This window comes from Aotus nancymaae, unplaced genomic scaffold (assembly GCF_030222135.1).
Source record: "Aotus nancymaae isolate 86718 unplaced genomic scaffold, 86718_ANA_hifiasm-v0.15.2.pri h1tg000014l, whole genome shotgun sequence".
NCBI lineage: Eukaryota > Metazoa > Chordata > Mammalia > Primates > Aotidae > Aotus > Aotus nancymaae.
The window spans coordinates 103,281,692-103,403,587 of NW_026988425.1; the positions used below are offsets into that span (position 1 = coordinate 103,281,692).

Genomic DNA, 121,896 nt, shown 5'->3' on the forward strand with positions numbered 1-121,896 from the left:
AAGAAAATGCCCTAAAATCATAAATGCAACTTTTTTCAAGACATGAGCTGAATGTTTTGTATACTGTTATTATTATTTTCACCCAATGCAGCATCAAGCCATAGCAATTGCTTTTAAAAATTCTTGTTGGTGTTCACTTAAGAGAATAATTATTTGAGGTCACAAGGCAGAATGCTGCAGCCTTGGAGAGAGAGACAGTATTTTGATCAGGAGGAAAAGAGTGTGTCCCTCAATTCATTCCACACAAGCAAATCTTTAGGCACAGTCCTGGTCCTAGTTGTGTATGGTCAGACTTAGCAAATACAACCTACAGTTTCTAATCATAGTCTTGTAAATAAAAAAAGACTCCTTTTAATAGAAAAGCTCCTTTTAGTTTATTAAATTTGTATAAATATTTTTTCTCTTTGGCTAAAACTGGTTGATGTCAGGATGTCTATACTGAGTAGAGATATTTAAATTTTATTTAAAAACTTGGGATACCTGGTAAATAAACATGGCTGCTGTATGATTTCTCTAACTGGGAATATACAGTCTTACGACCTAATGGCTGGGAAACAGCATCACAAGATCAAATCCTGAAGAGGTCCGTGACCACTGACTAAAACATGTTTACAGAGGCCATTTATGAAGAGGATCATCTCCAGATCAACATCCTCAGCATCTGACCTTTATTCCTGCCCCATTAAAGGCCTGTCTCCAGCACTTGGCTTCTTGCCTCATCACCAAACCCATGCTGATTTTTCCAAAAATAAATACTTATAACCTAAGAAACACATGTGCTTTGCAGAATGCAGAAAGCTAATGGCTAGACATTACCAGTGTTTTAATTCGCTGAGAGCTTCCGGAACTACTTTAGCAGACATCGTCCCAACCTCAGACATTTAAGAACCAACAGAAGACAAGACAATATCACTAATGGAAAATAGAAGTACAAAAGTGTAGTGATGAAAAAAAAGAGGTGAGAGACTGTGTTGATGGGTTAGAAAATACACTGCACAACAGGAGAAGCTACTGAGCAATTATATGGCAAATACTGTGTCTCAAAAACTTAATAATATATGTAGAATTGCCCCCATTTCAGAGAGGAGAGGACTGTAGGTTAAGGTTAAGTGATTAGTCACAGCACCATGTAATTAGCAAGTGGCAGAGCCAGGATTCAATCCAGGTGTGTGCCTAACTTTTAATCAATTGTTTAATTGCTCTTATTCCCTGCCTCTGCAGCAGACTGCTGGCACCTTCTTCTCCTTGCCTCTTTGTACCGATTTTCCATTTCAGATCCTTCTAATTCACAGCCTAGGTACTTTTCTACTTATAACACTCCTTTTGAATCCCAAATGTTTCCTAAATGAGCATAAGTATCTTCTACTCTGTCTACATTCCTCATCAAAATAGAAAGGAAATGGGTTAAAAAAAATTAGGTATTGGTTTAACATTTGCTATTGACCTCTTCATCTCACCTTATACATCCACAAACATATACAAACACATGGACACATCTATCAGACCTCAATTGACAGGACACATTTTTGGCAAGTGAGACACACAGCTGGAATAGCTCCTTCAGCAGTAGTTACAGCTTTCTGTCAGAGAAGGCTAAATGATGGGGACCTCAGACAAAGGGTCCTTCAAGGTCAAGTGTGGCTCCAGCAGAACATAAAGCACTACTCTGCCATTTTACTAGTTGCCCTCCTTGACAAATATCTCCCCAAACTGTCCATCATTCCAATGTCTAAAAAGTACAACTAGAGATGCTTAATAAATAGGTGACGAGTGAATGAAATAATGTGAGATGCATTTGACCTTTTCTTGATCCTATGCTTCAATTGGAGTCCCAACAAGAAACAGATGGCTCATTCCAAGAGGTCAACTGACTGAGACCTTATTACCAGACACCAAGGTACCCGGGGACTTTCAGCAGCAAGAAACTTCCGCTCCTAGGCCTGAGAGCAAGAGGAGAAATGATCTTAAAGGAGCCTAAGGAGAGTTGATGCCAGGAAGGGACCCATATGACATAACCTGCCATGGTGGAGGAAGGTAGAGGAATGCAGCTTCAACAGCAGCAGGGCAGAGAGTGAGCAGGAAAATACACATGAGATTAACCTCTTAGCTGCATTTCTCATTGTTGCAAACCTGAGCAGAAGCCAGAGAGTGAGAGAGTCCATGTGATATGATCCATTGAGGTCAGGCTTTCAGAGCACAGAGCAAAAACAGAGACTGGATCTAAGGAAGGGCATACTGAAAAGGCCGGGCAAATAAAGAGTGACTATATATGTTTTGGGGGGAAATATGTCCTTATTTTATTATCAAATGAATAAGAATAAGAACAACAGATATTTCCGTGAAATAACAGAATGTCAGACTTCATCTTCTAAAGTTGGCAACTCCTAAGCTTTTTCCTGCTTTCCCCAGACAAATCTCTCAAAGAAACCGCATATTGAAAGATAATAAATATAGACTGTAGAGAACCTAAGGCTGATGGTGAAGGACACAATTTTCACTCACTTTTATCACTCTGTCCTCTGTAAAAGGGAGTTGCCCTTCTGAGGAAAACAAGGAAAATGAGAGAACAGTATGGACAGGGATTTGCAGGAAGAAGGAAGTTTCTAGTCAGAATGTTTCAGGGTATAAGCAGAATTAGCACTTGAAAACATGATATGAATCTGGTGGCCCCAAAACTCTCTGCTATTGAGCTGCTACATACCTGGCATCCCTCTCAATGATGCCTTCCTTAAGGTCTTTTATATACACATGCTTTTTAAGCCAAGTTTTAAACCACAAATCAATAAGATTAAAAATAAGTCATCAAACATTTAATGAAGACATGATTAGTTATCAATATGATTACTAATATGCAGTGACTTAGCAGAAAACCATTTATGCAGAGTGAGATTTTGAAAAAGTTAGTTTTGATAAGTTAGGAGACTCAGATGAGTATTCACAAGAGAAGATATCTGGCATAAATACCATGCAGAAAAATGAAAAATTGAAGACCTTTCACACATATGGTAATTTGTATCATCTTGTTTTTCTCATACAGTATTTCTCAAATCGAGTCAAACAGTTTCTCTGACCAGTAGCAACATGTAAAAATCTCTTCTGCTAACATGAAGTCATTTTTTAAAGGCTAGTATAGTCATCAACTTAAATCTGTCTGCCTGAAGTACTGCCAATAATTCTCCTTAATCCATGGTGATAAAGTTGATTATCAGTGCTTTAGGGGAAATTCTCTCCAAATTTAACTAAGTCAGGCACAGAGTTAGGGGAGTTGCTATCCCATTGCCAAATCGGGACTGAGAGCAGAAGTAGTTGTGAAGCTTCTTACATCCAGACAAAGCATGGCTGAGGGAGCATCTGAACTGAGGTGTACCCCAAGGCATGTCTTCCCCACCTCCTGTCCTCGAACAGACCTGCCAAGACACTGCACCCAGGCCCCAGACACCTTCCCTGCCCCAACATCTCACCTGAGCTCTTGCCAAGAGCAACATATTGTCTGTAGATGATTCTTCTTCATCCCATTGGAAAATTCCTGTTTATCAAATCTGAAATATTTTGTCTTTGGAAGGTACTTACATCCTGTCCTACATAAAGATGATATACTGATAATAGGTTCTGGTGGATAGAACAAGACAATGCCAAAATTCCTATAGCAAACGGGATGTGTGATGGCAAGAACAGAGAACAGGCAGAGGACAAGTAGTTCAGAGGGGACCACAGCAGTTGTCCTACTTCACCATATTCTTGGGATGCTTTTTCTGAGATTCAGACATGGAGAAAGGGAAGAGGCTGACAGACTTCCCCTGAGGCAGACTTTGATCTATGAGCTGACCTCCCATGCTGGTGATGAGAAGGGCCAGAACACAGATGAACTGCCTCCTGTCCATGCTGTCTGCCCAGCACAAGGAGCCTAAACCCACACTGACCACAACACTTCAGATGTGTCCAATTGGCAGTTAGGAAGGCACAGTTACTTCTCTGTTTCAAATGACTCGCCTCAGTTCGTGCAACTTAAGCTTTCATTACCTTTTTGGTAAATTAGAAATTCATAGTGATTTCCCTTCCACCCCCTCAAATCTTCAACATTTAATGATTTTATTAGGTCAACTGACAAATTGATAAATGGCCATGGTATTTTCAACTTAATCACACGTTTTGCATATGCAATGTGTGTGTGTCTATGTGTGTGAGAGAGAGAGATTCCACTGCTGGAACCACTGGAAACAGGCATGAGACAAGACAGATGTGCTTCCCAACAAATACAGCTGAAGCTAGAACAATGGGTGGAATAGTTTGGCACGTGTATGATGTCTGGTGGGCAGAAGGAGACCCGGAAGAAGCAGCAACAGCATTCCTAGCATGCTCCTCAGACCATGATTAGATTTATTTTAAAGCACAAAAGACCTCTAGAAATATCAAGAACATTGTGGAAGATTCTGGGAACATACCAGAGCAGGTAAGAATAAGATTAAAACATGAATTACTACTTTTAATGTAGACCTTTAAAACATCTCTGAAGTTTGGAGAAGTTTAGTTTGTGTGATATTAAAAAGAAAAATGCTCAAACTCTTGGATGTTTGATTTTTTAAATATTTCTTGTGAAACAAACTTAGAATTGACACTACATATTCATTCCATGATTCCTTAGTAATCAAAGTATAGATCTCAAATGAACACTTAATAGAAGATTCTATTTCTCATCTTCTCTTACAGCTAGATTTAGCCATGTAACTAACATCTGGCCAATAAAATAAAAGTGGAACTGTTGTCTGAGACTTCTAGAAACTCTCCTTTTAAAAACCTACAGATATAATGGCTAGTGTTCCAGCCACCGTCTTGGTCCATGATGCAATATGCAAAAGAAGGCAAGAGCAGGAAGTCAGAAGGAATCAGCGTTCCTGATGACCATGGCACTGCTCTACCAGTCCTGTGCTCCCTACATCCAGACTTGCAAATGAATAAAACTATTGCTTATTAAGGATTTTCTGTTATATGCAACTAAATCTAACCCTAACTATACAGAATTCTTCACCACCATCATCACCAAATACGGAGCACCTTTACTTTTTTAAGCACAAGGTTTTCACTCTGCTTGCTCCTATATGAGAAGCCACAGTAAATCTGACATTCTGCCTAGGGTAACATTTTGCAGGCAGAGCTAGATCATGCTGGGTAAGGCATTTGCCCACAGTTGTTCTTGGGTCAATGAACTCACTGTTGCCATACTTCAAATTAGTTCATACCAATCATTATCCTATATTTCAATCCATTCATTTGTCTTCAATTTCTAAAGTAGAATTCTTTAATTATTTTCTTAGACAGGTGTAACACACACATCCTGGCCTCTACCCACAAATATTTGCAAGGGCATGGCTAGATGTTAATACTGATCAGAGTTTGTGGCTATGTCCATCAAGAGCTCATGTTGGCATGAATGGTCAACAGCAAGAAAGTAGTTATCAGACACTATACACTGTGCTGCTTTCCACCAGAGTAAATAGTCTCAGATTTCTGGACCTATTCATGAAGATGCTTGGAACTGTAGTGCCAGCCTAGAGAAGCAGCAGTCATCACTAGGAGTAATAGGATTCGGAGAAACAAACTGGAAATGGGAATATCAACTAAAGGTTTGCAGCCAGCTTTCTCTGGTTACCTCAGATTGTAGTTTTCCCAGAAAGATTATGTCTGGGCAAGCACTTGAATTTGCTTTCTATTTAATGGTCTATCCTTTTTTAGTCATAAAATAAATATGGGAAGTCAGAATCTACACCATTCCTTCTGACTCACCCCTGATCCAAATGTCACTGGTGATGATGTTAATTCAATATTTGAGTTAGGCTAAAAGACACTGTTTAAATCATACTTATCAGATTATGACTTGGTGTAGCAGAATTTTAAAATCCCTGCAGCAGCATAACAGAAGACAAACTTGTAATCCTTCCAAGTGAAGGCAAACTGCTCTTGAGGATTAAAATGTATTGTTCTTGAAAAGAATATCTTCACTTATCAACTAAGGGTGATTTTGATATTTTTCTGAATAAAAACCACATCAAGCACACACAGACTTATGTTTGGCAAAATTTCCTTTAGTTTTCTTAATTTCTTATGTTTTACATGGGAATATTAATGGCCAAATGGGAGGAAGAATAGAGTGCTGTTGGGAAAGATCAGCACCCACTCAACCCCTTGATCCACTTATTTTCCCAGTTTCTCTACCAGAGTGCCCACTTCCCCGGGAATCTGAAACTGCTCCATGTTTTCATTTTGGTGGGTTGCTCCAGACCTTCCCATTCAGTGTAGCTACTTGCCAGTGCTCTGCACTGTATGAGTTCTACTCACTCCAGAGGGCCACCTTCTCCAAAAACATAAACATTAATTCTAGTATCATACTCAGGAGGAGGTAAATCATCCTAAGAAACGTCTTTGGTTCTCTGTATCCAACTTGTCATGTTAGTACAACCTTGTAATTAAAAGCATTTTTCTCCATATCCTTCTATGATCAAATTAGTCCTCATCAGAATCAAGTTTCCTGGAATGAAAATCAACCTTGTAATTCCTGAAATTCTCAAATATTATTGTTTTTATTAAATATCTCCACTCAGTTTTAGGACTTAAGACCCCTTAAGACTTACAATCTTGTAACACTTCTGAAGGAAAAAGATACTGAAATTATTAGGCCAACTCTCTTAAAATTCAGATAGATGAGAATACATGTTAAATTTGTAAATAAAAAATGTATAATGAGATTAAAACCTTAAGCGGTGATTTCTAAATGAAGTTTTAAACATCTCTGCTTAATGATTTGGTAAAGAAAGAACATCTCCCTTAAGACTTTTCATCTCTTTTTCCTGGTGTTCTCTCTTTTTCAGTCTCAGAACTTTGGACTGTTCAAGTAAGCAGTCTACCATGATGTCGGTTCTGGTTTCAGCACTTCAGTAGTTACTATTGTTGCCAAGAGTATCATTTTTCCAGTGCTGCCTCAATCTCCTTTATAATCTTATTAATTCAAAACTAGGTTTACTGATCATTTGAAGTGCTAGTATTATACAACCCATTAGCCATATCCAGCCACATTATCTCCATTTGGACTAGATGACTGCTATGTAAACAGCAAAACATTGACTACTTACAGTCTCTTTATCATTCTTTACACTAGCCCTGTATCAATCAAAGTCTATATGGAGAAGGTAATTTAAATCTTTGGTAACAGTAAAGAAGCAATTTCTTTGCATGTCAATGAAAATCAAATTATGTAGGTGATTAAGACAACCTATTCTGGCTGATGGGAATAGTAGATATAAATGCAGAGACTCTCTTTACTGACTTCCCTGACTCCTTATTTTATAGTTTTTGTTTTTTTTTTTTTTATTTTATTTTATAGTTTTTGTTTTTGATGTTTGTCTAGAGTTTCCCTATATCACTAAATTTTGACAATCATAAACTCATTTACAAACTTTACATAGATACAAAGTACTGGTTTCCTGAAATATACCCAACTCTTTCAGAGCCACATTCATGGGGATCTTCTTACCAAGATTCCCTAACATCCTATTAACAGACTCTCCAGGGGTTTTGCTATCTGTTAAATCTTGTACCTGATAGTTATGATTCAGAGAGCCCCTGGTTTAGGAGAGGTAGACAAATTTTCATGAATATAACCTGATTTCTGCTTCCCTTTTTTAAGGTGATTTGCTTATCTCATTTATACCTAAGTTGATTTACAGTGATTGTGTCTGATGATAACATTTCCTTTCTCATTAAGGAACAAAGAGATATATATCCATTATTTTCTAACAGAGATATAATAAAACAATAAGCATATAAAAATGATCATGATAAAGCAAAAGATGTTAAGGCAAAAGAAGAGTGCATATACTTTTCCTGTATTTTAGTTATATCCTTTAGAAATCATCCTTATCTTGCAGAAATATAATAGATTAACCCATGCTTTCTTAACTATTTCTTAACATTTTACTAGGTCCATAGGCTGAGAATGTAAGGCAGAACTGTAACATGTCCTGATGGCCACAAAATCCCCTTGGTTTGCTGAGGCATGTTGTAAGGTCCCATAAGTTGCCGAGTGCCTAATTTCTTAGCTTTTTTCCACTACAAATCTGAACCAAGTAGTAAGTAGAACAGAAGCCAAGCGTGAGTTAAAATTTGTTACCTATTTTATTGCTTTGCAAAGTTGAATTGGAGGGCATACTTTGTACTGGTAGGCAACATAGAGACCTCTTACCACCTTTTACAACCTGAAGCCTAGATCTTGAAGTTCACTTATGAGAAGTAGAACTACAAAGCATTCTGAGAATACCAGGCATCAAAGACCTAAAGGAAACGAGGATTCTATCCTGTCTGAACCTAGGAATTAAGAGAGAAATCCATCAGGCTGAATCTTAATTTTCCAGGTGCTAATCCCACTCAATCAGAATGAGGCTCTTGTGTGTGCCTCTTGATAAAGAGAAAGTAATGAAGACAGTAGAGAGAGGAACCAGAAGCATTTCACTAATAGTGACTCCACCTGGGCAGTAAAGTGAACATTTTCCCTCATCTATGGAACTGTGAGATGTATAGCACTAAACCATTTTCCCTAACAAAAGAAGAACAAAGCAGAGTGTTGGAAGCCAATGAGTTAAGAAAATGAAATATCAAGTAGGCTGAGGTGCAACTTGCAAAGAAAAAAGGAACACCAGAAGTCAATTCTACTGGATGTTGGCAGCATGCCTGCTGGCTTTGGAAAAAAAAAAATAGTTGTAAATGGGTGGCCAGTCGCCAAATCTGGGCAGAAAAAGTTTTGCTGGTGGTTTTTGTTTCTTGTTTGTCCAGACACAGTTCAGTTTATTTTGCATGGTTGTTGCTTCAATGTGAATAACTTAAGCAAGGCATGTTTGTTTCTCTACAGCCTCAGTCACCATCACTTCCTGTTATCTATTCCAGGTTCGATCCACCAATATATGTACTTATCAGACTTCTACAGGGATTGGAATTGGTGGCTCTTTGCCTTTAATAAGACATAGTACTATGACAGAAACTTGTATTTATTATGCAATACAACTTGTTTTCCCTGTTGACGGAATAATTCTTTTCTCAATATATTAGGTTTTATCTTAATGTTATTTATAAATTATTCATAACCCAATGTCTTATTCTAGTTTATGCAGGGAATACATACTGTTTTTATTTAAGAAAGGTCTAAACTTACTTTTTCTCCAAGAAAAATGATAATCTACCCCACTGCCCATTATCAATACCATAAAATAATGCTCACAAATTACAAAGAATGATTATTAATTCCTTCCCGTGCCTGGAAAAAAAAAGTCAGTTATTTGGGCCTCAAATATTACCTTCCTTTGCCATGAAATGCCATTACTCACACAGAATATTCTAGTCAAACCCTTTTTTAGTGAATATTTAATGCATGGTTATCACATGACTATTAGTGCTACAACAGTAAATAAATCCAACAGAATTCCTTCTTTTGACTGCAGACATTTGCCAGTGTCAATCAATATTTAAAATGAAAGGGCAAATATACATCATCACTAGTCATTAGAGAAATGAAAATCAAAATCACATTGAGATACCATCTCACGCCAGGTAGAATGGTGATCATTAAAAGAAATCTGGAGACAACAGATGACAGAGAGGATTTGAGCACTAACTCAAAAGTCCACAGTCCAAAGTCTCATCTGAGACAAGGCAAGTCCCTTCTGCCTATGAGCCTGTAAAATCAAAAGCAAGTTAGTTACTTCCTAGATACAATGGGGGCACAAGCATTGGGTAAACACAGCTGTTCTAAATGGAAGAAATTGACCCAAAACAAGGGGCTACAGGCCCCATGCAAATCAGAAATCAACCAGGGCAATCAAATCTTAAAGCACCAAAATGATCTCCTTTGACTCCATGTCTCACATCCAGGTCACACTGATGCAAGAGGTGACTTCTCTTGGTCCTGGGCGGCTCTGCTTCTATGGCTTTGCAGGGTACAGCCTCCCTCCCAGCTGCTGTCATGGGCTGGTGTTGAGTGTCTAGTTTTCTAGGTTCATGGTGTAATCTGTCAGTGGATCTACCATTCTGGGAGCTAGAGGAAGGTAGCCCTCCTCTCACAGCTCCACTAGGCAGTGCCCCAGTACAGACTCTATGTGGGGGCTCACACCCCACATTTACCTTCTGCACTGCCCTAGCACAGGTTCTCCATGAGGCCCCACCACTGCAGCAAACTTCTGCCTAAGCATTCAGGCATTTCCATACATCTTTTGAAAACTAGGTGGAAGTTTCCAAACCCAATTCTTGACTTCTGTGTATTGTAGGCTCAGCACCACATGGAAGCTGCCAAGACTTGGGGCTTGCACCCTTTGAAGCCTTAGCCTAAGTCTACATCAGCCCCTTTCAGCCATGGCTAAAGCAGCTGGGACTCAGAGCACCAAGTTCCTAGACTGCACACAACACAGGGATCCTGGGCCCAGCCATGAAACCACTTTTTCTCCTAAGCCTTCAGGCCTGTGATGGGAGGGGCTGCTTTGAAGATCTCTGAGATACCTTGGAGACATTTTCTCCATTGTCTTGGAGGTTAACATTCAGCTCCTCATTACTTATACAAATTTCTGGAGCTGGCTTGAATTTCTCCTCAGAAAATGGGATTTTCTTTTCTATCACTTTGTGAGGCTGCAAATTTTCTGAACTTTTATGCTCTGCTTCCCATATAAACCTGAATGCATTTAACAGCACCCAAGTCACCTTTTGAATGCTTTGCTGCTTAGAAATTTCTTCCAGAAATATACCCTAAATCATCTCTTTCAAGTTCAAAGTTTCACAAATCTGTAGGGCAGGGCCACATTGCCACCTGTCTCTTTGCTAAAACATAACAGACTCATTTTTGCTCCAGTTTCCAACAAATTCCTCATTTTTGTTTGAGATCATCTCAGCATAGACATTATTGTCCGGCCATTCAAGAAGTCTCTAGGAAGTTCCAAACTTTCCCATATTTTCTTGTCTTCTTCTGAGTCCTCCAAACTGTTCCAAATTCTGCCTGTTGCCCAGGTCCAAAGTCGCTTTCACACTTTTAGGTATCTTTTCAGCAGCACTCCACTCCTGATACCAATTACTATATTAGTTCATTTTTACACTGCTGATAAAGACATACTCAAGACTGGGAAATTTACAAAAGAAAGAAGTGTAACAGACATATAGTCCTACATGACTTGAGAGGCCTCACAGTCACGGCAGAAGGCAAAAAAGGAGCAAGTCATGTGTTACATGGATGGCAGCACACAAAAAGAGAAAGCTTGTGCAGGGAAACTCCTGCTTTTTAAACCACCAGATCTTGTGAGACTTATTCACTATCATGAGAAGAGCATGAAAAAAACCCACCCCCATGATTCAATTACTTCCCACTGGGTCCCTCCCATAACATTTGAGAATTCAACATGAGATTTGGGTAAGGACACAGCCAAACCATATCACTGGGATGGTTTGAGTTTGAAATGCCTATCTTAACCTCTTTGTTGGCAATTACTACACTTTTACCACCTACCATGTCCCATTATTACCACCTCCCTTAACTCACAAACAAATAAAAGTGGTCAAATAAAACATAGAAAACAAGAAGAAGAGCTAGCATAAGATTATTTGTAGTCCCTAAAAATAGAGGGGATATCTTTAAGACTGAAGAAAAAATGGTGAGAGAGGAGGCAAGACAATGAGGTGGAAATGGAAGAAGAGGGAAAAAGAGAAGAAAGGAAGGAAATCAGCAGGAAAAATGGAGAAAAAAATAGCGGAAAAAGCAAAGAAAGTAGAAGACTGAGAATATTGGTAAGAGGAAGCTGATAAATGGAAAGAAAAAATGATAGGAAAAGGAGATGGAAGAGAAGATACTTCAGCAATCTCTAGTGCAAAACCTTGGCAAGAGCATAAATGCAGAATTCCACTTGTATCTATGTGAGAATAAGAGTGGCAAGAAATGTGAGTTAATAAGGTTATGTTCGTCACAGGTCTATTTTTGGAAACTGTACTCCAACATGTATATTTCAGTTTATGATCTTAGTCATCAACTTGAAGAGATAAAGTAAACCATAGCACACTTCTAGGAAACTGTTCTCTCCTAAGCACCATGAAAAAGAATTTCTGTACACAGCAACCACGAAAACCAAAATGAAAAAAAGTATAGTTTTTGTTACATTATTGGGTGTACAACTCCTAAATCTTAGTCTGAATTCCAATGAAAGCCACTGGTCTGTAGTAAAAGAAGAACAACAAAGACATAGTGAAATTTTTATTAAATTAAATGTATATCAGTTGAAGTAGGGTCCATAGTTTTCAGAATGTGCCCTTCCTATTTTTTTGCCAATTAAAAAATAAAATTTTCATATCTTATTGTGTACAACATGATGTTTTTTAATATGTATACATTGTGGAATGGCTTGATAAAGCTCAATAATTAAAAATAAAATTACCATATGACCAAGAAATCTCACTCCTGGGTACATATCCAAGGAAATGAAATTAGTATGTTGAAGAAATATCTATATTCTCATGTGCATTGCAGCATTATTTACAGTAGCCAAGATACGGAATCAGCCTGTTTCTATCAACAAGTGGATGGATAAAGAAAATGTGATACACGTATACACACTGAAATACTATTCATCCTAAAAAGAAAAGGAAATCCTGTCATTTGTGACAATATGGATGAACCCAGAGAACATTTCAGTCATTCTCCTTCACAACTGTAATAAAATCCACACTGCCATGGTTTATAAGACACTTCTTCATCTGGACCCCATACTCACTCCCCTTATTTACTGTACTGGTATTTGTTCCTTGAGCCCAGCAAGGACCTTAGGTTCTAGTTCTCTCTACCCAACAAGCAGGCCCTTGCTCAAGGATCTCTTCCATGGAGTTACATTACTGACCCCTCACATAATATATACCCTTAGCCCCAAACACATCAAATCTTATTATCCTGTTTTATTCTCTTTAAATGCTTATCACTATCTGAAAATATTTTATTCATTTATATAGTTTCCTTGTTAATCCTTAGCATCCCTCAGTAGGATATAAAATCCATGAGGCAATGACCACTATTCTCAAACTCTATAATAATGTTTGACCCATAATAAGAATGGAAGATAGACTGATTGAATGAATGAATGAAAAAATTAACCATAACTAATAACAATTATTAAACATTTAGCAGTAATTATTTAATTATTCATTGTAAAGTAATTAATGCATATGGAATTAAAATTTTAAACGTTGCAGAAGCCATTAAATTTCAAGTAAAATTGAAATAAATAATTAAAGTTAATTTCTCTCTCCCTGTACTTCACTCCTGGTCCCTTTCTTACAGGTGGATTTTTAAAAATGTTTTCCCTTTTTGGTTTTTATTACCTTCATTAATCTAAATAATATTCTTATAACTGTTTTTTTTGAATTTTAAACTTTACAAGGTGATTACTAAACTTTATTAGAAATTATTTTCCTGATTTAAATCTGAGAACAATTTGTCACGTGTTTCGAGTTTAGGAGGTAACACACAGATGGTTCTTTAATCAATTCCTTCATTTCCTATTTCTCCTCCTACATCTGTTATCCTGCTCTCATTATTTACTGGTTTGTGGTGGCTTTTCTCTGGAAGAATAAACATTATCACTTCTGTTTCAGTCATTTCTTCTGTGAGCTCTGGGGTACAGCTCCCTGTGCTTCAGTTTATTCACCACTACCAAACCATCCACTTTTTATCTTCCTGAAATGTGCCAAACTCCATGACCTACTGGTGTTCCCTACTATAATTCTCATCACGTTTTCTTTATGGTAATTTCAATGTGCTTCAAAAGGAAGAAAAAAGTTTATGCTTTGTCTACCATAATTATAATGAAAAGTTATCATACAGCAAACATTTACCAATAGCACTTATTGATGAAATTCATTTCCCAAGTAATTTTTATGCACAAAGAACACATCCAAATTCAGGAAACAAGTCAGATAAACTCAAAAAAATCATACTGAGACACACTAAAATTGGCATATCCACACCAAGACATTAAAATTGGCAACAATTAAAGACAAAGTTTTGAAAGTAGCAAAAGAAAAGCAACTTGTCATATACTAGGGCAGCACCATAGGCTTTCAACGGATTTCTCAGCAGAAACATTGCTGGCCAGAAGAAAATGGGATTTAAATGCTGAAAGAGAGAAAAAATAGTAATAACCTGCCAACCAAGAACATTATACCTGGAGGAACCATCTTTCAAAAATGAAGCAGAAATAAAGATTTTCCCAGACAAATAAAAGCTGAAAAAGTTCATCATCGCTAGATCCATCTTAAAAGAAATGCTAAAGGAAGTTCTTCCAGTTAACATGAAAAGATATCAAACAGAAATATAAACATATGGAAAAGTATAAAACTTGCTGAAAGAAGTAATAGAAAAATCCAGAATACTGTAATATCATAATGGTGGTGGGTAAATCACTTTTAATTCTAGTATAAAAGTTGAAAGACAAAAGTATTAAAAATAACTACAAATAAAAATATGTTAAAAGAAACAATATGAATAAAGGTAACTTGTGACAATAACAAAAAAGTATGTGTGTGGAAGGAGAGAAGTTACAATATAGAGCTTTTATATGTGATTGAAGTTGTTTGCAGTTTAAAATAGATTGTTATAACAGTAAGTTGTTTTATGTAAGCCCCTCGGTAACCACAAAGAAAACATCTACATAAAGGAGAACAAAATCAAAGCATGTCAATACCAAAACCTCAATGTAACATAAAGAAAGACAGCAAGAGAAAAAAAGGTACAAAAGAATCACAAAACAGGCAGAAAACTATTAACAGAAAGGCAACGGTAAGTTATTCTCTAACAATAATTACTTGAAATGTTAATGGAATGAATTCTTCAATAAAAAGACACAGAGTAACTGAATGCATAAACAAAAAGATTTAACTACATGCTGTGCTCAATTGATTCATTTTAGATTTAAGGACATACAGGCTAAAAACAAAAAGATACACATACACACACATACACACACATACATATATACACATACACATCCTATACAAATAATAACCAAAAGAAAGCATGGTGGCTATACTTATATCAAACAAAATAGACTTTAAGTCAAAAACTGCCTCAAGATAGAGGAAAATATAGAATGATAAAACGGTCAATTCACCAGGAAGATGTAACAAATATAAATACATATATATATACACACACACACACACACACACACACACACACACACACACACTAAACATCAGAACACCTAAATATATAAAGCAAACATTAACAGAAATAAAAGGGAAAATACAGAAATACAATAATAATAGAAGACTTCAGTACTTCACTTTTGATAATGGGTCGAAGAGTTAATCAATAAGGACACGGGTGGACCTGAACAACGTGATAGACTAAATGGACCTAATAGACATATACAGAACATTCCACACAACAGCAATTGAATACATATTCTTCCCAAGTATACATGTAATTTTCTCCAGGATAGATCATGTTAGGTAACAAAACCAATCTTAACAATTTAAGAAGAGTCCAATTATGCCAAGTTTCTTTATTGATCATAACAGAGACTAGAAATTAATAGACAGGAAACTGGAAAATCTATGAATATGTGGAAATAAACACACTTCTGAATAACCAATGGTTCAAAAAATAAATCCAAAGTCAAATTTAAAAATATATTGAGACAACTTAAAACAAAAACACAACATATCAAAACTTATAGGATGCAGCAAAAACAGTACTAAGAGGACATTTTATAGCAGTAAGCATGTATATTAAAAAGAAGAAGCTGGGCATGGTAGCTCATGCCTGTAATCTCAGCACTTTGGGAGGCCAAGGCAGGTGGATCACCTGAGGTCAGGAGTTTGAGACCAGCCTGACCAACATGGAGAAAGCCCATCTCTACTAAAACTACAATATTAGTTGGGTGCAGTGGCGCATATCTGTAATCCCAGCTATTTGGGAGCCTGAGGCAGGAGAATGGCTTGAACCCAGGAGGCTGAGGTTGCAGTGAGCCGAGATCACGCCATTACACTCCAGACTGGGTAACAACAGTGAAACTCCATCTCAAAAAAAAAAGAAGAAAAAGAAGAAAGATTTCAAATAAATTACCTAACTTTATATCTCAAAGAACTAGTAAAACAAACTAAGCCGACAGGTAGGAGGAGAGAAATAATAAAGATTAAAGCAGAAATAAATGAAACATAGAATAGAAAATAAAATAAGATTTGGCTTTTTTTTAAAGGTAAGCAAAATTGACAAATCATTAGCTAGATTAAGAAAGAGAGGGATTCCAACAAATAAAATCAGAAATGAAAGTGGAGATATTATAACAGATATCTCAGAAATAAAAATGACCATAGTGACTATTATGAAAAATTATATGCAAATTGGATAACCTAGAAGAAATGAATAAATTATGAGAAACATAAAACTTAACAAGACTGAATAATACATTAATAGAAAATTTGAACAGATTTATAAATAGTAAGGAATTGAATTAGTAGCCAAAATCCTTCCAATAAAAACAAAGCCCAGAACCAGATGACTTCAAGTGTTGAATTCAATCAGACATCTAAAAATTTAACATTAATCCTTCGCAATTCTTCCTAAAAATTAAAGAACACATACTACTTCCAAACTTAGTGTATAAAATCAGCATTACCCTGATACTAAACCAGGCAAAAAATGATACTAAAAAAAAGAAAACCACAGGTTAATATGTCTGGTTAACATAGATGAAAAAAATCCTGCACACAATGCTGGCAAACCAAATTCAACAACATAATAAACATATCATACACCTTGACCAAGTAAGATTTATCCCTTAGATGCAAGGATAATATTCCATATGCACATCAATAAATGGGTTATACCACATTAACAAATGAAGGGTAAAAACACATAATCATTTCAACAAATGCAGAAAAGGCATTTGACAAATTTCTTTTTTTTTTTTTTAATGGCCCAAGATATAATTCTCATTGTGGTCTGGATCATAAACCTGTATCACATTTTAAATGTCTGTTGTCTTACATACAATAAGATGTTTTATGGGGGAATAGGCAGGTGGAAAAATGGGAGCAGGGCTTCTGAAGCTGACTAATACCTGAAGAACATGGCAACATGAGACAGAACTGACCCAGCTGCTTTGGTAAATGGAGGAAAATCATCTTAAGGTTGTTAGCATAGGTAAGACCAGACTGTAGATTGTGCTGAAAGACCCTTCAAAACAAAACAGTTTGCCATTCCTTTAACAACTACTAATATCAAAAACTTTGAATTCTGCCATGAAAGGCAGAGCTTAAGATGGGGTGGAGCCCTTACCTCCACTGCTCCCCTGGGCCTAAAGCCTGGTTTCCTTATGGGTGTTGGGTACACACAAACAAGTCTCTTGTTTTCTACACAGTGAGAGTGGGGAGTGGGACATGTCCCAGATTATTTGGAACAAGGCCAAAATCCTACGACCATGCTGGTGTGATGGTTGAGGTCCATAAGAAAATGGGCAGAGGGTCAATTTGTTTCTTCTTTCACCAAAAAGACCATGAGGTCTATAGTTTGTGGTCACCCTAAGACTGCCACTATCTTTCATGCCCATAGTCAAATCCTGCACTTTTGCAATGCACATTCCCTATCCTGCCAATACCACAGATACCTTTAGGGGGTAGGTTGAGGGTTCAGAAGAATCCTCCACCAGCTATGAGGCAAGTACAGCTAGGTGGGATCCTGGAGGCTGCAGGGAACACACTGTAGTGGCTGGTCCATGGGGTAGAGCATTTGGTGAAGCAGGGTATGAGCCACAGGGAGGTCGTCGGGATCCACGCCCAGCACCTGCAGCAGGCTGTGGTACTCCGGCTTGCTCTCCAGCAGTTTCAGCAGATTGGTAGACTCCATCTGCTCCAGCTGTACCTCCCAGTACACAGAGATCTTCTGGTTGAAAGTCACCTATAGGAGGCAGGGGCTGTGGCGGCCCTCTTTGCAGGCATACAGGCCTACACAGAAGGCATGAATATTTTCATCCACTTGGAAGTGGACGACGGTGTGGTTGTCATCAATCATATATGTCTGTCCATCCTAGCATGCAACTGCCTCCTCATGCCCATTGCCAGTGACATCCAATTTCTCCAGGGCAAAGAGCTGGTGATCCACTTGTGCAGATCACAGAAGCTTGTCTGCTTCGTCCATGAGCTTCAGCATCCCATACACAGAGCAAAGAGGCCAGAGCCACCACTCTCAGTGCTGTGGCCTTGTTCGATGTCGCCAGTTAGGTGAGTGGAGACATTCTTGTTGTAGATATGGCCAGATGTCTGGTGCAGGATCACATCTTGGTCAGTTGGGGTCTCCCTAATGCCATCTGTGGCCCCTTCAGAGGCAGAAGGGGACCCAGTGTCCTTTTTCCAGGTACATAGTAGAACTGCACAAGCACAACCTGGCGGCTGTCCACCTGACCCTCCAGCATCCATTTCTTGAGGGACACCAGCTGCCCTGCCAGATGTTTGGGACCCTCACCTAGCTCCTCCCAGCAGAAAGCTCACACCACACGATCTATGTAGCCCACCACCATCTCACAACACCCATATCCATCTGTGGGCATGAAAGACACAAATTTCAACACTTTTTTGTGATAAAAACTCTCAAAAAAACAAGGAGATAGGAAAATAACCTCAACACAATACAGGTCATATATGAAAACCCCATGGTTAATGTTTTTCACAATGGTGAAAAATGGAAAGCTTCCCCCTCTAGGATCGGGAATAAGACAAGGATGCCTACTCTTGTGACATAGTACTGAAAGTCCTAGCCAGAGCAATTAGGAGTGAAAAAGAAACAAAAAGTCTCCAAATCAGAAAGGAAGCAATAAAATTAACTCTGTTTATACACAACATGATCTTATTTGTATAAACTCCTAAAGATTTTACGTACACACTCAAAATATAAAAAACATAGAATTAGAAACCAAAGTCAAAAAAAGTTGGCTCATACAAAAATCAACATACAAAAATCAGTTGTAGTTCTATATATTAACAATGAATAACCAAAAAAGAAATTAAGAAAACAACCCCATTTACAATGATATAAAAAATAAAATACTAAGGAATAAACTTAAGTAAGGAGCTGAAATACTTATACATTAAAACAATGAAATATTGATAAAAGAAATTAAAACACACACTAATAAACAAAAAGACATTCTATGTTCATTAACTGGAAAATTCAACATTGTTAAAATATCCATATTACTCAATATGACTTACAGATTCAGTGCAATCCCTATCAAAATCCCATTGATAGTTTTTTTTTCAGAAACAGAAAAAAACAATTCAAAAACTAATATGAAACCACAAAAGACCCAAATTGCCAAAATGGTCTCAAGAAAAGAACAAACCTAGAGGTATAACTTTTTCTGATTTCAAAATGTATTATAAAACTAAAGTAAATAAAACAGCATGATACTGGTATAAGACAGACATATAGACCAATGGAACAGAATAGAGAGCTGAGAAGCAAATCTGCACATATACCACATATATCCACAAATAAACAGTAAACTGATCTTTGACAAGGGTGCCAAAAACACATAATGGGGAAATGATAGTCTCTTTAATAAGTGGAATTGGGAAAAAGAATAAAATTGGACTCTTACTTTATATCATACACAAAAACCAACTCACAATGGGTTAAACCTAAGACTTGAAACTACAAAATTCCTAAGAGAAAATGGAGGAAAACCCTCACAACATTGATCTTGGTAATGACTTCTTGGATATGACACAAAAAACACAGCCCAAAAAAAAAAAAAAAAAAAAAAAGCAAAAATACATAACTGGGATTAAACTAAACTATAATTTTTCTGAACAGCAAAGGAAACAATCAATAGAGTAAAAGGCAACCTATGGAATGGAAGAAAAAACTTGTGAACCATTCATCTGATAAGGGGTTAATATCCCAAATATGTAAGGAACTCCATCAACTCAAATAGCAAAAAAGAAAAATCAAGCAATACAACAACAGAAACCCTGACAAAAAAGTACAAACTATTTGAACAAAAATTTCCCTAAAGAAGACAAACAAATGGCCCACAGGTATATGGTAAGATGCTCAGCATCAATAATCATAGGGGAAATGCTAATCAAAACCATAACGAGATATTCTCTGACACCTCTTCAGACGGCTACTATAAAACATAAAAAAAAGAAGAGAACAACTGTTAGTGATGGTCCAGGTGTCCTTGGTGTGTTTTACAAGGAAATGTGTGGGCTACAGGTGTATACTTCCTGTTGAACACATAGACTTCAACCCCGGTGGGTTTGGATATGGTTGGAAATGAACTATAACTGGGCCCTCTAAAGAATGCAGGTCTAGAGGATTGTATCACCCAGAAGATACTCAGAAAATGCTTAAGTAGAAGATAAGGGGAAACTAGCAGTGAAGCAATAAATGTAAAGGATTGCATGCCTATTTAAGCACCATAAAGAAAAGCAGAAAAGGGAGCCCTTATAATAGCATTTTCCGGAATTAAGTACTATACAGACATCAGTTTAGCATACCATGCAGAAGAAGTAGAAAAAAGATTCAATAGACAATAGAAAAGAGATGAAATTCTTCTATTAACTAGAAATATAATGGAATCTGTGGTTGTTAATACAACCTCCACTTGCAGATTTAAGCAAAGAATCAATGCCTACTATAATGAACAAGTCTGGATCTATTTTACCTACCCAAAAATGCAAAAAGGTAAACAAAAATTTAAAATGAGATCTGGAGAAAAAATAAAGTAAAGCAAAATAAACTGCCTTCTGTAGGATCAAAGAACGGTTTAGAAAATGTATTACAGAAGTAACTAAAAGAAAATGTTTGGAACTTGTTGACATTCTAGAAAGAATAAAAGACTTGGCCTTTATAAAATTGAGAAAATAATGTATAAAGGGAAAATACTGAAATTAAAAGTAACAGAATAATATGAAGAGGAAGATAGGTGTGATAAAGAAGAATTTCAGGAATTCTAAAGCCACAGTGTAACAACTAATCTACATTGGAGGCAGTTGTAAAATCGAAACTTAGGACAGAATGGCATTGCCTAGGTTGTCTTTCAGGGTTTTTGTAGTTTTGGGGGCTTTACATTTAAGTCTTTAGTCCACCCTGAGTTAATTTTTGTGTATGGCATAAAGAAGGGGTCCAGTTTCAAATTTCTGCACATGGCTAGCCAGATATCTCAGCACCATTTATTGAATAGGGAGTCCTTTTCCTATTGCTTATTTTTGTCAGGTTTGTTGAAGGTCCAATAGTTATAGGTGTGTGGCCTTATTTCTGGGTTCTTGATTCTGTTCCATTGGTTTATGTGTCTGTTTTCTACCAGTACCATGAGTTACTGTCGTCCTGTAGTATATTTTGAATATGGGTATCATAATGCCTCCAGCTTTGTTCTTTTTGCTTAGAACTGCCTTGGCTATTCGAGCTCTTTTTTGGTTCCATATGAATTTTAAAATAGTTTTTTCTAGTTCTGTGGAGAATGTCACTGGTGGTTTAATAAGAATAGCATTGAATCTATAAATTGCTTTGGGCAATATGACCATTTTAATATTGATTCTTCTTATCCATAAGCATGGAATGTTTTTCCATTTGTTTGTGTCATCTCTGATTTCTTTGATAGGCAATAGCATTCTGGACATAAGAATGGAAAAGATTTCATGACAACGATGCCAAAAGCAATTGCAACAAAAGCAAAAATAGACAAATTAAATCTAGTTAACTAAATTGCTTCTGCACAGCAAATAAAATTATCAACAGAGTGAAGAGATAACCTACAGAATGGAAGAAAATTTTTACAAATCATGCATCTGACAAAGGTCTATTAACAAGCACCTGTAAGAAACTTGAACAAATTTACAAGAAAAAAAAAACAACCCCATTAAAAATGGGCAAAGGGCATAAACAGACACTTTAGATATGCATGCGGCCAATAAGCATATGAAAAAAATCTCAACATCACTGATCATTAGAGAAATGCAAATCAAAGCCACAATTAGATACCATCTCATGCCAGTCAGAATGGCTATCATTAAAAAGTCAAAAAATAAGAGATGCTGGTGAGGTTTTAGAGAAAAAGGAAGGCTTATATATTGTTGGTAGGAGAGTAAATTAGTTCAACCATTATGGAAGACAGTGTGTAGGTTACTCAGAGACCTAAAAACATAAATACCATTCAACCCAACCATCCCATTACTGGGTATATATACAAAAAATATATAAATCATTCTACCATAAAGTTGCACACTATTCACAGTAGCAAAGACATGGAGTCAGTCTAAATGCCCATCAATAGTAGACTAGAGAAAGAAAATGTGGTACATCTTATCTTTGATAAACCTGACAAAAACAAACAATGACAAAAGTATTTCCTATTTCATAAATGATGCTGGGAGAACTGCCTAGCCACATGCAGAAAATTGAAACTAGACCACTTCCTTACACCTTACACAAAAATCAAGTCAAGATGGATAAAAGACTTAAATATAAAACCCAAAACTGTAAAACCTTAGAAGAAAATCTAGACAATACCATTCAGGACATATGCACAGCAAAGATTTCATAATGAAAATGCCAGAAATAATTGCAACAAAAGCAAAAATTTACAAATGGGATCTAATTAAACCAAAGAACTTCTGAACAGCAAAAGAAACTATAATCAGAGTGATCACACAACCTACAGGTGGAAGAACAATTTTGCAATCTATTTATCTGACAAAGGTCTAATATCCAGAGTCTACAAGGAAGTGAAACAAATTTACAAGAAAAACAAAACCATTAAAATGTGGGCAAAGGACATGAAGAGATTCTTCTCAAAAGAAGATATTCATGTGGCCAAGAAACATACGAAAAAAGTTCAACATCACTGATCATTAAAGAAATGCAATTCAAAACCACAATGAGATACCATCTCATGCCAGTCAGAATGGTGAATATTAAAAAGTCCAGAAATGACAGATGCTGGTGAGGTTGTGGAGAAAAAGAAAGGTTTTTACACTGTTGGTGGGAGTGTAAATTAGTTCAACCATTGTGGAAAACAGTGTGGTGGATTCCTCAAAGACCTAAAGGCAGAAATGCCATTTGACCCATTGGTATTTGATGCCCAGTAATCCCATTAGTTGGGCATATACCCAAAAGAATAGAAATTAATCTATTATAAAGATATAGTTACAAGTATGCTCACTGCAGCAGTATTCACAATAGCAAAGACATGGAATTAACCCAAATGTCCATCAATGATAGACTGGATAGAGAAAAGGTGGTAAGCATACACTACGGAATACTATGCAGCCATAAAAAGGAACAAGATCATGTCCTTTGCAGTGACATGGATGGAGCTGGAAGCCATTATCCTCAGCAAACTAATGCCAGAACAGAAAACCAGCAACCCCATGTTCTCACTCATAAGTTGGAGCTGAACAACGAGAACACATGGAGGGGAACAACACACACTGAGGGCCTATTGGGAGTGGGGAGGAAGAGCATCGAGAAGAATAGCTAATCGATGCTGTGCTTAATACCTAGGTGATGGGTTGATATGTGCAGTAAACCACCATGGCACACGTTTACCTATGTAACAAAACTGCACATCCTGCACATGTACCCCAGAACATAAAAGTTAAAGGGACAAAAAGAAAATGTGGTACAGTTACACCATGGAATACTATGCATCCACTAAAAAAGAGAGATTATGCTCTTTGCAGGAATGTTTACAGGAACATAGCTCGAGCTGGAGGCCTTATCCTCAGCAAACTAATGCAGGAACAAAAAACCAAATACTGCATGTTCTCACTTATAAGTGGGAGCTAAATGATGAGAACACATGGACACCAAGAGGGGAACAACAGACACTGGGGCCTATATGAGGGTGGAAGCTGGGAGGAGTGAGAGGATCAGGAATAATAACTAATGGATATTAGGCTTAATACTTGGGTGATGAAATAATGTGTACAACAAACCCCCAAAATGCAAGTTCACCTGTATAACAAACTTGCACTTGTACTCCTGAACTTAAAAGTTGAAAAAAAAAACTTAGGACAATTGAGTCACTGACCATGAGAAGCTTGCTAAGAAGACAGAAGAAAAATGAAACAATGAAATAAAATATTAGGTTATTCTATTCAATAACTCCTGCGGCAAAACTGAAATTAGAGAATAAATGTTTAAAAACAATGAAAATTCTAAAACTGTATTCAGAGGGAAATTCAGATCATTAAAAATATTTCTTAAACACAGAGTACAGAAAATAAGAAGTAAAATTTGAGAATAATAGAAGCTAGATAAAGAGTAACAAAATAAAACACTGTATGCTAATTTTAGAAATCAAAAATTTAAAAATACATCACAAAAATCATTTGTGGGAAAATTTATTATACCAAGATAATGTAAAACTTTTATACAAACTTGGCTCTCTCATAAAATATTAATGTAAATTTTTTTAAAGAATAACAAATGTATCTACAAAAAGCAGAAAAAGAACTAAGAATTAAATGTTGAGTATATAGTAGATTAAACACAGGAACAGTAGAATAAAAGTATATAAACTCAAAGACTTATTCCTTCAGGAAGAAAAACCACACATGAAATGTCAAATCTAATCCAAAAAAAAAAAAAAGAAGGAAGACATTATTATGTAACAATTAGAATAAGGAATATAAGGATAAAAACTGTCATTTATGTATAGCTATCTGCGTACCAGAGACTTTGTTGAGTACTTTAAAATCATTGGAATATTTAATACTCTCTATAGCCTTATCAGGTAGATATTTGTATTTCAATTTTTCAGAGTAAACTGAGCCTCAGAGCATTAAGAAACTTGTTCAAGCCACAAAGCAAGCAAATGATAATGCCATTATTGGAATCCTAGAAGACTTGTAACTTGCAATCTTGACCACTATGGAGATTAACACCAAATTAGAGAAGGTTATTTAAATTATGAGAGAATCCTGTGTGCAACTCCACTGAAAAATCAAAGACTTCAATGAAAAAATGTTTCTTTAAAAAAGTAAATTATCAAAATTTACAGAATATTCGATTAAAAAAATCACCTGAAGTAAAAATCAACCGTAAAATCTGTATTTTAAATGTTCTAAATCTATGTACTTTTAGGAATAAGTTCTAGAATGCCTTCAACTGGTTTATCATCCTTAGCCTATTTATCCCTTTCCAGAGCAGAGAAAACAATGAAAAAACTCCAAGATTTGTATGAAGCCAACATAATTAGCTGTATCATAGACTAAACATAAGTACCACAAAAAAAGGAGAATGAAGGTAAACATAATTATGACTATTTTACACAGAATTCATAAATAAAATATTAGCAAGTTGAATCTGTTAGTGCAAAGCTTATCCAGAAAACTGTTTGCAGGTATGCAGAAGAGTAGCAATTTTATCTCAGCCCATGAGGCAATAGGACAAGGCTTGAACAGCTTGAGCCCCAACACCTTTTGCCTCAGACAGTGATGATCTTGGTGGTGGGTTCAAAGATCTATCTGTCACAGATGGAAAGCAAGATGAGGGATGAGCTACACCTGGCACTTGCTGTTCTCCATAACTTGCTGAGCACGGGCAAGTTGGTGCTATCACTGGATATCTACTTCAGTAGTCAGATACCTGCTCGGGGATGGGTGTCCCATTCCCAATGGTGACAGAAAATCCTGGAGGGCACATTTCTGGGCTGTGGACCCAGTATGTTTATGACATATGCTCTCTCTAGAGGTCTTTAAACTAATGATGAGATGTTCTTATAATGAAGTATGTTCTCCAAATAAAAGCTTCACCATGATTTTGAAATACTTAATGTTAAAAAGTTTGGTTGGATTCAAAGCCCACTCATTTCTTATAGTAAGAAATGTCAACATTGCATTTATCAATAAAAGAAAAAACTTTAACTGAAATATAATTTCAGTGGTTACAAAATAAAAAATTTTAGTGGATGTAAAGTGTGTTTTATAATGCATTGTCTATGGCAATAAATTTTCTTCTTGATGATGACTGCTATGGTTTAAATGTTTGTGTTTCATCCAATATTCATGTTAAAACTTAATCGTCAGTGTAAAAGTATTAAGAGATATGGCCTTTACATGGTGATTAAGTTAGGAGGGCAGAGCCCTCATTAACAGGATTAGTGACTTTATAAGGGAAGAAGGAACTAGCTAGACTCTTTTGCTCTTCTGTCCCTTCTGCTATCTGGGGACTCAGCATTGGTCCCCTATGGAGGATGTAGCAACAAGATGCCATCTCAGAGGCAGAGGCCAGGCCCTCATCAGACACTAAAACTGACATTACCTTAACCTTGGATTTCCCAGTCTGAAGAAACTGTGAGAAATAAATTTCTATTCTTTATAAATGAACCAGTCTCAAGTATTATGTTATAGCAGCACAAATGAACTAAGACAATGCCTTTATCAGATAATTATGTGTAATGTTTTCAAGCATAAATGCTAGTATATATTTACAATAAAAGTTATTTCCATGGGAGCAAGATAAACTTCATCATAGTAAATTCAGAAGTAATTTATCTGCAAGTTGGAGGTTTTATTCAAATTTACAGATAAATATCATCATATTAATACCATTCCTCATAAAAATATAATGATTTTTTCTTTATATTTCATATAGGTGACCTCCAAACTCCTGTAGTTTACCTTGGGGTATCATACAAGTACTACCATTTTCTATGTGTGCCCTGACATAGGACAAGATGTATAAAACGTTAGTAGTAAATTAAGTAAATCATAACAATAAATCATAAGATGTATTCCCAGTAATAGTATATCAGAAAGTCAGTTATAACATCTACATGTCAATGAAGAAAAGTAATGTCTGCCTTAAACTGGCAAGATTAAAAAGAATAACCATGTACAATTTGAAATCCTTGTGACAAAACAACCACCATGACACACTTTTGTGTACTACCTGAAATTTCCAAAATTTCAACTTAAAATAATAATTGCACAAGAGAACAGACATCTATGTTCAAGGTTGTTCCAATTTTTAAAACAACTGAAACTTGAAAAACTCAATGTCCAACAATAAGAAACAGGTTAAAGGTGACACACACATAATATTAAAACACTGCACAGCCATTAAGAGAGATTAAGTAGATGTGTTCCAGTTATCTGTTGCTACATAACGTAATATTCCAAAACATAATGACTTAAAACAGCAACAATATTTCTTTCCTCACAAATATGCAATTTGTTCAGGGCTCATCAGAAATGGCTCTACTCTACTCAGAGTCATCTCAGGTGGCTAAAAATCTGGAGACTGAAATTATCATGTGTCTGACGATTGTCTGGGGTAAGGCAAGCATTTGAGGGCTGAAATAGCTGTGACTCCTTGGGCAATTCTTTCTCTAATATGGTTTTTCCACATACTGTCTCCAGCATGGCTGTTTCAAAATAGCCAAACATCTTACATTGTCGACTCAGGGATCCCCTCACAGGTACATTTTACAAAAGAGAAAGAGCCAAATAGAAGCTGTGTCACGTTTTATAACCCAGCCTCAGAATTAGAATGGTATCATTCTGCCATATAATATTCTTTAGAATCAAGTCACTAAGTCTAGCCCATATTCAAATAGGAGGAGAATTAAACTCCAATTTGTGATGGGATGGGATGAAATGGAAGTGTCAAAGAATTTATGAAAATGTTTTAAAACATCAACAAGATGTATATTTATTGACTTCTTAAAAAGTCATGTATTATGAATAAAAATGTAACGAATATAAATGCATATTATCTGCTACATATGGATATATGGATATATATGAATGTGTAAATATCTAGTAAGCTAAATATAATCTCAAGGTTATGCACCAAAGAATTAAGAGTCTTTATATGTGGATGGGGAGCTCAAAGTATATTCACTTATTTTGGTTTCTCTGTAATTCTAACAAGTATATACCACTGCAAAATTTAGAAACTATAAATAATAATAGAATTAAGCAAAAATGTGAAGCATGTCACAAATAAGTTTCTTAATTTTTTTAGAATTCTGAAATAGTCACCTTCTTTTTAACTGCTTAAAATCTGTAAAGAAGAAATTCTGCAACAACAGAGGCAAAGTGTGATAAGAATCCAAGCAACTTTATTTGCTTAAATCTTCAGCTCATTTTCCATAATTATAGTAGGCTCATACTGAATTACCAGAAGTCTTCTTTTTCAGGCCTGAGAAAGCAATCTCGGCCACTGTAGTGGGCTGAATTATGTACCCCTCAAAGATATGTCTAGTCTTAGCCCCTGGTACTTGTGAATGTGACCTTATTTAAAGATAGAATCTTTGCAGGTTTAATTAAGTTAAGGATCTCAAGATAAGATTATCCTGGATTTAGAGTGGGCTCCTAATAGGTGTCCTTGCAAGAGAAATGAGAGAGAGATTTGAGACACAGAGGGAAAGGCCATGTGAAGAGGAAAGCAGAGTTTGGAGTGATGAGTCTACAAATCAAGGAACACAAAGGACTATCAGCTGCTACCGGAAGCTAGGAGAAGGGAAAGAAATAGATTTTTCCCCAGAGCTTCTAGAAGAAAGAAACACTGATAATACCTTGATTTTTTTATTTCTGGCTCCAGAACTGTGACAGAATAAATTTCTGTTGTTTGACGCTATAAAGTTTGTGGCAATTCATTATGGCAATCTTAGGAAATTAATACAACCACCATTATATCCATATATGTCATATTGTTGACAATTTCAGATCCCAGTAGGCTGCTCTATGATGGAAGACAAAGAGCCTGGGAAAGTTTGATCTGCTCATTAACCAAGGGAACAAGAGAATAACAGGGACACACTCTAGATAGGATGGACCTGCTGTAGCATGCCTCAAGTTCTAATAAATGCAGCCTGCCTAATTATCTTTAATTTTTATGCACACATAATAGTTGCACATATGTATAGGGTACCTGTGATATTTTGATAAAAGCATACAATGTGTTATCATCAAATAAAGGTAATTGAGACATCCGCCACCTCAAACATGTATCATTTATTTGTGTTGAGAACATCCCAAATCTACTTCCCTAGTCGTTTTGAACTACATAATAAATTATTGTTAACTCCAGTCATCCTATCGCACTACCAAACACTAGATCTTATTCCTACTGCCTAGCTGTATTTTTGTACCCATTAACCAACTTCATCTGATCTCCCTCTCCCCACTACCTTCTGAAACTGTGATAACCATTATTCCAATGTCTACCTTCAGGAAATCAAGTATTTTAGCTCCCACATATGAGTGAGAACATGCATATTTGCCTTTCAGTGCCTGACTTAACACAATGTCTTCCAGTTTCCACTAACCACAAAATTGTTTAGTGAGTCTCTGAGAGATAGGTTCAGAGTTCTGTTTCTTTGAGTTTCTACACAATCTTTAACCCCATAAAATATGCCAGCTCTTATTCAATTATTTGGACAAAAATATGTATTCAGTCCTCACAAGGAATAGAGTGGTATCCCAAAGTCTGAAGAACACTTGGAATAGTTTTCCTCAATATACTTCAACAGAAGAAGAGAAAATAAGTAACAAGGACAAAAGAAACAGAAACTAGGAATAAAAGTAGCAGAAAATTAAACAAGAGTAACTTGAGGTATTCTTAGTAATTAACTATATTCTCTCATGTATTGTATTTAAATTTTACCTTTCTAAAGACTACCAAGAATTCTGATGGAGAGAAAGGACAAAGCACTATAAATTCTTAGGCAAATTTCCAGCAAACATTACATATAGTAAATTTTCCAGTCAAAGAAACATGCTATTTTCCTAGAGTTTGTCCCAAAAGATGACACTACTAAGAACCAACTTGTAAGTTTCAGGTCTGTTTCATGCAGATCTGAGTAGTTGGGAAAGTGTTTCAGGTTCCCTTCTCAAACTTCTTTGATTGTACTCTCTCACCATGGCCCTTTTTTTCTGATCCCACAGCCCAGTAACCAAATGTGTATTTAGAAACCAGGATCTTCCTTTGCACTGCATTTTCTTAAACTGCCCTGGAAGATTCCCCAAGTTGGAATCTTCCTGGCCCAATTCTTGCTTCCTATCACCTCCAACAAGCATTAGTTGTCATATGAGTCAGTTCCCTCTGGTTCTTTTTCTTTACTCAATGACCTCCAGAGGTAAAAATGAACTCACACCTGTGATGATGAAAGGGAATTCTTGAACTCCTCACTTCGTAGTCATATGGTCAACCAATGGACGAAATTAAGAGTTTCTTGTGAACCATGATGAATTTGAGATGCTTATGAGACATTCATGTTAAGATACTTAGTATACAGCTGAAAATTGGTCTCAGGAGAAAAGTAACAAGGAAGATATCATTTTGGGAGTTGATAACTAGGCAATAGCTAGAATCATAAAACTGGATGATGTCAATAAAGGAAACAAACTGGGAAGTCCAAGGAAGAATTACTGGGAACACAAACATGAAACAAAAGTGAAAGGGGATGGGCGAATTAGTGAAACCTATCGAGGATAGACCAGACTGAGAGAGCTAGGAGAACGTGTGTTACGGAGAAGAAAATGTCAAGAAAAAGGGAAATGGACAGCAAATATGATGCCTACAGATGGATCAAGAATGCTAAGAAGCAAAGACTTTTTGGCAAACACTTTTCACATTTGGCAATGTGAAATTTAAAATTTTAGTGAGAAGTTTTCCAAAAGGTATTAATAGAAGCCAGAGAATGACGCTTGAGAAGGGAATTAGAGTTGAAGTTGGAAAAAAAAAAAAAAGTGGGTTAGATGTTCAAGTGATTCATTTAGTAGAGGTGGAATTAAGAGGAAAATTTTTACAATGTTAGAACTTGTTTTCTGGTCTGGTAAAAAGGCAATAAAAAAGAAATGATTGATATAAAAGAAAGAAGACATTATCGACAGACAAAGATATTGGAGCAACCAGAAGACACATTCAAGAATTTGAGGAAAAAGAGAAGGATACAGGCAAGAAAATAATAAATTAGGAACTGAAAAGCAGGAAGGGCAAGGTTGTCCAATGGCTATGGCCTCTATTTTTCAGCAAAGGAAGGGAAAGTTCAGCTACTGAGAATGAGATAGACAAAACAATGGGACTTCTGAGGTATTCTGGAATATCCGTTAAGGGAAATGACCAAGAGTAGGCACAGAATTTCCAAAATGTAACAGAGTGGAAATTCATAAACATGGCATGTCAGTCATATACAGATTGTGGGATTTTCCTTCTACCTGAAGAGTCCCGAAGCTTTGAAGCAAGAAGAAAAAAGTAAGCAGCTCCTAAGAGCCAACGTGGGGTGTGGCAGAATACTGGGGAGGAAAGAAGCTGAGAGCGCTGATGAGTTTTGCTAAAGTTACTCATCATGAAACAGGCTTCTTGGTCTGTCTGGGCTATTACAACAAAAATATAATAAACTAGGTGGTTTATAAACAACAAACTTTTATTTCTCACAGTTTTAGAAACTGAGAAATCCAAGATCAAGGCAACAGCAGACTTGGTGTCTGGTGAGGGCTATTTCCTGCTTCATAGATGGCACTTTTTTTGTAGTGTCCTCACATGAAAGACAGGCTAGCTAGCTCTCTGTGGTCTCTTTTTACAAGAGTGCTAATTCCAATCATAAAAGCTCTGTGTTCATGATCTAACCACTGCTAAAGGTCTCACCTCTTAATACCATTACCTTGGAGGTTAGGATTTAAATACATGAATTTTTTGAAAATATAAAGCTGCCCCAGGGTCGAGGCCATCATAGAGAGCACCTACTAGAGGAATGCTTTTTGGAGCTGTGGGGCAAGGCCACCCCCATTACCTCAGACTGGTAGGACTGTCTGCATATACAAGTCCAGCCTGGGAGAGCCACAGACATATGGCTCCAACCCTTGAGAGCTTGGGTGAGGGCTGCACCTGGAAAACCATGAAGTTAAAGGCTATCCAGAAACTTGAGGGCCCAACCTCCACCCTGTCATGTCCAGAAGGTGGTATATGCAGTGAAACAAGCTTATTCTTAAGATTTAATGTTGTTTGCTCTGTTGGGTTTTAGAACTTACTTGAGACCTGTTACCCTCTTCTTTCCTATTTCTCCATTATGAAATGGGAATGCTCTATGCCTGTCTCACCATTGTATTTTGGAAGCATATAATATGCTTAATTTCATAGTTCATGGATGGAGAGAAATCTGCCTAAGGATGAATTATATCTTCAGTCTCACCAGTATCTGATTTAAATGATATTTACACAACACTCTGAACCTTAGACTTTTGGGGCTACTGGAATGGAATAAATGTATTTTGCATGTGAGGACATGAATTTGGTGGGGCAGGTGGTGGTGGTGGTGCAGAATGTGAGTGTTTATATTTCCCCTCCAAATTCATGTTTAAATCCTAACCCTCAAGGTGATGGTATTAAGAGGTAGGGCCTTTGGGGTGATTAGATCACCAAGTCATTACCCTTGTGATTGAGATTAGTGTCCTTACGAAATAGATCACAAAGAGCTAGCTAGTCCCTTCCACCATGTGAGGTACAGTGAGAAGACATTATCTATGAGAAAGCAAGCCCTCACCAGACTCCAAATCTGCTGGTGCTTGATCTTAGACTTCTCAGTCTCCAGAACTGTAAGAAATAAATGTTTGTTGTTTATAAGCTACCTGGTTTATAAATTTTTGTTATAGCAGCCCAAAAAGACTAATTCAGTGGGTGTTCACTTGATTTGAAAATGACATCAAATCATAAAGGGAGAATGAATTGGAAGGCTTGCAGATTCTAAGAACTCAAGAGTTCAATAAATTTCATTCAAGACTTATTCACTATTCATCTACCACATGTCACACTCTGTGCTATAAACACTAGAGAAATAATAGAGTCCCTCTAGAGACTTACAGTCCAGTAGGAGAAATAGACATAAAATGTAGTGTCAAAATGAAAATATGCTTTCAGTATAATTTGGGACCAAAGTTAAGACTTCCTATTTTACCTTTGAAAGTGAGCAGGAAAATGAATTTATTTTTTTTTTTTTTTTTTTTTTATTGCATTTTAGGTTTTGGGGTACATGTGAAAAACATGCAAGGTTGATGCTTAGGTGCATACGTGGCAGTGTGATTTGCTGCCTTCCTCCCCTTCACCCATATCTGGCATTTCTCCCCATGCTATCCCTCCCCAATTCCCCACCCCCCCCGCTGTCCCCCCCACTCCCCCACAACAGACCCCCATGTATAGTGCTCCCCTCCCTGTGTCCATGTGTTCTCCTTGTTCAACACCCGCCTATGAGTGAGAACATGTGGTGTTTGATTTTGTGTTCTTGTGTCAGTTTGCTGAGAATGATGGTTTCCAGGTTCATCCATGTCCCTACAAAGGACGCGAACTCCTCGTTTTTAATGGCTGCATAATATTCCATGGTGTATATGTGCCACATTTTTCCTGTCCAGTCTATCATCGATGGGCATTTGGGTTGGTTCCAGGTCTTTGCTATTGTAAACTGTGCTGCTATGAACATTCGTGTGCATGTGTCCTTATAGTAGAACGATTTATAATCCTTTGGATATATGCCCAGTAATGGGATTGCTGGGTCAAATGGAATTTCTATTTCTAGGTCCTTGAGGAATCGCCACACTGTTTTCCACAATGGTTGAACTAATTTACACTCCCACCAACAGTGTAAAAGTGTTCCTATTTCTCCACATCCTCTCCAGCATCTGTTGTCTCCAGATTTTTTAATGATTGCCATTCTAACTGGTGTGAGGTGGTATCTCAATGTAGTTTTGATTTGCATTTCTCTAATGGCCAGTGATGATGAGCATTTTTTCATATGCTTGTTGGCCTCATGTATGTCTTCTTTTGTAAAGTATCTGTTCATGTCCTTCGCCCACTTTTGAATGGGCTTGTTTGTTTTTTTCTTGTAAATCTTTTTTAGCTCGTTGTAAATTCTGGATATCAGCCCTTTGTCAGATGGGTAGGCTGCAAAAATTTTTTCCCATTCTGTTGGTTGCCGATTCACTCTATTGACTGTTTCTTTTGCTGTGCAGAAGCTGTGGAGTTTGATTAGGTCCCATTTGTCTATTTTGGCTTTTGTTGCCAATGCTTTTGGTGTTTTGGTCATGAAGTCCTTGCCTACGCCTATGTCCTGAATGGTTTTGCCTAGGTTTCCTTCTAGTGTTTTTATGGTGTTAGGTCTTATGTTTAAGTCTTTAATCCATCTGGAGTCAATTTTAGTGTAAGGTGTCAGGAAGGGGTCCAGTTTCTGCTTTCTGCATATGGCTAGCCAGTTTTCCCAACACCACTTATTGAACAGGGAATCCTTTCCCCATTGCTTGTTTTTATCAGGTTTGTCAAAGATCAGGTGGTTGTAGATATGTTGTGTTGCCTCCGACGCCTCTGTTCTGTTCCATTGGTCTATATCTCTGTTTTGGTACCAGTACCATGCTGTTTTGATTACTGTAGCCTTGTAGTAGAGTTTGATGTCTGGTAGTGTGATGCCTCCTGCTTTGTTCTTTTTGCTTAGAAAACCACATGATTATCTCAATTGATGCAGAGAAGGCCTTCGACAAAATTCAACAGCCCTTTATGCTAAAAACCCTCAATAAACTAGGTATCGATGGAACGTATCTCAAAATAATAAAAGCTATTTACGACAAACCGACAGCCAATATCATACTGAATGGGCAAAAACTGGAAGCATTCCCTTTGAAATCTGGCACTAGACAAGGATGCCCTCTCTCACCACTCCTATTCAATATAGTACTGGAAGTTCTAGCCAGAGCAATCAGGCAAGAAAAAGAAATAAAGGGTATTCAATTAGGAAAGGAGGAAGTCAAATTGTCTCTATTTGCAGACGACATGATTGTATATCTAGAAGACCCCCTCATCTCAGCCCAAAAGCTCCTGAAACTGATAAGCAACTTCAGCAAAGTCTCAGGATACAAAATCAATGTGCAAAAATCACAAGCGTTCCTATACACCAATAACAGACTTAAAGAGAGCCAAATCAAGAACGAACTGCCATTCACAATTGCTACAAAGAGAATAAAATACCTAGGAATACAACTAACAAGGAATGTAAAGGACCTCTTCAAGGAGAACTACAAATCACTGCTCAACGAAATAAGAGAGGATACAAACAGATGGAGAAACATTCCATGTTCATGGTTAGGAAGAATTAATATCGTGAAAATGGCCATACTGCCCAAAGTAATTTACAGATTCAACGCTATCCCCATCAAGCTACCAATGACCTTCTTCACAGAACTGGAAAAAACCACCTTAAACTTCATATGGAACCAAAAGAGAGCCCGCATAGGAAAATGAATTTAATAGAGACCAAAAAAGGGGAAAAACTTGAAGGACAGCAGTTTATAGTTGTAAAGTTCCAGTCTCTACAAGGCCCTTAAGGAGCATATTTAGAGATAGGACTTCTGGCAGCCTAGCAGGAGGATTACCTGAGGTCAGAATCTTTGATGCTACGTGACCAAGATCTAGCTTAAAGGAGTGTTTCACTAGCTGCCTCTGATGCAGCCCATTCACTAATACGTCAAATTTCAAAAATACATCAAATCTCACTAACATATCAAAAGAAAAGAATGGCAGCTAATATCTATTGAGTATTTACTATGTGATAAACAAAATTCAAAGTGGCATACATATATTTACTCATTGAATAGGTACAATAACGCTTCAGTACTATAATTATTATTCCTACTTTATGAATCAGAAATTGAGTAACAGAGAGGTTAAGTAACTGGTCCAAAGTTCACACAGCTGGTATAAAGCAGAGCCAGTATACCAACCACGGTACTTTGGTCCTCAGCCAATGATATACAGCAACTCTGTCTCTCAACTTACTATATTGAAAACTGGGACCAACAATAAAATATTTCCAGAACCAAAGAGGAATTTCCAGACACTGCAATTTTGATGAGACTAAACTGAAATTGTTCACTCATCACCCAAGTATGAAATCTCTGAAATTCTTTATCACAATATTCACTAAGGAGTTTGAGAAACAATAACTAATTACTAATTTGCTTTTCAAAAAAGATGATTCCTGTTAGTTAACGTTGTTTTGTTGAGTAACGTTTGCAAATTTAGGCTACATTACAGCAGACAGCTGAATTCTAGGAGAAGCTAAAGGCTACCACCCATCTTTCTTTTTTCTCCTTTTCCTAGTCAGTCCTCAGCCTTTCCTCTAAGTAAGTATCTGAAGAATAACTTAACATTACCAATTTGACGAGGTGGTAGCTTCCCTTGATAGTCTGTATATGTAAACAACCTACATCAGTGATGACAGTTCATCACCGGGCACTTGGTCAGCATGAAAACTGAGTGCTTGTTTGACAGAGTAATTTATTGTAAATGTACTTACTGCAGTGGTCTATCCACACATCAAAGTTCTGAGACTGGCTCCTAGGAAGGAATGAGCACCAGTTGCCTGAAGCAGATTCACTTCAAGGCTCTAAACCAGAAAAACAAGAAAAGGAATATACTGTGCGCATGCCCACCCCAGGCTTTTCACCCTTCCCAACCCATCTCCTCTTAGGAGGAACAGCTGACCCCTACCTTCAGCTCGCTGTAAGCCTGATGAAAATACCTGCTGCCTGAAAGAAATAAAACCTATAATTGGCGGCACTACACTTATCCCTACTCACCTGAGTCTTCAACCCATGTGCACCCAAGAAATAGCCCACAGGGATAATTATCTGCCTGATTGGGTATTTCTGGCTGTGAAGTGAAAAGAAGAAATCATCAAAGCCTTAAAGTTTCTTGGGGTCTTCCCCCTGCTCAATTTTCTTGTTAATATAGGAGGAAAAACAGGATAGGCACACACCTGTTCACGCCACCACTTCTCCAGTCTAAGGCAGTAAGAGTTTTCCTCCCTTCTCCCATGTTCTCTCTGCCAATGGTACTTCACATGGAAACAGTACTTGATTAAAAGTTTATTTTCTATGGAAGTGCTCGAATCCATAGATGTTCTTCATCAAGCATACTTTTTAATATTTTCCACTCAATGAAAAAGTAGAAATAGGAAAAGGAAGTTGAAACTTATTTCCAAAGAAGGGTTTTCCCAAGAGACATATGTAGAAACAAATTTATATTCAAAACTATTGGCAGAGCTATCATTGCCTGTTCTTGGGAAATTTAATTTTTTTTAAATTGTACTTTAGGTTCTGGGGTACATGTGCAGATCATGCAGGACTGTTGCATAGGTGCACACATGGCAATGTGGTTTGCTGCCTCCATCCCCCCGTCACCTACATCTGGCATTTCTCCCCATGTTATCCCTCACCAACCTCACTATCCCCTAACTGTACCTCCCTTGGCTCCCCCAACAGACCCCAGTGTGTGATGCTCCTCTCTCTGTGTCCATGTGTTCTCTTTGTTCAACACCTGCCTATGAGTGAGAACCTGCGGTGTTTGATTTTCTGTTCTTGTGTTAGTTAACTGAGAATGATGGCTTCCAGATTCATCCACATCCCTACAAAGGATATGAACTCATTGTTTTTTATGGCTGCATAGTATTCCATGGTGTATATGTGCCACATTTTCCTTGTCCAGTCTATTGTCAATGGGCATTTGGGTTGGTTCCAGGTCATTGCTATTGTAAACAGTGCTGCTATGAACATACATGTGCATGTGTCTTTATAATAGAATGATTTATAATCCTTTAGGTATATACCCAGTAATGGGATTGCTGGGTCAAATGGAATTTATGTTTCTAGGTCCCTGAGAAAGCATCACACTGTCTTCCACAACGGTTAAACTAGTTTACACTCCCACCAACAGTGTAAAAGTGTTCCTATGTCTCAACATCCTCTCCAGCATCTGTCTCCAGATTTTTTAATGATCACCATTCTAACTGGCATGAAGTGGTATCTCAATGTGGTTTTGCTTTGCATATTTCTAATAATCAGTGATGAGCCTTTTTTCATCTGTTTTTTGGCTTCATATATGTCTTCTTTTGAAAAGTGTCTGTTCATGTCCTTTGCCCACTTTTGGATGAGATTGTTTGTTTTTTTCTTCTAAATCTGTTTTAGTTCTTTGTAGATTCTGGATATTAGCCTGTTGTCAGATGGATAGATAGCAAACATTTTTTCCCATTCTGTTGGTTGCCAGTTCACTCTAATGATTGTTTATTTTGCTATACAGAAGCTCTGGAGTTTAATTGGATCCCATTTGTCTATTTTGGCTTTTGTTGCCAATACTTTTGGTGTTTTAATCATGAAGTCTTTTCCTATGCCTATGTCCTGAATGGCTTTGCCTAGGTTATCTTCTAGGGTTTTTATGGTGTTAGGTCTTATGTTTAAGTCTTTAATCCATCTGGAGTTAATTTTAGTGTAATGTGTCAGGAAGGGGTCCAGTTTCTGCTTTCTGTACATGGCTAGCCAGTTTTCCCAACACCATTTATTGAACAGGGAATCCTTTCCCCGTTGCTTGTTTTTGTCAGGTTTGCCAAAGATTAGATGGTTGTAGATGTGTGGCATTGCCTCCAAGGCCTCTGTTCTGTTTCAATGGTCTATATCTCTGTTTTGGTACCAGCACCATGCTGTTTTGATTACTGTAATCTTGTAGTATAGTTTGAAGTCAGGTGGCATGATGCCTCCAGCTTTGTTCTTTTTGGTTAGGATTGTCTTGGCTATGTGGGCTCTCTTTTGGTTCCATATGAAGTTTAAGGTGGTTTTTTCTAGTTCTGTGAAAAAGGTCATTGGTAGCTTGATGAGGATAGCATTGAATCTATAAATTACTTTGGGCAGTATGGCCATTTTCATGATATTGATTCTTCCTAACCATGAGCATGGAATGTTTCTCCATTTGTTTGTGTCCTCTCTTATTTCCTTGAGCAGTGGTTCGTAGTTCTCCTTGAAGAGGTCCTTTACATCCTTTGTTAGTTGTATTCCTAGGTATTTTATACTCTTTGTAGCAATTATGAATGGGCATTTGCTCATGATTTGGCTCTCTGTTAGTCTGTTATTGATGTATAGAAATGCTTGTGATTTCTGCACATTGATTTCGTATCCTGAGACTTTGCTGAAGTTGCTTATCAGTTTAAGGAGATTTGGGGCTGAGATGATAGGGTCTTCTAAATATACAATCATGTCATCTGCAAATAGAGACAATTTGACTTCCTCTTTTCCTAATCGAATACCCTTTTTTTTTCTTGCCTGATTGCTCCAGCTAGAACTTCCAATACTATATTGAATAGGAGTGGTGAGAGAGGGTATCCTTGTCTAGTGCCAGATTTTGAAGGGAATGCTTTCAGTTGTTGCCCTTTCAGGATGATATTGGCTGTAGGTTTGTCCTAAATAACTTTTATTATTTTGAGATATGTTCCTTCGATACCTAGTTTATTGAGAGTTTTTAGCATAAAGGCTGTTGAATTTGGTCAAAGGCCTTCTCTGCATCTACTGAGATAATCACAGCCTTGCATCCCCAGAATGAAGCCTACTTGATTGTGATGGATAAGCTTTTTGATGTGCTGTTGCAGTTGGTTTGCCAGTATTTTGTTGAAGATTTTTGCATCTATGTTCATCATGGATATTGGCCTGATGTCTTCCTTTTTTGTTGAGTCTCTGCCTGGTTTTGGTATCAGAATGATGTTGGTCTCATAAAAATGATTTGGGAAGGATTCCCTCTTTTTGTATTGTTTGGAATAGTTTCAGAAGGAATAGTATCAGCTCCTCTTTGTACATCTGGTAGAATTCAGCTGTGAACCTGTCTGGACCTGGACTTTTTTTGGTTGGTAGGCTATTGATTGCTGCCTCAACTTCCACCCTCGTTATTGGTTTGTTCAAGGTTTCAACTTCTTCCTGGTTTAGGCTTGGGAGGGTGCAAGTGTCCAGGAATTTATCCATTTCTTCTGGGTTTACTGGTTTATGTACATAGAGTTGTTTGTAGTAATCTCTGATTGTAGCTGGTATTTCTGTGGAGTCAGTGGTGATATCCCCTTTATTGCTTTTATTGCATCTATTTGACTCTTCTCCCTTTTCTTTTTTATTAATCTGGCTATCGGTCTATTTTGTTGATCTTTTCAAAAAACCAGCTCCTGGATTTATTGATTTTTTTGAAGGATTTTTTGTGTCTCTGCCTCCTTCAGGTCTGCTATGATCTTAGTTATTTCTTGTCTTCTGCTAGCTTTTGTGTTTTTTTTTTATCTAGCTCTTTCAGTTTCAATGATAGCGTGTCAATTTTAGATCTCTCTTTGCTTCTCTGGTGGGCATTTATTGCTATAAATTTCCCTCTAGACACTGCTTTAAATGTGTCCCAGAGATTCTGGTATGTTGTGTCTTCATTCTCGTTGGTTTCAAAGAACATCTTTACTTCTGCCTTCATCATTGTTTATCTAGTCAACATTCAGGAGCCAGTCATTCAGTTTCCATGAAGTTGTGCAGTTCTGAGTTAGTTTCTTAATTCTGAGTTCTAATTTGATTGCACTGTGTTCTGAGAGACTGTTTGTTATGATTTCCATTCTTTTGCATTTGCTGAGGAGTGATTTACTTCCAATTATGTGGTCAATTTTAGAGTAGGTGACATGTAGTGCTGAGAATAATGTATATTCTGTGGATTTGGGGTGGATATTTCTGTAGATGTCTATTAGGTCAGGTTGGTCCAGATTGGAGTTCAAGTCCTGGATATCTTTGTTAATTTTCTGTCTCATTGATCTGTCTAATATTGACAGTGGAGTGTTAAAGTATCCCACTATTATTGTGTGGGAGTCTAAGTCTCTTTGTAAGTCATTAAGAACTTGCTTTATGTACCTGGGTGCTCCTGTATTGGGTATGTATATATTTAGGATGATTAGTTCTTCTTGATCCATTGATCCTTTAACCATTATGTAATGCCCTTCTTTGTCTCTTTTGATCTTTGTTGGTTTAAAGTCCATTTTATCAGAGATAGGATTGCAACTCTTGCTTTTTTTTGCTCTGCATTTGCTTGATAAATCTTGCTCCATCCCTTTATTTTGAGCCTATGTGTGTCCTTGCACATGAGATGGGTTTCCTGAATATAGCACACCGATGGCTTTTGACTTTTTATCCAATTCGCCATCTGTGTCTTTTGATTGGGGCATTTAGTCCTTGTAAGTTTAAGGTTAATATTGTTATGTGTGAATTTGATCCTGCCATTTTGATGCTAGCTGGTTGTTTTGCCCATTAGTTGACACATTTTCTTCATTGTGTCGATGGTCTTTACCATTTGCTGCATTTTTTAAGTGGCTGGTACTGGTTGTTCCTTTCCTTGTTTAGTGCTTCTTTCAGGAGCTCTTGTAAGGCAGGTCTGATGGTGATGAAATCTCTCAGCAATTGCTTGTACATAAAGGATTTTCTTTCTCTTTCTCTTACAGAGCTTAGTTTGGCTGGATATGAAATTCTAGGTTGAAAATTCTTTTCTTTAAGGATGTTGAAAATTGGCCCCCACTCTCTTCTGGCTTTAGGGTTTCTGTGGAGAGATACGCTGTGAGTTTGATGGGCTTCCCTTTGTGGGTAACCCGACCTTTCTCTCTTGCTGCCCTTAGCATTTTTTCCTTCATTTCAACCTTGGTGAATCTGAAGATTATGTATCTTGCAGTTGCTCTTCTTGAGGAATATGTTTGTGGTGTTCTCTGTATTTCCTGGACTTGAATGTTGGCCTGCCTTGCTAAGTTGGGGAAGTTCTTCTGGATAATATCCTGGATAATCTGAAGAGTGTTTTCCAGCTTGTATTCATTCTCTCCATCACATTCAGGTACACCTATCAAATGTAGATTAGGTCTTTTCACATAATCCCATATTTCTTGGAGGCTTTGTTCATTTCTTTTCACTCTTTTTTTCTCTACTTTTGCCTTCTCATTTTATTTCATTAAGTTGATCTTCAATCTCTGATATCCTTTCTTCTGCTTGGTTGATTCAGCTATTGAAATTTGTGTATGCTTTGTGAAATTTAATTTTTTAATTATTTTCCCACTTACCACAGTAAATTCTTTGACAGTCTTTCATATACCCTCACTTTTAAGCCAAAGTTTTTGGACCACACTATTGACTGTTGAAATAGAACTATGATAGAAATAGTAAAACTGTCTTTTTTTTTTTTTTTTTCTTTGAGAGGTGGTCTCACTCAGCTGCACAGGCTGGAGTGCAATGGTGCAATCTTGGCCCACTGCAACCTCTGATTCCCATATTCAAGCAATTCTCCAGACTCAACTTCACAAGTAGCTGGGATTACAGGCACCCACACCAGCCTAATTTTTCTGTTTTTAGTAGAGACAGTATTTTGCCATGTTGTTCAAACTGGCCTTGAACTCCTGACCTCAGGTGACCCACCCACCTCCATCACCCTAAGTGCTAGGATTACAGGCATAAGCCACCACACCTGGCCAAAACTGTCAATATTTTTATTTGGCTTTCTTAGTTAGCAGATTAAAGGAAAGTATTAATTTTCTAATTTTCTTAATTTTTCCCTCTAAGGGGCTTGCTGAGTGTGAGGTTATTATTGTGATAACAAATATCCTTTTTCCTGCTGTGGCCTTATTCCAATAATTAAGATCCCTTCCCTTTTTTATCTGAATCAATAAGAATTTTCCATTGGCAAAGAGTTACCACTGCCTGTGGCACTATTGGGTATGTCTTGGCAATAGGCCACGTATCCTAGCAATGAAACCTGAATAACAATATAGTGACTAGCTGAAAAGGCATTTTGGCTAGGGCACACTGTGGACTCTCCCAAGTAACCAAGGAGCATAATTTTGATGAACTATATAGTTTTATTGTTATTAACCTCTGTGAAAAACCACTTGATTTTCTTTATGAAAAATATATCTACTCAGATCTTGCAGAGAATGAATTCTTCCTTCAGTTATATATCACTGGAAATAATGAAAACTTCAGGAAGAAACCTAAGGAAACATTCCCCTGCATTCCATTAAATCAGACTTTTTTCTGTGTGTTGTTTTTTATGAGTAATGTCATTTTGAATTCCCAAACCAGAGGGTGCATACTTTGGAGAAAAGAAAGGATGAAGATAATGATATTAGAAATTTCCTCTGAGTCAGAAAACTTTAAAAATTTTAGATAATTAAAGAGCACCTCAATAGAGAATAAAGAATAAATGGATGTCCTGTGTTTGGAAAATTTTTGTTTTAATCTTAGCTTTAAAAAACTGTATAAAATGTAGTTCTAAGCCATATAAATAAAGGAGTTTCTAAAGCAGTCTCCATCATTTATTTTCCTCAAAGTTCATATAAGAACCTAATAAAATTGGCCTATCCCTTCTCCAAATACCTGTTATACACACCTACTCACCTGTTCACTTTGTACCCTAAATGTTTACACATTTACTCACCTGTTCACTTTGTACCCTATACTAGTCTGTTATTCTCAAATTGCTTTGTATGTGTAAATGTAACTTCTGCAAATTAAAAATTCTTTTAGATCAGGGTATGTTACTTCCATAATTCTCACAATATCTAATGTTAGCTATATAATGAGAATTGCATTAAGCATTCTTTACCTCATTTAAAATTCCTTTTTAATAACTTCCACATCCAATGTGTTATGGTGTGAAAATAAGTACACGGCAAGAAATCACACTTTCAGCCTGAAGCCCCTAGGAATAAAATGGTTCCTGATCATCACTGTAATAAATTTAGCAAGTGTAAACAACTGTGCCTTCTCATTCATGCAAGCCTTCAGCATCTGGTTTAATGTCCTCCTTTCACCCCAAGATCTGCCAGCAACTTTACTAATATCAGTGTGTACATGAATGACCCAGATGAACCTTAGCATGTTTTTTAATTTCTCATTTCCATCATCATAATTCTATGTTAGTAAACTACTTCCATAGATAGATATGTAAACTTGTTATCATATAATTATCCACTCTTGAAACATTAAGTCTTTCAGTTCTGTGATCATGATCTCAGACCAATTCAGTTTCTTCACACTGATTTTCCCCATAAATCTTTCCAATCCTCTCTTTGCTACTATTCCTCCCTCCTCTTACCACCCCTCTTTATATATACTCTTGATCATATCTATCTATCTCTTCATCCTCTATCTCTTCATCTTTTTTTAACTAGAAGTGAAGAAGAAGAATGGTAAGGAAGATGCTGAAAAAAAAGAGGAGGGGGTAAGAGAAAAAAGGAGGAAGAGAACCACAGTCATGGTAGAAATGTATAAATATGGTAACATCCATACTACCCTCTGAGAGCCAGGATCCAAACCTAAGTATCTCTGATGTGGAGCCAGTTCTTAACCACTATGATTCAAACATTCACAGCTCTCCCTATGCTTCCTACCTGCCACCACCCCTCTCACTCAGAAAATGACATTGATTCCCACTTTAAAGAGAAAATATTTGTCATAAGAGGCGAGCTCCTGAAAGTTCCTATTATGCACAGATTTTCACGACCACAGCATTCACTTCGTCTCTTTTTGATAGGGTGGGAGAGAAGCCCTCTCTCAGAGGCTCATCTCCCCCAGTGCTCAGGTTCTAGCCCGCCTGCTCAGCATAACCTGCTCCTTTGATTATTCTTTTTCTCTTCTATGTCCCCAGGTTCATTTTCATTACTGTCTTCTCATTGTCAGTATAAAATGGTTTTCAAATCTTGCAATCCTTAATCAAATTTTTTTTCAGCATATGGCCTCTTGTACGGGAAACTGGATTAATCATAATTTGTGGTTCATGATGATATGTGGTCATCATTTCAAGCCTGCTGATTTTATTTGGTTGATTTCTTGCTTTTAATTATGTAATAATCTGCTTTGAACGCACCATCTCAAACAAGAGTCAATTTCTTCAGATAAGTATCTAGCCTCTACAGCCTAGCTCCCTGGCATTCCCCTTTTAAAGTGCCATCCTCCTGAATCCTATGTCAATCACTCCATGACTTTCCTTTAAATATAGTTTTTTTGCATCTATGTATCCTTAAAAGTATGTTGTTTCACTTTAGTTGTTTGACCTTATAAAAAGAATGTCATTTAATAGTATAATGCCAAGATTTATCACTCTGGTTCTTTTTTTTTTTTGAGTGCTATGGTATGTCACTGCATTTACTATCAGGTTAAGGAATTCTATTAATCTATTTCTAAACTATAAAGAGTTTTGAAATAATGAATGGGTATTAAATATAATCAGATTTTTCCTCTTGTTTCTTTTAATATATTGAGGGGTTGGACATATTTATGAATTTTTTAATATTAAACCTTCCTTTTATTCTGGGATAAACCAAAATTGGCTATAGTTCATTATTAGTTTTAGACACTGTTTGAATTTATGTTTTTGTATTTATATTAATAAGTGAAACAGCCCTGTAATTTCCCTTTTTCATAATGTCTTTTTACTTTTGGTATCTGGCTTATTCAGATCACATAGAAGTAACTTGGAAGTAGCTGCTCTTTGCTATTGTCTAGAAGAGTTCCTCCCCAGTACAACTCCTAGAACTGATTCTGTGCTGTGGAATGCTTTGTTCTATTTCATTCATCAACTTATCTCAAAATACTCTCTTTCAGATTTGTGGACATTTCTTGTCTTTGATGTTCTCTGCTCTAATATTTACCACTGTATATTGAAAGAGAAGATAATCCTCAAGCAATTAATTTATTGGTGCATACTATTGGTGAACATCAGTCAACACACTAAATCTTAAACCAAGCCCCCTGGAAATTTGCAGTGCATAACTTCAGACAGACAAAAGAATGCAGGTTTCACATCCCATTAATTTACATATCCTATGAAGTTAAAAGTATTCTGCAATATAGACCACCTTCTTGGGCTGAAAAGCTGAATTTTGCAAGTAATTTTTGTAAATACAAATAAATATTTTATTTTAAAAAGTATTTCTTTATATTTCAGTCACATGGGCTTCTAGGAAAGTTTTGAGTTAGAAATTAAAAAGTGTTTTTCCCTAACTGTCTGCCACCAGCCCCCATGTGTTGTATAAGGATCAGTATTCATTCTCAAATTTTTAGTTTGATAGAAATAATATCTTACATCCTGATGACATGGATTCATTGTATGAACTAAATAGGGATGATCTCAATTCAAGTACTACCAACTAATTACTGTAATAAAATAGCCTTATCTGGTCCCTTATGCTTCAGAAAGGAAACTATCCTACCTAGGCAGAAACTTGTTGGGTTACACACATTCCTCTGCATGAAGACCAGGTTCTTCAGCCTCTTTCCCACAGTAGTTCCCAAGGGAGCCCAGTCTTCTCTGTACCCTTTCCTGCTGCAGTTGGAAAACTTTCTATCTGTGCAAGGACCTGCTGGGAGATACACACCTACCTAAGTCAATGAGATAGGCACACCAGCCTCAATTTCACAGTAGATCCTGAGAGAGTATAGTCTCAGCTTTTGCTCCTCATGTTGAAGTTGAGGAATAACACCACTCATGCAGAGACCTGCTGGATGATGAACCTCTGTCTTAGCCAAAAAGATAGACCCATCAGCCTCCTTCCCACAGAAGATCCTGGGAGAATCTCAGTCTCAAACTCCAGGTCTCTTACCGAATTTGTTGACTCGTTCCACTACTCCAGTGTCTCTTACTGAATTTGGTGACCCATACTACTCTAGAGTATGGCTATTTAAAGATCTGCTGGGAGATACACCCCTGGCCAGTGGGAAAGTCTTCTGGACTCAGGATCCTGGCCAGCATCCCCACACAGACTCAGTATCCTACTTGGGTCTTCCCCAGGTCCATCTGGGCCAGAAAGCTGCATCAATTTCAATGTCCTTGCAAGACTTGGAATAAGCTTGCACTTTGAATATCTTTCAGTGCTGGGACAACTGCAGAGAATCAGGGAACACAGCAATCAGTTTGCTTAGAGTCCCTGAAAGGCCTCTAAAGAAGGACAGGCACAAACAAATCCAAACTGTGAAGACTGAAATAGATACCTAATCCCTCAATGTGCAGACATGATCACATGTCCACAAGCATTAAGGAAATTAAGGAAAATAGGACTTCACCAAAGAAACAAATTAAGGTACTAGAGACTTGCCCTATAGTGATGGAGAGGTATAATCACTCAAAGAATTCAAAATAGCTATTCTAAGGAAATTCAATGAACTTCAAGTAAACAGAGAATAAATTTAGAAATTTATCAGAGAAATTTAACACAGAGATTTAAAAAATGCAAATACCAAAGCTGAAAAACAAAGTGAAGAACACCTATGGTAGAAATGTTTCTCAGGTATGACAATGTCCAAAAGCCTAATTAAGGATCAAGTAAAAATTGGCAATCTTCTCAGTATATGGTTTGTATTTAGTCCATCAACACCATAAGTTTTGCTACTGGGCTTGTTTCTGTCTTTGTTTTGTTAAAGGGAATCTCAGAACCACTATCATGTCTCAATTTTTATCAAATATGTAGCATATTTGTTGTATGAAATTTTTATGTCAGCTGTATCCCTGGTATATCTTAATTTCCTATATTGATTTTACCTTCACTTATATTTATTCACCTGTTTATTTTTTATCCTACTGTAATTTATGTATATGTATAAGCCACTTTTATTGTTTTAGGAGAAAAGGGTAGTATAAAAGAAAACAAAGATCTTCACACAGGATGAAATGCAAGCAAACAGCTAAACTACATCACTAGCTCCACTGACCTCTCTAACCTGGTATCTGAACTAGCGTGACTACTATAAAAACAAAGATCTCAAAAAGTTTTCATTCATTTGTTCCACCACTTATTCAGAAACTTTTATGATACATCTACTGTGTGCCAGGCACCCTGATAATTGTTAAGTTTGCAAAAATATATAAGTTCATGGTCCTGGATCATCCATACCAAAACCTCAAATTCAAATAAGAAAAGCAGATACATATACAGATAAGTGCAATAGAGTGTGTCAATATAATACTATAGTAATAACAGAATGAAAAGTCTCAGGTGTTCAGGGAAGTACAGAGAACTATAGGTACAAGCTAGCTAACGACCCCCGCAAGGTGCATTGTTCAGTAAACAGTCTACTTCTAGAGTAGAAATGTAAGGTAACTGGAATGTACATCATATCGTACTATCTATGCTGAAGTAGTTTAAAGTAAATAAGACATTGTAGCATGTATCATCTCTTTTGCCCTACCTTGATTTCAGCTATAGACAGATATTTCTCCATCAAGAAATTTACTCACACAATGTATTCCTTGGATTTGACCAATTTTAGACTTGGCCCTTTTTCCCACTCCTTCTATCAGGAAAGAAACAAACTCCTGTCCTTGCTCCCTGCTTCTGTTGTTATTCAGCATGCTCTGAAAGGTCTCATTCTTTACTCTCAAATTATATACCTTCCAAACAAATCTATTCCTCCTCCTACGTAGAAGCCTCATAATTCATATAAGCGTTTTAACCCAGGTCTGTCTGACATTAGAGCCTGAGATTTTAGTTTTTCCTTTATACTAGATCATCTGTATTATACTATTTAATATCAAGATAATATATGGATAATAAGACTAGATGTTTAGGAAAAACTTGATTAACAATTCAAGGAAACTATACCACTGAGTTTTAGAAGGGAGATGAAATATAAATAAAATATTTCTGGAAGAGTTCTTACTTTCTTATTTGAATGGCTTTGTCATTTGTCATAAATATGTATATTTGAAATAACTTTAGAATAGTTTCAGTGCTGGGACAACTGCAGAGAATCAACAAATGTCAACAAATGGAATTTAAGGAAATTCTAATTATACTCCTTTCATTTAGCAGATGGATAATTTTGAGTAAGATTTTTGTTTCACTTGCTTCCTCTGATATTGGTAAGAGTTCTTACCTCCTTAACCAGTGTGAATATGGAGATTCCATAACTATATCCAGCAAGTAATAATTAACCATCAGCCACATTAAAACTATATAAAATACATGCCACAAGAAAAGTTAGCTATCCTAAATATATATGCACCCAATACATGAGCACCCAGATACACACAGCAAGTTCTTAATGACCTACAAAAAGACTTTGACTCCCACACAATAATAGTGTGAGACTTTAATACTCCATTGTCACTATTAGACAGATCAAGGAGACAGAAACTTAACAAGGATATCCAGGACTTGAACTCAGATCTGGACGAAGCAAACCTAATAGACATCTACAGAACTCTCAACCCCAAATCCACAGAATATACATTCTTCTCAGCACTACATCACACTTACTGTAAAACTGACCACATAATTGGAAGTAAATCACTCCTCAGCAAATGCAAAAGAACGGAAATCATAACAGTCTCTCAGACCACAGTGCAATCAAATTAGAACTCAAGATTTAGAAATTCACTCAAAACCACACAACTACAAGGAAAATGAACTGCTCCTGAATGACTCCTGGATACATAATGAAATGAAGACAGAAATAAAGATGTTCTTCGAACCCAATAAGAAAAAAGAAACAATGTACCAGAATCTCTGGGACACATTTAAAGCAGTGTTTAGAGGGAAATTTATAGCACTAAATGACCACATGAGAAGCAAGGAAAGATCTAAAATTGACACCCTATCATCACAATTAAAAGAACTAGAGAAGCAAGATCAAGTAAATTCAAAAGCTAGCAGAAGACAAGAAATGACTAAGATCAAAGCAGAACTGAAAGAGATAGAGACACATAAAACCCTTCAAAAAAATCAATGAATCCAGGAGCTGGTTTTTTGAAAAGATCAACAAAATAGCTAGACCACCAGCCAGACTAATAAAAAAGAAAAGAGAGGAGAATCGAATAGATACAATAAAAAAATGATAAAGGGGATATCACCACAGATTCCACAGAAATACAAACTACCATCAGAGATTATTACAAACACCTTTATGCACATAAACCAGTAAATCTAGAAGAAATGAATAAATTCTCGGACACTTACAACATTCCCAAGACCAAACCAGGAAGAAGTTGAATCCCTGAATAGACCAATAACAAGGTCTGAATTTGAGGCAGCAATTAATAGTCTACCAACCAAAAAAGTCCAGGACCAGATGCGTTCATAGCCAAATTCTACCAGACATATAAAAAGGAAATGCTACCATTCCTTTTGAAACTATACCAAATGATACAAAAAGAGAGAATCCTCCCTTACTCATTTTATGAAACCAACATCACTCTGATACCAAAACCTGGCAGAGACACAACTAAAAAAGAAAATTTCAGGCCTATAACCATGATGAACACTGATGCGAAAATCTTCAATAGAATACTGGCAAACTGAATCCAACAGCACATACAAAAGCTTATCCATCACTATCAAGTCAGCTTCATCCCAGGGATGCAAGGCTGGTTCAACATTCAAAAATATATAAACATAATCCATCACATAAACAGAACCAAAGACAAAAACCACATGATTATCTCAATAGATGCAGAGAAGGACTTTGACCAAATTCAACAGCACTTTATGCTAAAAACTCTCAATAAACTAGGTATTAATGGAATGTATCTCAAAATAATAAAAGCTATTTATGACAAACCCACAGCCAATATCATAATGAATGGGCAAAAACTGGAAGCATTCCCTTCAAAATCTGGCACTAGACAAGGATGTCCTCTCTCACCACGCCTAGTCAACATAGTATTGGAAGTTCTGGCCAGGGCAATCAGGCAAGAAAAAGAAATAAAGGGTATTCAATTATGGAAAGAGGAAGTCAAATTGTCTCTATTTGCAGATGACATGATTGTATATTTAGAAGACTCCATTGTCTCAGCCCAAAATCTCCTTAAACTGATAAGCAACTTCAGCAAAGTCTCAGGATACAAAATCAATGTGCAGAAATCACAAGCATTCCTATACACCAGTAACAGATAAACAGAGAGCCAAATCATGAGCGAACTTCCATACACAATTGCTACAAAGAGAATAAAGTACCTAGGAATACAACTAACAAGGGAGATGAAGGATCTCTTCGAGGAGAACTACAAACCACTGCTCAAGGAAATAAGAAAGGACACAAACAGATGGAAAAACATTTCATGCTCATGGTTAGGAAGAATCAATATCATGAAAATGGTCATACTTCTCAAGTAATTTATAGATTCAATGCTATCCCCATCAAGCTACCATTGACCTTCTTCACAGAACTGGAAAAAAACACCTTAAACTTCATATGGAACCAAAAAAGAGCCCACATAGCCAAGACAATCCAAGAGAAAAAAAAAATCTGGAGGCAGCATCTACCTGACTTCAAACTACACTACAAGGCTACAGTAATCAAAACAGCATGGTACTGGTAACAAAACAGAGACATAGACCAATGGAACAGAACAGAGGCCTCAGAACTAATGCCACACATCTACAACCATCTGATCTTTGACAAACCTGACAAAAACAAGCAATAAGGAAAGGATTCCCTGTTTAATAAATGGTGTTGGGCAAACTGGCTAGCCACATGCAGGAAGCTGAAACTGGACCCCTTCCTTACACCTTATACAAAATTAACTCCAGATAGATTAAAGACTTAAACATAAGACCTGACACCATAAAAACCCTGGAAGAAAACCTAGGCAATACTATGCAGGACATAGACATCAGCAAGGACTTCATGACTAAAACACCAAAAGCAATGGCAACAAAAGCCAAAATAGATAAATAAAATCTAATTAAACTTAAGAGCCTCTGCAAAGCAAAAGAAGCAATCATTAGAGTGAACTGGCAACCAACAGAATGGGAAAAAATGTTTGTAATCTACCCATCTGACAAAGGGCTAATATCCAGAATCTACAAAGAACTAAAACAAATTTACAAGAAAAAAAAAAAAACTCCATCAAAAAGTGGGCAAAGGATATGAACAGACACTTTTCAAAATAAGATATTTATGCAGCCAACAAACATAAGAAAAAATGCTCATCATCTCTGGTCATTAGAGAAATACAAATCAAAACCATATTGCAATACCAACTCATGCCAGTTAGAATGGCGATCATTAAAAAATCTGCAGACAACAGATGCTCGATAGGATGTGCAGAAATAGCTATGCTTTTACACAGTTGGTGTGAGTGTAGATTAGTTCAACCATTGTGGAAGACAGTGTGGCAATTCCTCAAGGATCTAGAAATAGAAATACCATTTGACTGAGCAATCCCATTACTGGGTGTATACCCAAAGGATTATAAATCATTCTACCATAAAGACACACACACATGTATGTTCATTGTGGCACTGTTTACAATAGCAAAGACTTGGAACCAACACAAATGTCCATCAATGATAGACTGGATAAAGGAAATGTGGCACATATACACCATGGAATACTACACAGTCATAAAAAAGGATGAGTTGATGTTCATTGCAGGGACATGGATAAAGCTGGAAACCATCATTCTCAGCAAATTGACACAGGAACAGAAAACCAAACACTGCATATTCTCACTCATAAGTGGGTGTTGAACAATGAGAACGCATGGACACAGGGAGGGGAACATCACACACTGGGGCCTGTTGTGGGGTGGGGGGACTAGGGAAGGGATAGCAGGGGGTGGGGGGATTGGGGATAACATTAGGAGAAGTACCTAATGTAGGTGATGGGGGAATGGATGCAGCAAACCACCATGGCATGTGTATACCTATGTAACAATCCTGCAAGATCTGCACATGTGCTCTAGAACTTAAAGTGTAATTTAAGAAACTGTATAAAATATGAATGAGCGTTTCTCTTTGCAAACATGGGATTTTTAACTGGTGGCACTTTAAATTTCATATATTTCAATTCCTTCTTTCTCCTATAAGGAATCAGAGAAGGAAAGGAATGCCTAACAGTGAACAGCCGGGTTACTAGAACTCTTTTCAATTTACCATGCTGACCTCGAAACCAGTATGTCTATCATGCAGCCTCACCCTAAATTTTAGATATAGGTGGAAGTATAGTTTAGATGCCATATGACCAAATGCTCTGACTTACCTTTTACCAAACATTTTAGAATCCAAGCATCCAAATGAGGGCCTGCTGTCGTTGGAGGTTCTAAATTCATCCTTATAATGCTCTTGATTTGCATGGTTCTCTGTCCCTGAATATTTCCAGTCCCCAATTATCATATGCATGTTGGCTCAGTTCCATACAGAAAAAAATAAACACAAATACATCAGGCTAATAGTGCAAAACTAAACCTAAATGTGGGGATTAATGTCACAAGTTTACTAATTCTTCAGTAAATGTGTATTCAGCATCTATTACAAACTTATTTGTTGTTTGTTTCCCAATATCTTTCTTCCTCTTCTAACACCTTTGCTAAGAGCAAAGGAATTTCTTTTGGAGGAATTACCTCTTTTCTATCTAATGCAACCTGGTTAGATTCTAATTAGTGACGTTTTCTCCTTAGTGGGGGAATAGGCATGATATCTCAGGCAGGTCATTAGATGTTCTTTCCTATAATTTCAATCTTTGGCAAAGAGTCTAAGATGTTGAAAGGAGTTGGAGTTCCATCTTGACCAGTGGCAGCATTCTTATCAGTGGCTAATGGACCATTAGTCCTCTATCTATCAATGACATGAGCTTCAAAAATCCTCACTGCAATTTAGCTTTTGCTCATATTATCCAAAGTTTTTTTCTCTAGTTTGTAATAAAAGAACTCAGCTGATAAATTAGCTTTCATGTATTTTTTTTAATTGCATTTTAGGTTTTGGGGTACATGTGAATAACATGCAAGGTTGTTGCACAGGTGCACACGTGGCAGTATGATTTGCTGCTTCCCTCCCCTTCACCTATATCTGGCATTTCTCCCCATGCTATCCCTCCCCAACTCCCCACCCCCCCCACTATCCCCCCTCCCCCCCAACAGACCCCCGTGTATAGTGCTCCCCTCCCTGTGTCCATGTGTTCTCCTTGTTCAACACCCGCCTATGAGTGAGAACATGTGGTGTTTGATTTTGTGTTCTTGTGTCAGTTTGCTGAGAATGATGTTTTCCAGGTTCATCCATGTCCCTACGAAGGATGTGAACTCCTCCTTTTTAATGGCTGCATAATATTCCATGGTGTATATGTGCCACATTTTTCCTGTCCAGTCTATCATCGATGGGCATTTGGGCTGGTTCCTGACGTTTTCTCCTTAGTGGGGGAATAGGCATGATATCTCAGGCAGGTCATTAGATGTTCTTTCCTATAATTTCAATCTTTGGCAAAGAGTCTAAGATGTTGAAAGGAGTTGGAGTTCCATCTTGACCAGTGGCAGCATTCTTATCAGTGGCTAATGGACCATTAGTCCTCTATCTATCAATGACATGAGCTTCAAAAATCCTCACTGCAATTTAGCTTTTGCTCATATTATCCAAAGTTTTTTTCTCTAGTTTGTAATAAAAGAACTCAGCTGATAAATTAGCTTTCATGTATTTACTACTATGTTAGATGGTAAATACAACAGAAAAAGAATATAAAATAACTAAAACACAGATCCATATCCTTCCAAGATTTTTCTGTACAGTTTTAAAGTACAATAGATACATGTAAGAAACAAATACAAAATGCAAGAGGTCATTAATTACCAAATAGATTGTTTCAGACAATAAATGTTGCCAGAGTCCAGACAAGGGAGGGGGGATCAGTAAAGGGCAGGCCTTAAAAAATAGATATTAGAAAAGAAAAGAAAAAAATAGACATTAGATGTAATAGCAGAAGAAAAAAGAAATGACCTTTTAGATGTGAGCTGTCAAATAAACCAGAAATTTGAATTTAAAATGAACAGAATGTGTTACAAGAGTAGTAAGAATTGATCTTCAATAAGATGATAATCTTCTTAACAATATAGGATCACTTTATTTCAAGTACATGAATGAAGAGAGAAAATGAGGACTAATAGCGGTCTTGAGGAATGGAATGCTCACCGAGGGTGCTGGAAGGAGGAAGCCAGGAGCAAGCCAGCAAAGGAGTCTAATACATGAGAGAGCAAAGAATCAAGGACGTTTGAACTGGTCTTTCAAAAAGCATTTAACTTCTCTGGTCCTCAATTTTCTCATCTGTAAAACGGGGGCAATCATGGTACTACCTCAAAAGGTGTTGTGAGGACAACATGAGTTACTATATGTAAAGAACTTAAAAATATTTGGCCTAAATTAATGAGTAATACATATCTGCATTTTGAAGGAGAGTATGGTCTCTGGTGCTCAAGTTTCCAAGAAGTTCAGATCAAGAAGTGTTCCTGAATTTACTTGTTCATTATTGACTATCAGAAAAGCAGTTTTGAGATAGAAGTGTGACAATAGTTCAAAGAGAGAGTGAGTGCTGAAAAAATGGAAGGTGTTGGCTTTTTATTCAGAAGTTTGATAGTGAAATGAAAGTGAGAGAAATCATTTTATAAAGAGTAAGCAGGTATGACATGATTCCAAAGTCCTAAGAGAAGGACCAGTAAGGAAGAAGGGGTAAGGATGAGAATGGAATGAGTTTCAGCCTAAGATTTTCATGGAAGTCAAAGAAAATCCAGGACGCATAGTAGTTTATCTTATGGAGTTGAATGCTTCTTCTGCATGTGAAGTAAAAGTGTGCTAAGAGGGAAAAGGATGCATTGAAGTGGAGAATAAAATATATAATGAAATTCAGGACCAATGGACACAATCCTATCAGGAAAATTGGAGAGACCAAATGAAGTGAAGACAAAGTTACCGAAAGCTGTAAAATACTAGAAAATGGCAAATCTTTGTATATCTTATTGAGACATCTACTATCTCATGAAATTTCTACTTCAAGTGCACCCTAAATACTATCCTGGAATTGAGTCAAGAAATTATTTCTATCCAGTTAGGACTTCGTAGAACTGGATATCCCCCAGAAATATATATTCTGAAATTGCTTATCTCAGAAAAGATTTTAGTTGTTATTCATAGGGTGAAGTTCCAGCATATACACAGTTAACTTACATAAATTTGACCTTTAAATGCTTTGTAAAAATAATAATTACAAATCCTGTCATTCCATTCTATGAGCTTAAGCTAAAGAGTGAACACAAAATGAGGGCTATGTCCCAGAGTGTTTCTCACAACAATGAGCTGTCATTTTGCTAAATAGTATTCTAGTTCACACAAGGTGACCTGTAAACTCTAGCCAACTTCTCTTTTAGCACTTAACCACATATACACACACCTTTTTTTTTCTGCTAGACTACAATATTTGTTGCTCTTGGCTTCCTGGTATCCAAATGCTGTCCCAACCCTTGTTAGTACCCTGATCTCCCTTTGGGTGGAATTTCCCCATGATTAAGTTTCTCATGGGAGGTCAGTTCCTATCTCTTGTTGCTGATGGTTTGTCCCACCAAAAAGAAAAAAATATATTTCTTTGTCTGCTTCCTGGTACAATTAAACAGTGGACGACATCACCTGAGCTCAATCCACTAGAACTTTCAATCAAAAGAAAAGGATGCAGAGACAGAATAGCTATTTGAAGTCCCAATCTAGTATAGCAGAAGCACTGAAGCACGGACCAGACTCTATCCATGGAGCCTGGCCTTTGAATGCCTCATGGTTTTTGCTCATTTATCAAATCCTATTGCCCATTGGTTCCCAGTGAAGGATAATCTCTTGATAATCTTCTAATAAACAACTCTTTTGCTTAAAAAAAAAGTCAATGGCAACCTGTAAACAAAATACAATAAAAATAATACTCTCTGACACTCTAAACGAAGAGTTGACCATGTTTGATCTATTAAGAGGCAGAATATCAATATCACAGGTGGCAACTGCTTAAGAGAATTTTAGATACAGTTTTGATTTGAGATTTTGCCTTTCATGCTGACATTGGAACCTAACTTCTACTTAGTAAGTACCTCTAATGCAGTATCACATATCATAGTGCAATGTTGGAAACAACCTAAATGTTCTACATAGGAAAATCTCTAAAAAATACTATACGTGGATTATTATGCAACTAGTAAAATTGTATTACTAAACAACATAAAATAATATTTTAAATGTTACAGTTACATTATTACCAAATCATTTGGCAAGTGTGATCCCATATTTACTCATTATCCTTAGAAAAATGACTGTCTTGTATGTCTTGTGGGTTGATGAGTAATTTTTTTCTTTACACTTTTACTTATGTTTAAGTTTCTTACAATGAACATATATTGCTTTTGTAATTAGACCTTTAACACTCTAACAATGTTATTGTAAATAAGTAAGAAAAGTTCCTTGTAGTATCTTAGTGCCTAATATTTTTTCTCTTTTATATTCTTCCCAAATAAGTCTTTATTTTTCAATCCATCTTAAAAGAGTGAAATCCTCTTTTTTTATTATAACTCAAGCTATGGAGCATTAAATTTATGAAATATTTTGTATAACATATTAGTTTTGTATAGATATACTTCATCAAGATAATGGTTTAAAAAACTCGCTTTTTGCTTTTAGTTTTGCTTCAGGAATTAAGATTCAGAAAAAGTTCAGCTTTAGATAGAAATTTCCTCATTTTGTCATTCCTTGTTTTCTACGTAGCAGACAAATGACCTATGTCTTAATAATCATACGCCCACATATAGAACTCAGAAAACCAATTTTTTATAAAAACAATATTTAACCATGGCTGAAAATACTTTTCAATAGGCCCTTGAAAATGCCCTCATTATTTTCATCAGTTATTACTGCTGCTTTTCATCGGTTATTCCTGAAGTTTTTGGTATGGGTACTCAACTCAGAAAAATATCCACCTGTAGTTCTGCATGCTACATTTTATCACTGATTTTCAGAAGAAAAAAAGTACTGCACACAATAATTATTTTCTATTAATTATTTACTTCTTAGGATGATAAATGTTCTTGTTGCTTCCATTTATTAAGTAGAATTTTCACAAAATCCTTGTTCAGTGAGTATATAATTCCTATTTTACAGATGAGGAAAGATAGGACCTTCCTGGAATACATTGTACCTATCAGTCTTTCTGCTATAACTTACTGATTTGCAAATTATCTATTCTCATAATTCATTTCAGAGCATGAAATGGAAATTGTGGAACCATACATACAGAAGAAGGTGGGCACGGTTGGCTATTCAAGTTGGGTCTCAGAAGGCAACACTTTGGGAAACTCCACCAGGGTCCACAGTTTGGTCTTTCTTATCCATGTGTCTGCAACTTGGCAAAGCAGCCCCTCTATATTAAAATTCAATACAAAGTAATGAATGGTACTAAAAATAGAAGAGTTAATTAGACTGTAATATGAAGAATCATCTAGTAGAGCAGTGTGCAGTGGCACTTGCCTGTAGTTCCAGCTACTCAGGAGACTAAGTCAGGAGAATCACTTGAGCCCAGGAGTTAGAGGATGTAGTGCACTGTTATGGCACCTGTAAATTGCCACTCCAACCTGGGCAACATAGTGAAACCCCATCTTTAAGAAAATAAAAAAGAATCATTTAGCATAAACTAGAATGTTAGAATGTATTATATTATGAGACATTTTAATTCAGTGAAAATATGATGGGTTTTTTAACATATTTTGATAAGATATATCAAAATGTATATTTAACAACATATTAATGATTTTGGAAAAATAGTATATTACTATTTCAAAACAAAATATATTTTAGAAAAATTGAACATATAGACATTTAAAAATATTAAGAATATTAAAAGCACTAGAATAAAATACAGGTTAATATTTCTTAAGTGCAATAGTAAAGACAGAAATCATAATTTAAAACAGAAAAAATAAAGTTTAAAAAGGGACAAGCTGAGTAAAATATTTGTAGAAAATTGACAATAAGAGTCGCTATCCTTATATGTGAAAAAAGTTTATGAAATTAAGAAACAGCCCCCAGGTAAGATGAATCTGCGAGATACTCTTCACATACCCACATCCCCCAACACACACACACAAACTTTCAGCTCCAAACATATATAAATAATTGATCAAATAATTTTAAATATAATTTAAAAAGACATAACTTTAATTTTTTAAAAAAATATAATGGTAACATGTCATTGTAGTTCAAAGACAGAACCAAATACCAAAGAAGCAGGTTGGGCTAAAGCCTTCTGGACTCTGGATCTGGACACGGGAGAGGAGATGACTGAAGTGACATTCCTATGAGAAAATGAAAACTCAAAGTGACCCACAGAGACTGGGGGGCAGCATTAAGTTCATTTTTTGGCAACTGGACAGAGATTAGGTTTCCTTTGTATACAAAGATAGACTTTTTAAAAAGCTGTTGTCTTTATGCAAGGACATTGCTTTCATAAAGTTTTTTAATGAGGAAAATAAGAGAAAGTAGAAATGATCATCTTCCAGCTAGAAATTGAACAAACCTAATCATAATCTAAAATGGCACAGGAGATTTAAACCTTGGACATGGTCTGGTTTAGGAGTGAAAGCTTCATGGAGCTGGAAGGAGTCAGCTCCCAAATAACCACAATATTATATTTTGAGAGGTAAGTATTTAAGTATGAGTGAAAAATCAAAGAAAAATGTTCTAATCAAGATAAGTCTGCATATTACACTCATTACACCTGAAGAAAATCCATAAATACAGCCAAGAAAATCACTAGATTAATTTATCTTGATAAAAAGAAAATAAAGTAATCCAAAAATGATTTTAAAATAAATGTTCTGTGGTATTTAGGGATAAAATAAAACTAAAGGGAAAAGGAAAAGAATAGAGAAATAAACTAATATAAAATATAAATGGATACAAATATAGTTATTAATTGAAAATAGAATATACTGAAATATACTCTAAATAGAAGTCAAAGAGAAATTAATCAGAATGGAGCACAATAATAATGAATTTACCAAGAAAATATCACAGTGAGAAAAGAAATTAAAAGTTATGAAAAAGCACTTAAAATATTCTAATGAAAAACATTTTAAACCTACTTTTAATAAACATTCCAACAGAAGAGAACAGAGGGAATAACAGGGTTTTTTTCTACATTCTAAAATATAGTGCTAAGACTATTTTATAAGGATTTGAATATTCACAGTGAAAACACATACTAAAAAACATAAAGACTACCATATTACAAAGAGAGCTTTCTCACAAAGTGATGACTTAGACTTAAAGCAGACATGACACTAGCAACAAAATCTAGAAGAAAATTAGTCATAGATTCAAAGTGGTAAGCTAAGATAACTGTCAACCTAAAGTTCTTTATCTGAATAAGTTATTATTTTCAGCCAATGAAAAATAAATATACTTTTAGGCTTCCAATCTAAGAAGCTTTATCACCCACAAAACTTTGCTAAAAGAATGATTAATAAGGCTCCTCACTAGAATGTTCATTATAAGACTGTGTGTAGAAGTAAATATTATTATGAACTGAAGGATCTATGGACAGAAAAATAGATTTTACAAATATAGTAATGAACATTATGTAACAGTGAAAATGAATGAACTAAAACTTCATTGAATCATAGTTTTCTTATTGAGATCTTAGAATAATTGCTCTAAAGTTTAAGATGGATCCTTTTAGAACTACAGGTGAATATTTCTCTGGGTTGAGTGCCCATATCAAAAACATCAATAACAATATAAGTATCGTGCATTAACTGATAGCACAACTGTAGCTCCAAAATCATTAATAACAATAATAAAAACCAATTAGTAAGATTCTAAGAAATTGAGGATATAGCACATTGAAAATTATTTTCGGCCATGGTTAAATTAATGTTTTTAAAAATTGGGTTCTATTTTCCATATGTGGATATATGATTACTAAGATGTGTCATTTGGGTTGCTATCTGGGAAATGAGTATAATTCTTAAGCTTATAAGTTACTTGATTATAAGTTATAAGTAACCTTTTTTATTTCATTCTTGCATTTAATCATGTAAAAATGATAAATGAAATGAAAGTTTATTACATATCCAGAACTATGAAAAAAGTATATGAACATTCCGAAGGCCCAGAAAGCTGCCTTTAATAGTTAGCTTTGAGGCTTGTTTTAAACATAGGTAAAAAGAAAAGAAGTCAGTCATATACTTCTCACTATCAATAAGGAAGAAAAACACCAGTGCCTCAAGAGCAAATTTTTTCTGGTACTAAATTCTAAAGATAATTTTCTGCATGGTGCTCAATATAGATAAAATTAAAGATAAGAATAGCGTTTTAACAATGAAATGTGTATAAAGAATGTAATAGAGAGTTTTCAATATTGTTCCCTGTACTCATCTTCAAAAAGTGAGAGAGAAAGGAAGGAAGGAAGGGAGACAGGAAGGGGAAGAGAGAGGGAAGAAGGGAAGGAGTTAAAGGAAAGGAAATAAGGAAAAAGAAAAGAAATATAATTGTGTATTTTAAAATAACTAAAAGAGGAAAAAGTCATACTCTTAAGAATCAGCAAAATAGATCAGTGAAAGCAATTTTGCAAAACACTAGGCTCCCACTGCCCAATTATTTCCTGGTAGTCAGATTTAATTGAGGTATATAATTTAAAAATCATAGAGAAATAGAGTAATCTTAATTCATGTATCAAAAGTATCACTTCTTTTTTTATATTAGCTGAAGAGTAGGCAGTACAAAGATATAATTGTTATTCACAGTCAGGTATGTGGTATTTTTGTTGCTAATTAAAGTAATTTTGTATGCTGCAGAAAGTACAAGACCATGTAATAAAATAAAAGGAATTAGAAAAACTGAGAAGACTATGGAGACTTTCTGCTGATGCAAATATCGAGCTTCTTCCAGTCCTGCTTTTATATTTGGGAAAATATTTCAATGGAATATAATAACAAGACAAAAAGTAAATTTTCTTCTTACTCTTTTGATAAAGGCAATAATGAAACTCAGGAGGCTATGTATAAATGCACAGAGCGTGTCACATCTTTATCATTGTCGATTGCCGGATGCCAGAATACTCGGTAATTAAAACTAAAATGAAGTCAGAACTGCCATAAGAGTACCTCCAATTTTCCCTCTTGAGTTTTGTCCTCAGTTGAGTCTTCTGCTTTTAATATAATATTCTGTCAGGGTTGCTTGTTTTGCATACCTGAGTGTGACTGCAATCATCAGGTATAGCACACCAATCCCATTGCTGACACAGCATAATATAAGAAGGTGATCTTCAACCTTTAGAATGAAAGCTAAGAACACCTTATCATACATGCTTAAATACAATGAACTATGCAGATTCTGAGATGAGTTCTGGTAATCCATTTCCAGTTTACTCTCATGAAAAAAGTGCTTGGAACACTTTTCAATGTGGTTAAGAAAATACTCTTCATTCTACAGCTCCTATTTCAAATTAAATGACATCTATTCTTTATCATTCCCAGCTGAGAGTCTTTTTTCCTGCTGTGCAAGCCTTTTTCGCTCAATATTAAGTTCTTACTGAGTCAAGTTTGAGAACTACTGACATAGATTGCGTAGAAAGGATGGAAATTAAGTTCTTACTGAGTCAAGTTTGAGAACTGCTGTCATAGATTGTGTAGGAAATCCTTCCTAGTGTATTCCTAGTTTAGGAAGGATTTCCTACACAACCTATGACAGCAGTTCTCAAACTTGAGCAGACATCGGAATCAAAGATTGATTAAAACACACACTGCTGGGCTTCACTCCTTCAGTTTTGCATTCTGTAGATCCTGAGGTGGAGCCTAAAAAATCACATTGTTGACAAGTCTTTAGATGATACTGATACTACTGGTCCAGCAACTACACTGAGTCCACAGAATGTGGAATGCCTGCTCTATCAACACAAATGGTTGCGTTTTGCTACAGCTCTTGGCTCCCACTAATCTCAGAACTTGTTCTCAATATAGCTACATATTTCCTATAAGATCAATGTTTCCTATCCTTGGGGAACGGAGAATTTAAAATTTTAAATGCCTAATTGACAAGACAGAAACTTGCTGCTAGAAATGCAAAATAAGGGAGAGAGAGAGATCCAAGATGGCTGATCACTAGCAGCTCGGGCTCGTAGTTCCCAGTGAAAGCGCAGAGAACGAGAGGACGCCACACTTTCAGACGAATATTTGTTGCTCACAGACCAGGAGATTCCCAGCAGAGGAGCCCCATGGGTCGCCAGGGCGACTCTTGTGGCCGGCGCGGCGGTTTTGCTGGTGCCTTAGCGCGCCAGTTTTTGGTGCAGAGTCCGGAGATTCCTGGGCAGAAAAGCACCATCCATCTTAACACCGCTGTTTTGGCCGGCGCAGTGGTTTGCTCAGATTTCGGCGCTGGGAATCAACAAGTTGGATGTCTGCTCAGAGACCTAGTTAGAAAGTTGGTAACTACAATGACAACAGACGGATAAATATATAATGAAGGGAAGAAATCAACGTAAAAAGGCAGAGAATACTCAAAATCAGAATGCCTCTTACTCTACAGGGGATCGCAATTCCTCATCAGTAACGGAACAAGGCTTAATAGATTATGAGTGTGTTCCAATAACAGAAGCAGGTTTCAAAACGTGGGTGATAAGAAACTTCTATGAATTAAAAGAACTTGTTCTAACCCAATGCAAAGAGACTAAGAACCTTGAAAAAAGGTTTGATGAAATGTTAAAATCCTTTGTGAACAAACAAGTACTTAGAGAGTTCACCACCACCAGGCCTGCTTTACAAGAGCTTCTGAAAGAAGCACTATACGTATAAAGGAGCAACCAATATCAGCCTTTCCAAAAATATATCAAAAAGAAAAGAACATTAACACAATGAAAAATTTACACTAACTAATGGGCAAAACAGCCAGCTAGCATCAAATGCCAGTATTAAAGTTATATATATTCTAATCGGATAAAAAGCCAAAACCCATTGCTATGCTGCATCCAGACCCATCTCACATGCAACGATACACAAAGACTCAAAACAAAGAGAAGGAGGAAGATTTATCAACCAATCAGAGAGTAAAAATAAACAAATAAATAAAAAGCAGGAGATGCAATTCTCGCCTCTGATAAAGTAGACTTTAAAGCAACAAAGAGCAAAAGAGGCAAAGAAGGACATTACATAATGGCAAAAGGATCAATGTAACAAGAAGAGCTAACGATTCTATAGATCAACGAGATAGAATATTAACAAGGACATCCAGGACTTGAACTCAGACCTGGAACAAGTAAACTTAATAAACATTTATAGAACTCTCCACTTCAAATACATAAAACATACATTACCACCTCACACCTATTCCATAAGTGACTACATAATTGGAAGTAAATCACTCCTCAGTAATCGCATAGCATTTCATAGGTTTAAATGAAATATTGGTTGGCTGCTCGTTTATTATTTTCTTCCCTTATTCCTTCCTGTTTACATCAAGTATAATTATTGGTATAAAAGAGGTTTTCAATACCCATTACTAAACTGCATTCTAGCCTGGGCAAGAAAGCAATACTCCTATTCTCTCTCTCTCTCTTTATTTTCCTTTTTCCTCCTCTCCTTTATTCTTTTTCTTTCTTTCTTTAAAAATAAAATAAAATAAAAAATAAAATAGAAATGCAAAATAAGAACTCCTCCTCTGCTATTCAATACCATGGAACTTAAAATACTCAGTAATATCACCAAAAAGCTAACCAAAAGCTGCCTCCCTTGAAAGCTCAGGTTAAGATCAATCTCTTCATACCCAGTACAAAGTGGTTCGTGTTGAATTCAAGAACAGAGGAAGAAAAGTCTTCATTTGTCCACTAATTTATTCATTGAAGAAATGATTTATTTTATGTGAAGGCACTGAACTCTAGCAATAATGAAGAGATGAACAAGACATAAATGTTGCCTGCCTATGTGGAGCAGACAGTGTAAGTGTAATAAACATACGGTCAGAAGAAATAAAAAAAGCTATAGGAACATACAACAAATAATCCTGACCTGCTTAGAAAAGACCTTCCTCTGGAATTATATTTCAGTTGAGACCTCAAAGAAGAGTAGAAGAAAGCGGCTCAAAAGTGGTCAGAGGAAACAGCACGCAGATCGGCCCAGAGTGAGAATTGCTCAGTTGTACTTTCTAGAAATGAAAGGTGCCATAGCAGTGGAGGATGCCAAGAAAAAATAAATAGATAAATAAGAAGTAGAAATAAAGGAAGTTCAGAGTTCAGAGCAGCTAAAGAGAGAACGAGGGAGAACGGCATAAATTCAAGTTGAAGATATTACCAAGAAAGAAGTGGGGGGCCTTGTCATCCCTGTCATTTTATCCTTGGGTATATTCTTGGGAATCTGGGCTTTATCAGGAAGATGAGGAGACACAGAAACATGAGTACACAGAATAGGATCTTTGTTTTTATAAAACCTTTTCTGGCCGCCGCGTGGAAAACATGAAAGCACCACAGAGTCCAGGGAAGAGAGGTATCACGTGAGTGGCCCTGCCTCCACCTCGAGCAGCTATGAATGCATCATTATCCAGGACAAAGTTGGTTTTGAGCACACTTAGCACACGTCTGCTGTTGATGCAGGAGTTCCTCATCTTTATTCTAATTAGACTTAAGTCAAGTTCACTCTTTTGGCCCTGAGTTTCTCATCACTTAAGTGGACCTAATGATATCTGCCATTTTGCTCTGCCAATCTCCTGGCTGGCAGAGGAGCTCTCATAAGAAGTTGCTTCAATTTCCCTAAGAAGTCGATTCTTCTTGTAGGCGTCTGAGAAGCACACGAGGTGCCTGGCGTGGGAGTTATAGGAGAGGATGGCGATGCACCTCCTATGCGGCAGCTGTTCTCCTGGACTTTAATGTCTCTCACCAGGAAAGCCATCATCTCCTTCATCCGCTCAAATTCCTGCTCAGTGACATCCTGAGACTGGTCCAAGGCAAACACCAACTCGGTTGGGTGCACTGGGCATTTGAGTTTTCCACGTCTGCCAGGACTGCGGTCTCGCACATACTGAGTAAGCTCACATGTAGAAAATGAAGCCAAGCCTTTGGCTCCTTTCACACCCTTACGTCCAGGAGGTCCTGGTTCCCCAGGGGATCCCATCTCTCCTGGAAACCCAGCAGATATCGTTGTTCCTCTAGCTCCCTTCAGCCCAGTCTCTCCTAGGCCACCAGCGTCCTCCGTCTCGCCCTTAAGTCCACTTTCTCCAGGGAATCCTTCTTGTCCCTTTGCTCCCTTATGTCCAACACTACCATAACCTGGACTGCCATCATCACCCTGTAAGCCACGAGGACCAGGAAAGCCAACAGCTCCTTTTTCCCCCACATCTCCAGGTTCTCCTTTATTTCCTTGGCTTCCCAAACGGCCTTGATTCCCTACCTCTCCTCCAGGTCCTGGAGGCCCCTGGGGACCTTTACTTCCCACACTTCCTTTTTCTCCTTTCACACAGCCTCTCCTCTTGAGCCCTGAGGGCCCTTAAGTCCAAAGGAGGCTTCAAGTCCATCTGGTCCTGGGATCCCCGTTCTTCCCTGTGGGCCTGTAGGTCCCCTTTTGCCATTAGCTGCTGTCTTTCTTCTGGAGCCTGCTGTCCGGCGGGGGACCCGGGCAGCCTCTTCTTCCTTGTCTTCCACATTCTCCTTTCAAGGCTGTGGGTCCTTCTATGCTATTATCAACTCCAGGCGCTCCAGGATCCCCTCTCAGGCCCTTTGCGCCGTGGTCACCAGGAGTCCCTTTCTTCCCTGGGCTTCCCTGGGATCCCTCATCACCCTTTACTCCTTTTCCTCCAGGAAGACCATTATCACCCTTTTCTCTGTTTAATCCATCAATTCCACTTTCTCCAACTTCTCCCTCCTGTCCATTTAGTCTCTGTTTCCCTTAGGACTGTTGGTGCCATAGCATCCCTTAGTACCTTGCTCTCCCACTGGTACAGGGGCTCCTCTTTCTCCAGCAATTCCCTCCTCTCCCAAGTAGCCTTCACTGTCTTTAAAACCTGGAGGTCCCTTTTTTCCTGGTGGTCCAGGAGCTCCCATTGTGCCATTTTCACCAATGCACTTGCAGAACAAACAGCAGCATGTCCTTTCTGCAACATTGACCAGCTGCTTTGACAGCTGGCTCCCAAGATCTCTCATACTAATAGAGAGCTGTGTCCTGTACTCAAAGCCTTTCCTAAATTCAATATAGGGAAGATAGGCCAAGTCACTTGAATCAGCAGGTCCTTCCAGAGCAAGTTATGATGGCATTCAGGCTTTCTTTTCTAAGTTCATCAGATTTTTGTTCAAGTTTCTCAACATCATCATCCAATCAATCTGAAAATAAAAGGACCACCTTTCCTCGAGTAGCTGATTTGTTCTGAAATGTATCCCATAGAGAATGCAAGAGGTTTGCATTAAGAAGAGATGATCCTTTAACTGTTACATCCTTCAAGCTGTTCAGTATGTTTTTGCTGTAGATTTCAAACTTGGGAGAATATTTTTCTATGGCATTTGTTACTTGAAAAGCCACTCTGACCTGAGTCTCTCTGCCCACCTCACAGCTTACTCCATTGAGGGAGCTGATGGCACGTAAGATGTCTTGAAGGTAGGTTTCCATCCAAGGCTGACCTTCGAGCAAAGTCTGCCCTTTCTCCTGAGTTGAGACATCAAATCCCACCACAACATCCATGAAATAGTTGTTCTCACCCAGGTCCCAACATCTGTACCACGGATGTTGTGAACAATACTTTTTTTTTTTTATCTTCTTCAGTTTGTTGAAGTTGTACGCTGTCAGCTTTTTCTCTGCCCCAGGAATCTGAATGAGCTGCTGGTCATCCAGATCCCCAGTGCTCACAGAGTAGATGTCAATGCCTCTGTGTCTCAGGGCTTCCATGACCTGGGCCACCACTGGCCATCTGTAAGGACCAGCAGCACCTGTGGGGTACCTGTATTTATCCTGCTGCCCATGTCTGGCCAGAAGTAATATCTCGCCCGGCTGAGTGCATTACCAATGTGTATGTTTCCGCAGATCTGCTATGTTTTCAATCTGAAATGATATCTCCTTTTCACCTATAAAAGTTCCCAGTTGAAACTCCTGATGATAGGTATGGCTAAACTGGGCTGCTCCTATACACACTCTGTTGAGGCTGACATCAAAGTCTTAAACAACTGACACCAGAAATTCCTTCATCTTCTTGAAGTCACTTGAGTGAATGCTATTTGAACCATCCTTAAGGAAAACAAGATCTACTTTGTCAATTTCACAATCTACTTTTGAAAAGTTGCAGACACTGGCTATCACATCTGAAAATATTCCCTTCAGACCTCCAAGAGTCTCCACAGAGAAGTACTTGTCACTTCATCCTGCCATGGCTAACAGCTCCATAAGATTGGCACCAGCAATCCCCACAGCCAGGACAAGAATGCCTTTGTCCAACAAGGCCTTTGCCATGGCATTGAGTTTACCAGCATCATGAGATTCCCCATCGGTGATCACAGTGAGGACTTGGGGGACCCCCTTGTTCAGGCGGCTGCCCTGGGCTTCAGTGAACATGCGATCTGAGAAGCCCAGTGCCTCAGCAGTATAAGTATTGCCACCCATGGTCCAGTCATTCTGGAGCACTGAAATTACCTCCAGTTTTATGCCAAAGTCACCCAGATAAAATAGCACCTCCAAATCATCAGCATACTTCAGAAACCTAAATGTGACTTGATTCTTGCCCACACCAGCTTTTTTCACTAAGCCAATCATAAAATCCTTCATGATATTATACTCATCATGGCCAATGCTGCCAGATCTATCAAGGACAAACACAAAGTCTAAAACTTCAATCCACTTGCATTCTTCATGGGGGCTGCATATTCCAAAAACAAGATCATCTTCAATGGGCCGCAGAATGTCAAAATTCTCAACATAAAAAACCATCTCGGGCCTCCCACTGATTTCTTCCAGCTGGGTGACATTGGAGTCAAACATTCCTACAGAGTAGATGATTATGCCTTCTTGCTGAAGCGCTACCGCTGGTTCCTTTGCTATGTTCTGAGCTTCACCATCCGTGATGAGGATGAGAAACTTTCTGACGTTGGGCCGGACACCCTTGGTGGGGCTGAAGTGCTGAGACAGAAAGCTCAGGGCACTACCAGTCAAGGTGGTTTCTCCAATGTGAACCATTTGATCTATTGTATTTGAAATGTCGCTTTGGGACATGAATCTGTTGAACTGAAACTCCTCCTTATTGATGTTGCTGAACTGGACTACACCAATTTGCACCTGATCTGCTCCAATCTGAGACTTGCTCACCAGGTTTTTCATAACGGTTTTCATTTTGCTGAAGTTTTCAGGTCCTATACTTCCAGAACTGTCCACCAGAAACATGATGTCAGCTTTCATCTCTTTGCAAGCTTCCTCAGCACAGATTTCTTGAACAACTTGGATTCTTAGGTCTTTCAATGCGTCAAAGTCATGCACATAATACACTCTCTTTTCTTCTTCTGCAATTTCTTGCAGCTGTGTCTGGTTGGCCTCCTTGACCCGGATAGCATAGACTCGAATGTGCTCTTAGTCGGTTTGCAGGCTCCAAGATGCTAGCCTTGGACATGCCATTTGTCAGGACAACAAGGTGACATGGCACTTTGTTTCCTCATTGCTTCTTTGCTTTCTGCAACAGACTCGGTGTGAAATTCAGTGCTGCACCTGTGTTTGTATTCCCACCCATCTGCCTGATATTCTCAATGGCCTTTCCCAAATCCTGCTTGTTGGATTCTCTGAGATAGGTTATCTGAAAAAGCTAAATATCTCATCAAAGTCTATTCAATTTGTTCATGTGTTTAATGTGATTTGGCTATTTTATTACTAATAAAGAATCATTTGGAAAATTTTATCTTGAGGACAGGTAAATTTTGCTCATGATAGCAATCTTATTATAGTTTATAATAACAAATTCAAATCAAAGCAACATTTCATAACCCAGATTGAAGAAATATTTCCAAAACCACACCGCCCATACCACAGATTTTCAACTCGTCAACAAAAATGTCCCGTTTCTTTTTCTTCTGCTCTATCTCCCTCCTACCTCGCTTTTCCCTAGTTCTAAATTAGTAATTCAAAAATATGATTATCTAAAATATTCTCCACAAAGAATGGTTTAAAAACAAAACAGCAGTAATTTCACTATAGCCTCTTTTTCTTTCCTTCACAGTTTTGAACAATATACAAAAATAAACTCCTAAATATTTAAAGATCAAAAAGCCAAATTCACTGGGGTAGTGTTTCAGCATAACTTGCACACTGATGTGGTCCTTGTTTCACTTTAATTAAATACTTGTTAAATTAAGCAAAGTATTCGTCATACTAGGAGCACTGGCTAATGGAAGCTCCCCAGCTCCAACAACAAAAAAGAATAAAGAAATTTTTGTCGTACATAACATGGAAGATTTTGTTTGTTTGTTTGTTTTGTGTGTGTGTGTGTGTGTGTGTGTGTGTGTGTGTGTATAGTTGCACTTCAGGTTCTGGGATACATGTGCAGATCATGCAGGATTGTTGCATATGTACATACATGGCAATATGGTTTGCTGCCTCCAACCCCCTGTCACCTGTATCTTGCATTTCTCCCCATGTTATCCCTCCACAACCTCCCTACCCCCTGCTGTCCCTCCCCTAGCCCCCCCAACAGACCCCAGTGTGTGATGCTCCCCTCCCTGTGTCCATGTGTTCTCACTGTTCAACACTCACCTATGAGTGAGAACATGCAGTGTTTGATTTTCTGTTCTTGTGGCAGTTGGCTGAGAATGATGGTTTCCAGATTCAAACATGTCCCTACAAAGGACACGAACTCATTGTTTTTTATGGCTGCATAGTATTCCATGGTGTATATGTGCCATATTTCCTTGTGCAGCCTATCATTGATAGGCATTTGGGTTGGTACCAGGTCTTTGCTATTGCAAACAGTGCCACAATGAGCATACCTGGGCATGTGTCTCTATAATAGAATGATTTATAATCCTTTAGGTATATACCCAGCAATGAGATTGCTGGGTCAAATGGAATTTCTATTTCTAGGTCCTTGAGGAATCACCACACTGTCTTTCACAATGGTTGAACTAATTTACACTCCCACCAACAACGTAAAAATGTTCCTATTTCTCCACCTCCTCTCCAGCATCTGTTGTCTCCAGATTTTTTAATGATCACCATTCTAACTGGCGTGAAATGTTATCTCAATGTGGTTTTGATTTGCCTTTCGCTAATGACCAGTGATGATGAGCATTTTTTCATGTGTTTGTTGCCCTCATATATGTCTTCTTCTGAAAAGTGTCTGTTGATGTCCTTTGCCCACTTTTGAATGGATTTGTTTGTTTGTTTCTTGTAAATCGGTTTTAGTTCTTTGTAGATTCTGGATATTAGCCCTTTGTCAGATGGGTAGATTGCAAAAATTTTTTCCCATTCTGTTGATTACCAATTCACTCTAATGATTGTTTCTTTTGCTGTACAGAAGCTCTGGAGTTTAATTAGGCCCCATTTGTCTATTTTGGCTTTTGTTGCCAATGCTTTTGGTGTTTTAGTCATGAAGTCTTTGCCTATGCCTATGTCCTGAATGGTTTTGCCTAGGTTTTCTTCTAGGGTTTTAGTGGTGTTAGGTCTTATGTTTAAGTCTTTAATCCATCTGGAGTTAATTTTAGTGTAAGGTGTCAGGAAGGGGTCCAGTTTCTGCTTTCTGTACATGGCTAGCCAGTTTTCCCAACACTATTTATTGAACAGGGAATCCTTTCCCCATTGCTTGTTTTTGTCAGGTTTGTCAAAGATCAGATGGTTGTAGATGTGTGGTGTTGCCTCTGAGGCCTCTGTTCCATTCCATTGGTCTATGTCTCTGTTTTGGTACCAGTACCATGCTGTTTTGATTACTGTAACCTTGTAGTATAGTTTGAAGTCAGGTAGCGTGATGTCTACAGCTTTGTTCTTTTTGGTTAGGATTGTCTTGGCTATGCAGGCTCTCTTTTGGTTCCATATGAAGTTTAAGGTGGTTTTTTCCAGTTCTGTGAAGAGAGTCATAGGTGGCTTGGTGGGGATAGTATTGAATCTATAAATTACATTGGGCAGTATGGCCATTTTCACAATATTGATTCTTCTTAACCATGAGCATGGAATGTTTTCCCATCTGTTTGTGTCCTCTCTTATTTCCTTAAGCAGTGGTTTGTAGTTCTCCTTGAAGAGGTCCTTTACATCCTTTGTTAGTTGTATTCCTAGGTATTTTACTCTCTTCATAGCAATTGTGAATGGGAGTTAGCTCTTGATTTGCTCTCTTTTAGTCTGTTATTGGTGTATAGGAATGCTTGTGATTTTTGCACATTGATTTTGTATCCTGAGACTTTGCTGAAGTTGCTTATCAGTCTCAGGAGATTTTGGGCTGAGAAGATGAGGTCTTCTAGATATACAATCATGTTGTCTGCAAATAGTGACAATTTGACTTCCTCCTTTCCTAATTGAATACCCTTTATTTCTTTTTCTTGCCTGATTGCTCTGGCTAGAACTTCCAATACTGTATTGAATAGTAGTGAGAGAGGGTATCCTTGTCTAGTGCCAGATTTCAAAGGGAATGCTTCCAGTTTTTGCCCATTCAGGATGATATTGGCTGTAGATTTGTTGTAAATAGCTTTTATTATTTTGAGTTACGTTCCATCAGTAACTAGTTTATTGAGAGTTTTTAGCATAAAGGGCTGTTGAATTTGGTCAAAGGCCTTCTCTGCATCTATTGAGATAATCAAGTGGTTTTTGTCTTTGGTTCTGTTTATGTGGTGGATTACGTTTACAGACTTGTGTATGTTGAACCAGCCTTGCATCCCCAGGATGAGGCCTACTTGATTATGATGGATAAGCTTTTTGATGTGCTGCTGCATTTGGTTTGGCAGTATTTTATTGAAGATTTTTGCATCAATGTTCATCATGGATATTGACCTGAATTTTTCTCTTTTAGTTGTATCTCTGCCAGGTTTTGATATCAGGATGATGTTGGTCTTATAAGATGATTTGTGAAGGATTCCCTCTTTTTGTATTGTTTAGAATAGTTTCAGAAGGAGCTGTACCAGCTCCTCTTTGCATGTTGGTAGAATTTGTCTGTGAACCCATCTGGACCTAGGCTTAAAATTTGCATTCTAGAGAGTTTTAATTCATATTGCTCTTTACAACATTTGTATGAGGCACGTTGCTCCAGAAAAGTATTGTTAATTCAGTAAACCAAGTCACAGAGATATTAACCCTTATATAGTAGGTGGAGAAATATATCACAAGTAATATAGTTACAATGAACACAGCCATTATTGAATATATACCATGTGCCACACACTGTACCTGGTATTTTTTCATTTATCTCTTATAGCAATATATGGTGAAGGTATTATTATTTCCATTTATATGCAAAGAAACAAACTTCAGAGATAAATCAACATTTTCAACATTGCACAGTTAATGAGCAGTATAGCCAGAAACTGAACCTAAAGATGACTTCAGAGCTCACATTCTTAACCCGGAGTGATTGCCTGTTATACCATGCTGACTCCTCTGATTTCCAAATCATCCCATTAGAGACAGTTAACTTTAGAGCCAAATTTGGAATCAGTGCTGACTACTCAACAAATAGTTTTATCTAATAGACATATCACCTCTATCTAGAATCAAAAGTATCAGGCATGAGAACAGAGAACATGAGCCCTTACAGTCTCAGGACAAATGATCCTCACTCTTGAGGCCACTAAGTGATATTTGAAGCATAGTAAGTGTCAATCTCTGTTGTTATGGTCTAAATGTTTGTAAATCCTAACTCCAAAGCCAGTGGTATTAGAAGGTAAGAACATTTGAGAGGTGATTAGGTCATGATGGCAGATCCCCTGTGAATGGGATTAGTGCTCTTATAAATTAAGTCCAAGGGAGCTTGCTTACCCCTTCCACCATGTGAAGACACAGTAAGAAGGTGCCATTTATGAGGAAGTGTGTCCTCACTAAATACATAATTTGCCTATGCCTTGATCTTGGACTTGCCAGCCTCCAGAACCATCAGAAATAAATGTTGGTTCTTTGTAAGCTACCCAGCTACGGTATTTGTTATAGAAACTCAAATTGACTCAGACAGCTGCCACAGCACCTGTTTTTCCTCTTTCTATTTTCTATTTTCTGACCATGGTCCCTTTTCTTCTTCTTGCTTTTCACATGCTCCCAACATACCCTTTAATTCTACCATTGCCTACCACTGTGCTAGACATTTTAGAGAAAATCAGAATACAGAGTTTGTTAATCATATTCTAGAGCTTTGCATACTCAAGCAATTTGGCACTGATTTAAACTTGTGTAATTTAAATTTGTGCTCATTCAGAAAGGACTTAACCTGATGACCACTTTAGCAATCATAGGATCTGCTAAACATGTGAAGTGTAAAAATATAATTGATAGTGTCCAGCCTGCAGAAGAGAATTGTTTTCAAATTTTGAAGCACCCATTTATTAGCAAGTTTTTTATTTGCTGAATTATTTATTTTCTTGTGTTTTTTATTATATCAATATGTTTAAAATTAGTCTGCTAAGAATCTAAATTTACAAATTCAGATTGGCATTTATTATCCACTGCTCCAACATTTGTCTTCTTTGGTTGTTACTATTTATGCTGCTTCTACCTTACACTGCCACAGTAGGTCATGACTAATTTTGGAGAGATGGGTGGGTAAAAATGATTCTGGATCAAATAAGTTTGGAAACTCTAATTCAAACACAAATTAAAGGGCCTTTTTATTGTAAAATGTATCAAGCACTTAAAATATCAATGTGTGCCATCATTCTCCAAAAAGGATATATTTTACTAGTTTTGCAAACTTCATCAGCCACAAGGGGGAAAAAAAAAAAGAAATGCTGCCTAGAGCATTATCATTGGTGATGATAACCATAATAATCATTATGAGTCCCCAAAGTTCTCTCAGGATCTCCCACCAGAGATTCTTGAGACCATGTGTAAACTGCCATGACATTCATTGTCCTATGTTCTCTGCAGTTTCATTTACCTCTGTCTTTGTCAGTTTTCCTTTGCTTATAACAGAATACCTGAAACTAAGTAATTAATAAAACAATGTATTTCTTACAGTTATGAAGGCTGATAAGACAAGGTAGAGAGTCTGAATCTGGTGAAGGCCTTCTTGCTGATGGGGACGGCTAAGTCCCAAGGCAGTGCAGGTCATGAAATAATAAGGAGCCTGAGCCTGCAAGCTCAGCTCTCTTTTTCTCTTCTTTTAAAACCACCAGTTCCCTCCCCATGATAACCTACTAATCCATTAACCCATGAGTGAAGGAATCCATTTACCAGGGCAGAGCTCTCATAATCCAACTACCCCTTAAAGGCCCCACCTTTCAATATTGCCACATTGGGGATTATGTTTTCAACACATGAAATTGGGACCACATTCAAACCATAGCAACCTCTTAGGGCAAGCTCGGAATTTTTTGTTACCCTCAAGAGGCAAGAAGGTAGAAGAAACCTTAAATAGTCCTTATTTTAGGACTGAATATTGCCCTAAGGATCAGACAAGGCAGAAGATTCTGAGGGAATAATAGGGATTAAAAAGTAAAAGGGCTGGGTGCTGTGGCTCACGCTTATAATCCCAGCACTTTGGGAGGCTAAGGCGGGCAGATCACGAGTTCAGGAGATCGAGACCATTCTGGCCAACATGGTGAAACCCCGTCTCTACTAAAATACAAAAAATTAGCCGGGCATGGTGGTACACACCTGTAGTCCCAGCTACTTGGGGGGCTGAGGAAGGGGAATCGCTTGAACCCAGGATGTGGAGATTGCAGTGAGCCAAGATCGCGGCGCCACTACGTTACAGCCCTGAGACAAAAGTAAGAGAACATACCTGTGAGGAGGCAGGGGTGAAAAGAGGAGGGGAGAGGTGTATTTGATGCTTATGTACCATTTACACTTATTTATTTATGTATTTTGAATAGGTTTACACTTACAAATAGTACCAGATTCAAAATATACAAAGAAGTACATAGTGAAAAGTCTCTTTCTTCCCCATTTTCTCTAGTTACCCTGTTCCCTGTTCCCCTTACAAGAGTTGCCAACTTTTACTACTTTGTTGTGTATCCCTCCAAAGATGCTCTGTTTTAAGCAAGTCAATGTAAGATTAGAGAGAGACAGATGGATACGATAGATAAGATAGATACATACATAGATGATGATAGATAGATAGATAGATAGATAGATAGATAGATAGATAGATAGATGGGTAATAGATTATTCTGGTCTTTTCAAGATGGTGCCAAGTGATGGCTGTTGTCACAGATTAATTACCAAAGCGTTCTCTTTGATTCTGAAAAACACCCTGTTTGGACATATTTATGTATAAATATGCATATAATTTAGTCACACAAATAGCAGCTACCGTATACACTGTTCAGAAAGTTGCTTTTTTTTCATTTAACAGTGTGTTTTGACAATGTACCAAAAAAAATTGAGTTTCGTCTTTTATTTTTATAGCTGTGTAAAATAATCTTACCCACTGCATAGGTATATCATAATTTTTTAAGCAGTCTTCCTTTGATGGATTTAAGTTATTTCTAACCTTTGATTCTTATAATGCTAAAATTCATTTATTTGTGTATGGGTCATTTTACACAAATACAAGTATCTATATAAGGTAAGTACCTAGGCATAAAGTTGCTGAGTTAACTTTGATAGACATTGTGAAATTACCTTCTATAGAGGTTGTAACAATGGCACACCTAATTAGCCATATATGAGAGTGACTTTCACCTATGCTTTCACTAATACAATGTTAGCAAATGTTTTTACTTTGTCTACCTGTTGAAAATGGTGTATTAATAGTTTTAGCTTGCTTTTCTCTTAGTATGAGTGAAATTGTACATCTTTTCAGATATTTTAGAGACATATTCAATATTTTTTACTTTTAACTGTTTATGTCCTTGACAAATTTTCTTACTGATTTGTGAGAGCTTATTTTTGAAAGAAATCTTCATTTTGTGGTGAGTAAAAAACATTTGCCTTAGTTTGTTCCTTGCTTTGGATTTTGCTTATGGTATTTTTTTTGTATTTGTATATATTAGAATTATTTTCTTCTATGGCTTCTGGAGTTTGTGTCATATTTAGAAAGGTCTACCCTACTCTAATATGAAAATATGTTATCTCCTATTTTTGTGGTGCTTTTATGCTCCAATAATTTTTATTCTAATATATAACATTTTGTATGTACTAAACATTACAGAAAAACTGAATGCCTAAATATTTAAATATATAAGGTATCAAAGAAAACTTTGGGAACAGAAGTAATAAAAGCAGACTAGCCCTATAAGATATTGTAATACATTACAACTAGGAGCTGGCATGGGTCAGACAATCAAACAGAATAAAAAATCTAGAAACAGATTTAGAGCCTAGAAAATTTTATGATTTTTTAAAATGTTCTAAGAAAGCCAGAAGCAGCGGCTCACGCCTGTAATCCTAGCACTTTGGGAGGTCGAGGAGGGCAGAATACAAGGTCAGGAGTTCGAGACCAGCCTGGCCAACCTGGTGAAACCTCGTCTCTACTAAAAATGTAAAAATTAGCCAGGCGTGGTGCAGACGCCTATGGTCCCAGCTACTCGAGAGGCTGAGGCCAGAGAATCACTTGAACCTGGGAAACAAAGGTTGCAGCGAGTCAAGATCACGCCACTGCACTCCAGCCTGAGCAACAGAACGAGACTCCATCTCAAAAAGAAAAAAAAAAAAAAAAAGTCAAAGAAAAATCCAGAAAACAGTTAAAAGTATTTAATATATAATGGAGGTGGCATTTCAAATTAGTGGTAGTAAACTGGATATTTAATTAAGAGTGTGCGGTCAGCTGGATGAAAATGGGGAAAATAAGCTGATGCTAACCCAAAGAAGTTTAACTAAACTATAAAAGTGGTAGAAAAAACAATTTGTGTTTGTGTATGTATGTATACATACACACACACACACATATATATACACACACACACACACACACACACACACCATCTTAGCTAGACAGGCTTTTAGGTTTTTGAAATCATGGAGTGAAAGATTATTAAAGTTGACCTTTTTAACAGTTTTATTGAGATAAAATTGATATACAAAGAACTCCACATGTCTAACGTGTACTGTACGATGGGTTTGGGCTTAAAGCAAACACCATGATACCATTACCACAATCAGAGTAACAGGCATATCCAACACTTTACAAAGTTCCCTTTTTGCTTTTTGTTGCCTGTTTTTGTTTTGTTTATTTATGACTGGCACACTTAACTTAAGATCTGCCATCTTAATAAATTTTGAATTGCACACTACCTACTGTTAATTATAGGCACTATGTTTTACTGCAGATCTCTAGAACTTATTCTACTAGTATAATTGAAACTTTATAACCATTTAACAACTCCCCAGTTTCCCGCTTCCCCCATTCTGGGGAAACCACTATCGTATTCTCTGCTTCTATGAGTTTGACAATTTTAGATACTTTATGTGAGTGGAATCGTGCAACATTTGTTTTTCTGTAACTGGCTTATTTCACTTAGCATAATGTCCTCTAGGTTTATCCATGTCAAGCAATTCTCCTGCTTCAGCCTCCTGAGTAGCTGGGATTACAGGTGCCCACCACCACACTCAGCTAATTTTTTGTGTTTTTAGTAGAGACAGGGTTTCACTATGTTGGTAAGGCTGGTCTCAAACTCCTGACCTCAGGCCATCCACCCGCCTTGGTCTCTCAAAGTGCTGGGATTACAGGCCTGAGCCACTGTGCCTGGCCTGGAGTTTTCCAGTTTTATTTTTATTTTTACAAAATAAAATCCTGGAAATTGGTTGCATAACAGTGTGAGAATACTTAAAACTATTCAGCTGCATACCTAAAAATGGTTAATATTGTAAATGTTATGTAATTTTTCCTACAATTAAAGACAAAAAATAAAATAACAAAATTCTACCAGATATTTATCAGGTTGGAAAAATGAAGTCCTGGTGATTGATAGTATAGGGAAGTGCCTACTCCTGTATACTGTTGATGGGAGTATAAATTGTTGTACTCTTTTGAAAAAAATGAAAATTTTAATATATATTAAAATTTTAAACATATATGTCTTTTTAGAATTTTTTCCTAGACATGCTTAGCACTTTTGCTTTTTAAAAATTTTCCCTAGATATGTATAGTAATTCCACCTCTCAATGATAAATGTAGAGGGCATTCATTTCAATACTATTGGTTAGAATTAAAGTTTCTAATGAAGGCCGGGCGCGGTGGCTCAAGCCTGTAATCCCAGCACTTTGGGAGGCCGAGGCGGGTGGATCACGAGGTCAAGAGATCGAGACCATCCTGGTCAACATGGTGAAACCCCGTCTCTACTAATACAAAAAATTAGCTGGGCATGGTGGCGCGTGCCTGTAATCCCAGCTACTCAGGAGGCTGAGGCAGGAGAATTGCCTGAACCCAGGAGGCGGAGGTTGCGGTGAGCCGAGATCGCGCCATTGCACTCCAGCCTGGGTAACGAGCGAAACTCCGTCTCAAAAAAAAAAAAAGTTTCTAATGAAAGATTAAATGAAAGATTAGAAATGTACATACTCAGCAACACAAGATTGGTTACATAAATATGGTACACTTAGGCAATTGAATATCATACAATTTTAAAAATAAGGAGTATGGCTGGGTGCGATGGCTCATGCCTATCATTTCAGCACTTTAGGAGGTCAAACCAGGAAGATCACTTGAGACTAGGAGTTCAAGACCAGCCTGGGCAACATAGCAACACCATCTTTACAAAAAAATTTAAGAAATTAGCTAGACATAGTGGTACATGCCTGTAGTCCTAGCTACTCAGGAGGCTGAGGCAAGAGAATCACTTGAACCCAAGAGTTTGAGGGCACATTGAGTTAGGATCACACAACTGCACTCCAGCCTGGGGAACAGAGTGAGTGAGAGACTCTGTCTCTAAAAAATAAAATAAAATTTAAAAAGGAGAAGTGCATTATGTTTTTTTGTGAATGCATTGCCAAAACACACTGTTAAATGAAAGGAGCAAAGCTCTGAACAATGAACATATTAGCTACCATTCATGCCAATAAACTATATGAATTTTTATAAGTAATATGCCCAACTAGGGTATTTTTTAGAGTTAAAGTCGGGGGGTGGACATTATTAATCATTACTCTGTGACAACAGGTATCACTTGGAACTGAGCAAAACAAAATATTCTCTCTCTCTCTCTTTCTCTCTCTCTCTCTCTCTCTCTCTCTTTAGTTTGCTAAAACACAGAATATCTCTGCAGGGATATACAAAAAACTAATAATAGTAGGTGACTTGCAATGGGAATGGGAAAATGGGTGACTAGAAGAATGGAAGAGAAAGATTTACTTTCACTTACACTTCTTTGTATTTGAATCTGGTACCACCATATTGCTGGCCCAAATCACACAAATTTTTAGTTTTCCAGTGCATATAAAATTAATGTTTACACTATACTGTAGTCTATTAAGTATGCAATAGCATTATATGTTTTACAGTGTACATATGTAAATTTAAAAATTCTTTATTGCTAAAAAATACTAAGAATCATCTAAGCCTTTCTGCAAATTGTAACTTTTTTGCTGGTGGAAGTTCTGGCTTTGATGATGGTGGCTGCTGACTGATCAGGGTGGTGGTTGCTGAAAGCTGGGGTGGCTGTAGCAATTTCTCAAAATAAGACAACAATGAAGTTCACTGCATCGGTCAACTCTTCCTTTCACAAAAGATTTCTCTTTAGCAAGTGATGCTGTTTGATAGCATTTTACCTACAGTACAACTTCTTTCAAAATCTGAGTCAATCCTCTCACACCCTGCCATTTCCCCATCAACTCAGTTTATGTACTATTCTAAATTCCTTATTGATATTTCAACAATGTACACAGCATCTTCACCAGAAGTAAATTTCATCTCGAAAAACCACTTTCTTTGCTCATCCATGAGAAGCAACTCCTCATTCATTAAAATTTTATCATGAGATTGCAGCAATTCAGTTACATATTCGGGCTCCACTTCTAATTATAGTTCTCTTGCTATTTCTTCCACATTTACAGTTATTTCTTCCACTGAAGAAATAACCTCTCAAAGTCATCCATTAGTGTTCAAATCAACTTCCAAATTCTTACTAATGTGGATATTTTGACATCTTCCCATGAGTCACAAATGTTCTTAATGATATCTAGAATCTTTTTCAGAGGATTTTCAATGGACTTTGCCCAGATCCATCAGCAGAGTCACTATCTATAATGGCTATAGCATTATGAAATGCATTTATTAAATCACACGGCTTGAAAGTTGAAATTACTTTTTGATTCATGGGCTGCAGAATGGATGTTGAGTTAACAGGCATGAAAACATTAATTACATTGTATATCTTCATTAGAGCTCTTGGTTGACAAGGTATATTGTCAGTGGGCAGTAATATTTTGAAAAAAATATTTTTATCTAAGCAGTAGATCTCAATAATGGGCTTAAAATACTCAGTAAACCAGGATATAAACAGTTATGCTGTGATCCAGCCTTTGTTGTTCCATTTACAGAGCACAGGCAGAGCAGATTTAGCATCATTCTTAAGGGCCCTAGAATTTGCAGAACAGTAAATGAACACTGGCTTCAACTTAACATGACATGCTTCATTAGCCCCTAAGAAAAGAGTCAGTCTGTCCTTTGAAGATTTGGAACTAGGCATTGACTTCTCCTCTGGAGGCATCAAAGTCCTAGATGGAGTCTTCTTCCAATAGAGGGCTGTTTTGTTTCCATTGAAAATCTGTTTAGTGTAGCCACCTTCATTAGTTATCTTAACTAGATCCCATTTGTCTATTTTTGTTTGGATTGTATTTGTTTTTGCTTGCTTTCTTCCTTTCTGCCTTTCTTTCTCTATTTATTTATTTATTTATTTATTTATTTATTTATTTATTTATTTATTTATTTTTGGAATTTTGCTCTTGATGCCCAGGCTGGAGTGCAGTGGCAGGATCTCGACTCCCTGCACCCTCTGCCTCCCAGGTTCAAGTGATTCTCCTGCTTCAGCCTCCTGAGTAGCTGGGATTACAGGTAACTGCCACCATGCCTGGCTAATTTTTTGTATTTGTAGTAGAGATGGGGCTTCACCATGTTGGCCATGCTGTTCTCAAACTCCTGACCTCAGGTGATCCACCCACCTCCATAGGTAGAGAAAAAAAAAATCTAAATCTATAGAAACAATCTAAAACATGGAAGAGAACTTAGAGACAATCTAGTTAAATTTCTTCATTTTATAGTTAAGAAATGTGATATGTGGAAAAATGAAGATTTTTCAAATATGCACATAAGTGACTTGGGAGTAGGAGGTCCTTGAACCATCTTGAAGCTTCTCATCTCTCCTTAGCTATCACTCTCCAACTTCCTTTTCCAGCAAATTTCCAACCAGGTGCTATCAAGAGACAGAATTTACTGGTCTCAATTTTACTTTTTTCTCTGCTTCTAATCACTCTTCATGGGAAGATTAACCAGTTATAGTTTTTAAATATATATCTACTATAGTTGTATTTCAATTGCCCATGCCATTTATACTCATTGACCCAAAGATGGTCCTGAGGTCCTATGGGATCACCTCAGGATGTTGGGATTGATGCAGGCAAATGTGAAGAACTTACTTATTTGCTGTAGCCTATAACTGCACTAAAGAGACCATCTAGACAAGAGCCAGTGTTGAAATTCCTGGATGGTCAAAGTTGTTCAGTACATGCCCAGTTTAAAACATGGGTCAGAACTATTATCTTTTTAAAAATATTTTGTAAAATACATTGTAGCTCAAAGAAAAATAATAGAAGGCACAGTTGATAGAGATAAAGCTGAGGAGAAAAGTTTTACTTGGCTCACTTTGATATCTGAATTGATTGAATTCTAAAATAGCATTTATGATTCAAGTCCGTAAGACTTGGACAAAACAGGTAACACTGGAATGAACAATTCTCCAAATAAAACACACTCCACAAAATTATATCAAAATATATCACAGTCCTACTTGTTTTAGAGTTAGAGGGTTTATCCTACACTTAAATCCTGTTTTGGTAGAATATCATTATATTCTACCAAATATAATGATATTTATATTCTTAAAAATATAAATATATATACAAAAAATTTAAGAAATTAGCTAGGCATAGTGACACATGCCGCAGTCCTACTAGATAGTCCTACTAGATAGAACTGCTCTCTAGAGCAGGCATAGATGCTGGAACAGAAAAAAAAAAGTAGCTTAAAGAGCAAAGATTTTCTTTTTCATATAACAGAGCATAGCATCCCTGTCTGTAAGGAGTACAAGAAAATGCAGTCTCTAACTGGAGAATCACTTTCCAGTCACAATTCTGTTAGTGTCAAGGCAAAAAGAACAGCACTTGAAGGACAGCCAGCAGTCTCTACTACATTCACAAATAGAGTTTAATGAAATAATACCTCAGTGAATCATAGTGAGAATTCAAAAATCATTTGAAAGTTAAGTACTTTCAAAAATTCATATCTTCTGAGTTTGTAAACTGGTTTATGTCAGAGTTCAGTATAATGACTTTGCATCCAGTAAAAATAATTCCTTCAATCTTAATATTCCACCACTATCAAAAGTTGTTTTTTAATTTTAACTTAATTTAATTTATATTTTAAGTTCCAGGATACATATGCAGAACGTGCAGGTTTTTTGCATAGCCATACATGTGCCATGGTGTTTCGCTCCACCTATTAACCCACCATCTAGGTTTCTTCCCTTCCCCGCCACCTCCCAACAGGCCCCAGTGTGTGATGTTCCCTCCCTGTGTCCGTGTGTTCTCATTGTTCAGCTTTCACCAATGAGTGAGAACATTTGGTGTTTGGTTTTCTGTCCCTGTGTTAATTTGCTGAGGATGCTGGCTTCTAGCTTCATGCATGTTCCTGCAAAGGACATGATCTAATTCCTTTTTATGGCTGCATAGTATTCCATGGTGTATATGTACCACATTTTCTTTATCCAGTCTATCATTGATGGGCATTTGGGTTGATTCCATATCTTTGCTATTATAAATAGTGCTGCAATAAACATACATGTGCATGCATCTTTATAGTAGAATGATTTATATTTTTGAGGGTATGTACCCATGGGATTGCTGGGTCAAATAGTATTTCTGATTCTAGATCCTGGAGGAATTGCCACACTGTTTTCCACAATGGTTCAACTAATTTACATTCCCACCAACAGTGTAAAAGTGTTCCTGTTTCTCCACAGCCTCACCAGCATCTGTTGTTTCTTGACTTTTTAATAATCACCATTTTGACTGGCATGAGATGGTATCTCACTGTGGTTTTGATTTGCATTTCTCTAATTATTAGTTATGTTGAGCTTTTTTCATATGTTTGTTGGCTGCACAATGTCTTTTTTTGAGAAGTATTCGTTCATATCCTTTGCCCACTTTTTGATGGGGTTGTTTTTTACTTGTAAGTTTGTTTAATTTCCTGGTAGATTCTGGATATAATAAACATACATGTGCATGTGTCTTTATAGTAGAATGATTTATATTTTTGAGGGTATGTACCCATGGATTGCTGGGTCAGATGGGTAGATTGCAAAAATTTTCTCCCATTCTGTAGGCTAACTGTTCACTCTGATGATGGTTTCTTTTGCTGTGCAAAAGTTTTTTAGTTTGATTAGATCCCATTTGTCAATTTTTGCTTTTGTTGCAATTTCTTTTGATGTTTTCATCATGAAATCTTTGCCCATGTCCTGAATGGAATTGCCTAGTTTTTTTCTAGGATTTTTATGGTTTGGGGTTTACATTTAAGTTTTTAATCCATCTTGAGTTAACTTTTGTATAAGGTGTAAGGAAAAGGTCCAGTATCAGTTGACTGCATATGATAGCCAGTTTTCTCAGCACCATTTATTAAATAGGTAATTCTTTCCCCATTGCTTGTTTTTGTCATGTTTGTCAAAGATCGACAGTTGTAGATGTGTAGTGTTATTTCTGAAGTTGCTGTTCTATGCCACTGATCTATATGTCTGTTTTGGTACCAGTACCATGCTGTTTGGGATACTGTAGCCTTGTAGTAGTGTTTGAAGTCGAGCAGTGTGATGCCTCCCGCTTTGTTACTTTTGCTCAGGATTGTCTTGGCTATTCGGGCTCTTTTTTTAACCAAATGGAATTTAAAGTAGTTTTTCTAATTCTCTGAAGAATGTCAATGGTAGTTTGATGGGAATAGTATTGAATCTCTAAATTACTTTGGATAGTATGGCCAGTTTCACAATATTGATTCTTCCTAACCATGAGGATGGGATGCTTTTCCATCTGTTTGTGTCCTCTGTTATTTCCTTGAGCAGTGGTTTGTAGTTCTCCTTGAAGAGGTCCTTCCTCGTCCCTTGTTAGCTGTATTCTTAGGTATTTTATTTATTTGTAGCAATTGCAAATGAGACTTCTCATGAGTTGGCTCTCTCCTTGTGTATTGTTGGCATATAGGAATGCTTATGGTTTTTGCAATTGATTTTGTATCCTGAGACTTTGCTGAAGTTGCTTATCAGCTTAAGGAGTTTTGGAGCTGAGACAACGGGGTTTTCTAAACATAGAATTGTGTCCATCTGCAAATAGAGATAATTTGACTTCTTCTCTTACTATTTGAATACCCTTTTTCTTTCTCTTGCCTGATTGCCCTGGCCAGAACCTCTGATACTATGTTGAATTGGAGTGGTAAGAGAGGGCATCCTTGTCTTGTGCCAGTTTTCAAAGGGAATGCTTCCAGTTTTTGCCCATTCCACTATCTTTCAAATTTGTTTGCTCTTGCTTTTCTAGTTCTTTTAATTATGATGTTAGGGTGTTGATTTAGGACCTTTCCAGCTTTCTGGTGTGGGCATTTAGTGCTATAAATTTCTTCTTAACACTACCTTAGCTGTGTCCCAGAGATTCTAATACATTGTCTCTTTATTCTCGTTAGTTTCAAAGAACTTACTTATTTCTGCCTTAATCTCATTATTTACCCAGGAGTCATTCAAGAGCAGGTTGTTCAATTTTCATGTAGTTGTGTAGTTTTGAGTGAGTTTTTTAATCCTGAGTTCTAATTTGATTGCACTGGGTCTGAGAGGCTGTTTGTTATGATTTCAGTTATTTTGCATTTGCTGAAGAGCATTTTACTTCTAATTATGTGGTCAATTTTAGAGTAAGTGCCACGTGGCACTGAGAAGAATGTATATTCTATTGATTTGGAGTGGAGAGGTCTGTCGATGTCTACTGGGTCCACTGGATCCAAAGCTGAGTTCAGGTCCTGAAAATCCTTGTAAATTTTCTGTCTTGCTGATCTGTCTAATATTGACAGTGGAAGTGTTAAGGTCTCTCACTGTTATTTTGTAGGAGTCTAAATCTCTTTGTAGGTTTCTATAAACTTGCTTTATGAATTTGGGTTCTCCTGTTTTGGCTGCATATATATTTAGGATAGTTAGCTCTTCTTGTTGCATTGATCCCTTTACCATTATGTAATGCCCTTTTTTGCCTTTATTGATCTTTGTTGGTTTAAAGTCTGTTTTGTCAGAGACTAGGATTGCAACCCTTGCTTTTTTTTGGCCTTCTATTTGCTTAGTAAATTGTTCTCCGTTTTTTTATTTTGAGCCTATATGTATCTGCACATGAGATGGGTCTCCTAAATACAGCACACCAATGGGTCTTGACTCTTCATCCAATTTGCCAGTTTGTGTCTGTTAATTGAAACATTAGCCCATTTACATTCAAGTTTAATATTGTTATATGTGGATTTTATCCTGTCTTCACAATGTTATCTGGTTATTTTGCACACTGATTGATTCAATTTTTTTTTTTTAGACCTAGTCTCACTCTGTCACCCAGGCTGGAGTGCAGTGGCACAATCTCAGCTCACTGTAGCCTCCGCCTCCCACATTCAAGTGATTCTCCTGCCTCAGCCTCCTGAGTAGCTGGGAGTACAGGCATGTGCCAACATACTTGGCTAATATTTTGTATTTTTAGTAGAGATGGAGTTTCACCATGTTGGCCAGATGGTCTCCATCTCCTGATCTCGTGATCCCCCACCTTGAACTCCCAAAGTGCTGGGACTACAGGTGTGAACAACTACACCCAGTCGATGCAATTTCTTTATATGTCATTGGTCTTTTTATTTTGGTGTGTTTTTGCAGTGGCTGGTAATGGTTTTTCCTTTCCATATTTAGTGCTTCCTTCAGGAGCTCTTACTAGGCAGGCCTGGTTGTGATGAAATCCCTCAGCATTATCTTGTCTGAAAGAGTTTTATTTCTCCTTTGCTTATGAAGCTTAGTTTGGCTAGATATGAAATTCTGGATTTAAAATTATTTTCTTTAAGAATGTTGAATGTTGGCCCCCATGATCTTCTGGCTTGTAGGGTTTCTGCTGAGAGATCTGCTGTTAGTCTGATGGTTTTCCCCTTGTATGTGGCCTGGCCTTTCTCTCTGGCTATCCTTAACATTTTTTCCTTCATTTTGGCCTTGGAGAATCTGATGATTATGTGTTTTATGGTTGATCTTCACGTGGAGTATGTTAGTGATGTTTTCTGTATTTCCTGAATTTGAATGTTGGCCTGTCTTGCTAGGTTGGGGAAGTTTTCCTGGATAGTATTCTGAAGAGTGTTTTCCAACTTGTTTCTATTCTCCCTGTCTCTTTCAGGTACCCCTATCAATCATAGGTTTGAACTTTTTACATAGTCCCATATTTCTCGGAGGTTTTATTCATTCCTTTTCATTTTTTTCTCTAATCTTATCTGCATGCCTATTTCAGCAAGATGCTTTTCAAACTCTGATATCCTTTCTTCTACTTGATCAATTCAGCTATTGATACTTGTGTATGCTTCACAAAGTTCTCATGCTGTGTTTTTCAGCTTCATCAAGTCATTTATGTTCCTTTCTAAACTGGTTATTCTAGTTAGTGGCTCCTGTAACCTTTTATCAAGGTTCTTAGCTTCTTTGCATTGGGTTAGAACATGCTCCTTTAGCTCAGCAGAGTTTGTTATTAGCCACCTTCTGAAGTCTACTTTTCATCCTCCGTTCAGTTCTGCACCTTTGCTGGAGAGGTGCTGCAATCATTTTGAGGAGAAGAGGCACTTTGTTCTTTGAGGTTATCAGGGATTTTTTTGTTGATTCTCATCTTCATGAGTTTTTCTAGTTTTGATCTTTGAGGCTGCTGACCCTTGGATGAGGATTTTGTGGAGATTCTTTCTGTTGATCCTGTTGTTGTTGCTTTTTGTTTTTCTTACAGTGGTCAGGACTGTCTTCTGTAGGGCTGCTGCAGTTTTCTGGGAGTTCGCTTCAGGCCCTATTCATCTGGTTCACTCTCTCATTGGAGATGTCACCCAAGGAGGCTGGAGAAAAGCAAATATGGGTACCTGCTCCTTCCTCTGGGATCTTTGACCTCGATGGGTACTAACTTGATGCCAGTAGGAATACTCCTATATAGGGTGTCTGACAACCCCTGTTGGCAGATCTCACCCAGTTGAGTGGCATGAGGACAGGACTCATTTAACAAAGCACTTTGGCTGTCTCTTTTTGGAGAGGGTGTTCTTTGCTGGGGGAAACACACTCATTTCAGAACTAGCAGAAGGGAAGACTGAGTCTGCTGGTCCATGGAGACTGCAGCCATCCTTCCCTCTAGGGGCTCAGGGCCAGGGAGATCACACTTCTGTCCCTGAGGCCCTGGCTGGAGTTGTTGGAGCTCCTGCAAGGAGGACCCACCCAGTGAAGAGGGATGGGTCAGAGTCAGGCCTGAAAAGGCAATCTGGCCACAGTCTTCCACAGGCAGCATGTTGGGCTGTGGAGAATACCTTTTGTGACCAAGTCATCCAGCTGTCCTGGCTCCAGCAGGGGAAAAATATGGCCTGGAGCTATAGATATGGCTGCAGCCCTCCCCCTGCCCTGGGAGCTTAGTGTGTTGGGCAGCTAGCAGTCCCAGTGTTGGCTACTGCCCCTCCCCTAAGGAGCTCAAGCTACTCAGATATCAAGCAGCCACAGTTGTGGTGCTTACCACTCCTCCCGCTGGTAACTCTGCAGGCTTAAGCAAATTCTAGTTGAGTGTCTGTTAAGAATGCCTGATTTCATGGTAAGGACTCTATGGCCTGGTGGCATGGGCTCAGGAGTGAGAACTTCTGATCCATAGGTGGCACTGTTCCACAGAGAAAGCACAGCTTCCCAGGCTGGATAATATGCTCACTTGCCACCTCCCTTGGCTGCAGGGTGGGGGCTCCCCTGCCACGTGTGGCTCTCGGGTGGGCCATCAAACCACATTGCTCTTCCTCCCTCTCTGTGGGTCACGCCAGCTGTCTTGTCAGTTCTGGGACAGAACCTGGATACCTTGGTTGCTGGTGCAGGATTCGCATGCTGTTATGGTTCTTATGGAAGTGAGCTTCTGATCACAGCTGCTTTTAGTGGGCCATCTGGGCCCCGTCCCTCGAGAAGGTTTTTTTAATAAGTTCAATCCATATTGTTCTATTGTTCTTCATTTTTCTCATAGCTTGTGATATTTATTCATACCAATAACTGTAGTATTTCATCACATTGATGTCCTGGGCACACTTCTAAAAGACTGTAAACTTCTTAAAGACATTTGAGTATCAGTAGTACTCAACACAATGCAAATCTTAGAAGGTAGAGTCGTACCCCCTTATTCTCAGGAAATACATTCCAAGACTCCCTAGCAAATGCCTGAAACCACGGATAGTACTGAACCCATATATAGTATGCTTTTCCTGTGCATACATACACATGATAAAGTTTATTCATAAATTAGACACAGGCCTCTTGAGCTTTGGAGCCATTACTAAGTAAAATAAGGGCTACCTGAACACGAGCACTATGGCACTGTGACATTTGATCTGATAAATGAGACAGCTACTAAGTGACAAATGGGTAGGTAGTATACACAGTGTGGGTACAGTGGACAAAGGGATGATATACTTCTCAAGCAGGATGAGGCAGGACTGTGGAGATTTTATCATGCTACTCAGATTGGCATGCAATTTAAAACTTGTCAGTTATTTATTTCTGAAATTTTTTATTTAATATGTTTGGACTGTGGTCAACTGAAATCACAGAAAGAAAAATTGGGGCTAAGAGGGGACTGTTGTAAATTGATCAAAATCACACAGCTAGTAACTGGCGGAGCTGGGATTAGAATGTAAGGTGTGCAACTTTAAAGCCTGCTCTCTTTATATGATACTATGCTAGTCCCCCTGAAGCCTTCATCTGAGTACTAATCAGTGCATGCACATAAGGGTACTACCAGATACCAGGAAAAGAATCACACAAAAGGAGCAGAGGGGACAATCAGCAGTGTTAACATAGAATAGGGACTAATATGTGACCAAAGTGGAAGTGATTCATGAATCTTCAGTTAAAGTACTCGTAAAGTTGTTGCCTTTGTCCTGGGAAAAATTTAGCCCTAGACTACTCAGCTTCTGCCTAATAAAGCTTAAATTCAAGCCTCAAAAGAGGAAAATGGTCCTATTCACTTAATTACATACCAAAACTGATATGAATACAAAATAAAATATTTGGGCCCAAGCTGTCCAGCCTCCCTGGATCCAGCAGGGGAAAAGTAAAATATTTTTTGAATCAGTCACAAGAATATCAATACAAAAACTAAAATATTTTGTATCAATCACAATATATCAATACAAAAATATACAACTCCTAACAAAATCCACACCATACAAAAGTATCAGGCATGCAAGAAAAAAGGAAAATACCACCCATAATGAGGAGAAAAATCAATCCATAGAAACAAATTCAGAAATGAGAACAATGATGAAATTAATAGAAAAGACATTATAATAAATACTCAATTCAATTGTTTTCCATATGTTTACTAAAATAGAGAAAAGATTGAGCTTGTTCAATAGAAACATAGAAGATATAAAAACTATCCCAAATCATACTTCTAGCAATAAAAAAAGCAACATCTGAAATTTAAAATGTACTTGATGACATTCATAGTGTATTACACTGCAAGACAAAAACTGGTGAACTTGAGGATGTAGCATAGAAGAAAACCAAATCAAAACACACAGAGGAATACTGAAAAAAATGCAAAGGGAATCAGTGAGCTGTGGGACGACTTCAGGTGGTCAAATATATATGTAACTGGTGTTCACAAAGGAGGGAGGACAGAAAAAATATTTGAAGAAATAACGGGCAAAAATTTTCAAAATATCATGAAAGCTATAAATTCACAGGTTCAAGTTCATATACCTCAAGCACAGGAAACGTGAGAAAAATGGCACAAAAGCACACAAAATCACATTGTTTAGAAAATTTAAAAGAAATTTAGGAAGTAATGAAGAAAATAATCTTAAAAGCAGCCAGAGGAGAAAATACACCATATGTTAATCCTGGATCATAATAAGATGGCAGTAGATTCCTTTTTAGAAATAATACCAACCATTAAACAGTAGAACAAGATCTTTAAAGTATTGAAAGGAACAACTTTCTATACTAGCAAAATATATTTGAAAATTGAAGGCAAAGAAAAAGCCTTGTTCAGACATACAATGGCTAAAAGAATTCATTACCAACATACCTTCCTTAAAAAAATATTAAGGAAAATCTGTCCAGCACAAGAAAAATGATTATCAGATAAAAATATAGATTTACACAAAGGAATTCAGGGCATAAAGTTAGTAACTACAGGGGTAAATATACAAGGTAAACATTTCTAATTTTAAAAATCTCTTTAGAAGATAATTGACTGTTCAAACAAAATAATAATGTATGATGGGGTTTATAAAAGATGTAGAAATAAAATATATGACAGCAATTACACGGAGGCCAAGAAAGAAGAAAGAGATGTACTTGTTTGTAACGTACTTAAGCTACACATAAAATGGTATAATATTACTTGAAGGTGGACTATGATAATATAAAGATATGTGCTTACTATTAACTCTAAAGCAGTCACACAAAAATAGACCTATAACTAATAAGTGAATAGAGGAATTAAGTGGAATCTTAAAAAATACTGAATTAATTTTTTAAAAGGCAGAGGACAAAAAAGGAAACAAAGAAAAGATGGGGGAAAAACCTAATAGCAAGACGATAGATTTAAACTCCATTTATCAAAAATCATATTAAATTTAAATGGTCTGAATACTTCAATTAAAAGGAAAAGGCTTTCAGATTGTATTTTTAAAAAGCCCCACCACCGGATATGGTGGCTTACACCTGTAATTCCTGCAATTTGGGAGGCCAAGGTGGGTGAATCACCTGAGGTCAGTAGTTCAAGACCAGCCTGGCCAACATGGCAAAACCCCACCTCTGCTAAAAAATACAAAAATTAGCTAGGTGTGGCCGAATGGGCACCTGTAATCCCAGCCACTTGGGAAGCTGAGGCAAGGAGAATTGCTTGAACCTGGGAGGCATAGGTTGCAGTGAGCCAGTATCATGCCACTGCACTCCAGCCTGGGCAAGAGAGCCAGACTTCATCTCAAAAAAAAAAAAAAAAAAAAATTCAATAGGCCAGGAGCGGTGACTCACACCTGTAATAATAGCACTTTGGGAGGTTGAGGCAGGTGAATCACCTGAGGTCAAGAGTTTAAGACCAGCTTTGCCAACATGTTGAAACCCTATCTCTACTAAATATATAAAAATTAACCAGGCATAATTTCAGGTGCCTGAAATCCCAGCTGCTTGGGAGGCTGAGGCAGGAGAATCGCTTGAACCTGGTAGGTGGAGGTTACAGTGAGCTGAGGTCACACCACTGCACTCCAGCCTGGGTGGCAGGGTGAGAGTTCATCTCAGAAATAATAATAAAATAAAATAAAATATTTTAAAAGTGCTATAAAAACACTAACTTTAAATATAAGACATAAATAGGTTAAAGATAATGTGTGGATAAAGATATACCATGCTATCATTAATCAAAAGCAGATATGTGTTTATTACTATTAGGCAACATAGATTTCAGAATAAATAATAGTATCAAGAAGAAATGTTAATACAAACTATGATAATTAAAATAGCTTCATGCTGGCCCAGGCATACCTATATAGTAATAGATATACATTATAAGGCACCTGTTGTAATCAATGGGGGAAAATAAGTTATTCAAGAAAAATATTCAAATAAAAATTTGTTTAAAGAAAGATAAATAGCTTACATTTTATCCCAGAGTTAATGGGAGATCAAAGATTTAAATGTAAAAATTAAAATAATGTTCACTATTGTGAAGAAAAATTATTTCCTTGTTGTAAATACAAAATAGGTAAGACATTTCCAACTGTGACACAAAAGAATCCATGAGAAAAATACTTAAGAATTTAATTAGACTTTTAAAATAATCTTCATAGAAGAAACCACTATAAGCAAAGTCAAAAACAAATCACAAACATAAAGGCAGTATTTGTAATTCATATGCTAACAATGGGATAATTTTTCTAATTTAAAAAGATCTCCTTCAAATTAATAAGGAAATTACCAACAACCCTTTAGAACAGGAGTGTCTAATCTTTTAGCTTCCCTGGGCCACATTGGAAGAAGAAAAATTTTCTTGGGCCACATATAAAATATACTAACACTAATGATAGCTGATGAACTTAAACAAAAATTACAAAAGCAGGCCGGGCGCGGTGGCTCAAGCCTGTAATCCCAGCACTTTGGGAGGCCGAGGCGGGTGGATCACGAGGTCAAGAGATCGAGACCATCCTGGTCAACATGGTGAAACCCCGTCTCTACTAATACAAAAAATTAGCTGGGCACGGTGGCGCGTGCCTGTAATCCCAGCTACTCAGGAGGCTGAGGCAGGAGAATTGCCTGAACCCAGGAGGCGGAGATTGCGGTGAGCCGAGATCGCGCCATTGCGCTCCAGCCTGGGTATCAAGAGCGAAACTCTGTCTCAAAAAAAAAAAAAAAAAAAAAAAAAAAAAAAAAAAAAAATTACAAAAGCAAAATTTCATAATATTTTAAGAAATTTTATGAATTTGTGTTGGGCTGCTTTCAAAGCCATCCTGGGCCACATGCAGCCTGCAGGCAGTGGGTTGAACAAGCTTGCTTTAGAACATCCAGCAAAGCATTTAAGCAGATAGTTCACATAAAAAGAAATACAAGTCATCCTTATGCATATATAAATTAAGATATTTACTATAAACCTAAAGTAACTCTCAAAAAAAAGTCAACTTGACTCATAATAAAATAAAGTCAAATTAAAACAGCACTGACACTTAATTTGTACTCATCAGTTTGGCATAATCAGTAAGTTTGATAGCATCTTATATGGATAGGGAACTGACGTTTTCATGATATGTGACCATCTTACTGGTACTTCTATAAATTTATAACATGTAGTCAGATGATAGGTAGATAGATAATATCTATACAAATTAAAAATCAACATACCTTTTAACCTAGCAATTTTACTTGTAAGAATTTATTTTATGGATAATTCACACTTGGATAAAATATATGAAATAATGAGTGAACAATGTTATTCACTGAAGCATCATTTAGAATCACAAAGATTAAAAATAATTTTATAAAAACAAGGAAGTTAAATTTTGATATAATTTATATAAAGGAAAATCTATAAGTTGATAAAAATTCCTTAGAAGCTCTTTACAAAATAATATGGAGCAGTATCTAAGATACTATTTGAAGAAAAAAGAACTCAGAATAGTATATGATAATGTTATTTTTGTGAAAATAGTATGTAAATACGTATGTATAAAATTTTCTGGGATATGTAAACCTATGTATGTATATGCATTCATGTATACATGTGTATATAATATCTCTGGAAGAATAGAAGATAGCATTTATATAAACTTTTTTAATCATATTGTTTTCAAGCACATATTTGCAAAAATAAAATTACAGAGATATATATGGTACTGATAAACAGGAAATTCATAGTAGTAATTAACTTTGGAAAGGAATAGTAATAATGGAATTATGCAATGATACACAGAGCCTTTAACTATTCTGTAATTCTTTTGTATATTTTCATATAATATCAAACTTGAAAGATAGTTAAAAGACAAGAACAAAGAACTTTCATACATCCTTTACCTATGTTTTAATATATTTTTTATTTCTTTTTCTTCCTTCTTTCTTTCCCCCCTCTCTCTGTCTCTATCCACACACACACACACCTGAAATACTTTATCTATAAATAACAATCATGATACAATGACCCAAATCAGACAATTAAGCACTGACTTAATATGATTAGCTAATCCATAGTCTATTGCATCTATAATATTGCATTTTTTTTTCAAGCGTGAAGCAGTCTGGGCACAGTGGTTCACACCTGTAATCCCAACACCTTGGAGGGTCAAAGTGGGGCGATCACTTGAGGCCAGGAGCTCTAGGCCAGTCGGGGCAACATAATGAAACTCTGTCTCTACAAAACATTTAAAAATTAGCTGGGCATTGTGGTGTGTGCCTGTAATAGCTACTCAGGAGGTTAGGTCAGGAAGATCCCTTGAACCCAGGAGTTTGAGGTTGCAGTGAGCTATGATTGCACTACTGTACTACAGCCTGGGTGAGAATGAGACTCTGTCTGTTTAAAAAAAAAAAAAAAAAAAAAAACCAGTGAAGCAAATAAAGCAATATGGCAAAATGTTAAAACTGTTGGAATTGATTCAAGAGGATGTGGATGTTTTATAATGCTATAATTTTTCATATATTTAAAAGAGTTCCCATTGCCTAAAAGATAGAACATAAAGATAATGTAACCATACATAATGATGTTATCTAGTTCATATTTTATTTAACCATCAATAAATATGTATTTTCTATCTATGATGGAGACCAATTTCCTGGAGTCCAGGGTCTGGACCCTAGGGTTCAGTTAAGGCAATTCTTTCTCTCATCATGTCAGATAGATATGAATATTATGGACTGAATGTTTGTGTTCTACCAAAATTCAGATGTTGAAGCCCGAATCTCTCATGTGATGGTATTTGGCAGTAGGATCTTTGGGAAGTAATTAGGTCCTAAGAGTAAAGCCTTCATGATGAGATTAAGAACAGACACCAGAGAGATGCCCTCTCTCTCCATCATGTAAGGATAAAGCAAAACTAAGACTATCTGCAAGCCAGGAAAAGAGGCTTCACCAGGACTAAGTGGAGTTGGCCAGAACCTTGATCTTGGACTTGTAGCATTCAGAACTGTAAGAAATAAATATCTGTTGTTTAAGACATCCCATTTATGGTATTTTGCTACAGCAGCCTAAGCAGAATAAGTCACTTAGACTCACTCTCCAACAGAAAAATAATGACTAATGAAGATTGTCACTCCAAACCCTTTGCAAAGGAAGATACAAATGCCCCAGGTTGCTCATTACGTAATTGCTCAGGAACACTTGCTTCTCAGGTGCACGTGATGCTGCACACTTCCACTGAGACACTTACCGGTAGGCAGTTCTATCTAAAGATAAAAAGCAAAACACTATGCTCAGCGTTTCGCATTTTAACTTATAAAATACACAATGGGTTCTCTTCTTAAATACTCAAAGGCTTTTGTTTATTCTAATTCCTCTTTAAATAATCCCAGTGAGGAATAAAAAAAAACAGATGATGTAAGCACATTGCCCTAGGTCAAAGTCAGGTTGAAATGCCCTCATCTCCTGATCTTTGTACCAATTGACTGCTTAGTGACCTACTGCATTTTTTTAATTATTCATTCTCATGGCTCTTTTAAAATTATTTATTTATAAAACAAAATATTATAGGACATCATCTGAATCTTCAGATTTATTTCACTGCAATGAATAATTGTTCAATAAATATTAAATGTAATTGATTTACATTAAGATATAATGCATGTATACAATGTGATAGGTCCTAAATGCAGATATGAGCAATATAATATGAATTCAAATGCATAAGTTGGAAATTATCAAGATTATTAAAAAACAATTGTTCTCAATGAGAAATCCTTTCAAGAAGAGTCACCAACAAAAAAGTTCTAACTACAAAAATAAAAGTATACATGGAAAAAGTAATGCAATTCATTGTATAAGAGAAGTTTGGAGGTTTGGGGAAAGCCGGTATTCTTCATAGAATTACATTACAATGGAGCTATAAATTGGCACATCATTTTAATAGGAATAACACCCACACTACAGTTTCATAAATCTCTTCTTTCCAACAACTGAGAGTAGCCTATACTCTCTGAGATAAGAAGTCATTGAATTTCTTTCCTGGTTTTGTAAAATAGCAAAGTATGAAATATTTATTAAATATCTTTGTTATTAAATGATTATCTTCGTTTCAAACACATTTTTGGAATGACTGTTCTTTAAAAGAGATTTGAACCTTTAGAGCTGTTAGGAGAACATGAGGAAAGACTTGGGAACTTAGGAGTATAATTAATATTCTTAGGAAGTACTCGATATGAGTTAGGAGTTCATACTACAAAAGTTGAGGAATAAGAGCTGTAAGTCAGAACAAAATGGGAGACAGAATTCTACTTGACTGAATGACTTTATTGAGAAATTGCAGGTTTGGGGCCATACCATGGGACCTTTGCATACTGTTGATAAACTTTTTGGTAAAAGGATTGTAAACACTACAGAGAGTTAAAACCAAACCTATCATGAGGCTGAGTGGTATGATGTCCTAGAGCAGAGATCTGTAAACTTTCTCTATGAAAAATGAAACAATAAATATTTTGGGCTTTGCAGGCGAGATGTTTTCTGTCACAACTCCTTAACTCTGTTCTTGCAGCACAAAAGCAACCAAAGACAATAGTGTAAAAAGAGTGGGCTTAGTTGTATTCCAATGAAACATTATTTACAAAACCAGATAGATAAGCAGAATTTAGTCTACATAGTCTGTGAGTGGTGGTTCATGCCTGTAATCCCTGCACTTTGGGAGGCTGAGGTGGGCCAATCACTTAAGGCCAAGAGTTGGAGACTAGCCTGGTCAACATGGTGAAACCCCATCTCTACTAAAATTACAAAAATTAGCCGGGTGTGGTGGCATGTGCCTGTAATCCCAGCTGCTCAGGAAGTTAAGGCATGAGAATCACTTGAACCTGGGAGGCAGAGCGAGCTGAGATTGTGCCACTGCACTCCAGCCTAGACAACAGAGCAAGACTCTGTCTCAAAAAAACAAACCAACAAATAAATAGAATTTAGCCTACAGGCTACAGTTTGCTAACCTCCTGCTCTAATCTCTCAAAATGTTTTCTAGGTGATATACCCACATGAAGACAGTCCTCAGGCCAAATTTATAGACCCCAATTCTTTGCTGTCTATTTATCCTCATCTGAACTTTCTAGAGTCTCCTTTTCTGGTTCTTCCTCCCTCCACCCCCACATGTGTCTGGAATTGTCAGGCAACCTTTTCTCAGAAGCCCTGAATGGCTCTATGGGAAGAAATTAGACCTCAATGAGACACACAAAATGGCTGTTAGGGGTTTACTCTGTTTAAAAGAAGAAATACACTTGGGGTGATTGCTTAACCCAGAGATTATTACTGAGAATAGTGAGACTCACAAAAGAGGAGACACTTGGAGGGCCTCAAACACACCAGATGAGAACTAAGCTGAGGGCTACCACCTGACTCACATAATGGTCACTTTTTAAAAGTTTCTTTTATACATAAACAATGTGGGCTAAACTATGAAGCAAATTACACAATAGAGTTTACTAGGTACATAGCTTTCTTGCAAATCCTGGTTAGCAATATTACTAGGAAAAGATGGAAAAAAAAAGGAAAATTCCAGAATTTTTTTATAACTCATCTTTCACCGCTAGAAGCTTTTTTTCTAACAGTTTTAATAAAACAATAAGAGCCACTGTTTCCTGTGCAAGTGTGACATGGAAAAAGCCCCATAAAACTGCATACCTCAACCATACCTCGGCTTTCTATTGAAACTGCTCTCCGTAACCCTAATGTGAGAGGCAAGCAGTCCAAACCCATGCCATCTTGGCTCCTGTGACTTGTAATAAGTAACTAAGGTCTGTAATTCCCACCACTACCAGACAATGTGTAAACTAACATTTATCTTGACTTCTGTAAACCACTTAAGTAACAATCAGAGTGACAAAAGTCCCCTGGCCCTTGGAATGTCCGGAGTCCCTCACCCTCATCTCCGCCCAGGAGGTGATTTACAGAATCCACTAGCCCTCGGAATGTCTGAAACCCCTCATCCCCATCCCCGCTCCTCAGCCTCACCCCCAAGGTGGTTTTAGGAGTATAAAAGGTATTGACACCCTCCTTTTGAGGCCACAGGTTGGAGAGACATGAGTCCTCTGTGGTCGCTGGCAATAAAGACCCTGCAATTTGGCATACTTTTGTCTTGGTGTTGACTTTCTATGCTTGGTTCAGTACATTTTGGAGGTCCCACCAAGATTTTATCTTTGTCCATCACCAGACAAAAGCCATCCCAGAGTCTCGCCTAGGCAGCTGCTCCCACCTCGGGGACCTCTGTGGGAGGTGCCCCCTGAGACGTTCCAGGGCCCCAGAGTTCCAGCCCTGTGGAGGACGGGCGACTCCCTGGCTGACATTCACCCGAAATTCCTCAGGGTCACAGGAATCTCCAGAGGTAAGTCAGGTCTGGAAATCAGGGACGGGTCCATCAGGAGGGCCTGAGTTGGGGGACCAGACGCAGTCATTGCACTCTGACCAAGCAAGCCTACCGTGAGACGTCACTGGAGGCTCAGACTACCTCACTAGAGACTTGGGTAATTTAGTTTTTGGTTGTTTTCCATAACCTCAGTGTGAGTGAGAAAGTGAGTGTGTATATATGTAGTCCCATGGCTGGAAGGCTACGGAGCTTGTATGGGCCTTCACCCGTGGTTCCACGGGGACGTCATAAGGTATAACAGTGATTTATCTCAGGACTGAAAATTCTGAGGTGACCAGGCCCGGAGGTTATATGGGTACACCTTAGCCAAGATGCTCTGAAATATCCCTCCGGGGACGTGGCCCAGTAGGCATCAGACTGGTCTCCCACCTGGGGGGCACCCATCCTTTGTCTGTCAATCCTATATGTCGTTCTGTCTTTATTGTAGATTCATCAGTTTTGTTAGACTCCTGTTGGCTGATATACAGTGGTTTAGGCCTGCTTTCCTTGGAGTGGAAGATATTCTACAGTGGGTAACAGACCACTGGCTGCAGGGGACCTTTACTGAATTCATGCCCCTAGAAGTAACTCTGTTCTCCTTTCTTCTCCTATTCTTCTTCTACTACAGAGGCCTCACTTCTTCTGACTCTGCCATGTGGCAAATAGCTTTAGCCCTATCTCTTTTTGTTTTCTTCCTTATTATAATCATTGTGGCCTGTAAGTTCTCTCAGCCACCCCCTCCAGGACAGGAGTATTTCTGCCTGTGTTGGATATAATTTCCTTTTCCCTTTATCAGCTCATGTCCAAAAGGAAATTCTGCCCATGACATCTCTGGTGTAGTTTTGTCTCTGTCCTGGGAAATCAACTACTAGACAAAAAGGTGCCAACTCTTCTTGGCCGTTTGGGGTGGAAACAAGATAACTATGTTCTGTCAAAAAGATATTAAGTGTTGTTATGGCCAGTGCTCTGAAGCCCACCCCTATTCAGTTTTTTGGCACCACCCTGACTGCTGGGAGGTGGGATGTCACGGCTTAATAAGAACAGACTGGCAAATCCTTGTCAACTCTGTTCACTGTGGTGGATTCAAAATTCACACCCTGTGGACCTCCTAGTTCATCTGTTTTGCCATTCTCCAACTTCCCAAGGCCACTGGATGTCAGGGGTCATTTAAGAGAAAACCACACCTGAGTGGCACTAAGCCTATACAAGGCCTATTACTGGCCCCTCTGTGGCTTCTTGGGAGAATTCTATCCTCACCCTTGGCCCCTTCCACCTGTTCCCCTGGCCCGTACAAAAGACAGACCCATTAAATTAATTGTACCTTCCTTACAAGATTTAGCTGTAGAGGCACTTTTAAAACCGGTGCTGGAAAGGGCAGGACATGAGTATAATGCCTGTCAAAATTGGAAATACTATAAAAACCACAAGGCCCGAGTTACTATTGGGAGACAGAGGAGAGAGAAAGTAGACAAAGGAGAGAGGAAGAGAGAGAAGAAAGTAGGGGAGGGGGAGAGGAAAGAGAGACAGAGAAAGAAAGGAGAAAGTAGACAGAGGAGGGAGGAAGAGAGAGAGATAAGGAGAGAGGAATTTTATGCTTTTTAGGGTCCCTGTGTCAAGGCTACCAAAAGCCTCAGGGGCGGCGCACTGGCAGCCGGCCCAGCGGCTGTGGCCTCCATTTTAAACTGATGCAAAAAGCGTTTTTTTTTTCTGCTGGCTGCCAGCCCCACCCGGCTTTCAGGCAGGCCACACCACCTCAGGGTGCAGCATTTGCAACTGCAAGGTTGTTGGTTCAAATCTTCAGTAAAACCAGTTTTAAATTAGTGTAATCTCTTAGGGGAAATTCAAAAGCTTAAAAAAAAAAATAGGGTTGTCTAGCTCCCGGCCTTGTACCCCCCTCCAATGCATGATGGCCAACTTCAAGATTGGGTTCTCAGGCCAATATGAGGTAAAATTAACCCCTGGAAAACTCTTCTTTTTGTGTGAACTAGAATGGCCGTCTTTTGGAGTTGGGTGGCCAGATACTGGGACCTATGACCCAAAAATTACCCAGGCTGTATGGAAAGTGGTCACAGAAACCCTGGGTACCCTGACCAGTTTCCATACATCAGCCAATAGTTGGATTTAGTCCAACAACAACCCCCCCTCCCCATGGTTGAAGCACTGCATAAAACAGGCTGAACTTCAGGTCATGTTAGCTGGCCCAAAGAAGGCCCCTACTGCACCAGCTATTCTCCCTGTCCCAGAAGAGGATCTAGAATTACCTCCACCTTACTTTAGACCCTCTGGACTGGGGTCCCAGCATCCCTCTCCAGACAGCACTAGCAGCCAGCCCTTGTCCCCACTCCACACCTGTAGTGCGGCTCCATACCCACCCAGGGTATTATTCCTTTGAGAGGCACCCTCAGTGGAAGGAGGTAGCCAGGGCCACCCCTTCTTCATCCACATCCCCTTCTCCTCTAGTGATTTATACAATTGGAAGGCTCAACACCCTCCATTTTCTGAAAGGCCCAGGCACTCACAGGGCTCCTAGAGCCTGTCTTACAAACCCACCGCCCCACCTGGGATGATTGTCAACAATTGCTCCTAGTACTATTTACTGCAGAAGAAAGGGGCAGAATTAGACAGGAGGCCCATAAGGCCATCATTGGAACAGGGGGAGACTTGGCAGAAGACCATCAGGAGCAAATTAATGAAACTTTCCCTTCCACCCGACCCCAATGGGATCCAAACACCTCAGCAGGTCTACAGGCTCTGAACAATTTTCACCAGTACCTACTAGAAGGGGTTAAGGGAGTGGCCCACAAGCCCACTAACCTCTCCAAGGTAGGGACTATAACTCAGGGCCCGCAGGAGTCACCAGCTGCCTTCCTTGAGCGTCTACAAGACGCTTATTGCACCTACACTCCTATTGACCCTGAGGCTCCAGAAAATCAGCGGGCCATCAATCTGGCTTTCGTTTCTCAGTCAGCCCCAGATATTAAAAGAAAGTTACAGAAGTTAGAGGGATTCCAGGGAATGAATTTGTCCCAATTTCTGGAAATTGCCCAAAAGGTTTTTAACAATAGGGACACTTCAGAAGCCAAACAGGATAAAAGAGTTACTAAAGCAGTAATAGCAACTCTTCAGGAAACCCAAGTTATTCCAAGAGGACAGGGAACCCCACAGGGGAGCCCCTGGGGTCCCTGGCCCAGGCTAGGATGCAACCAACGTGCGTACTGCCAACAAGAAGGCCACTGGAAGAATGAGTGCCTGGAGAGGAGAAGGCGAGAAACAGCTCAGGGAAAGCCACCAAGGGCCATTCTCAATTTAGAAAGCCAGGATTGACAGGGCCAGGGCTCTTATTTATTAAGCACCCAGGAGCCCAAGGTCACTTTGAAGAGTGGGGGCATACCTGCCAGCTTCCTAGTTGACACCTGGGCAGCCCATTCAGTCCTTACTTAGCCTCTGGGACCACTATCCAGTAGAAAAACCATTATCCAGGAGGCCACAGGAAAAAACACAACAAGCCCTTGGACCACCAACTGATTCATTGATCTGGGGAATGGCACCATCACCCACTCCTTTTTAGTCATTCCAGAGTGTCCATACCCACTCCTAGGATGGGACTTACTCCACAAACTTCAAGCAAATATTTCTTTCTGTGAGGGCCAGGCTTGCCTCTCAATTCCTCCTCCCTTGGCATCAAGGCCACCTCAGCAAATCCTCATCACCTGTGCTCTGTCAGATGAGTATCTCTTACAGGAAGCTTTATCCTCAGAGGCATATCAACCACCAACATCAGACCTCCTCCGCCAATTCCAAGAGAATGTACCCGGAGTGTGGGCCAAGACAAATTCCCCAGGCTTGGCAAGTCACTGTACCCCAGTCGTGGTCCAGCTATTGGCAATGGCAACTCCAGTCCAGGTACGATAATATCCCATGAGCCAGGAAGCCAGATGGGGACTTGCTCCACATATAACCAGACTCCTAAAAGGAGAGATCCTTACAACCTGTAAGTTCCCCTGGAATATCCCCTTGCTCCCCATCTTAAAGCCAGGCACAAAGGACTATCAGCCTGTACAGGACTTAAGGGAGGTAAACAAATGAGTGGAAACTGTCCACCCTACGGTTCCAAATCCGTACACCCTCCTAAGTCTCTTGGGCCCAGAACACCACCATTACACTGTCTTGGATCTCAAGGATGCATTCTTTTGCATCCCACTGGCCCCTGTTAGCCAGCCCATATCTGCTTTTGAATGAACTGACCCTGATACTGGGGTCTCAGGGCAACTCACTTGGACAAGACTGCCTCAGGGGTTCAAAAACTCCCCTACTCTGTTTGATGAGGCAGTTAGCCAAGATCTTGCCACCTTCCGAGATGAGTTCCCTGAGTGTACCCTACTCCAATATGTGGATGACTTACTCTTGGCTACAAAAACCCAGGAGACCTGTAAAGAGACCATCCAGTCATTATTAAAGACCCTACAGACTTTGGATTCCTGGGTCTCAGCTAAAAAGGCCCAACTCTGCCAACCGAAAGTTACTTACCTGGGCTATATCATAGAGAAGGGCAACAGGGCACTGGCACCCAGCCGAGTCCAAGCGGTGCTGCAAATACCCACCCCCACCACGGAATGCCAAGTTCAAGAATTCCTTGGGGCAGTAGGGTACTGCAGACTATGGATTTTGGGATTAGCCAAGATAGCCAAGCCCCTGTATGCCTGCACTGGAGGAAATCAGCCTTTGACTTGGACAGAGATAGAGCAACGGGCTTTTGACAAGCTCGAGACTACCCTAACTACAGCCCCAGCCTTGGCCTTGCCAGACATCTCTAAACCCTTCTGGTTGTTTGTGCATGAAAAACAGGGAGTCGCTAAGGGGGTGCTCACCCAGACGTTGGGACCATGGTCCCGGCCAGTTCCCTACTTTTCAAAAAGACTTGATCCCATAGCCTCTGGGCGGCCGGCTTGTTTGAGGTCAGTGGCAGCTACAGCCCTGTTAGTCAAGGGGGAGGACAAATTAACCTTGGGCCAGGAGTTAAACTTAGTAGCACCCCACGCAGTACAGTCACTACTCCGTGGAGCTCCGGGAAAATGGATGTCAAATGCCTGCATAGTTCAATATGAGGCCTTACTTTTGGACCAGCCCCACATAAAGTTTTTAAAGGCTACAGTTTTAAATCCCACCATGCTGCTACCAGACAGCGAGCCAGAGGAGCCCATACATGACTGCCAACAAACAATGGACATCCTCCACGTGGCTCCACTGGACCTCACTGACGTCCCCCTGCAGAACCCAGAGGAGGTACTATATACAGATGGCAGCAGTTTCGTGGTTGACGGAGTCAGGTATGCCGGTGCAGCCATAGTCAACCTAGAGCAGGTTGTCTGGGCCCAGGCTCTACCACATGGAACCTTGGCCCAAAAGGCAGAACTCATAGCTTTGACAAAGGCCTTAGACTGGGCAGAGGGAAAAACTGTTAACATCTACATGGATAGCCAGTATGCCTTTGCTATGGCTCATGTACATGGAGTCATTTATAAAGAAAGAGGACTACTTACCTCAGAGGGAAAAACCATCAAAAACAAAGAAGAAATCCTAGCCCTACTAAAGGCTGTATGGAAGCCCAAGGGGCATTAATACACTGCAAAGGACACCAGAAGGGAGATTCACCAGAGGTGAGGGGAAATAGGGTGGCTGACCTACAAGCCAGTCAGGCAGCCTTGGGACCAGTAAAACCTCTGACCCTTCTTGTAACTCTGCCAGCTCCAACTCTGCCCCCTACCCCTACGTACTCACCTGATGAAGAAAACTTTGCTAAAGAACAAGGGGGCACAAAAGATTCCATAGGATGGTGGATTCTACCGGACACAAGGATTGTGGTCCCCAAGGTTCTAGATCGGGCTCTAGTTAAGGACACACACCAGGCCACTCACTTAGGACAGACCAAACTAACTGAGCTGCTAAGAGGCAAATACTACATTCCCCACTTACAGGAACTTATCAAGAAAATTACTATTCAGTGTGATGTATGTGCCCGAGTAAATCCAGGAGGGAACGGGTCTATCCAGGTAGGAGTAAGACTCAGAGGGACTAGCCCTGGGGAGCACTGGGAAGTAGATTTCACTGAAATAAACCCCCCAGCAAATGGCTATAAATACCTCCTGGTGTTTATAGATACGTTCTCTGGATGGGTTGAAGCCTTCCCCACTAGGTCCGAGACTGCTTTGGTGGTCACAAAAAAACTATTACAGGACCTTGTTCCTCAGTTCGGCCTCCCTCTAATGCTGGGGTCAGACAATGGGCCCACCTTTACTGCACAAATTTCTCAGGGCCTAGCCAAGACCCTGGGTGTATCCTGGAAATTACACTGTGCTTATTGTCCCCAGAGTTCAGGGCAAGTCGAACGAATGAACCAGACAATAAAAGAAACCCTGACAAAGTTTATCTTAGAAACCAGTGAAAACTGAGTAAGCCTGCTTCTTTTTGTCCTCCTCTGCATCCAGTGCACACCCTATCAAAAAGGCTTCTCCCCTTTTGAAATCATGTTCGGCAGGCCCCCTCCCTTACTCCCCAGACCCGCGGATACTATGCATGCTGAAGTCCATAACTATACACTCCTTAAGGCCTTACAGACGCTCCAGTCTGTTCAATCCCAGATACACCAGCTCATTAAGGACACCCGTCCCACCCCATTGGACCACGCAGACAAGCCGACACACCCCTTCCAGCCCAGAGACTGTCCTTGTTAAAAGATTCGCCACATCTGGCCTCACCCCGCATTGGAAGGGACCCTACACGGTTATCCTGACCACGCCCACCTCACTCAAGATAGACGGACTGATGGCCTGGATTCATCATGCCTACGTCAAGACTGCCCCACCAGAAGGACAATGGAGCATCAAACACTCCCTGCCCCCGACTCACTAAAGTTAAGACTTGTGCGCTCTTTGCGGTCACCACCCTCGCCACCCTAATCTATGCTGTAAATCCCTAAAGCAAACTCCCCTTAGAACCCACCTACTAACAATGGGTCCTCACCGAGGGCTCCACTGGAGGTTATGTTACTTCATTAACTGGGAAGGGATCCACCCTAGTCAACTTAACCCTCGCGTACATTCCGAAGACTCCCATTACCTTTTCCCTAGACCTCTGTGCCCTCCTGGACCCGTTCCTAACCCCAAACGTAGATCCTAGGACAAAAGATATAGCTGGGTGTGGCAGTGCAAGGGCAGAGCAACAACTTCAAACTTACAGATTATATCTGTGCCCAGGATCCACCCCACAAAAAAGGTGGAACTGTGGAGACTTAAATGAATAATTTTGCCCCCACTGGGGCTGTGAAACTATCTCCACTGTATCAAGATACACCAAAAACAGAGACTCCTTCATCTCTTTTAACCAAGACTCTCCCCCATCCCCATCCTACACTGGAACTTGTAACCCACTCAAGATAACTGTAACTACTCTAGATGGTAGATGGACAACGGGGAGAACCTGGGATCTCAGAGTATATATGAGTGGGTGGGACATGGGAAGCATCTTTACCATCCAGCGTATAACCCCGCCCAGACCCCACCCTCTAGGACCCATTGCCCAGGTCTTACAGCAACAGGAGGCCCCCTTAAAAGTACAAAGCTCCTTCATCCAGATAATCAATACCACCCCTCAACAATCTTCCCCTACAACTCCAACTCGGCTCGAAGAGGACACAACCCTGTTAATCTTGTTGTCCTCGGCTCACCACCTCCTCAACAAATCTAACCCAGATTTAGGAAAAGACTGTTGGCTCTGTCTAAACCCTCACCACCGTTTTATACTGGGTTGTCTTCCCAATTACCTGCCAACCTGTCCAATTCTTCATGCTCCCAATCCACACTCCATTTAACCCTGGGGGACATAGAAGGGTCTGGGCACTGCTACCACTCCCCAAATTATACCCTTGCAGGTTCTCCCTATGGGCACTATTGTAATGTCTCCCACAATGTAACCTTTAATGGTAAAAACCTTAACTATAGGGCCCCAGATACCACTTGGTTAGCCTGCACTTTTGGCCTCACCAACTGCATTTCCATATACCAGTTCAGCAGCTCCGCTCCCATACTCTGTACACCGGTACACATTCTCCCCAGAATTGACATTTATGATGGCCAACAGGGACTTAACCTCCTGGCCCCATCAGATATTATTACTACCCGATGGAAATGCGTCACTATCATCATCCCTCTACTGGTTGGATTAGGCATTGCTACCTCCACCGCAGTTGGAATATCAGCTCTTATAACTGGGGACCAAAATTTTAAAACTCTCTCTGAGCACATAGATACTGATTTAGGCCACCTGGAAAACTGCATTTCCCAACTCACTGATCAGGTTGAGTCTTTGGCTGCAATAGTCCTCCAAAACAGGTGAGGACTAGATTTACTATTCTTAAAACAAGGGGGGTTATGTGCCGCCCTTAATGAACAATGTTGCTTCTATGCTAATAGGTCAGTCCTCATCCAAGAGAGCCTCTCCCTGGTCAAACAGAATCTCAAAACCAGAAAACAACTTCGAGAGGCTTCAGAAAGTTGGTATCAGAAAATGTTTCCCCGGTCCCCTTGGCTCACTTCCCTCCTTATGGGCCTGGTGGGACCTCTGGCCCTACTCCTACTGGGACTCATGTTCGGCCCCTGCCTCCTAAACCAACTGCTCAGGTTCATAAAACCTAGGGTAGACTCCGTAAAATTAATGGTATTAAGGTCTCAATATGAGCCCTTAAAACAAACAAACAATACTAACCTGTTAGAGGAATCAATGATTTAATTCCTGTAAATAAAACAAGGGAGGAATGTGACATGGAAAAAGCCCCATAAAACGGCATACCTCAACCATACCTCGGCTTTCTATTGAAACTGCTCTCCGTGACCCTAATGTGAGAGGCAAGCAGTCCAAACCCATGCCATCTTGGCTCCTGTGACATGTAATAAGTAACTAAGGTCTGTAATTCCCACCACTACCAGACAATGTGTAAACTAACATTTATCTTGACTTCTGTAAACCACTTAAGTAACAATCTGAGTGACAAAAGTCCCCTGGCCCTTGGAATGTCCGGAGCCCCTCACCCTCATCTCCACCCAGGAGGTGATTTACAGAATCCACTAGCCCTCGGAATGTCTGAAACCCCTCAACCCCATCCTCGCTCCTCAGCCTTACCTCCGAGGTGGTTTTAGGAGTATAAAAGGTATTGACACCCTACTTTTGAAGCCACAGGTTGGAGAGACGCGAGTCCTCTGTGGCCGCTGGCAATAAAAACCCTGCAATTTGGCATACTTTTGTCTTGGTGTTGACTTTCTATGCTCGGTTCAGTACAACACAAGACGTATAGAACTGGTATGATGCCACAAGGAAGACTTAAAAGATTAGGAAAGGAATGCTACCTGATGCCTGCATGACATCCTACTGACTCCTGTGAATGACTGCATCAGTCAGGGGCCCACAGGAAATAAGAAGCATACTCAAACTGGGTAATTGCAAGAAAGTTTAATAAAGGGACTCTTTACAAAGGACATAAGCAGGAAAATCAGGACTAATCATATAATTCATTGTTGAAATGGTGCCACTTTCTTTTCACAGAACTTTGAGTTGCTGTTTTAGGAATGGTGCCACTTTTGAGGGTGAAAGGAAGCTTTCTTAATAAATTATTCCAGGACAATGGGCATAAACTGGGTCTAGCACAGCCAAACTGTAACTTTTGCAATAGTGGAGTATCCTATCCCAGGCTAGCAAAAATAAGAAGCTGTTATCACCCCTACCCTACAAGGACAAAGGGAGGAAACAGTTACTAGAACCTGGCAGGCAGCAAGATGAAAAGGTCAACAAACAGGAGCTGTGGCCCTCTATAACAAAAAGCATCCAATCTATAATGAGGCAACCGCTGGAAAATGGGTGAATTAAAAATCCAAACTTCACTGTCTTACTACCTTCTGATCTCTTGCCAGTATCTATCTCCAATTAGGTGAACCCAACCAGAAACTGGAGGTCAGGGGAGCCTATGGATACAGTCCTTATGGGTTGGCTCCCAGGGTATAGGACAGAGAGTATACCTATATACACAATGTAAAATGCAAAGGAAATGGGCAAAATAGATACCACATTCAGAGGGGAAAATAGAAGATATCCAGCATATAAAGTATCCAAAACTGAAATTATCCTTTAGCTCTGACTTCTTCCAAAATTTTTTTGAAGCATTCTAAGAAAGCTGAACTCTTACATTCTTCTTGAACAATCTTCTCCCTACTCATGTCCTATTATGTTGTAGAAAAAAAGCAAAGTAAGCAAGAACTTACTTTACCCCCAACTGGATGAGAGCAAGACTATTTCTTCACAGAGCAATGAACGTAAGCACGAGGTTTACATAAATATATTTAGTCTCCTCACTCTCTATTTCAAAAAGATCTGGGCACATTTCACAGCCATGGACTGATTATGCAGGTACCATCAGCCTGGGAATAAAATGAAATTAAAAAACAATATGTTTTTCATATCTGTCATAGGAAACTCCTTCACTCCACCTTCTGGTCCACAGATGTTCCCAAGAGATCTTAGAGGAAGTATGGAGTCTGGTCAACCAAATCAATGGTTTAGACCAACAGCAAATCTGCATGAATATAAATGTAAAATGCAGAGGAAATAGACACAATAGATATCACATTCAGAGGTGACCACTGGTCACTTCTCCTTACATAAATACCATACTTGGCTATAAATGATTAAAGTAGAATATGAAAAAGAGAAGTGATGTTCACCTCTGAAAATGTGACACTTCTCAGCATATGAAAACCAAGAGGTAGAATGATTGTATGACTTGTATCCTGGAGGATCCAGAGCAATACACCTTACTTTCAGGACCAAAGAACACCCTTCTGCTGGGGAAAGTCCATCATTACCCTTTCTAAATTATTACCAAGCTAAAGTTGATGTCATTGACTTTTCTTACTCCAAAGAGAGCGATCTCCCCCATCTCATTAATAACCTCTCTGATAACCTTTCCATTGTTTTAAATCCAATCATTCTATTATTGAATAAGGTTTTTAAAAAAATAGCAGTCTTCTTTTGGCAACTATTTTTCAAACCCGGACTGAATTTTCTATGAGTTTTAGGCTATTTTAAATTTTCAGGATGATTCAAAGAAGAGGAAGAAAGACCTAAGTTTAAAAAGAAGAAGGAAAACAATAAAGGAATAAAAGAAAGAATGGAAAGCATCATTAAAACAAGAAATTAAAGTATTAAGAAAATAAATGAATAATTTATCTTTTTAGTGAGGGTAGAAGAAAAGAGAGCTCTGTCATGGATCATTTTCTGGTCCATGATCTGGGTGAGACTATTACCTAAGCTCCCTGAGTAATCAGTGTTACAAATGATCTCACTTCTATTTCCATATAGGAAACACACCATTCTTGACAAACTAGGTATGTAGATACTGCTTACTCCTTCAGCATTTGGACAAATGAAAAGAGAGGAAAAACAGGAAGCTTTTTAGCTCACCAGGAATTTTCACAGATGGTCTTGGTCTGACTTGTTGCCCCAAACAAGACATAAGCACATTCCAGAAAGACAGCAGCAAAGAGCTAGAAAAGGAAGTCTTTATAGAGAGGTTCTTTCAATGGAAAAGAATTTTCTTCCTGACAATGATCTTCATAAGAGGTTAATATGCTTAAGCATATTGAGAATTCATTAAATATCCATTACATGTAGCACAGAAGACTGAGCCATGTTGTGCTTATGATCATGACCAAAAGCTTAAGAAAAATTGGTTTTCATAGTGAGTTTGTGTGTAACAAAGCTAGTCATAGCCTAGTGGTTGTTTGGAAGCTCAGAACTCATTTTCAAGATCAATTATTTTAATTCTCCAGTTTTTAGTAATGCTTTTCTGTAGTCTTTTCTGCACCTGATTCTAACTGCCTTATTCCTTTGTTCCGTTGTCTTGTCTCACCTTGATTATTTTTTTATCTTCTGGCACCAATATATTTATTGCAAGTCACTTCAAATGCTACTGGAAAAGTAAAGAGTGAACAAATGGTCTGCTATAAAACATCCGACCTACTCTTAAAGAACTTGCAATCTGATAGATAAGGTTGAAAAGCATTATTGAAATGTGAAGTAATCTATGGAAGCCATAGAAAGAGGTCCCAAATAAATATGGCTTAAAAAATAATGAGGTCGCATCCAGGTAGAAGACCACTTTTGGAGACATCAAACAAGTTGAACATGGAAAGATATGAAAATCTAACATATCGTATTGGGAGACTTGGGAGAAGAAAGCTCAGAGCATGTTTAGACCATATTACCTTCAGATACTGTTTGCTGGAAGCCTAGGAGAATGAAGGAGACAAGGCTGGAAAGAGCTTGGAGTCAATGCAGGAGGGATAACTGTAAATCTCAAAAACAACCTTGAGTAGGTTGTTTGCCCATAACGTTTTGAGCAGAAAAGTAATATAATCAAGGTGATCTAAGAGGTCACATAATTACAGATAAGGAAATTGGGGGCAACAGGAACAAGTGTTTAGCAATGTTTTAACAGACGAAAAGACGCCTTTCAGAATGCCTGAGGCGGAGACACCCTGCTTGCCTCTTCTCTACAAAGACTCTGCATAGATATAGATACAGGGGGCTTCAAAGGAGGAAACAAAATAAGGGAGAGGCATTCTGGTTATACCTCCAGTAGAATGCAAGTCGAGCCTCAATGCAGGCTGCTTTCTGCTGTTCTTGCCCCCATCAGCAATCAAGAGATGAAGCTGAAGGTTCCAGTGGGCAGTCACACTCTCTGGCCCTACAGCAAGCCACTAGAGGGGGAGGGTATGTGAAGTGAAGGTGACAGAAGCAGCCACCATGCCCTTGCCTTTGTCTCTTGGAGCTATCCCAGCCCAGTGAAGAAATCTGGGTTTAGCTCCTGTCCGCCTATGCAATGTCCAGCTGCCGACCAGAATCACCTCTGATGTCACAACAGATGAATCAGGCTTTGGCATTATCCCCCAATACCCTGAGGAGTTGGTGATGGAGGAAAAATGGACTTCTTTTTCAATTAATGCTGTGGTGACTTAAGTACAACACATGAAGAATTCCAGAAAAGCAGCATCTTTGAAGTCAGCGGTGAATCAGAGGTTTTTCCGCCCCTCTAGACGAGTGCCTTCTATGAAAAAGAGTTTAACTCAGGCTGGAGTTTGTCCCCTACTGTTTTCCCGCATCCCTCGACATTCCCTGCTCTTTTTCGCAGGCACCGCATGGCCTGTGAAATTTGCTGGGATTTACACACGGTGTCCAATCTCTTTGCTCCGAGCGATGACTCCTAGGAACTTTCCAAGGACCAGTGCGATGCAGGCTCTGACACGAGAGGGAGGGGGGTAGGGGGAGATGGACCGGGGAGCGGAAGGGAAGGAGAGAAAGAGGGGAACTGGATGTCGAGGGGGCCCGGGGCAGCATGAGCCAAGCTAGGGCGGAGCAGAGGGTTTATCTCAGCAACCTGATCAGTGTGTCGGCCTTTCCCTGGCTTCAGCCCTCCGTTGGTGCTGCTGGAGCTAGGAAGACTGCTAGACATTCTCTAGGGCGTTCTCCCTGACTCACTTGGCTGCGTTTTTAACCATTCTTTTCTGAATCAGCAAGAGTTTGCTAGCCAAATCTGAGCCCGCCATCTCGCAGCTTCTCCTGTCTCTAAAACCAGTGCTCGGGCTCAGGCCCCAGGTGACCGAAGTTATCCTGGCGACACTGCGCGGGGCTCAGCCGCAGGGAAGCAAAGCGCACGAAAGCGTGCGCCGCCTCCGGGAGAGCTGGGCGCAGGACAGCATCCTCTCCGTGCGCTCACCGCTGCGCACCCAGCAGCCCAGTCCAGCGCTGGCGTTAAGAATGTGACTGTGAAGGTGGTTGCGCCTTGGACTTTGTGGTTTTAAAAGTTCTTGACACCTGCTAGAACGTGCTAGAGGACACTTCAGCCCCTAAGGTGCCCCTAGTTACCAAGAGTAGGCGCTTTTCCTAAAATTGATACAGGAAATTTGAAAAGTAGGGTTTTTGAGAACAAGGCATATCAGATCTTTTTCCATTTATTTCAACCTCTTATCTTTCCTGTCCCTGAGTTTCTGGTCACGGTTGCACATTTAATGCTTTCGCAGGGAAGCACTGTCGAAGACTGAAACTGCACCTACCCTCCAAAGCATCCCATAAGTAAGCACAGTTTCTTACTAGCCAAGGAGAAGGGAAAGCACTAGTTGAAAGTGTCCACATGAAATGCTCAAAGGTGTTTAGGATGCACAGGCAGTACTCAAGGACTCCAAATCTTTAAAGTGACTACTGGTTTCAGAAGGTGTTTTTCCCAAATAGAAAGGATTGGTCATGGTAACGCCCTACAGGAAAAAGACACCAGTATCCATTTCTTAAAGGACATTCACACATATGAAGAATTTAGGGCAAAGGAAAAAGGAGGAAGGTGAGGGAAATTCCTGATGACTTTACTAATGTTAAAATTCCATAGATTTAGCTACTCCTTTTTTTTTCCTTTCACATCATCAATTCAGAATTCTATAAAGGAAGAGAATGACATGGTAGAAAATCATTGGCCTAGGAGAAAAGAGCCCGTAGGCGTTTAGGTGTTATATATGTGCAGCCAGAAAGCTCTGGAGCATCAGGGAGACTCCAACTTAAGGCAACAGCATGGGTGAATAAGGGCCTCTTGTGTACTGGAAAAGAGAGGCAAAGCCTGGTGCTTGAGCACTAGCCCCTAAGGCAGGCCCTACAGATCTAGAGGCAATTCAGCCTTGGTGGGAAGAGTTTAGTGTGAAACTGGGGTGGAACTGGGTTTCCATGTACATTCCCTCATACCTTACTATATGTTCTGTCAGTTTCTTTCAGGAAAATCTTCATCTTACAACTTGTAGGGCTGGTGCTAACTTATGACTTCACTAACTGTGACTTTACGGAGATTAAAAAAGAGTATTGCCGTACTATTCGTGAAGACTTGCTTACATACATGAGTGGGGTAAGTGAAGAAACTTTTTTGAAACAAATGTATTTTCATCAGAAAGGTAGACATACACACACTCTACAATTTAACTTTGTAGGAAAGAAAAATAATTTAGAAAAAAATCATAGCCCCACATTTTGTCAAGAATTCATACAAGTGATACTCAAATATATTGGCATCTAAAATAATTATTTAGAAATTGGCACATTCTAAGCCTGCAGATGCTGATGAAGAGCAGGTATTGATAGGCAGTGCATTATGCGTCAAGGATGTCTATTCTCTGCTAAAGTACTGCTCCGATTATGCTGTAAAAAGACAGCAGGAGGAAGTAAGAGCTTAAGAAAGAGGAGAAAATGAGAGACCATTCTCATGAGCTAAGCTCTAAGGATTGATGCTGTGCTTCAGGTCTCTCCAGTGTTTTAGATGTTTCAGGATGCAATTTATTACAGAATAAATTTCCTGATTTATTTATAGTAATCATTTTATATATAAATCATTTATTTATATATAGTAATCATTTTCCTGATTAACCTAATTTCTCGATAGAGTTTGTATTCATGAACGGTTACAGTACAGATGTGGACATCCAAAGAATGGCATTATTGCTCACAAGCATAGTGCCGTGTGCAGCCGTGACTTGAGGGAAGGAAGTGGGGAGGTCTCCCTCTGAGACCTGAACCTTTTGGTGTGGTTTCAAACACTAGCCAGCACTATCTGAAGACTATTTCACTGCCTTGTCGATGATATAGGAAACAGGTATCTGATTGCAAACTGTTTTCAGAGCACCTTTAAAGCCTGGGAACAAAGGGTGGAGGAATGATTTTCCTTGTAGACTTGAAAGTCTTTACCCTCCTTGTCACATTTTTGTTTCTTCCAGACCAAAAGTACCGAGTTCAACAACACCATCTTTTGTAACAATCGGGTGAGTAGAGAGGTCAGTGCTGCTGACTTTCTCCAGGGAGGTGCTAGGCATTTTGGAGAGGGAGTAACCTGCGGTGTGCAGAACCCCGGGAGGTGCCTAGGCTCCCGGACAACGCCGGCAGGGATAGGGGACAACTGGACTGCCAGCGCGGGGCTGCGGCTAGCTTGGGACAACGCTTCTGTTCCAGTTTAGGGAGAGGAAGTCTCTATCCGGAGGAAAGGCAAATCGGGAACTGGGACCAGGAAATGTTGTCAGGGGCACCACCTGCTGGGGTCCCAGCCTTCACGCTCGGGCACAGGCTTTTCGCCTCCTGGGCAGCCTGGAGACTTGGGCGGAGCGAGCGTGGGTGACTGTCCTTTCGCAACAAGCGCCCTCCGCCACCCTCGCCACGCCCCTGCTCCCCAGCGGTTGGTTCTTCCTTGCTCTTCTCAATCGTGACCTCCTCGCTCTTACTCTTGTTTGCGGTGTCCTCCGCTCCTCCCTAACCTTCCTCCCCTCCCCTTTCACTCAGTTCTCACCAACGCGCACTCTCTCTTTTTTTTTCTTTCTGGTGTTTTCGCCTTTTCTCGTAAACTTTGCCGCCGCCGATGAGCAGTCACACTGCCTTACTGAAATCCAGCGCCTAACCTTCAATCCCACCCCCGGCTGCGCGTCACTCGCCAAGGAACTGTTCGCCGTGAGAACTAACGCTACCTTCGCTCTCTGGTGCCCAAGCTATTCGGAAACTCAGGTAAGCCCAAGCCTCAGACGCTCGCTTTGTACCTTGGGGATAACCTTGAGTTAAACTGGGGCTTTGGTGCAGAAGTCGTTCTCTGACTTTTATCTAGGTTTTATCTTTTCAAGAGCAAACAAGCCGGGTAAAAGCGGTCGGATGTCAGTTAGTCCCACGTTGATACCTGGACTCAAACCCACCTATTTCTAGGGTTCTGATTCCATTTTGGCTGAATTACGGTCCTAAACCTTAGGGCAATGTTTCAAGGTATGATGAGTGAGCCTCCTATATCAGGATGTTTTGATTGCTGGAGCATAGGGATATGGCTGTTAAAAATGCCAATTCTCAGCGACTCAACCCAGACGTTCAACATCAAAATCTCAGGTTATCGGGCTCCTTGAGAGATTCTTGTCCAGTCCAAAGTTTGAGCAACACCGCTTGTTCTTATCACTTAATTATTGTGAGCTTCTTTGTTAAAATGTTGCATTATACATAAAATCTCTATCCTACGTTTACTTAATTGATTGTATGGGTGCTATTGCTGTCTCTTTACATAGTTTTACAGATGTAGTTATCTGCATTTGAATGCATGTGTAGCATTAAATATGGAGATAGTGTAGTGGAAAGTTAGGCGTGGAAACTCTGGAGACAGCCTGCCTGACTTTGAATCCTTGCCCCATAACTTCTGTGAAGACTTGGATCAATTACTTAGCCTCCGTGTACTGTAGCTTCATGAGTAAAGTAAATGTCATATCAGTCTTATACAGGTTGTTTATGAGGATTAAATTAGTCAATACATGTAAATGCAGTTGGAACAGTGCCTGGCATATAATAGGCACTCAATAAATATTTATTTCAGTCAGCAAGTAAAGTAGAGAATTTATCTTCATGATGACAAGTTTAAGAAAGAGAGAGCCAAGTGCAGATATGTGTGATTGCTCCTTATTAACCTAGTGGACTTTATATGTCTGCAGTCTGAGTAGATGGACAAGACTGTAACTTTTTAGATGTTGAGGATTGAAGTCATAGGGCTGGTCTGGATTGAGCTTGAATTAGAAATTGAATACCAGACAGCCATATGAGAAACCTATTTGGCTCCATGCCTTCTTATGAAGGAGACCCTGGCAAATCTACAGATGGCCACAATAAAATTCATTCAAATAAGAGCACAAACAAAAGTCTACGTCAAGTTCTTGGACAGCATGTGAGAAAGGGAGAGTTTGGAGAAATTTATTTCAGTCACCTCCCAAGCCCAAATGGGGAGTCTAAGACTAATAATAGTTATGTCTTTGCATATTTTAAACTGTAAGATTTGTGCTTAGTAACCCTGTTACTTCATTAATCTGCATACCGTGTGTCTAGGAGCCCCGGTGTACTACTCAAAGGTAATTCAGATAAAGACATACACCGGAATCCTCTTTAAAATAAGCCCTCAGAGGTCTGCGGCACATCTAGATGGTGGGGCAGGGGAGGAGGAAGGATGGGGGACAGGAGCATGCATGTTGGGTCCAAAAACTAGACTATGTTTACTGAATTATGTCTGTAAAGAGATATAAGACAGCTCTTGCCCATGAGGAACTTGTGATCTTGTCAGGGAGATCTTGAAATCAGCAATTTATTCGTTTACTTAATCATTCAACAAATATTCAGTGTTTCCTATGATTAAGACACTGTCCTCAGTGCTATGGGGAATACCTGTGATGCAATATTAAGAAAAGCATGTGAGAGCCAAGTTAAATGACTTGTGCACATTCTTAAGCACTAGAAGAGTTTCCAAAAGCAAGGTGTGAGCTATTAGCAGAGGCTTTTTGAAGGAGGTAGTGCTTGACCTTGAAGCAAGAATAGGTGGATGGAGAAACAGGAAGGCATTCCCCTGGAGAAGTCACATACCAGCACATAGTAAGCAGGTGCTTTAGAAACACATTGAAAGGTGGATTTGCATAGAGAAGACAACATAACCTGCACACAACAGTTACTAAAGATAGTGAAAAGTAATTTTGACTATTGATTCTCATATTCTACAGATAAATGCTACTCAGGCAATGAAGAAGAAGAAAAAAAGAAAAGTCACAACCAATAAGTGTCTGGAACAAGTCTCACAATTACCAGGATTGTGGCGTCGCTTCATTCGAACTTTAAGGAAATGACAGTAAACCATCTTTACTATGGTCATGTTTCACAGCACCAAAATAAATCATCTTTATTAAGTAGATGAAACATTAACTGTGACAAAGACCACAAATAGTTATCTTTTAATTACAGAAGAGTTTCTTAACTTATTTTTGTAAGTTTTTATTGTTTAATGTAAGTTTATAATGCAGGGGAAGTACTACTCCTCAAATATTGAGAGAAGCTTCCATAACATTGATGACCGGCTTCGTGGCAGAAATTCGCAACTGTAATTGTATAAGCATTACTCGAGAGGAAAATTCAAAAGTGTATTAGAGCTTCTTTCCTTGAAAAAGAAAAAATATTTAACTCAACGATAGCACCTAAATTTATGTTTAAAAGGCAGATATTCCTTCTACACGTAATGACACTAATTGTGTTAAACTAAAAATTTACAAGAGAAGAAAGTAAATGCACATGGGGTTACACAAATAGTTGTAAATATAATGAAGTAATTTAAAATAATTTTCAAGCAAAATACTGTGAAAGTATTCTAAGCCATGTTTTAAATATTATCTAGCAGACAAGAGTGGTATATGCAAGTAGATCCTGAGAAGTATTTTTGTTACAAACTGTATATATATATATATACACACACACACATATTATATATGAATTTATATATATATGTATTATAAAATGTACTTTAATTTATTTTGTGAACACTTTTGAAAATGTACATATTTCTTTGTAATTGACACTATATATTTCTTAATAAAATAATTCTCAAATCCGTTTCTTATGAATCATCTTTCAAATCTAGTTAGTAGACAATTTACACACATACTTTTCTAAGGGACATTGTCTTTCTTGAAGTTTTTACCTCCACTCATCCTTGGAGCCCATTGACTCCTCCCCTTTATACCTGTTGGCTCTGCTTATAGGAAAGAATATTTGGAGATAGGCAGCTCAGGATGCACTGCAATCATCCTTTTGTTAAATTTTATCACTGGTTTTTTTTTTTTTAATTTCTCTCCTCTTGAACCTTGCTCACACCTGGAAGAAACAAAGCAGTCAAAAGTGAACAGGGGATATCAAATCTATTCTTGAATTTCTGCAGCAAGCTAGAGCCACAGGCACCCTCTCACTCACCTTCCACTCAGAATCCTCCAAACACCAATAGGAAGGGCAACCCTGGTGATAGAACCTAGGCCAAAATAGAGCACATGGGAATGCATTGATTTTTCCTAGGAGTAGACATGCTCTTCTAATCACTCCCCTGAGGGTTAGTTGGGGCTAAACTGTGACAGAAGGGGGAAGTTCAATGTCCTTAAATCCATCTTACCTGCCAACAGGTAAGAGAAAGCTTACATTATATGTCCAGTAAGCATTTAAAGAGTACTTACTTCAACACACAAACACACACACACACACACACACACACACACACAGACATGAAATGCAGCAAGTCTGAAAGTGAGGGAGTGGGAACTAAGAGTGAGAGGAACCAGAGAGAGACATACAGGTGCACACACATAAACAACAACCCTTCCACACACACAGACACACAGCAGTGGCACAGTGTCACTCACCCCCAGGCAGCCCAGGAAGCTGCAGTGTTCTGTTGTTCACCACTAGGACCCTTGTGTGAGAGAATATCCCATGGGCACACAGGCAGGGGTGTCTGGAGATGACCAGAGCATGAAAATTGGAGAGACTCAACTGTGAGCCCTTGGCGGAGACCTGAGACTTTGATTCTGCCTCTTCCCTGGTGCTCGCTCCCTCTGAGGTTTCTTTCTTCTGGCCCATCTTCAGTGAGTCCTGGGCTCTGGAGACTATCCTGTGGATGTCCTCGAGAGGAGGGGCCTGAGCATGGTTTCTGACACACTGCCACCACAGGGACCTTCTCCTTTGTGACATCTCAGGAACCCATCACCAGGGCAATGGTGAATGTCACTATGACCCAAGGAGTGGCTCCTGCTTCATGAATGCACACTAGGGTAGCCTACTCCATTTGTACCTGGCTCCTGGAAGTTGGGGATGCCTAGGAAATGTGCATGAGTGAGACCAAGCCAGGGTCAAACACATAGGACTCATGTCCTCAGGGTCTCCATGAGTGAGTGGTCTTCTGCTTCAGCTCCCGGTGGAAGAGGAGATTCAGGGCGCCTGATGGGCTCTCCAGACAACACCTAGGATAACACTTTGGATACCACTTGGATAAGTGGGAATGGGATTACAATGGAGAGGGGAAGAAAGGCTCTCACTGGGACAGAAAGGTCCCATGGGCCCCAAGGAATGGTGGGCCACCCCACCAAACAGCATGTACTTCTAAGATAATCTCCCCTGCAGCCAGTGAAACAATCCCTTTTGCTGGATCTCTGGCATCTGTGGGAGCCAAAAGATTCAGTGCTTAAAGATACTTTACCGAGGGGCAGAGGAGCTGAATGGACCTCAAGAATGATAGGGAGGGCCAGTGAATTGCAACATTGTCTTGTGGAGAGGGCAAAGGACAGCCAGGCAGCCATCTTGTGGGACATGGAGACTGAGAAAGCATCCCTTTTCCACATGGGGTTGGAAGCCCTGAACCCCAAGATTATCACAACTGCCCAATCATCCTGAAAAAGGTTTGGAGGGAGAAACTGACATGAAAAGCATCCCCATGATGTTTCCCACTGCTGGCCTGTGGAGTGGTCTGCTTAAGACACTGAGCCAGACCAAGAAGCCTCTACAGTAAAAGATGGAAGACAGAGCCTAGGGCAGATTCCAGGCCAAATATGGCACAATGCAACCTCCAAGGGCATCTGGGTTGGAGGAGGGCCAAAAGGTTGACTTGGCCAGAAAGATCAGCTTTGGAGTGAGAGATGCTTGCCACATTCCATTCTTGGTGCTGTGTTCTGGCCCTGTGTCAAGCTGTGGCTAGAGTTCTCAATGAAGGCAAAGGCAAGAGAAGTGAGAATCATCTTCTTTGAGGTCCCTGGGCAGCCCTCCTTGAGGTGGACAGTGAGCTGCGTTGAGGTTTTTGTCCACATCTGGGGGGTGTGATCATCTTGGTCCTAAGAAAGCAGCCATTCCATATAGGGAGGTGATGGAAACCCATGCTGGTCCAATGCAGCTCCTTCCCCACATTGCCAAGTCCTTCCCAAACACCATCTGGATTCCCTGGGGAAATGGCTGACAACTGGCTACATGACCCAGGCAGAAATGCTGGGAGAGGCTCAGCAAAAGTGAGATCATCGTGCAAGAAACCAGCCTCTGGCACACAGGGCATGCCTGTCCCAACACAAAAACACACACATACTCACACACACACACTCACACAAATACACACAGGCACACACTAACACAGAGAGTGAGAAAGAGAGGGAGCAGGAAGGAAGAGAGAAATCACAGGAAGGAAGAGAGAGAGACAGACCTACAGGCACCCCCACACAAACAACACCCCTTCCACACATACAGACACACAGCACTGACAGAGTATTACTCACCCCAGGTAGCCCTTGAAGCTGTATTTTTCCACTGTCCACCACTAGGACACTGGGTTAGAGAACAGCCCACTGGCACACAGGCAGATGTGCCCTGGAAATGATCAGGGCATGACATTTGGGGTCACTATCCAGTATGTCCTTGGTGCAGACTTCTTTCCCACTCCCTCTCTTTTTGACTTTCTGTGTCTGTGTGTATGTCTCTGTGTGTGTGTGTGTATGTGTTGGGATGCCTGTGCTCTGATCCCAGATGCTGGTTTCTTGCATGACAGCCTCTCTCTTGCTGAGCCTCTCCCCGTGTCTCTGTCTGGGTCACATGGTCAGTCATCAGTTGATTTCCCGGTGGTTAAAGCAAGCGTTTGTATGGGCTGGGCAATGAGGGGAGGCAGGTGCATCGGACCAGTATGGGTTTCAGTCACCTTCCCATCCTATTTCTGGATGATTGGGCAGGTGTGATGATCGTGGAGCTCTGGGCTTCCATCCTCATGTAGGACAGGGATGCTCTCTTGGTCTCTATGTGCCACTGG

At 38.7% G+C, this 121,896-nt stretch overlaps 1 protein-coding gene and 2 pseudogenes across 1 annotated transcript; 1 reads left to right on the forward strand and 2 right to left on the reverse strand.

Annotated features, from left to right (window-relative positions):
• Window positions 1-17,731: 17,731 nt before the first annotated feature.
• On the reverse strand, window positions 17,732-65,234 carry LOC105731951 (KICSTOR complex protein ITFG2-like; annotated as a pseudogene).
• Window positions 65,235-65,288: 54 nt separating this feature from the next.
• On the reverse strand, window positions 65,289-98,527 carry LOC105731950 (collagen alpha-6(VI) chain-like; annotated as a pseudogene).
• A 15,049-nt stretch (window positions 98,528-113,576) lies between these two features.
• Window positions 113,577-118,684, forward strand: TSLP (thymic stromal lymphopoietin). The gene is made up of 5 exons (XM_012473921.2): window positions 113,577-113,610; window positions 114,023-114,159; window positions 115,022-115,066; window positions 115,662-115,796; window positions 117,803-118,684. Exons 1-5 carry the CDS (start codon window positions 113,577-113,579, stop codon window positions 117,923-117,925), a joined length of 474 nt encoding a protein of 157 aa, XP_012329344.1. The 3' UTR covers window positions 117,926-118,684.
• The last annotated feature ends 3,212 nt before the right edge of the window (window positions 118,685-121,896 follow it).

Excerpts from the sequence above, each read along its gene's own strand:
- TSLP (XM_012473921.2), top strand. The coding sequence starts at position 113,577 with ATGAAGAATTTAGGGCAAAGGAAAAAGGAGGAAG. Across the intron at positions 113,611-114,022 it reads GCAAAGGAAAAAGGAGGAAG|TTTCTTTCAGGAAAATCTTC; the intron begins GTGAGGGAAATT and ends ATGTTCTGTCAG. Across the intron at positions 114,160-115,021 it reads TGCTTACATACATGAGTGGG|ACCAAAAGTACCGAGTTCAA; the intron begins GTAAGTGAAGAA and ends TGTTTCTTCCAG.